We start from the raw sequence: 144179 nt of genomic DNA, 5'->3' as shown, positions 1-144179 counted from the left end.
TGTTGCTATATGTTAAACTAAATTCTTGGAACCATTTAAATGTTAGTTTGGTATTACCAACCATTTAAAATGGATGTCTTGATTTATTATATATCAATATACCATAATTTTAATTTCTTGGTACCTATTTAAATGTTAGTTTTGTTTTACCAACCATTTAAAATGAGAACCTTGATTTAGTGTTTACAAATATATATAGCACAATAAATACTTGATAATATTTATAAGTTTTGGTATATATACTTATAAGATAATAATATGTAACATAATAAAATTATGATTATTTAATATATTGGAACCATTTTATTAAGTGGATTTCAATAATATTCATTAATGTTAACTTTATTAAAATACCAAGAGTGGATCCTTTAATCTCAACTGCTTAAATTAAAATTTGAACAATTGAAAATTAACAATTAAAGATTCAAACAATTAAAAGAAAAAAACAAAAACAAAATAAAAAGACATTGTAGTGGACTTGTAATAACCTTAGCTTCCCTCTGGATACGATATTCGGACTCACTGAATTATACTACTTGTGGACAGCCTGCTCTTGTGAGTGCAACAATCAAAGTCGCATCAGGCCCCCTTATGATGTATATCTAGAGATTGACTCCTAATCCATTAGGAGTCCCTCTCCCACAAAGACTCTAAGTCCTTATAGTATTTGGACTCTACTAATTTCACTATATTAAATTATTATTATTTATTATATTATGTGTTTGTCTACTTTTGATAACACATGATATATTTCTAATAATATATATGCATGTTAGTAGTACCACTACTAGAACCAACATTTAATTAGTAAATTCCAAAATGACTAAATAAATGAATCTGAACTCATTATAACCTCGATTGACGATCCGAGAACACCGATGTATCAATGATACTAGTCTTGTTCATACAATGAAAATCGAAAATTTTGAAGATCAAAATTTTCACTTGCCATATTGGGCAGCTGTCGGTTTTAGTGAACTCCTTCACAAAACAGGCAGTTCCACTATAATTCCTTATTTAGCAATCATGCTAACTTCCATTTCTTTCATCCTATGGAATCACCTCATAAGCTCCATTATAAGCTTCCTGTTTGATCTCCATCAAACTATAGTAACCAAATTTCAACTCCTTGAAATATGACTATCTCAACGGGATCACAGAATCCGATATTTTTGTGACTCTCAATGGTTCAAGGATATAGATAGCCGTGAGTTCACATCTCCATGTGATTCTAAATAACATTTATTCTTATTCGGGATTACCCTAGTTAGCTTAATTCTTTTCATCGACTTGATCAAGAATTTCATAAATAATTCCTGATTGCACCCATCGGATCATGGTAAGAGCATCTAGTAGCATCAGCTCATGATCCCCTAGGTATCGCTGATAGTGCCTGCACGAACCTTTAATCATGATTAGCATACAGTACGCTTCTATCAACACATATATCTCGATCGAGTATGCAACCATTATTATATTGAGAATTACATATTAATTCGATAACGATGTGATTTATCTTTGAGTCCTAATAGTGTCATGGTATGTGCAACTAGGAAAATAAATTTCCCTCAAGCACATTTCTTGCTCAGGCTAGAGATTCCTTGCACAATTAACTCATCATATCACATAAGATATCTTCATCCGTAGGCCAATTGTGAATCCCCGGCTAAATGCATTTGCTCCTACGTATTTTGAAATTAAGCAAACCTCGCCACCTAATGACCCTCCATGGAGTCGGTAAACGGATCAAAGTGTATGTTAGTACGTATAGCTTCTAGATTGTCCCGGGTCAAAGGATTAATGATGTACAACCATAACTGCGGACTATTTCACTCGATAAGTGATAACCACTTGGACAGTTCGAAGGAGGGTTGTTCAATTAATCATCATATGATCATCCATATGTGTGAATGGACATCTCCATGCCCTTGCTGATGAAACATGGTGTTTAAATCATAGATGTTAGTCTCAAGCTCGAGTGAACTTTATCCTTGTTTTAGGCGACTCATTCTACTAAGAACCTGTTTAGAATATAAGGTACAATTCCTAATAAGTTTCATGATCTTACGTTGCGATGCAGACCTCATGGTAACTATTGTATATTCAAGGACTTTATTTATGCGCCTTGCATGGGTATGTAGATGTAACATCTACTCATTTAAAAGTGCGAATATATATATATATATATATGTATATATATAATTTTAGGCTCGTAGTCACAAAATAACATTTAAAATAATCATATTTATTTAACAATAAAAATAGTGCATGTAAAGGGCCTAAAACTCCTTTCTTGAAAATTTGCGGAAAATTAAAAATTTTCCTTTTTAAAAGAACTTAAATGGCCTCATTCATAAAATCGACTGATGAATCAAGTTCAATGTTTAAAATAATCGTAGCGGAAGAAAATAAAGTTTGCCAAAAATCACAATTTAAAAATATCCAACGACTGATAAAATGTTTGCGGAATAAAATAACAACTGCTGCTCTGAGGTCCTCGGGTGCCACTACTGCCGACCCAAGCTGGCTCACTGGTCCCCGCCCTCGGCCCTGGCCTCATCAGTACCTACAACAATCAAGTTTAGTGAGCCTAAAGACTCAGCATGCATAAATCGCAGGTAACGAGTAAAAATATTAATTAAAATATGCATAGGATAAAATATCATGTCCTGAGGCATGCTGAAAATAATCTGTACTGAGCAATTATAATACGTGCATAACTGAACTGATAATCCAGTAAAAATGTTTGCTCCTTGGAGCCTGTACTGAAATAACTGGTAAAATTTTCTGTTGAGATTATGTTTTACGCCTGTGGTCCACTGCACTAAGCTGAACTGATCGGTAACTGGCTACCGGGGAGGCTGAAACTGAACTGAGCTGGCCGGTCACTGGCGACCGGGTGGTACCATACTGAACTGATCGGTCACTGGCGACCGTATAAAATAACACTCTCACATAGTGAATGAACCACAAGCCATATCGCATAAATATCAAAAATAATCATTTTCTATTTAATGCACGTAAAATAATTAACTATCGTAATGAAAATTCCTGTAATTTTACCAACTGGATTAGATTGGATCGTCCCCAGGCTCGCTGCAACCTAACTGTGCCATGAAAAATATGCAATAGCTTAAACTTGACCAACTATGCAATTTACGTTCAAAAGATGCGACTATGACGCCTAATGGCTTCGCATTTAATCATGACTCCGAGCCAACCTGAACCGACACCAAACCGACGTATATTCATGATTAAAATACGCTGAAAAATCATAAAATAATGCTCCTAAAATGATAGGGTCGAAATCTAGGTGGAATGGAGGCCAAAACACGAAACGCTCTTTCGAGAGTCAATTTGGCACATTGCACCGTAAATTCTCGTACGACCTCGAAAATAATCCGAATGACAAACGGTCAAAAACATGACCTTCCCAACTCAATGAGGCACTGTCCAGTTTAAGGCCATGGGCTAAAAGCCAACCAAGAACTCAAACGAGCCTTCTAAACGACACAGCAACTTGCTGTAAATTCCAGCAGCTGCGCAACTACAAGACTTGCGTTGGTTTCGAGACTATCGGCCATTAGGGGCATGAACCACCGACCAGAGACTCTTACCAACATCCCAAGGAATGATTTGAACCATGGCTAAGGGCCCTAGGCCAGCCACAATCTGCATCACCCCAAAACTCAACCGAAGGGTCCAACCGAGAGAACGTGCATGCTTGTGTAGTGTTTTGCTTAGATCGATGTCTTGCGTCGTTCCAGTGGCCATTTGATTGACCATGGCACGATCTAGACATCTAGGAGCATGATATGAACCATGGCTAAGGGCCATAGGCCAACCAAGATCCACACCAAGCAACCACAAACCGAAACCATACGAGCTGTAAAAAGGAGAAGCCGAAATGGGGAAGGGGCTGTTTTGATGTTTTGATTAAAAACCGAGGGGCCATGGACCAAGCCACCAAAAGGGCAACTTAGTCACGTCTTAGACATGCTAGGGGAGTGATCCAACCATGGCTAAGAGCCCTTAGGGCAGCCAAGATCAGATCCAAACCCCTTGACATAAAAACTGAAATTTTCGAACTCAAAAAGGGACACAAATGGTGTTGCTGTCATTTCTTGCTTTCCAGCGAGTATGGGCTGAAACTGATGGACAAATGTGGTCCTAATGCATCCTATTACATGTATATAAGTCGCCTTGGGAGCCTGGAGTTGATCCAATACCTGAAACTCACAAACCAAAAGAAACCGTGAAGCTTGCCAAGGAAAATCGAAAATTCTGCATGTGTTGTTTCAAAATGTTTTGACATGGATCTCGATTTTTACTTGAATAAACATGATCATGTACTGAAAAATAAATGATAATATGACTTGATTGAGGTTTAGAAAGAATCTAGACATGCCTGGTTATCGTTTGAAATGAAAACGAAAAAAAGAGACGAGACGGCGCGGAGGAGACGGAGCGCTTGCTTCTCTACCTTTCTTGGCTCTCGATTTCTTGCCTTACTCCCTAGCTATGGCTCACGACTTTTACCTCTGAAAAGTGGTCTTATTTTCGGTGGAGGTGGAGGGGGAATGATGGTTATGAAGGTGAGGAGAAGGGTGCACAATAATAGGATCATATCAAGACCAAGTCTTCCCAAATTTGAATTTTGAATTATGGTTTGATATCAAATGGGTTGGTGGATGTTTCTAGAGGTAGTGGCCAATTTTCGCTTGTTTTCTAGTCTAGGATATGTCCATTAATTTAATTAAATTGTGCTCTCAAAAATCCTAGAATTATCCTACAACTTACATGCAAAGAAATGGTCAAAAGGTTGATGAGTTGGCAATTAAATTGTCTAGCACCTATGGGGGCCGAAAATTGCAATAAAATGAAGGGGAAATATTGTTATCTAGTCAACTAATAATCCTTGAAAGCCTTACTAATCCTTTAAATAATTTAGTGATCTAACCCCTTAATTAAGTAACTTAAATGAGCTTATTTATTAATCACCTCAAATAATTAAATTAAATCCTCAAACCTCCCTTTCTAACTTAAATGAACTTACTTGCTAGCTAAATTAACTTCTGGAAATATTTCTCGAATCTTAAATTCTACCTCAAAACTCCGACTCCGGTCCGGCCTCACTGAAATAACTGAAATGCTAAAAATCAAACTACTGAACTGAAATAATGAATAATTAACTTCAAATAAATGGATTTAAAATAATTATGCAATGAAGTCAATTAAATTTAGAAATCTAGAATTATGCATGGCTTATACGTCTACTGATTTATGGGTTCTACAATCCTTCCCCCCTTAAAAGAAATTTCGTCCTCGAAATTAGAACTCACCGAATAACTCAGGGTATCGACTTCTCATCTCCGGCTCAGACTCCCACGTAGCTTCCTCCTCTGAATGGTTGAGCCATTTGACTTTGACTCGCTTAACGAGCTTGTTCCGAAGTTTCTTCTCCTGTCTGTCTAGGATCTGCACGGGTCTCTCCTCATAAGATAAGTTCGGAGTAAGCTGCAACGGCTCGAAATTCAGCACATGCGAAGGATTTGCCATGTACTTTCTCAGCATGGAGATGTGAAAGACATTGTGTACTCCGGCCAGATTCGGCGGAAGAGCCACACGATAAGCAAGAGTCCCAACTCTGTCGAGGATCTCAAACGGTCCAATGAATCTCGGACTGAGCTTCCATTTCTTCCCAAATCTCATGACACCCTTCATAGGTGCCACTTTCACGAAAACATGATCGCCCACTGCAAACTCTAAGTCTCTCCTCCGCTGATCGGCATAACTCTTCTGTCGGCTCTGGGCAGTCCTCATCCTATCACGGATCTTGACTACTACATCTGCTGCCTGCTGAACAATCTCTGGACCCAACTCTGCTCTCTCTCCTACTTCATCCCAATGAACAGGAGATCTACACTTGCGGCCATACAGCGCTTCATACGGAGCCATACCTATAGACGACTGGAAACTGTTTTTATAGGTGAACTCTACCAATGGTAAGTTCGACTCCCAACTCCCAAAGAAATCAATGACGCAAGCACGGAGAAGATCCTCTAAGATCTGAATAACTCGCTCCGACTGTCCATCTGTCTGCGGATGGAAAGCTGTGCTAAACAGCAACTTCGTACCCAAAGTCGAATGCAAACTCTTCCAAAACGAGGAAGTGAATCTGGGATCTCTGTCGGATACGATAGAAACTGGAATACCATGGAGTCGGACTATCTCTCGGATATACAGCTCTGCATACTGAATCATGGTGAAAGTCGTCTTAATAGGCAAGAAGTGCGCTGATTTGGTAAGACGATCTACAATCACCCAGATGGCATTCGATCCTCTGGCTGACCTCGGCAATCCGGTCACAAAGTCCATGGTAACATTCTCCCACTTCCACTCGGGAATAGGGAGAGGCTTGAGCAAACCTGCTGGTCTCTGATGCTCGGCCTTCACTAACTGGCAAGTCAGGCACTCGGATACAAAACGCCTGATGTCCTTCTTCATCCCTGGCCACCAATACAATAGCTGCAGATCTTTGTACATCTTCGTACTCCCAGGGTGAATGGAGTACGGGGACGTATGGGCCTCTGATAAGATGTTTGCTCGGATAGAATCACTGCTAGGAACCCATATCCTATCTCGGTATCTCACAATACCGTCGCTGACTGTATACAAAACACTGCCCTTGGCTTCATCTCTCTTCTTCCACTATGCCAACTGCTCATCTGCTGCCTGACCGCTGCGAATACGGTCAATAAGAGAGGACTGGATAGTCAAGGTAGATAAACTAGGAACTCTACCTCGCGGATAAGTCTCAAGATCGAACTTCTGCCTCTCAATCTGAAGAGGTTTCTGAATCGTCAAGTGAGCCATCACTGCGACTTTCCTGCTCAAAGCATCCGCAACTACATTAGCTTTACCCGGGTGGTAGCTAATGTCACAATCGTAGTCTTTCACAAGCTCCAACCAACGCCTCTGACGCATGTTCAGCTCCTTCTGCGTAAAGAAATACTTGAGGCTCTTGTGGTCGGTAAAGATCTGACACTTCTCTTCATACAGATAGTGCCTCCAAATCTTCAAAGCAAAAACTACGGCCGCTAACTCCAGATCATGGGTAGGGTAATTCTTCTCGTGGATTTTCAGCTGTCGAGAAGCATACGCTATCACTCTCCCATGCTGCATCAAAACTGCACCTAAACCAAGCTTCGAAGCATCGGTATAAAGGACAAACTCGCCGGATCCTGACGGTACAGCCAAAACGGGTGCTGAGATAAGAGCTTGCTTCAAAGTATCGAAGCTCTTCTGACACTCCTCACTCCACACAAACTTCACATTTTTCTTTGTCAGTGCTGTGAGTGGAACGGCAATGGATGAGAATCCCTGAATGAACTTCCTGTAATATCCTGCTAGCCCAAGAAAACTGCGGATCTCCGATACATTCTGAGGCACAACCCAATCTCTGACTGCTGCAACTTTCGCCGGGTCTACCTCAATGCCACTGCTAGAAACAATGTGGCCCAAGAACGCCACCTTCTCTAACAAGAATTCGCACTTACTGAACTTTGCGAATAGTTTGTGTTTCTGCAATGTCTGCAACACTGTGGTCAGATGCCTGCTGTGCTCCTCCCGACTCTTGGAGTAGACGAGAATGTCATCTATGAACACTATCACAAACTGGTCGAGGTACGGCTGAAATACGCGATTCATTAGATCCATGAAGATCGCTGGCGCATTCGTCAGACCGAACGGCATCACTAGGAACTCGTAGTGGCCATAACGAGTCCTGAAAGCTGTCTTCGAGACATCACCATCTCTCACCCTCAACTGGTGATAACCGGAACGCAGATCTATCTTGGAGAAAATCGAAGCTCCCTGCAACTGGTCAAACAGATCCTCAATCCTCGGCAGTGGGTATTTATTCTTCACTGTAACCCTGTTCAACTCCCTGTAGTCAATGCAAAGCCTCATCGAGCCATCCTTCTTTTTCACAAATAAGACCGGCGCGCCCCATGGAGAAAAGCTCGGGCGAATGAACTCCTTGTCGAGAAGTTCCTGAATCTGCTTCTTAAGCTCTGCCATCTCTGTCGGTGCTAGTCGGTATGGCGCTTTGGATATAGGAGCCGTACCTGGCATAAGCTCAATGGAAAACTCCACCTCTCTCTCGGGTGGCATACCAGAGACGTCTTCGGGAAAAACGTCTAAGAAATCTCTGACAATCGGAACATCTGAGGCTGACAGGCTGGGTTCCTTGGGGACAGATAAAAAAGTCGCTAGAAATGCCCGACACCCTCTATGCATGAGTTTCCTAGCCTGAACATAAGGAATAATGCGCGGTAAAGGAAAGTACCTGTCCGGCTCAAATAAGAACTGCTCCATTCCAGGCGATCGGACAAGAACAGATCTCCTCTGGAAGTCTATCAACACTCTGTTCCTCAATAGCCAGTCCATCCCTAGGATGATGTCAAATTCCGGCATCGGTAGCACAATCAGATCCGCATAAACAAGATTACCGTGCAGCTCAAGGTCTATATCTCGGATAACATTGGTGGCTGCCATCTCCTCGCCTGACGGCAACACTACTGAAAAGGCAATATCTAGCCCAATGGTCTGGATCTTGAGAAAGTTTGCAAAGACCTCCGAAATAAACGAGTGAGTGGCCCCTGAATCTATCAAGGCCTTTGTAGCGGAACCAGATATAAAAATTCTTCCTGAAAGAGCGGAGCTCTAAGTTGAATCCCACTACAAGATCTAAACTTATAGACATGCAAAGGTCAAGGTTCCTCTAGCTTAATTCCTCTGAAATAAATCTGAGTAGAGCATGCAATCCTATAACAGTTCTAAGTTCAAAAATCTAAATCCCGATTCCCAAAACACGGAAATTCAAATAATAACTTAAAGTTTAAAGGTACCTGTCAACAACATAGTCTCCGGGTTGGCTTCCGCGGCATGGAGAGCAAAAACTCTGCCTTGGGTAGGCAGATTCCTCTGAGGGCACTGCAGCAACATGTGGTCTGGACTGCCACACTTAAAACACTTTTTGAGCCAGCCATACATGCTCCAGGATGGCGACGTGAGCACCTGGGACAAAATGGGTGCTCCTGAGTCCTCGGGGCTGGGCGTCCCCGCTGCTGCTGCTGCTGGCCTCGGTTCCTGGGCGGTCCATGAAAAGGCCTCTTATTCTGCTGCTGATGCTGATGAGGAGGAGGGCGGTGCGGTGCCTGGACTGGGCGCTTGCCCTGGCGATCCCTCTCGATATCCCGCAGATCCTGCTCTGCGGCTAAGGCCTTGGAGACGGCAATCTCATAAGTAGCAGGGTCAGATACCCTAACATCCCGGCGCAAGATCGGCCGTAAACCCACCAGGAAGTGCATCAGCTTGGCTCTAGCATCATTCGCGATCAGGGGCACAAAGTGACAGCCCCTCTCGAACTTACGGATAAACTCCGTAATCGTCACATCCCCCTGTCTCAGGCTCATGAACTCGGTGGTCAGCCTGGTGCGAACCTCCTCAGCAAAATACTTGGAGTAGAAAACCTCCGTAAAGCGGGTCCAAGAAAGTGTAGCCAAGGTCAGGGCTACCGAAGCTCCTTCCCACCATAAGCGGGCGTCTCCAGTGAACAGGTAGGTGGCACACCGGACTCGGTCTTCGTCTCCCAGCTCCATAAACTCAAAGATGACCTCGAGGGATTTGATCCATCCCTCGGGCAACCATGGGGTCAGATGTCCCAGAGAATTCCTTCGGGCGCATCTTCATGAATCGCTCATAAACAGCCTCGGGCCTTGTCGGCCTGGCTGCGGCTGCGGTTACGGCTGCGGCATTGCCCCCCGCAAACTGTGCGAAGAACTGTGCCATCCCAGCTAACATCTGGGCACTCATGTCCGGTGGGGGCGGTGGAGGATGTGGTAGGTCTCCCTCCGGTCTATGCTCCTCTTTGTCCTCTCGGCGAGGCTCCACCTCTCTGTTGCGCTCTAAAATGCGTCTAGGGGGCATACTGTTCCAACATAACCCATACGTAACTAACATGCATAATTCCATAATTTACTTTAAATGAACCCTGAAATACTGAAAATCTGGAAGCATGCTGACAAACTAATTCATGCTTTAACTAAAATGCTGAACAAAATGCTGAACTGAAAAACTTACAGACCGAAGACGTGGCTTCGTGAGCTTCTCGCGGTCAGTAGTAGTGAAACCCTATACAGAACCACCGCTCTGATACCAACTGTAAAGGGCCTAAAACTCCTTTCTTGAAAATTTGCGGAAAATTAAAAATTTTCCTTTTTAAAAGAACTTAAATGGCCTCATTCATAAAATCGACTGATGAATCAAGTTAAATGTCTAAAATAATCGCAGCGGAAGAAAATAAAGTTTGCCAAAAATCACAATTTAAAAATATCCAACGACTGATAAAATGTTTGCGGAATAAAATAACAACTGCTGCTCTGAGGTCCTCGGGTGCCACTACTGCCGACCCAAGCTGGCTCACTGGTCCTCGCCCTCGGCCCTGGCCACATCAGTACCTACAACAATCAAGTCTAGTGAGCCTAAAGACTCAGCATGCATAAATCGCAGGTAACGAGTAAAAATCTGAATTAAAATATGCATGGGATAAAATATCATGTCCTGAGGCATGCTGAAAATAATCTGTACTGAGCAATTATAATACGTGCATAACTGAACTGATAATCACAGTAAAAATGTTTGCTCCTTGGAGCCTGTACTGAAATAACTGGTAAAATTTTCTGTTGAGATTATGTTTTACGCCTGTGGCCACTGCACTAAGCTGAACTGATCGGTAACTGGCTACCGGGGAGGCTGAAACTGAACTGAGCTGGCCGGTCACTGGCAACCGGGTGGTACCATACTGAACTGATCGGTCACTGGCGACCGTATAAAATAACACTCCCACATAGTGAATGAACCACAAGCCATATCGCATAAATCTCAAAAATAATCATTTTCTATTTAATGCACGTAAAATAATTAACTGGCGTAATGAAAATTCCTGTAATTTTACCAACTGGATTGGATTGGATCGTCCCCAGGCTCGCTGCAACCTAACTGTGCCATGAAAAATATGCAATAGCTTAAACTTGAACAACTATGCAATTTACGTTCAAAAGATGCGACTATGACGCCTAATGGCTTCGCATTTAATCATGACTCCGAGCCAACCTGAACCGACACCGAACCGACGTATAGTCATGATTAAAATACGCTGAAAAATCATAAAATAATGCTCCTAAAATGATAGGGTCGAAATCTAGGTGGAATGGAGGCCAAAACACGAAACGCTCTTTCGAGAGTCAATTTGGCACATTGCACCGTAAATTCTCGTACGACCTCGAAAATGATCCGAATGATGAACGGTCAAAAACATGACCTTACCAACTCAATGAGGCACTGTCCAGTCCAAGGCCATGGGCTAAAAGCCAACCAAGAACTCAAACGAGCCTTCTAAACGACACAGCAACTTGCTGTAATTTCCAGCAGCTGTGCAACTACAAGACTTGCGTTGGTTTCGAGACTATCGGCCATTAGAGGCGTGAACCACCGACCAGAGACTCTTACCAACATCCCAAGGAATGATTTGAATTATGGCTAAGGGCCCTAGGCCAGCCACAATCCGCATCACCCCAAAACTCAACCGAAGGGTCCAACCGAGAGCAACGTGCATGCGTGTGTAGTGTTTTGCTTAGATCGATGTCTTGCGTCGTTCCAGTGGCCATTTGATTGACCATGACACGATCTAGACATCTAGGAGCATGATATGAACCGTGGCTAAGGGCCATAGGCCAACCAAGATCCACACCAAGCAACCACAAACCGAAACCATACGAGCTAGTAAAAAGGAGAAGCCGAAATGGGGAAGCGGCTATTTTGATGTTTTGATTAAAAACCGAGGGGACATGGACCAAGCCACCAAAAGGGAAACTTAGTCACGTATTAGACATGCTAGGGGAGTAATCCAACCATGGCTAAGAGCCCTTAGGGCAGCCAAGATCAGATCCAAACCCCTTGACATAAAAACTGAAATTTTCGAACTCAAAAAGGGACACAAATGGTGTTGCTGTCATTTCTTGCTTTCCAGCGAGCATGGGCTGAAACCGATGGACAAATGTGGTCCTAATGCATCCTATTACATATATATAAGTTGCCTTGGGAGCCTGGAGTCGATCCAATACCTGAAACTCACAAACCAAAAGAAACCGTGAAGCTTGCCAAGGAAAATCGAAAATTCTGCATGTGTTGTTTCAAAATTTTGACATGGATCTCGATTTTTACTTGAATAAACATGATCATGTACTGAAAAATAAATGATAATATGACTTGATTTAGGTTTAGAAAGAATCTAGACATGCCTGGTTATCGTTTGAAATGAAAACGAAAAAAAGAGACGAGACGGCGCGGAGGAGACGGAGCGCTTGCTTCTCTACCTTTCTTGGCTCTCGATTTCTTGCCTTACTCCCTAGCTATGGCTCACGACTTTTACCTCTGAAAAGGGGTCTTATTTTCGGTGGAGGTGGAGGGGGAGTGATGGTTATGAAGGTGAGGAGAAGGGTGCACAATAATAGGATCATATCAAGACCAAGTCTTCCCAAATTTGAATTTTGAATTATGGTTTGATATCAAATGGGTTGGTGGATGTTTCTAGAGGTAGTGGCCGATTTTTGCTTGTTTTCTAGTCTAGGATATCTCCATTAATTTAATTAAATTGTGCTCTCAAAAATCCTAGAATTATCCTACAACTTACATGCAAAGAAATGGTCAAAAGGTTGATGAGTTGGCAATTAAATTGTCTAGCAACTATGGGGGCCGAAAATTGCAATAAAATGAAGGGGAAATATTGTTATCTAGTCAACTAATAATCCTTGAAAGCCTTACTAATCCTTTAAATAATTTAGTGATCTAACCCCTTAATTAAGTAACTTAAATGAGCTTATTTATTAATCACCTCAAATAATTAAATTAAATCCTCAAACCTCCCTTTCTAACTTAAATGAACTTACTTGCTAGCTAAATTAACTTCTGGAAATATTTCTCGAATCTTAAATTCTACCTCAAAACTCCGACTCCGGTCCGGCCTCACTGAAATAACTGAAATGCTAAAAATCAAACTACTGAACTGAAATAATAAATAATTAACTTCAAATAAATGGATTTAAAATAATTATGCAATGAAGTCAATTAAATTTAGAAATCTAAAATTATGCATGGCTTATACGTCTACTGATTTATGGGTTCTACAGTGCAGTTTAAAAGAACCAACATCATCCAAGATCAAACGTAAACATATACGAGTAAAAATAGTAATATCGTCAACGTATAAAAATATTCAACTCCTCTAAAAAACTCATAAACCAAGTGCGGAAAAACGTGCGGTCCTCAGGTCGTGTAACTGCCCCAGGGCTGCCTACTCAGAGTTCGGCGCCTCCAGTCTCCTCAGCATCAAGCTCACCTGCATCACACACGCCTAGTGAGTCTACAGACTCAACACACATGTACCAGGAATAACATGTATATATACATGGCACATAGCAGTGAAAAATATCATACTCAACATATATTTCATTAACTTACAAGCATAACATAAACGTGTCGTGTAAAATCATATCATGTCAAATCAAATCATCTCGTGTCATCATATACGTATATATTTTCATTTAGTTGAATTCAGTTCATTAGTTGTGACTTTCGTATCAGCTCTATCGTATCAGCTCTATCGATTGATCCATCTACGTATAACCATGGTACCGGGCTGCAGGGACATCAGCGACAAAATTCCCTCCACTGAGCCTTGGCCTCAGCTCATCATATCTCATGTCATTGTATACATATACATTGTCAGTCACAACAAATACACATCCTTCTAAAACGTCATCAAATTCACCACTTAATAAAAACATGCATATACGTAATTTTTTCTTTAAACCAGACATGCAACGTATTTATCGTAATTCCATAAAAATCATGAACATGATGCATAAACATTTCAAATATCATAAATTTGTACTCAGGGCTCTGCAATGAACAAAATCTCCCCCGGGTGCAAAATGACCATTTTTCCCCTAGAAACCCAAAAATTACCGTTTTACCCCTGGACCTCTAAAATTGCCCCGAAGTTTACCAAACTCCTTAAAATATCCCAAAACAAATTTAAAAAAATTCCTAGACTTAAACTCGAGCCCAAATTACAACTTAACCGATTCGTTTTAAAACTTGGACCGGGGTCCCGGTTTTAACCCGAATCGACTCAAAACTTAACCAAATTTTTCTCAACTTCTTACCACAACTTATAAACACTTAAAAGTTCTAAAACCATCAAGACTCAGTCGCTAAACCTTTCCGAAAGGACCTAAAAGTTGCTGGAGAGTTTCAGCTATCCTCTAATCAAACCCTCATTGTACCATCCGAACTCTACCAGCCCTAAGCTCGCACTAGCTCGTACCTGTCACGAGACCAGCTACTTATGACCTAGACAGACCCTAAGGGACCTACAAGACCAAGCGAACAGCCCCATGCAGCATACACGACGACAGCGAGCGCTAGAACCCGAAGCTCCCACCTCTGAGCCTTTCTCCTCCCCGCGTGCGTTCTACTAGCTCAGGCGGTCCCAGCACATGCAGAGCCCCTTCAAAGCAATGTCTCAGGCCCACCAGGGTCTGGTCTAAGGCTCTTCTAGGTCCCTGCATTGCTGGAAGACCCTTGCGCGCTGCTACTCCAAGAACCGAACCACCCCCATGAAACATATCTCTCTATCTGACAACCTACATCCCCCAGCACGATTCCTAATCCTCAATACCACCTCTTTTCATCACGTTCCTTATCTTACCAGTCAAGAACCGCAGCCCCTTACACAACATACAAGAAAACGTGAGTAGGTGATAAGAAAATGATAAATATGCAAGCACAAACGTTCTATCTCTAAGCAAGGGGGGTGGATCGAGATTTTTACACACACAGACACATAAAACAACAAATATACAATGCATGTGATGCAAAAAATAACTGTACGGGGCGTGCCTTGATGTTTGATGAACAAAAACGAGACGAGGGAGACACCAGGAGGATTTTTCTCTTGAAGAAATGGGGTGGCCGATGCTATTCAGCTGCTAGGGTGTTGAAACCGAGAGGGAGATTCTGAAATTGAGGGGTGTCGGCTGGTACAAGCTTTAGGTTTAGGTTAAATGGTGATTAGGTATTTAATTAATTAGTAGTCAACTAGCTAATGGGCCCTAAATGGTTAATTAATGGTTTAAAAAATTATTTAAGCCCAATAAGCTTAAAATTAGGCCCATTAAATCCAAAAACACTCACGAAAAATATTTCGTGTTTGAAAGTTTTTGAAAATATAAGCTGAACCTTCAAAAAGTCTCCCGATTCGATAAAATTTACGTACCGTTAGAAATTAAAATTATGCGGGTAAAAATACCCAATAAATCTCAATTTTGAAAAATAAACTAAAAAAATCTTAAAATAATTAATAAAAATTAATCATGTAATAAAATTAATTTTCCTGAAAATTCTCCGGTCTTCGTTCCTCCTTCGAGCGTGAAATGCACCTAAAAATCCTAATGCATGAACTTTTTAAAATTTCATGAATTAAATCCTACCATGCAATAATTATGCATTAAATGCATAAAAATAATTAAACAAATAATTTAAATAAAAATCCTAGATTGCATGCATTCAGGTTACGTGAATTAAATTCGTGGACCTTACAACTCTACCCCCTTAAATAAAATTAATCCTCAAAATTTAGAACGTACCGAATAACTCCGGGTAGCGACTCCTCATCTCGGTCTCAGTCTCGGTCTCGGTCTCCCAAGTAGCCTTCTCCTCAGAATGATTCAAGTACTTGACCTTGAGCATCTGGATCACCTTGTTCCGGATCCTCCTCTCCTGTCTGTCCAAAATCTGAGTGGGTTTCTCCTCGGATGATAGATGCGGTGTCAGCTGAAATGGCTCATAGTTAAGCACATGTGAAGGATTCGACATGTAATTCCGCAACATGGAGACGTGGAACACAATATGAACTCCTGCCAGACTCGGCGGTAAAAAATATTTGTATGCGAGTGTCAAAATCTCTATAGGATCTCAAATGGTCCCATGAATCTAAGGCTGAGCTTGCCCTTTTTCCCTAACCTCATCACACCCTTCATCGGTGCAACTTTCATGAAAACATGATCCCCTACTACGAACTCGAGATCTCGCCGCCTCTGATCAACATAACTCTTTTGACAGCTCTATGCAGTCTTAATACTGTCTCTAATCCTTGCCACTAAATCTGCTGTCTATCTGACAATATCCGGAACCAACTCTGATGTAATGTCCGAGAATTTTGTTATTGTAATTTGAAATGATTTATTGATAATTGATGTGATTATAGACGAAAAGGATCAGACCGGGAAAGACAAAAGTAGACTTGAATTATGTGCGAGGACTGAACCCCTCGCGCATATGCGCGACCGAGCAGGGTGCATATGCATGAGGTAGGCAGAGAACCTCACGCATATGCGCGACCAGGACCCGCGCATATGCGCGAACATGGCAGAGAACCTCGTGCATATGCACGAAGAGAGGGCGCGCATATGCGCGAGCAGAGGAAAGGAAGATTGCTGAGACCAGTAGCTCATATGCGCCGAAGAAGGTCGCGCATATGCGCGAGACGTGCAGTACATACATGAAGCCACTTGCCCCTTTACCATGCAATATATATATATTAAGTCTTAAATTTCCTCAGAATTAGCAAGGGAAGAACCGAGAAAACCTTGGAGAGATTTTCAAATTCTTGATCTTAGAATTTGAGTTGTGAAAGATCCATCCGTCCGATTTTTAATCCAACTTCAGTACTGTGTTCCTATCGACAAAGACTTCAAATGGAAGTAAGTTTTATTATGTTCTTCTATGATTTGAAAATATGATATGGAAGAAATCCTGATATGACTGATATTATCTGTTCCTGAGATTGTTATCGTTGTATAATTGGAATCAGATTGAAGAACAGATACCGTATGGAATTGTTATCATTTTCAGATTGAATTTGATTGATATTATATAGATTTGATATCAGATTGTGTTTATTGATTGATTATGAGTTGAGATTGGTATCTGTTGATATTGTATTGCTGGGTATATTGAGATTGTGCAGTTATGCCGTTGAAACAGAATTAGATTGAGTTCTGATTATATCCAGTATTGATTGGGTTGTATATTGATATTGTACTTCTCAATATTGTCATTGCCATGATTGAATATTGTCAGATTTGAATTCGAGACTTCGATTTCGTCAGATCGACAAGAGAAATGTATAAATCCATGTTGAACCGGGAAGATACGACTCGAGTTTGATTTGAATTGAGTTTTCCATAACCACATACTTTATTTTACTGCATTGATGTTTGCAATTCATGAGATTGATATGCTTAGTCTATTGATTTATAGCAAATCATATATTGAGTCATGGGCGGATGTGCCTAGTCATTGGCTGAGGTGCCAAGTCTTTGGCGGATGTGCCAAGACACTGGATGTTTTGTTTATATTGATGTTGCTTAGGAGCAGATCGGCTTCTCTTGCTGAGATTCGATATAGTATGCCAATGTCCAGGAACCGGGATCCCTAGATTAGAGAAGAGTTGAGTCTGAGATGATGAGTCCAGAGTTTGATTTACAGCTTTATATCGATTCATGTCTTTCAGATTATGAAACATGTTATTGATATCTGTTTCATGCTTTTATATATGTTTATATGATTGCATGTATATGTTGTTTATAATGGGAATATATTTCTAACCGGAGTTATCCAACTATTGTTATATTTGTATGTGTGCATGACAACAGGTGGGACAGGATCAAGGTCAAGAAGAGGATGAGAGATCAAGATTAGCGTGGAGATCCGGACTTAGAAGTAGAATTGACTTTCAACACTTGATGTATAGTGGTTGAACCTTAGATTGAAATAAATATATTTTGTACAAGACTTGTAATTTACTGTTGATATGTATATCAGATTGATTATCTTATGTTCCGCACTTAGGTATTTTAAAAAAAAAATTTAGACCCAGATTAATTAATTGATCCACTTAATCCCAGAAGATGAATTAGATTCGGGTGTCCACATCTTATCTCCCTCCTATCTCATCCCAATAAACTGGCGACCTACACTTTCTCCCGTACAGTGCCCTGTATGGAGCCTTACCGATCGATTCCTGATAATTGTTGTTGTATGTGAACTCCAAGAGAGGTAACTTTGGCTCGCAGCTGCCCTGGAAGTTGATCATGCAAGCTCGGAGTAGGTCCTCCAGAATCTGAATCACCCTCTATGACTGACTGTCTGTCTGAGGATGGAAGGCAGTGCTGAACAATAACTTAGTACCTAGCGCCGGGTGGATACTCTTCCAGAATTTTGACGTGAATCTTAAGTCCCTGTCTGACACGATGGACATTAGAATCTCATGCAATCTGACAATCTCTCTGATGTACAGCTCTGCGTACTGAGTCATGCTGAATGTCTTCCTGATCGGTAGGAAATGAGCTGATTTAGTGAGCCAATCAACAATCAGCCAAATGGCATTGAATCCTCTAGTAGTCCTCGGAAGCACTATCATGAAGTCCATACCCATTTCCACTCGGGAATAGGGAGTGGTCTCAGTTTTCCTGCTGGTCTCTGATTCTCTACCTTAACCTGCTGACAAGTCAAACACACGGAGAGGAATCGCAGAATATCTCGCTTCATGCCCGGCCACCAATACAGAGTCTGTAGGTCCTTATACATCTTTGTACTCCCTATATGGATGGAGTATGGGGTGCTGTGGGCCTCGCTAAAGATATCTGCTCGAAGGGAATTACTGTCAGGAACCCATAGGCGGTCCCGATATCTGACTATGACGTCCACTACTGTGTACAGTCTCTGGCCCTTAGCCTCGTCCCTCTGACTCCAATTATATAATTGCTCGTCTGAATTCTGCCATGTCCGGATTTTGTCTCTCAGAGTCCGTTGTACTGTAAGAGTAGCAAGATTCAGGACCTCGCCCCTGGCATAAACTGCAAGCTCAAATATCTGAATCTCAGTCTGCAGTGGTCTCTGCACTGACAGATGAGCAATCACTATGTGCTTCCTGCTCAGAGCGTCTGCAACTACATTAGTGTGGGGACCCGGACGCTAATCATCTTCTTAATCGTTATTGGGATAATTAGATCAATGTAAATAATCTGGGTCTAATTTTTTTTTCTTTTTTTTTTAACATGTGGAATGTAATGGGATTCAATCTAATATATATGTATTAAAGTACAAATCTTGTATATATATATACAATCATTCAACTAAGGTTTAACAACTAAATGTCAAGTGTCCAAACCCTATCTCTAATCCAAGTCCGTAGTCTCTACTCTAGTCACGATCTATCTTCATTTCCTCGACTCTGATCCTGTCCCACCTGTTACCATGCACACATACAAACACGACAACAGCCGGATAACTCCGGTGAGATATATATATCCCAGTATAAACAATGTAAACATGCAGTCATATAAAAGCATATATAAAAGAATGAAACACATATCAATAACAAGTATCAAATCTGAACAATATGTATCAATACAAACTCTGAATCACACTCTGTGACTCCTAAACTCTGACTCGACTCATCCTAATTTAGGGATCCCGATCTGAATAAGAACGCAACGTTCTCCCATATACTTTACCCCAGCTAGATGGTGGTACGTTCTTAGTCCCGGACTTTGGCTGTCTATATTGAAGATCTGCAATAGGAGTCGGTCTTCTCCTCAGTCTATCAATATATATCCAAAAGTCCAGTGACTTGGCGGTTCTACCAAAGACTAGGCGGATCTGCCCAACTCTATCTCATGCTTTGCTACAATTCAATAGAGTAAGCATATCAATATCAAGCATTGCTAATATCAAATGCAATAATCATTCAGTATGTGATTTTGGGAAACTCAAGTCAAATCTACTCGAGTTGTGCAATCACGTATCAACATTTATTTATACCTTTCTTTCTGTCAATCTGACTCTTTCAAAGTCCCAAACTCAAATCTGTCAATCTGACAATGACAATAACGAGGAATATAATATCAATATCCCAATCAATCGATACTGGCTATAATCAGAACTAAATCGAATTCTGTTTCAACGGCATAACTGCATAATCTCAGTATACCCAGCAATACAAATCAACAGATATCAATTCCCACAACTCATACACAATAACGATGCAAATCTGATATCACATCTCGGTCAAATCAACTCTGAAAATCATAACAATTCGATACGGTATCTGTTTCTCAATCCAGTTTCGATTATACGACGTCTGATCTCGCAAGAACAACATATATGAATCACATCGGATTCTGGCAGTATCATAATTTCAAATGATAACAAAATGTAACAAAACTTACGTCCAGTTGAAGCTCTCGTCGATAGGAACACAGTACTGAAGTCGGATTGAAATTCTACCGGACGGATCTTGCAAAATCACGATTTACAATCCCACGAAGCTATTTCTCTGAAGCTTCTTTCCTCCGTTCCTTCTTTTTGAAGTGAAGGAAAGATATGTGTATATATATATCCAATTGCATGCAAAAGCAACGTGTCTATTTTTCATCAATTTCGGTCGGCGCTCGAGCGGTTAATCTTTACCGCTCGGGCGCGAAAGTTTCTGTCGAGATACTCAGCTGATCATATCCTGGCGCTCGGGCGGTAATATTCTACCGCTTGGGCGCCAAACATTCTGTCCAAGAAGTAAACTCATGGTGCATTGGCGCTCGGGCGGTTCTTTTCTACCGCTCGGGCGCCAGATGTTCGGTCCAACATCTTGGCGCTAGATGTTCGGTCCAACATCTTGGCTTATACTGTAACGATGCCCTGCTTCTTCACTTGAGTTCCTATAACCTCAATTCTGTCAATTAATCAACTTCTGATTATAGTAATTAAATCTCAAGCATTACATTTCCCCCTTTATATGATTTCATCCCCGAAATCACAGGCAATCAACCAAATATCAAATCAGATACAATAACGAATGGAGAATAGAAGCTAAATAAGAATACTCACATCAGTGAAACAATTCTGGGAACCTCTGTCTCATGTCTGACTCAGTTTCCCAAGTAGCTTCTTCAGTGCCATGACGGCTCCACTGAATTTTCACAAGCGGAATAGTCTTCGTTCTGAGTTGTTTCTCTTTTCGATCGAGAATCTGAATCGGTTTCTCGAAGTAACTCAGTGTCTCATCCAGTTCGGCCTCGTCTGGCTGAATAATATGTGAAGCATCAGAAAGATATTTCCTCAATAATGATACATGAAAGACATCATGTATCCCAAATAAAGAAGGCGGTAATGCTAGTCGATAGGCAAGATCTCCTATCTTTTCGAGAATCTCATACGGCCTAATGTATCGTGGAGACAATTTCCCTTTCTTGCCAAATCTGACAACTCCTCGGAAAGGTGAAATCTTCAGGAATACTCGGTCTCCTGCCTCAAATAGCAACGGTCTACGTCGCACATTGGCATATTTGGCTTGTCTATCCTGAGCTGCCTTCTTTATTTTCTGTATCAGCTTCACTTTCTCTGTCATATCTCTGATCATATCAGGTCCGATCTCAGGAATCTCAGAGATATCATCCCAATACAAAGGGGATCGACACTTTTTTCCGTACAACGCTTCAAATGGTGCCATCTTAATACTCGTCTGATAGCTGTTGTTGTACGAAAACTCACAAAGTGGCGATGCATCTTGCCAATTAGTGCTAAAATCAAGCACTACGGCTCTCAGCATATCCTCCAGTATCTGAATAGTCCGCTCTGACTGTCCATCGGTCTGTGGATGATATGCGTTACTCAGATGTAACTTCGTACCTAGAGCCTGCTACAAACTCTGCCAGAAGTGCAAAGTAAACCGAGGATCACTGTCTGAAAAAATCGAATTTGGCACTCCGTGCAATCTGACCACCTCTCTGACATAAATATCGGCCATCTGGTCATATCTATATGTCATTTTGTATGGAATAAAGCACGCAGATTTGGTCAATCGATCAATCACGACCCAAATCGCATCGCAACCTCTGGAGGAACGTGGTAACTGCATCACAAAATCCATTGAAATGTGATCTCATTTCCATTCAGGAATGGACAAACTCTGTAACAATCCTCCTGGTTTCTTTCTTTCTGCTTTCAACTGTTGGCAATTCAGACACTTGGCTACAAAGTCAGTAACAACCGATTTCATTTGTTTCCACCAATACTGTGTCTTCAAATCATTATACATTTTTCTGCCACCAGGATGAATGCTATATCGATTGCTGAGTGCTTCTGCTAATATTCGTTGTCTTAATTCTGAAACATTTGGCACAACAATACGATTATTCACATACAAAACACCGTCACGAACCTGATATTCTGATTGATGTCCAGTTCTGACCATAGCAATCGAATTCTGCACATTCTGATCAACTTTCTATGCCTCTTTGATTCTTAATATTTGTTCTGGTTCAGCTCAAATAGCACACAATCTCAGAGGCTGACGATCTGTTTCAAAAGCTAATCCAGACAAGCAGCAATCTTCTATCAAATTAGAAACACCAATTGTCGATAAGGATAAAGAACATACCTTTCGACTTAGTGCATCTGCTGCTGCATTGGATTTCCCTGGATAATACTTGATTTCACAATCGAAATCCTTTAGTAAATCAAGACATCTTCGCTGCCTCATATTCAGTTCGGACTGTGAAAACAGATACTTCAAGCTCTTGTGATCAGAATAGATCTCAAACTTTTCACCATAAAAGTAATGTCGCCATATCTTTAATGCAAAGACAATGGCTGCCAATTCAAGATCATGAATTGAATAACGAGTCTCGTGTGGTTTCAGCTGTCTTGAGGCATAAGCAATAACATGCCTTCACTGCATCAACACACAACCTAATCCTCGGTGTGATGCATCACAGTAAACCACAAAATCACCAGTACCTGATAAAATAGTCAGTATCGGTGCACTGGTCAGTCTTTTCTTCAATTCAAGAAAACTAGTCTCACATTCTTCAGACCATACAAACGGAGCATTCTTTTGAGTCAACTGAGTAATAGGCTTGGCAATACTCGAGAAATCTTTAATAAATCGACGATAATATCCTGCCAAACCCATAAAACTGAGAATCTCTGGCACTGAGGTCGGTCTCGGCCAAGAAATCATGGCTTCAACCTTACTGAGATCAACTGAAATACCGTCTCTGGATATGATATGGCCGAGAAATACAACCTGTCTCAACCAGAACTCACATTTCGACAGTTTAGCATATAATTTCTCAGCCCTCAGAATTTTCAACACAGTTCTCAGATGATCAGCATGCTCAATCATATTTTTCGAATATATCAAAATATTATCAATAAAGATAATCACGAAATCATCAAGATATTTCTGGAATATACGGTTCATCAGACCCATAAATACACCTGGCGCATTCGTCAAACCAAACGGCATGACAATAAACTCATAATGTCCATACCTGGTTCTGAATGCTGTCTTTGAGATATCAGAATCTCTGACTCTCAGTTGATGATATCCAGATCTCAAATCGATCTTGGAATATACAGAAGAACCCTGCAAATGATCAAATAAATCATCAATAAGAGGCAAAGGATATTTGTTCTTTACCATAGCCTTGTTCATTTGCCAGTAGTCGATACAGAGTCTCATCGAACCGTCTTTCTTTCTCACAAACAGTACTGGAGCACCCCAAGGCGACACACTCGGTCTGATATATCCCTTGGCCAATAGATCCTCCAACTGTTCTTTCAACTCTTTCAATTCAATCGGTGCCATTCTGTACGGAGCCCTCGAAATCGGAACTGTACCTGGCATCAACTCAATACTGAAGTCTATCTCTCGAATCGGAGGCAATCCAGGAATCTCATCTTGGAAGACATCAGCAAACTCACATACCACTAGCAAATCCGCCAATGATGAACTCGATTTCAGTAAATCAACTGAATAGACAAGTAATCCTTCTGCTCCTTTCTGTAACAATCGAGCCATAGACAATACGGATATCAAAGGAATTCTAGATCGAGAACCCTTACCGTAGAATTTCCACTCGTCAGCCATATCTGGTCTAAATCTCACAATCTTGTGGAAACAATCAACAGTAGCTCTGTACTTGGTCAGCATATCAATACCGATAATACATTGAAAATCAGACAATCCAAGTACGATGCAATCTAACTCAATCTCATGCCCGTCATACTGTAGTATACAATGTTTCACAGAATTTACTGATATCAAACCTGTCCCCAACGGAGAAGAGACAGACACTACAGCAGATAAAGACTCTACAGGCAATGCATGACTCAATGCAAATTTCTCAGAAATAAATGTATGAGAAGCACCGGTATCAATCAATACATAAGCAGGGTAACCAAAAATAAAACAGTTACCTGCAACAAAATCATATGGTGCCTCCTGAGCCTGCACATTTGTCAAAGCAAATACTCTGGCCTGCTGTCTAGGAGGCTGGCTCACTGTCTGGCTACCTCCGGGCCTCTGCTGTGACTGAGCTGGCGCTAGCTGGAACGAATGAACAGCAGCGGATCGTCTATCAGTTTGCGCCGCTGATCCAGATGATTCGGCTTCCTGGGATCTTTGGGAACCTCTCTGTGGACACACCCTAGCAAACTGTCCCTGTTGTTTGCAGATGTTGCAACTACCAGTCACTCCCTAGCATTGCTCAGTCGGATGTCTCCCTCCGAAAGTTCTGCAGTACACTCCAGTATATCTCTGGCTCTGTCGAGAACCACCAGAGCTAGATGAACTGCTCCCTGCCATCTTGAATTGCTTTCCTCTAGCTTTCAAGAAGTCCTTCTTACCACTACTGCTGCTGCCACCCTCAAATCTGGGAGGTAGTTGCTGTGGTCTCGGTGCTGGAGGAACATAGGAAGCTCCTTTCTGTCTAATAAGACCGGCTTCTGCTCCTTTGTCTCGGTTCAGGGCATCAGTGAAATTATTCGGTTGCCCTATGTTCACCAATGTAAAGATCTCGGGGTTCAAACCATTGATGAAATGATCAACAATAGCTTCTTCATTCTCGGCCACATATGGAGGGGAATCTCAATGCCCGAGATTTAATTACTGTAATCAGATGTTTATTAATTGACAGAATTGAGGTTATAGGAACTCAAATGAAGAAGCAGAGCATCGTTACATTACAAGCCAAGATGTTGGACCGAACATCTGGCGCCTGAACGGTAGAAAAGAACCGCCCGAGCGCCAATGTACCATGAGTTTACTTCTTGGACAGAATGTTTGGCGCCCGAACGGTAGAATATTACCGCCCGAGCGCCAGGAGATGATCAGCTGAGTATCTCGGGCAGAACATGCCGCGCCCGAGCGGTAATTTTCAACCGCCCGAGTGCCACTTGCAAAATATGGAAAAGTAGACACGTTGCTTTGACATGCAAAGTAGGATATATATATGAGTTCTTGCATTCAAAAATACGGGAAAACAAAGAAAAGGAACGAGGAAGGCTTGTGAAAATCCTTACGCCTTTAGATTTCGATCCGCCCGTCTGATTTTGAATCCGACTTCAATACTGAGTTCCTATCGACGCAGGCTTCAACTGGACGTAAGTTTTCTTATGTTCTGATAGGATTTGAAAATATGATGTTGAAAGGAATCAGATATGATTCATATATGGTGTTTTTGATATGTTAGACATCGTATAATCGAAATCGGATCGAAGAACTGATACCGTATGAAATTGTTATGAATTTTCAGAGTTAATTTGATTGTGATTAGACCGATGTGATATCAGAATTATGTTCTTATCGGTTATGAAGTGTTGGAATTGATATCTGATTTATACTGTATCGCTGGGTATAGTGATATTATTCATATTTGGATCAGATGAGTTGCTGAATTGTATATACTGATATTGTATTGCCGGTATTACGAGCTTGTACAGATTTGAGATTATGATCTGTTATTTATTGTTGAGATTATGAGTTGTACTGATATTGATTATGATCCGTGTTATTATATCTGTGATGTTGAGATTAACGGGGTTATTGAGATTGTATTTTTATGCCGTCGAAACATCATTAGATTGATATTGATCAGATTCAGTATTGATTAAGATTGTATCATGATATCAATGATATGGATCAGATTATGTTGATTTGAGTATTGATCAGAACAGGTCTTAAATTGAGTTATACATTGATACAGTGTATTCGATATTTTTATTGCCAGATTGATTTGACAGGCAGTGAGTTCGAGACTTCGACAGAGTCAGAGTGATAGAACGAAACGAAATGTATAAGTTAATGTTGATGCGGGATTGCACAACTCGAGTTAGATTTGACTTGAGTTTCCCAAAATCACATAATGAATGATTATTGCATTTGATATTTGCAATGCTTAATATTGATTATGCTTAGTCTATTGGTCTATAGCAAAGCATGAGTTAGAGTCGGACAGATCCGCCGAGTCTTTGGCAGAACCGCCAAGTCACTGGACTTTTGGATATATACCGATAGACTGAGGAGAGGACCGACTCCTATTGCAGATCTTCAATATAGACAGCCAAAGTCTGGGACTAAGAACGTACCACCATCTAGCTGGGGTAAAGTAGATGGGAGAACGTTGCGTTCTTATTCAGATCGAGATCCCTAGATTAGGATGAGTCGAGTCAGAGTCTGAGAATCACGGAGTGTTATTCAGAGTTTATATTGATTCATGTTTCTGATTTTGATACATGTTATGAATATCTGTTTCATGCTGTTATATTTGTTTATATTAAATGCATGTATACATGATTTATACTGGAATGTAATTCTCACCGGAGTTATCCGGCTGTTGTCTTGTTTGTATGTGTGCATGACAACAGGTAGGACATGATCAGGATCAGGAAGAGGATGAGAGATTTTAGTTAGCGTGGATATCCGGGCCCAGAAGCAGAATAGGATTCAGCACTAGATATATAGTCGTTGTACCTAGTTGAGATAGAGACATGTAGTACATGATTGTACTTTTACTTTGACATATATATCTGACAGACTACTTTTACGTTTCCGCATTTATAATTTAAAAAGAAAAAAAAAATTAGTCCCACTTTTCTTAATTGTTATATTTGACATTAATAATGTTTAAGACATGAATTAGCGTCCGGGTCCCCACAGCAGGTCCAACATCTTGGCGCCCGATATTCGGTCCAACATCTTGGCTTATACTGTAACGATGCCCCGCTTCTTCATTTGAGTTCCTATAACCTCAATTCTGTCAATTAATCAACGTCTAATTACAGTAATTAAATCTCGGACATTACATTTAGCCTTACCCGGATGTTAGCTAATGTCACAATCATAATCCTTCACCAGCTCCAGCTACCTCCTCTGTCACATATTCAGCTCCTTCTATGTGAAGAAGTACTTCAGGCTCTTATGATCTATAAAAATCCTGCACTTCTCCCCATACAGATAGTTTCTCTAGATCTTCAGGGAAAATACCACTGCTGCTAGCTCGAGGTCATGAGTAGGATAGTTCTTCTCATGGACCTTCAGCAGTCTGGACGCATAAGCTATCTCTTTGTCCTGCTGTATCAGAACTGTGCCCAACCCAAGTTTAGATGCATCTGTATAGACCAAAAACTCTCCTTGACCTGATGGCATAGCTAGTACTGGTGCAGTGGTCAATGCTAGCTTCAGTCTGTCAAAGCTCTCCTGACACTCAGGTCCCCAGATAAACTTTTCATTCTTCTTCGTCAAGGCAGTCATAGGCACCACTATCGAAGAAAAGCCTTGGATAAACTTCCTGTAGTAACCTGCCAACCCCAACAAACTACGGATCTCCCTCACACTCTTAGGATCTGGCCAATCTCTTACTGCCTCTACCTTGCTGGGGTCGACCTGTATGCCATCCTGAGATACAATGTGGACCAAAAATGTCAATCTATCAAGCCAGAACTCACATTTGCTGAACTTGGCATACAGTCTTCTATCTTGTAGAGTCTGTAACACTCTCCTCAGATGCTGACTATGCTCCTCCCTGCTCTTCTAATAGATCAAAATATCTTCAATGAAGACTATGACGAACTGATCTAAATATGTGAAAGCGGATCGGTTACAGTGCCCGCATAAGCAATAGAAGTTTCAAAAATATTTTTTCATGAAGAAAACCGAACACCTCACAATGATGTGTGGCAAATAACATAAAACACAAAATGTCATACAAAAGGAGTTTATAAATTTACCTATCAATCACAAAGGATTGATGATGGCTCCAACCAAGTTGTAAACAACTTTGGCTCTTGAAAGGTAGACAAATCTACAAGCCTCCTTTGAGCACTCTTTGCTCAAATATCAAGCCCACCACCAACTAGGAAGATCCCCTCTAATTTTGCACTAGAAAAATTAGAGGATTTTTCTTTTGAGAAGGTTGTGCTATCTTCAACAATTGAAGAAGCAAAATTGAAGGGAAATTACATCAAAATTTCGGCAAAGGCTTGTGGCGAGAAGGGGAGGATATTTTTTTGGTTGTGTAAAAAGTTAAAGTGTAAAGTTGCATGTGCATGTCATGCCATTAACTCAAAAGTTGCCTCCAACCCTTCACCTTCCAGACATGCAATTTGTTTGGGCTTGTAATAATTACAAGGCCCATGGAATTTTATTTAAATATCTCTAACATATTTGAGACCATTTAAACTTTACTTGATTTTACTTAAGCCCACTAGTTGAAAAATTATTTCTAATTAAGTTCTACAAGGCCCAATGTTATTTAATTAATTTAACACTTTAAATTAATTTAATTATTTGGACTCTACTAGGTCCACTAGTGTTTAATTAATTCAAAACTTGAATTAATTTAATTTAGTCCATAATAATGTTTATGAAAATCACGATTTTCAAATACATAATTTATTTTGCCAACTTTTAATTTAGAAACTCTTTCATAAATTAAAAGTTACATTCCCATAATCCTCTTATAGAAGTCCTACTTCTATTTTTTTAGAGCTTAAAAACTCCTTTTAAGCCGTTCAACACATTGAACTATTTTTTTCTCAACGGGATCAAGAAAGCTAGTACTTGTGTGGTCCTCAACGGTTCAATGATACAACTAGTCGTGGGTTCACATCTCAATGTGATTTGGGACTAAACATGTCCTTATATGAGCATACCCCAAATGCTCCATTCTTACATATCAACTCATTGATAATAAGAACGTCAAAACTCAAGTCTGATAGTACCCAACCAATCAAGTTAAACGCCTAGCAGCATAGTTTACATGAATCCCTAGGTATCAAATGATAGTGCCTGAAAGACACAATCTATTATGGTTAGCGTACAGTACGGTCCCTTCATCTCATATATCCCGACCGATTCGACAACTATTGGTAATTCGAGAGCTGTGAATGAATCGATACTATGTGTCACGTCATAGTTGTATTGATGGTGTAATCTATGAAACCCCTTTCATAATTTTCACCAACACTCTGATCAGAGATTTCAAACTACATACACATGAGATCACATAGGATATCCATACTCGAAGGTAAGTGGTGAATCCCCGAATACAATGCATCGACTCCTATATGGTTCGACAAAATACCCAAACTTGCCACCTGATGACCCCCTGAGAGTCGGTAAATAAGTCAAAGTGCAATGCTAGCATATAGATTCTCAATGTTGTCCCGGGTCATAAAGACTAATGGTGTACAACTATAAACTAGGAAGTTTCCACTCGATAAGTGAGAACTAATTGGAAAGTTCTTTATGGAGGGTTGTTTAGTGCATTCTACAAGGAGCACCTATCTGCATGCTCGGACATCACAATGTCCCCTACCAATGAAACATGGTACTCACATCGCATATACTAGTCTCAAACTCGAACGGCCTTTATCCTTCTTAGTGGCGGCTGAATGGACTAGGAACTGTTTAGAATATACAGTATTCCAAATATGAGTTTCATGATACTCATCATATGAGCATCTCATATTCTTTCTACTATTTGTTTATTCTAGGACTTTATCTATGTAACAAGCATGGGTATACAGATAAAGATGTGCCAACACAATAATTTCAATGAGTAGAATGTCGCCAACATAAAGCACCGGGAATGTCACAGCACTCCCACTGACCTTCTTATACACACAGGTTCCTCAGGATTCTTAGTAAAACCAAACTCTTTGATTGTACTATCGAATCTGAGGTTCCAACTCCTATGCCTGCTTTAGACCATAAATAGATATCTGAAGTTTTCATACCATATGCTCACTTCCGACAAATGTAATCCCTTCAGGTTGAGACAAATAAATCTCTTCCTTAATATCCTCATTAAGAAAGGCTATCTTGACATCCATCTACCATATCTCATAGTCATACCATGCAGCTTTGGCTAGCAATATCCTTATAGACTTGAACAATGCAACTGGAGAAAAAGTTTCCTCAAAGTCAACTCATTGTCTTCGAGTATATCCTTTTGCTACCAATCGCGCCTTGAAGGTTAATACCTTTCCATCCGCCCCAAGTTTCCTCTTGTAAATCCACTTACACCATATTGGAACACTTTCCTCAGGTGGATCCACAAGATTCCACACTTGGTTCGAATGCATGGAATTCATCTCAGATCCATTTTTTCAAGCCACTTGGATGAATCGGCATCAGATAACGCTTCCTTGAAGGTTAATTGATCACATCCATGGTTAGGCTCATCATGGCCCTCTTCAAAAATCAAAATATACCTCATAGGTGGTCTTGAGACTCTCTCGGATTTTCTAGGAGCTTGTATCTCATCTCTTGGCTCTCGGGTGTGGGATCTTCAATTGTGGGTGTCTCTCGAACCTCTTCGAGTTCTATCATCTCCCTTTTTCTATCCAATAGAAATTCTTTTTTCAAAAAAGTTTCATTCCTAGAAACAAACACCTTTGTTTCTTGAGGATGATAGAAATAGTATCCAACTGAATTCATTGGATATCCCACAAAGTAACATAAAATGGATCGACTATGCAAGTTATCTCCCACTGCTTGCTTCACATAAGCAGGACATCCCCATATTCTAAGATAAGAATATTTGGGAGGCTTACCTATCCATATCTCATATGGTGTCTTATCAACTGCCTTTGAATGGAAATTGTTCAACAACAGTGCCGCTGTCTCAAGCGCATATTCTCAAAAGGATGGCAGCAACTCTGTGAACCACATCATAGACCGAACCATGTCCATCAAAGTCTTGTTACGGCGTTCCGAAAAACCATTCAACTGCGGTGTAGCAGGCGGTGTCCACTGCGAGAAAATCCCATTCTCCCTAAGATACTCTTGGAACTCGACACTCAAGTACTCACCACCTCGATCCGATCGAAGTGACTTGATGCTTCGTCCCAACTGTTTCTCTACTTTTCTTCTGAATTCTTTGAACCTTTCAAATGCTTCAGATTTGTATTTCATCAAATACACATACCATACCTCGAAAAGTCATCGATAAAGGAGATGAATTAGGCATGTCCATGCTTAGTGGTGATTCTAAGCGGACCGCACACATCGGTATGGATAAAATCTAATAACCCTTTGGCTCGCTTCACATGGCCCTTAAAGGGAATTTTGATCATCTTTCCTTTCAGACAAGATTCACAAGTTGTGAGAGAATTGATATCAGACATATCAAACATGACTACTCGCACTAGATTGTTAATCCTTCTTAGGGAAATATGTCCTAATCGAGCATGCCATAATTGTACCAAATTTAGAGTATCTTGTTTTCCCTAATTTGTTGTTGTTATTGCTTGGACATTGTTTAGGGCAATATCTTTCTATTTTAAGTTATAGATATCGTTTTCACGTTCTCCAGTACCAATTGAACATTCATTCTTGTAAATGTTGCAAACACCTTTGCTAAATGAACAAGAATATCCTTCTTTCTCAAGCATAGAAATGGAAACAATGTTTTTAACCAAATCAGGTGCAAACAAAACATCTCTTAAAATTAAATTAAAATCATTGTTCAAAAGCAAGTAAACATCTCCAATAGCCTTGGTAGCAACTCTTGCCCCATTGCACATCCTCAAGAAGGTCTCACATTCCCATAGTCTAATACTTCTTCCCATCACCTGCAAATCATTACAGAGATGTGAGCCACAGGCGAAATCCAATACCCAAGAAGTAGAGTTAATTGAAATTTTTTCTTCAATATAGAACATACCATTTCCAGAACCTTTCTTGGCAAGATATTCTCTGCAGTTACGCCTCCAATGTCCAGGCTTCTTGCAGTGATGACAGATATCAGCAGTCTTGTCAGCCTTTACTGGTGTGGCTGCCACAATTGGATTCCGAGCATGCCTCTTCAAGGGCACATTCTTTTTGGGGCGTTGGAAAGAACGCTTCTTTCCCTTCCCATGTGGACCAGTCTTCATACTAGATGAAGAGCCCACATAAAGAACCGGCTTCTCTTTCTTGATGGTGGACTCAAACTTAACAAGCATGTTCAACAACTCCTCAAGGGTAGGCTCTAGATTGATCGTGTTTAAATTCACCACAAAAGGATCAAATGAGTTAGGCAGTGACAAGAACAAAACTTTGGTTGTCAACTCCGAAAGCAACGTAAGATCCATCCCAACGAGCTTGTCAGCAAGTCCAATCATCTTTAGGCCATGCTCATGGACCGAGGCCCCATCTCGCATGAGTAAAGTGATCAGCTCCTTGACGGTAGCATGCCTAAGAGGTTGAATCTACTCACCAAAGAGCTCCTTGAGATGCAAATGAATGTCAGCAGCACTCTTTGCATCCTCAAAACGCTTCTGCTACTCATCATTCATAGAAGCCTGCATATAACACTTAGTTTGTAAGTCATGGTCACACCAATCCTTGTAAGTCTGCAATTCCTCGGGAGTGCAGCTAGTCAGAGCCTCAACAAGGGACGACTCAGTAAGTGTATATGCTATCCTTTCCGAATTCAAGACGATTTTTGGGTTTCTTTGCCAGTTGAGGCAATTAGGTCCAGTTAAAACGTTTTTGTCGAGCATTGTAGATAATGGGTTGCAAATCGAAGACATTGTCAAAATTTGTACTGAAAAGTAAATCAAATAATTGTTAATGACTATTTTAAAATATTTAATAAGATATAAAGTATGGAATTTTAATTATAAATTTCCGCTCCCACTGTTTTGACATTTTTCACTACCCTCTAGTGAAAAATAGAAACTCCTTACCTCAGTAGGTACGTAAGGTCCAATTAGAAAATTATGATCCTGAATAATTTCAGTCAATCATAATTCCTAAAAGGTAGTTTCCAATTGCATCTCCATGCAACTCTTTACGTAAACTTTGGTCTCACGTTTGATTAGGACCCAATAATATGAGGTCGTTCATCTTTACGTGTCAAGACTTACCCATCAACATTGAACCTTAATGGACGGTTGCCATGAGTTCTCTCAATAATATTAGCCAAAATCATGGGAGTTCCACGTAGTTCACATCACCATGTCAATGAATGTCACCGCTTTCTGGTGTCCAGAGCTCCCCCAATAATATGAGCCGAGCCCCGAGCACGGGTAGCATTCATCATGCACCCATTGTCGATGGAAGACATGGAAATTATAAAAACCTTTATAATTCCTATTTTCGGGCTTGATATTAATTTTTAATCTTATTCAAAACGACGGTTTTTAAAATTTGAAAGGTCTCATCATTAATTTTTTTTAAAAGCTCATCATGTTTGATCGTATGTTTGCCGGATTCATGCAACTTTGTTATTATCTTAATAATAATGCACATACTCATTATTTATAATATATCATGCATATGTTATAAACAGTAAACTAAACAAGGATGATCAATCGCCCCAAAAATTAATGGCCTGTGTGAGCCAAACACGGGCCTAGGTCCAATCATAGGGAATGCATAGGATGCAAATACACAATTACATAAGCTTCTAATATTTACATGTCTTCGATCTTCATAATCATCAAGGTTACCATCTTCCAATCTTGATCTTCCACTATATAATATTTACAAATAAATATTCATAGCAAATAGGGATACATCTCATGGGGTGGGAACGGGCTATAAACCAAGTCCACTTATAAATTGATAATTATTACAATCATTCAACACAAAATATCCTTGCATACATTTAGCAAATTGGGCTTGGGCTTTTGATCATCCTTCATGCATAATATCACATATCATACACCATCAATTAATTATCAAAATAATCAATTGATCCAATGTTATATATATTGATCCAATCACTAATCGACACGATTATCAACAAAATCAATAAAGTAAACAAACTCCTTTGTTTACTTTCTAATTAATTTATTTATAACCGAATTTCTTGTAATCAGAATTTACTATAAATAATTAAAGTCCAACTTCAATTATTTATTTTATGAGAAAATATATACAAATTTTGTGGAATTAAACTTAAGAGCCAAATAAGACAATTTTCACCAAAAATTTTGGCCCATTTAAATTCACAAATTGTGTTAGTCATTTAATGACCGAACAAGTCAAGGCCCATGAAATTTTGATATTCTAAACACTTTTGGAAACCCTAGTCGTCATTGCCGTTGCCAGAGCTCCGTCGCCGGATTCCAGCCAACATGCACACAAATTATTATTTTTTTAGGGGGGTTTCGGGCTGCCCCAACAGCTGCCCTTGCTGCCCGAAATGGGCAGCTTGTCCTCCAAAATCGGCCTCGATTTGTTGCGACAAATTTCTCATGCGGTTAGAAATAGGTTCTCAAATAATATCTTGTATTTGCTACACAAAATAGTAACCTTAGCTCATGATACCACTTGAAAGAGGATATGTTACGGTGCCCTGATACGCAACGGAAGTTTCTAAATATTTTTCATGAAGAAAACCGAGCACCTCACGATGATGTGTAGCTAATAACATAAAATACAAAATGTCATACATAGGGTTTTTAAAAAATTACCTATCAATCACAAATGATTGATGATGGCTCCAACCAAGTTGTAAACAACTTTGGCTCTTGAAAGGTAGACAAATCTACAAGACTCATTTGAGCACTCCTTGCTCAAAAATCAATCCCACCACCAACTAGGAAGATCTCCTCTAATTTTGCACTAGAAAAATTAGAGGATTTTTCTTTTGAGAAGGTTGTGTGCTATCCTCAACAATTGAAGAAGCAAAATTGAAGGGAAATTACCTCAAAATTTCGGCCAAGGCTTGTGGAGAGAAGGGGATGATATTTTCTTGGTTGTGTAAAAAGTTAAAGTGTAAAGTTGCATGTGCATGCCATGTCATTGACTCAAAAGTTGCCTCCAACCCTTCAACTTTCAAGCATGCAATTTGTTTGGGCTTGTAACAATTACAAGTTCCATGGACTTTTATTTAAATATCTCAAACAAATTTGAGTCAATTTAAACTTTACTTGATTTTACTCAAGACCACTAGATGAATAATTATTTCTAAAAAGGCTATACAAGGCCCAATGTTATTTAATTAATTCAATACTTGAATTAATTTAATTATTTGGACTCTACTAGGTCCACTAGTGTTTAATTAATTCAAAACTTGAAATAATTTAATTTAGTCCATAATAATGTTTATAAAAACCACAATTTTCAAATAAATTATTTATTTGGCCAACTTTTAATTTAAGAACTCTTCCACAAATTAAAAATTACATTCTCATAATCCTCTTATAGAAGTCATACTTCAATTTTTTTAGCGCTTATAAATTCTTTTATAAGCCGTTCAACACATTGAACTATTTTTCTTCTCAACGAGATCTAGAAAGCTAGTACTTGTGTGGCCCTCAATGGTTCAATGATACAACTAGCCGGGGGTTCACATCTCAATGTGATTCGGGACTAAACATGTCCATATATGAGCATACCCCAAATGCTCCATTCTTAATTATCAACTCATTGATAATAAGAACGTTAGAACTCAAGTCTGATAGTACCCAACCAATCATGTTAAACTCCTAGCAGCATAGCATACATGATTCCCTATGTATCAAATGATAGTGCCTGAAAGAACCATTCTATTATGGTTATCGTATAGTATGGTCCCTTCATATAATATATCTCGACCGATTGGACAACTATTGGTATATTGAGAACTGTCAATGAATCGATACTATGTGTCACTTCGTAGTTGCATCGATGGTGTAATCTACGAAACCCATTTCATAATTACCACCAGCACTCTGAATAGAGATTTCAAACTACATACACATGAGATCACATAGGTTATACATACCCGAAGGTAAGTGGTGAATCCCCGACTGCAATGCATCGAATTCTATATGGTTCGACAAAACACCCAACCTTGCCACCTGATGACCCCATGAGAGTCGGTAAACAAGTCAAAGTTTAATGCTAGCATATATAGTCTCAATGTTGTCCCAGGTCATAAGGATTAATGGTGTACAACAATAAACTAGGACGTTTCCACTCGATAAGTGAGAACCACTTGGAAAGTCCTTTATGGAGGGTTGTTCAGTGCACTCTAGAAGGAGCACCTATCTGCATGCTCGGACATCACAATGTCCCCTACCAATGAAACATTTTACTCACATCGCAGATACTATTCTCAAACTCGAGCGGCCTTTATCCTTCTTAGTGGCGGCTGAATCGACTAGGAACTGTTTAGAATATATAGTATTCCAAATATGAGTTTCATGATACTCATCATATGAGCATCTCATTTTCTTTCTACTATTTGTATATTCATGGACTTTATCTATGCAACAAGCATGAGTATACAGATAAAGATGTGCCAAAACAACAATTTCAAATATTATTAAAATAAAAATTGTTTATACATAGAGTTTCAATGTGAACCCTTGGCCAACACTTTTCTCGACAGGCACCTACTCTAACAATATGCTTGAAACATGCAATTCATGAGATCCATGAAGATCGCTGGTGCATTCGTCAGACCTAAGGGCATCAACAAGAACTCATAGTGCCCGTAACGCATCCGGAAGGCTGTCTTATGCACATATGACTCCCTCACTGCAAAGGCCCTCGAACTACTTGCTTGAAAATTTGCGGAAAATTAAATTTTTTTTTTTTTTAAAGAACTTAATGGCCTCGCTCATAAAATCACTGGTGAAACAAGTTCAATATTTCAAAATAATTGCAGCGGAAGAAAATAAAGTTTTCCAAAAATCACAATTTAAAAATATCCATCAACTGATAAAAATTGTTTGCGGAAAAACATAACAACTGCTGCACTGAGGTCCTCGGGTGCCACTACTGCCGACCCAAGCTGGCTCACTGGTCCCCGCCCTCGGCCCTGGCCTCATCAGTACCTACAACAATCAAGTCTAGTGAGCCTAAAGACTCAGCATGCATAAATCGCAGGTAACGAGTAAAAATCTGAATTTAAAATATGCATGGGATAAAATATCCTGTCCTGAGGCATACTGAAAATAATCTGTACTGAGCAATTATAATACGTGCATAACTGAACTGGAAATCACTGTAAAAATATTTGCTCCTTGGAGCCTGTACTGAAATATCTGGTAAAATTTTCTGTTGAGATTATGTTTTACGCCTGTGGCCACTGCACTAAGCTGAACTGATCGGTAACTAGCTACCGGGGAGGCTGAAACTGAACTGAGCTGGCCGGTCACTGGCGACCGGGTGGTACCATACTGAACTGATCGGTCACTGGCGACCGTATAAAAATAACACTCCCACATAGTGAATGAACCACAAGCCATATCGCATAAATCTCAAAAATAATCATTTTCTGTTTAATGCACGTAAAATAATTAACTGGCGTAATGAAAATTCCTGTAATTTTACCAACTGGATTGGATTGGTTCGTTCCCAGGCTCGCTGCAACCTAACTGTGCCATGAAAAATATGCAATAGTTTAAACATGACCAACTATGCAATTTACGTTCAAAAGATGCGACTATGACGCCTAATGACTTCGCATTTAATCATGACTCCGAGCCAACCTGAACCGACACTGAACTGACGTATAGTCATGATTAAAATACGCTGAAAAAATCATAAAATAATGTTCCTAAAATGATAGGGTCGAAATCTAGGTGTAATGGAGGCCAAAACACGAAACGCTCTTTCGAGAGTCAATTTGGCACATTGCACCGTAAATTCTCGTACGACCTCAAAAATGATCCAAATGATGAACGGTCAAAAACATGACCTTCCTAACTCAATGAGGCACTGTCCAGTCCAAGGCCATGGGCTAAAAGCCAACCAAGAACTCGAACGAGCCTCTGAACCGACACAGCAACTTGCTGTAATTTCCAGCAGCTGCGACCTAGCTTGCATCGCGTCGTTTGCGAGACTTTTGGCCATTGGGGCTTGAACCACCGACCAAAGCCTCTCCACAACGTCCCAAGGAATGATTTGAACCATGGCTAAGGGCCCTAGGCCAGCCACAATCCGCATCACACCAAATCTTAACCGAAGGGTCCAACCGAGAGCAACGTGCATGCATGTGTAGTGTTTATGCTATGATCGATGTCTTGCGTCGTTCCAGTGGCCATTTGATTGACCATGGCACGATCTAGACATCTAGGAGCATGATATGAACCGTGGCTAAGGGCCATAGGCCAACCAAGATCCACACCAAGCCACAAAAGAAACGAACCATATGCTGAAAAATGGAAGGGCCGAATGGGGAAAGGGGCTGTTCTTGTTGATTATTTAAAAACCGATGAGCCATGGACCAAGCCACCAAAAGGGCGACTTAGTCACGTCTTATACATGCTAGGGAAGTGATCCAACCATGGCTAAAGGCCCTTGGGGCAGCCAAGATCAGATCCACAACCCTTGACACAAAACTGAAATTTCGAATCACATTTCTGCACTTATGGGAAACTTGCTGTCATTTCGGTTTTCCAGCAAGTATGGGGCTGGTTTGAATGGACCAACATGGTCCTAATGCATCCTACTACATGTATACAAGTTGCCTTGGGAGCCTGGAGTCGATCCAATACCTGAAACTCACAAACCAAAAGAAATCGTGAAGCTTGCCAAGGAATTCGAAAATTCTGCATGTGTGGTTTCAAAATGTTTTGACTTGGATCTCGATTTTTGCTTGCTAAAACATGATCATGTACTGAAAAATAAATGATAATATGACTTGATTGAGGTTTGAAAGAAATCTAGACATGCCTGGTTTCGTTTCGAAACAAAACGAAAAGAAGAGACGAGACGGCGCGGAGGAGACGGAGTGGCTTGCTTCTCTACCTTTCTTGGCTCTCGATTTTTCTCCCTTTCTCCCTAGCGGCTATCCACGTTTTTTCTACTGAAAAGGGGTCTTATTTTCGGTGGAAGTGGAGGGGGGAGTGATGGTTATGAAGGTGAGGAGAAGGGTGCACAAAAATAGGATCATATCAAGACCAAGTCCACTTCCCTTTTGAATTTGAATTTTGAATTGATATCAAATGAGTTGGTGGATGCTTCTAGGAGGTGGTGGCCGAAATTTAGCTTGATTCTAGACTAGGATATGTCCATTTATTTAATTAAATTGTGCTCCCAAAAATCCTAGAATTATCCTACTAATTACATGCAAAGAATTGGTCAAAGTTGGTGAGTTGGAAAATGAATCTTCTAGCACTAAGGGTGGCCGAAAAATGCATGATAAAATAAAGGGAAATGTTGATTATCTAGTCAACTAATAATCCTTGAAAGCCTTACTAATCCTTTAAATAATTTAGTGAGCTAACCCCTTAATTTAATAACTTAAATGAGTTCATTTCTTAATCACCTCAAATAATTAAATTAAATCCTCAAACCTCCCTTTCTAACTTAAATGAACTTGGTTGCTAGCTAAATTAACTTCTGGAAATACTGAAATGCTAAAAATCAAACTGCTGAACTGAAATAATGAAATAATTAACTTCAAACAAATGCATTTAAAATAATTATGCAATGAAGTCAATTAAATTTAAAAATCTAGAATTATGCATGGCTTATACGTCTACTGATTTACGGGTTCTACACTCACTCTCAGCTGGTGGTATCTGGATCGAAGGTCTATCTTGGAGAACACAGATGCTCCCTGAAGCCGATCAAACAAATTCTCGATCCTCGGCAACAGATACTTATTCTTGACTGTGACCCTGTTCAGCTCTGTAATCAATACACAGTCGCATGCTGCCATCCTTTTTCTTAACAAAAAGAACTAGTGCTCCCCATGGAGAAAAGCTAGGACGAATGAAACCCTTATCTAATAGATCCTGAATCTGATTTTTGAGCTCTTTTATCTCTGTAGGTTCTAACCGGTAGGGTGCCTTAGATATCGGCACTATCCCTGTCATGAGCTCAATCTAAATGTCCACCTCTCTGTCTGGTGGTATGCTTGCAACATCGTCAAGGAAAACTCCGGAGAACTCTCTGACTACATCAATGTCCTCCAGACTGACTTGCTCTGTAACTGATACGATGATGGCTAGGAATTCCTGGCAGCCTCTCTTGATAAGCTTCGTCGTACACAAGCAGGAAATGACGTGCGGGATATGCTGGTGTCAGACTGCCTCAAAAACAAATGGCTTTCCACTGGGTGGTCTGACAGAAACTGACCTCTGTCGAAAATCTATGACTGCGCCATGTGAAGATAGCCAGTCCATACCCAATATGATGTCAAACTCTGGAAATGGTAGTACTATCAGATCTGCCTGTATTGCCTTCTGTTGGAATCTGAGCTCCAATCATCTCACAATCTGGGATGTGAACATCTGATCCCCGGATGGAATCGATACTCTGAACCCTGATCCATCGCTTCTTGTATGATTCATAGTCGCTTCACGAAAGATTCGGATATAAACGAATGTGTAGCCCCTGAATCTAGCAATGCATGCGTGGCTACACCTGCAATATATATCCCCAAAATTCGAAATTCAACCTCAGAAAATCGAAAATTGCAAATTATCCCTCAAAATTTTGAAAATAGCACATTGGTCCCTGAATTATTCGAAAACTACAATTTGACCCCATAAAATCATTGGTCGATAATTTTATTCTCAATCAATTAATTACATTCTTAGTCTCAACTAGGTAGAGCATGCATCATAATTCATTCTAAGTCATCAATTCCAATAATTAAATCCTCATACAAGCATAAAACTCAAGAAATTGTACAGTAATTTAAAATCTTAAACCAAAGGGTTACCGGTAATCAGTGTCGAGTCTGGTGCTGCCTCAACCTCAGCCTCCTCGAAATGCATCACACAAGCTCGGCCGGTAGTCGGCCCTTGTTACGAGGGCAATCCACTACTTTATGGCCCTCCTGTCCGCACACAAAGCATTTGAAGGATCCCCACCCGCACTCGCCGAAGTGGAACCTGTTGCATTGGGGGCACGACTGTCTGTCATCTGGCTTAGGCACCCCTAGCGCCTGAGGATATCTCTCAGCTGCTGCTGTTGTGGCCTCCTAAATTGTCCTTGGTGATTCTGCTGCCCCTGCTGCCTCGGCGGCCTAGTAAAATGCCTTTTCTTCGGTTGTGAACTGGACTGAGTCTGCTGCCACTTCCTATGCATCTCCAAGTCTATGTCCCGCAGTGCCTGCTTTGCCTGAAAATTACAGGCAATGGCCTCATCATAACCTGATGGCCTCATCAGCATGACGTCCTGGCGAAGAGTGGGTCTCAGTCCATCTAGGAAATGACTCAGCTTTTGGGTGGCATCCCCTGCTATCATGGGCACAAAGTGACATCCCCTGTCAAATTTGCGGATAAACTCCGCCACAGATAAGTCCCCCTACCGGAGGCTCATGAACTCCCTCGTCAGGAGGCCCTGACGTCAGTTGGGATATACTTCCCGAAGAACATCTCTCTGAATCTGGCCCACGTGAGAGCATCCACATCCACTGCATGTGCAGCTCCCTCCCACCATAGGGACGCATCATCCCTCAGCATATAAATTGTGCACCTGGCCGATCGTCATCCCTCATCTGCAGATACTCAAAATGTAAATCCAGAGACCTAATCCATCCCTCTGAGACGAATGGATCGGTGGTACCCCCGAACTCTTTCGGGTTGAGCCTACGAAACTGCTCAAAAACATCTGTCTAAGGCCTATGAGCCTGCTGTACCTGCTCAAGTAGCCTAGCCATACCCTCCAGAACTCGGGTGGCTGGGGCCCCTGGCGGTGGTGGTGGTGGGCCTCTGTCACCTCCTGGAATATCATCCTGTCTGTCAACGCTGGGGTCGTGTCTGGGAGGCATGATCTGAATACAGTCCAATTTATAAATGTAACCCATCAAGCAATTTCTCTAGTTTTTAAAATAATAAAATTTAAATCGCAAAGGCAGTTAAACTAGTACAGTAAATCGAACCCTACCCGCCCTAAGCTCGCACCTGTCATGAGCCCAACCACTTAGGACCTAGATCACTAAGGTACCTACCAAACCCACGCAACCAGCCCGTGCAGACTACACGACGACAGCAAGCGCAAGAACCTGAAGCTCCCACCTCCAAGCCTTTCTCCTCCCCACGTGCGATCTACTAGCTCTGGCGGTCCCAGCACATGCCGAGCCCCTTCCAAGCCATGTCTCAGACCCACCAGGGTCAGGTATAAGGCTCATCTAGGTCCCTAAGTATTGGAAGACCCTTGCGCGCTGCTACTCCAAGAACCGAGCCACCCCCGTGAAAGATATCTATCGATCTGACAACCTACATCCCCCACCACGATTTCTAATCCTCAATACCACATCTTGTCATCATGTTCCGTGTCTTACCAGTCAGGAACCGCAGCCCCTTACACAACATACTATAAAACGTGAGTAGGTGATAAGAAAATGATAAATATGCAACCACAAACGTTCGATCTCTAAGAAAGGGGGGTGGATCGAGATTTTTACACACACAGACAAATAAAAAAACAAATAAACAACGCATGTGATGCAAAAATAATAGTACGGGGCGTGCCTTGATGTTTGATGAACAAAAACGAGACGAGGGAGACACCGGGAGGATTTTTCTCTTGAAGAAGGGGTGACCGATGCTATTTAGCTGCTGGGGGTGTTGAAAACGAGAGGGAGATTCTGAAATTGAGGGGTGTCGGCTTGTACAAGCTTTCGGTTTAGGTTAAATGGTGATTAGGTATTTAATTAATTAGTAATCAACTAGCTAATGGGCCCTAAATTGTTAAATAAAAGTTTAAAAAAATATTGAAGCCCAATAAGCTTAAAATAGGCCCATTAAATCCAAACACACTCCCGAAAAATATTTCGTGTTGGAAAGTTTTGGAAAATATTAGTTGAACCCTCAAAAAGTCCCCCGATTCAATAAAATTTACGTACCGTTAAAAATTAAAATCATGCGGGTAAAAATACCCAATAAATCCCATTTTTGAAAAATACATTTAAAAACATCTTAAAATAATTAATAAAAATTAATCGTGTAATAAAAATAATTTTCCTGAAAATTCTCTTGTCTTCGTTCCTCGTTCGAGCGTGAAATGCACCTAGAAATCCTAAAGCATGAACTTTTATAAAATTTCATGAATTAAATCCTACCATGCAATAATTATGCATAAAATGCATAAAAATATTAAACACATAATTTAAATAAAAATCGTAGATTGCATGCATTAAAGTTACGTGAATTAAATTCCTAGACCTTAAAAGTGATAAAGTATAGTGCCATAATCGAATGAAATCATAAAATATTATTAATTTAAATACTGTTTTACATTATAGTTAATAAAATCCCGAGCCATGAGTTGGCTTTCAGGGCACCTACTCTAACATACCCTACATGCACTTGCCAAAGTGATGACGATTGCATTCCTTACAAAGCAGCTTCTCGTCAGTTTTCGGGACAACTGCTCTCTGTGGCTGCCCCTGTGGTTTTTGATGTCCTGGTCGCTTTGGTGTCCCGGATACGGCTCTTTTCTATATTTTTACGGTTGTTGTGGAGTCGGCCTCTTCCTCCGCAGCTCCCAATCTATATCTTTCAACGACTACTCTACCATGAGAGTCCTCGTAACGGCATCACATAGTTCGTCGGGATGTGACATAACTCGTCGGGTCTCCCAGTAGCACATCCCGATGAACAGTGGGTCTGAGACCGTCCAGAAAATTTCTCAGCTTCTCAGCTGCATCATTAGCGATTCAGGGCACAAAGTGACAACCTCTATCGAACTTCTTAGACGAATTCCAGACAAGTCCCCCTGCCGGAGACTCATGAACTCCCGCTTCAGCCGGGACCTCACATCAACGGTGAAATAATTCTCGTAAAATATTATTTTGAATTCTTCCCAGGTCAGGGTTTTCAGATTAACCCCTCGTTCTGCACCCTCCCACCATAGAGATGCGTAATCCTTCAGCGGGTAGATGACGTATCAGTCCCTGTCACCGTTCGCCATGTTCATATTACTGAAGATCGCCTCCAAGGACTTGATCCTCCCCTTGGCGATGAATGGATCATTAGTGCCAGAAAAATCCTTCTGGTCCATCCTCCGAAACTGCATGTAGATATCATCAGGTCATCCCGAGCAGTATTCCCAACATGCTTCTCCAATAAACGAGCCATCCTCTCGAGCACTCGTGTAGCAGCATTCGGGGGAGGTCGAGGTATCTCCTCACGCATCTCCTCACGTCTATCCTCCTTAGTATTCACGGGATAATACGTCTAGGAGGCATCGTTGTACACACTGTCCAAGTCACGTAACCAGCATGCACTTAAATTTAAAAATACATCTAACCTCCTAATTCATATATCATAAAACCATTTAAAATTCAGCATATAAAATTTAAAGCAGTAAAACTCACAGAATTGATGTAACGTCCGTAAAACCGAACTTACGTAAATCACGTGCAATAAAATTACTGGAATTACTTAATTGTTTTATTTAATTGATTTTAAATGCTTGCATGATGTTTATTCAATTATTAAATGTATGATTGCATGATTAAATGATTATATGATATGATTTCATGAAATTGAAGGATTTTATCCGAATATTCGATAATAGGCAGGGGAAAAGAGACCTGGGACGACCAAGACAAGAATATTTATTTTTCTTTAAATATTTACAAGGCTTCCTAATATGATTAAAAATGATTTAATTTTTCTAAAAATGTTAGAGTTCGAATTATTTAACGAGTCGAGCTCGATTTTTCCCAGGAAGCTGGTTTTGGGCAAATGAGGAGTTTTTAAAAGATCAAAAGTATTATTTTGGGAAACTAATTTTATAAAATTTTATGTTTCAATTAAATAAGAGTTATTGGGCCTAATTTAATAAAATTAAGAAGGCCCAATTGCTCATATACTTGAAGGCCCAAAACATAAGCCCATTAACTTGTAATTAAATCTATAAATATGTTATCTAGGCTTTCAAAACACCACAATTCATCCCTATTGTAGCCAAAAAACACACAGAACACATGCATTAATTTTCAAAAAAAAAGTAGGTAGGAAAAACTAAGATTCTTCGTCGTCCGATCGTCAAACTTCGCACCCTCGCCGAAGATTGAATACTCGAGCGTTTTAAACGCAAATGAACGTTTACTAAACCTTTTTGATGAATCATCCAAACTGTTATATTAATGTTTTATGTATTTTTTCATGAAAAATATTGGAGTTTTAATCGCTATATGTTTTGTCAAATTTTTTCAAAGTTTCAATGATTTAATGCTTGGTTTTGAAACGTTATTATTCCCGAGGGTTACGCTGCCAATATAAGATGAAATATGCATGAAACGTGAACAAATTGAAAGGAAAACACAGGCTAGAACCGAAGGGGAAAAAAACCAGGAGGAGAGTCCTAGGTTGTCTGAGGCATGCCATGTGCACTAGGAGAGTTGAGGGTCTGCTAGCTTGCATGGGTTGTTGGGGCTTGTCAAGGGCTGGTGCTGGGGTCGTGTTGGTCTCGGTCTAGGGATAGGCTGGGTCCTATGCCGGCTAGGGTTGGAGGGAGTGGCTTGGGAAGAGTCCTTGTGAACTAGGACCCTCCCCCACGCATGTAAGAGGTGTTTCGGGAGAAGGGAAGCTTGCGGCTGGCCTGGGGGCGAGCCAAGATGATTTGTCAAGGTCCAAGGAAGGTGGTCAGGGTTCGGGTTGTGGGCTAGGCAGGGTAGCTAGAGTGGGCTCGAGAAAAACGTGGGAAAAAGCAACTCACGTGGCTGGAACTGTGCGCGCAGCTTGTTTTGGTTGCAGGGCTTTGCACGTGGGTTCAGGGGTCGGGGCTGGGTTGGTTGGGTCTGGCCATGGTCCAGGGTTTGAATGGTCAAGTGGGCTCGATGGTGGCTTGGGTAGGAGAGTCCTAGTTGGCTAAGAGTCCTAATAAAGGTGGGAAAGTACATGTGCAGGCCTTGTGTCTTCGGGCAGGGCTTGGGTGTGAGTTAGGTTCAGGTTCTAAGGGTCAGGGTTGGTCAATAGGGCTCCTATATGGGTTGGCTTACGTTTGGCTTGAGGTGGCTTGGGTGTGGCTCGAGTAAATACGGAGATGGCTCGGTGTGTTTAGCCAAGGGTCATTATTTCGAATTTAAAGATTAAAATTTGAATCTTGGGTCCAGGTGGGTGGTTCATGGCTCACAAGGATAGTTTATGTAATAAAGAGTCTATGTTTAAGTTTTTGGAAAAAATATTAAGTTTTGAATTTTTTCGGGATTTAAACGTCTCACGAATAGTTAATTAAAGAATTAATTTGAAAGTCTCGAATTATTCTGAATAAAATTATGAAAAATTAGATTTAAGCTTAAATAATGATTTGGGATAAGCCCATGTTATTAAAAGTAAGAAAAAGATAAAATCGAGAATTTTACGTCTAGGGGCAAAACAATCATTTATACTTGGGTAATACGTAAAAGTTTGGCAGCGTACTGAAGGATCATAATGCATGTTAATGATATTTTATGATTTTAAATGATGATTTTTATTAAAATATTATCTTTTATGATTTATGGTAAAGCTGTGCAATTTTTACTGTTTAAAATGCTATTTTTGGAAAGGTATGAATGATTTTTAAAGAAAGGGAAAAATATTTTGACGAATATGAATTGACTGTGAAAAATGATATATGATATGTGGGAGATCAAATTTAAGAAGTAACGGTGAACTTACAATTTTGTGTAGATGTCGTGAGGGCCAAGGCCCCAAAGGGAGCCAATATACGGGCCAAGGCCCAGAGGGACCTCGTTTACAGGCCAAGGCCCCAGAGGACCCCGTCTATGGGAAAAGGCCTCAGAGGGACCTCGTTTACAGGCCAAGGCCCCAGAGGACCCCGTCTATGGGAAAAGGCCTCAGAGGGACCCCGACGATCGTATTTTTATGATGGAGCCTAGTGCCCACCCCCTTGGGCCATGTGGAGTTGAAGATTGATCAGTCGACCAAATGACAAAAGCTAGTCAATTTCAAGGATCAAACTTGACCCAAAAATGATAAAGAATTGAAAGCTTTACGATTAAATTTGTTTTATGATATATGATTTACTTATGCTCAAAAACTATTTTAAAATATTTATTTATGCTTAAAGCTATTTTAAATGGTTTATTTATGCTCAAAAAACTATTTTAAATAAAAGTATTATTTTTAAATGCTTGTGATTGTATATGTATTATTTGTTATTCATGTTTAGAACGTGCTGAGTCATTGTATTCACTAGGTTTGTATGATGCAGGATTTGATGATATTATGAGAGGTGCTGACGATTGAGTTGATCGAGTGCTGCAGTACACTTCCGAGGGACTTTTTTCAGCACTAGCTTGATAGTTAAAATATTTAAAGTTCTTTGTTAATGATTTTATTAGGGATTTTTATGTTTTAATTTTATTTTAGTTGATTATTTTAAAGGTCGACGTATGATTTTTGGTTAGTTGTTGATTTATGGATATTTTAATACATTTGAGATTTTAAATGTTAAATTATTATGATTTATGAAAATGTTAAGTTATATTATTTAGTATTTTCAAGTCTATGATTTATCAAAAAAAAAAAAGTCTTGGTCATTTCACCTGAGGTTTTACTTCTTGAGCTTCTCGGAGTGGTAATAACACAACCCTTTCGTAATCTTTGGCTTTGACACCAACAGAAATGTCTCTTACTTTTAATTTTAAAATTTAAATAAATACTAGGGAATGTTTTTTTTTAAATTCGAAACCATCACCACCTTATAAATACTTTAACATTTAAAATTTAAAATTCTTAAAAAACAGTAAATAGTTAATCATAAAACGCAAGTCGACTTAAAATAATCCAACAATTTGAGCTTCAAAACCAGACTTAAAATTTTCATAAAATAATCCTCAAAATTTTCTTAAACCTTAAATACTAAGCTAATGCGGAAAATAGATATTTGTCTGTCGGGAGTGTACTGTTGGGTCCGATCCATTCAAACGTCAACGTCTCCCTCAAAATCATCATCACACGTAACCATTCAAACGTAGTGAGTTTAATGACTCAGCACGCCCAAACCGTAATAACAAATAAAATATATACATGCACATGAATTTAAAAATCATACTTTTATTTAAATTAAGATGGCGTAAAAACTCGTAAGCATATATCATTTTCGTAAATTATTTAAACATGTAGTATCATTCAGCTTCCTCAACGTAAATCATTTTAGCATATAACATCATAAATCATTTCTTCATCATACATTATTTTGGGTGAAGTTTGATATTTGAAAATGATTATCCTTTATCATTCATCCTCTGGTCTATTGATCAATCTTTACACCAAGTACTTGGGGACGGGGCGTCAGCAAATCTCTTCAGTAGGTCGTGGCCAAATATGAAAATACGATCGTTTGGCTCCTTTTGGGGACTTCTCCCGTAAACAGGCTCCCTCTAGGCCTTTTCCCTCACAATATTCTAATTTGTAAGTTCATCGTTCATGTCCTCTGTGTCACAGTCAATTCGCATCCTTCAAAGTATTTTTTCTCTCCTTTTTTTTTTATAAAATATCGTTTTCCTACGAAAATCGTAAAATAGCATTTTTCGGGAAAATCGTTTAGCCTCACCATATATCGTAAAAATATCATATTTTCATCGTAAGAAATTTTAAAACATCGTTTAGCATGTATTATGCTTCCTTGGGACACTGCCAGACCTTTGGAACTACCCATGACTTAAAATGATCATTTTACTGTTGGACCTCGAACTTCTAATTTTGATTTTTTCTTACTTTTATTGAATCGATCCTATCCCGAACCATCATCTAAGCTTAAATTGATTTCTAATATTTTTTTTAGAAGTAAACCCTAGCATTTCGAATTAATGGCTTAATAGCTAAACCGTGAAACATTTAAAACATGAATAAATTCAAAACTTAATATTTTCTTCTCACATTTTAAAATTAGACTTTTTCTACTAAACTACCTAGTGAAAAATGACCCAAACCCCGTGGACCACGGTTCGAGCACCTTATCTTTTCTTAGCCATATTTGAACCCTTCTTCCCCCAATAACTCATCGTAGCCAAAACTCTAAAGCCACCCCAAAGCCACCTTGGACAAACCACTTCTAGACCACCAGCCACCCTCTTGGACCTCCCTGGACTCGCACTGACCAGCCCTGAGCCAACCCCAAGCCGCGCCGTCCCCAACTTCTTTCATGATCATGTGTGCCCTCAGCCCCTATTCCGCCCAGCCACGCTCAGGCCGCACCAAACCACCATTCTCCTTCCTGGGATCCCTATAAACCACTCTGGTCGAGCCCTCAGCGAAGTCCTTCTCCCTGTCTAAATCCCGAGGCTGCCACGCCTCAACAAACCCTTAGGGCTCCATGGCTTTGCCCCATTGAGCAAGCCCATGCCTCGCCTCTCTGGACCCTTCCTAGCCCTCAAGCCGCAGCCACACAGGGCCTGGTCCAAGCCCTGGTGCTGCCTCCCCTTAGCCGAGACCATCATGTCCCCAAAACACCATGGGAGACCCTATAAAACCCTAAGTTTTTATTTCCTTAGCCATGCACTTTTCCAGCTTACGTTTCTTCGTTAAACAACTTTTTTACGACCCATAAACGTCTCACGTTGACAATGTGTCCTTATGAATCATAAAGCGTCTCAAACAAGCAAGAAAGCATAAAAAACATTGAAAATAAACCCTTAAACAATGCATATTTTGATCTAAATAATTTTCATGCTTCAAAACATAAAACACGGATATTATGATTTGAATAGTTCAAAAAGAAAGTTTAGAAACCTGCCTTTGGGTTAAAAACACTCGAATATTCAACCATTGGCACAGTTTGCGAAGAGGAGCGAACGGGAAGCGATTTTGCCTTCGCAAAATTCCCTTGCTATTTTCGAAATTTTGAGTGTTCTTGTTTGTGTGTTTCGGCTGCAGCTAGGAGTCTTAGAACCCTAGTTTAGGCTTTATAATTTTCCAAAATAAGGTTTTAGAAGTTAGGGTTTTTAGGTTTTTGGTTTAGGAAAAATTAGGCACGGCCATTCTAGGTGAATTAAGCACATGTAATTATAAAATAAAATTTTATCAGAAAAATTTTAAAAATAAAAATTTTCGGGCCCTTAAAAGGGGTTCGTTTGACTAAAATCGGCTTCTCGGATAAAATAAGGCTCAATTCGTGAAATAATTTGGACTCAAGCATTTTTAGAAAATTTTAATCCTATTTAATCATATTATCGAGACTTAAAAGCATTGATAAAAAAAAACTTTTGATTTCGGTCGTCCCCAATCGAGTTTCCTCGGCCGAATATCGAATATCCAGATAAAATCATTAATTTCATGAAATTATGCCAAATCATGCAACTAAACATTTAATAATATAAAATATATCATTTAAGTATCTAAAATTATTTAAATAAAATTAATAAGAAATTTAAATAATTTTCATTTATGTGATTTTCGTGGACTGATTATCGGCGTTACAGAAAGCTTTCAAAAAAATGAAATAAGGCATAACCAAAGTTATATTTTGGAATCCTCATTGGAGCTGGACAGCAGCAGAATTTCGATACTCAGACATAATTTGGGAAGAAGAACTCAAAATCTTGAAAGCACTTTGAGAGCAAATTTTTAAATTTTTATTGAAATTTTGGGTGTGAATTTTCGAATGACATAGGGTGGTATTTATTGGTGATGAGGAGAAAACCTTACCATAATTCGGTTTATATTTCTTCCAAAATTTTGAGATAATTCTTCCATAAGTTGATATGCTTCTTCCATGCACAATATCATACCATACTTGGAAAAACATTTTCACCAAGTATCCTTAATTTTTGAAATTTGATTTTGTACTAGAAGGTTGAATGTAGACTGTTTTCTTGTACAGATTCATAACATACCTAGACTGCACTGAAATTTGTGACCTTCCTTGTTGAGAAAAATTGTCTTGTATGTAATATTCTCTTCCAATTTTGATAGATATCTCATCCTTGAATTCGAAATTAATTCATATCTTGTGCAGGATTTCGATTTTCATTATTTATTGACTTGAAAATTTTGAATATCATGTAATTTTTTAATATTTTTGAATTTCTCTTTAACACAATACCAAGAGTTCAAAAATACAATCTTATACATGTCTTAAATATTTTACGTTTTATCCAATTTTGACATTTACTTTATCTGTATACTCATTCAAGTAGAATAGATAAAGTTTTTGAATATATAGTAGGTACCAAGAGGTCTGCCTCTAAATGTAAGACCATGAGACTCATTAGAAAGTGTACCATTTATTCTAAATAGATTTCTAGTCGAATCAGCCGCATAAAATAAGGATAAAAGTCGCTTGAGTTTGAGACCAACATCTGTGATGTAAACGACACATTTCAATGGTAAGGGCCTGGAGATGTCCATTCATACAGAACAGTGATCATTTGATGATTCACTGAACAACTCTCCCTCAAACTGTCTAAGTGGTTATTACTTATCAAGTGGAATAATACACGATTATTGTTGTAAAACATTAGTAATTTGACCCGGGATAATGTAGAGGCTCTATCCACTAGCATGCACTTTGATCCGTTTATCGACTCCATTGAGAGTCATCAGGTGGCGAGGTTGGGTGTAGTTTCAAAATATGTAAGAGAAAATGCATTGTAATTACGGATTCACCGTTTCTTTACTAATTTAAGATATGATATGTGATCCGATGAGTTAATAGTACAATGAATATTTGACCAGAGTAAGACGTATGCATTTTGAAAAAATGTTTTCTCGGTAGCACATACTAAGTCATTATTAGTACTCAAATATACATCACATCATTATCGAATTCTTATGCAACTCTCAATATATCAATTGTTGTAGGTTCAATCGGGATATATAAATTGAAGGGATCTTATTGTACGCTACCCATGACTTAAAGTCCTTATAAGCACAATCAGTGAGACCTAGTGGATCATGGGGCGATGCTACAAGATTTCCTACAATGATCCGATGGCTGCAATCAGAAATGAGTTATGACATTCTTGATCAAGTTGTTGATGAAAAAATGAGGCTAATTAGGGTAAATTCGAGTAAAAAAAAAATGTTATTGTGAATCATATGGAGATGTGAACCCACAAGTAATTGTATCCCGGAACCGTTGAGGTCACAGAAGTATCGGATTCTGTGTTCTTGTTGAGAAAGTCAAAGTTCAAGGAGTCGAATTTTGCGACTGTAGTTTGATGTAGATAAAACAGAATGCTTATAAAGGATTTTATTAGTTGATATTATAAGATGGAAGAAATGAAAGTTAGTTTAACTTCTAATTGAGCAAGGATAATGATACTGCCTATTTTGGTGATATAGTTCACAAAACTGGCAGCTGCAAAATATGGACAACAAAAAAATTTATCTCTGAAAATTATTAATTTTCATTACATGAATAAGATTTGTATTATTTGTACAACAGTGCGGTTGGATTGTCAATAAGAGTGATAATGAGTTCACAATTATTTATTTAATGAATTTCAGTTTACTAGTTAAATAATAGTATCAGTAGTAGTGACTACTAATATGTACAAAATTCTCGAAATATATTTTAAAGGGGTCTAGAATTAATTAACTAATAAGTTATTTAAGAAATTTAATAATGGGTTTTAATTTAATTAAGGTGTCTATGTATATATTAATTGTGAACGTGTAGATGTATTAATTTATGTATATGTATATTTTACATGGACAATTAAGAGTCTTTATGATAGTACGAATAAGAATCTTAGTAACATAGAATTTATATATTTAATTAAATATATTATCAAATGTTGATAACACATAAAAGTTAACACAGAACACAAAAATCCTCTCCTCTCCCCATCAACAATTTGCATCATCAATTTTTGGAAAAAAAATTCCGTCGTGAGTTCTTCCTTGCGCCTCAGCCCGTCGCCGTTGCACTAACTTTTTATTTCTGAAATTCGAGTGTCCTATTTTGAATGAAGAAAATTGTTTGCAATTTCTAGCACAATCCAAACAAGGAACACAGTCTCTATTTGTGGACTTAATTTAAAGATCAAACACGGGAGATCCGTTCGATTAAATTTACAAGAAGAACCAACTTCGTTAATCTCGAACTGCTTTGGTGTCAAGCGTAATATATGTTAAGGTAATAATTCTAAACAGCTTATGGATGTTTAAATTCATACGACGTCTATGAATAATTTCGAATGTCGAAAACAAAAATTTTAAACTTCCGCTGTACTTTGAGTGCGAGAAAAAAGGAGTTCAACATAAATGACATGTAGGCCTTATGCTAATAGGATAATAAAAAAATAAACTTGTATATTTTCTTTCTTCTAAAAAAACACAGGCCTCATTTTACTTTTTCAAAAATCATGTCGTCCAAGATTACAATATTTTTTTTAATTTTGAGGTCTAACTTTTAATAAAAAGTTTTGCAAAAATCTAGTTCTACAACTGACTCTATGCTAATCCCTCATAGTGGCTAATCCCTCATAGTGATACCAAAATTTGTTTAATCCATGATCAGGATTTAGTATATTTTCGTGTTTTTAAAATATTTTTTTTTAATTACATAAAATATTTAATTTTGTCACGAAGTCTCTCCTAATCAGCTGTCATCGGTGCTGTCGACCTCATGCAAACGAGGACAAAAATATCGAAAATGTAAGATATTGCTGAACATGAGGCAAAAATAAATACGGAAAATAGAATAATCTAGCGTTCGGCATGACGAAAAAATTCAAAATCTGTCAGTTGGGGACCTCCTTGTGTTTCCTTTTTTATTTTCAGCACTAGTGCACATATTATAGCCAGTCTCTCTTTATGGTCAAAATTCAGCCACAACCCTCTTCTTGTTGTTCATTCCTTCATATATATCCTTTCTCCTTTTAAACTTCCATTCATAAAAAATAATAATACAAATAAGTCAATATTATGGAAAATGCAAAATATCATTTCAATAACTTGCTCTTCCTCCTGTTGTTTTGTGCTGCATTATTATCGCTCCTACCCCTACATGGTTATTATATTTTGCAACATTTTCTCTTTTTCTTTAGCGTATTGGATTATTGATTTGAAATCTATGTTTAGTTTTTACAAATTAATTGTTTATAAATATCCAAAATGGTTGAATGAATCGAATGTAATACCTTTTGTTGATATGATATGATTCATAACATGATGCAGGCGTGAGCAAAGCTTATTATATCTCAAAATCGGCAAACGAAGGAAGACTATACTTCAAGGTTAGACAACGAAAATTGCAATTTCTTAAAATATTGCAAAAAAGAGTTGTGCAATTCTCAGGCTGATACTACGCAGCAGGGCAATCCAAGAAGATATTTGATTGGATCGGTAGCTCCAACCTGCACCTACAATGAATGCAGAGGATGCAAATATAAGTGCAGAGCCGAACAGGTTCCGGTTGAAGGCAACGATCCCATAAACAGCGCATACCACTATAAATGTGTTTCTCACAGATGATCATTCACCGCAATTATTTAATTTTAGTACTCGAATTTCGGCCTATATTGTAAAGATATGGTGGAAAATTAATGAAGCCTTGAGTTTCTTTAATATATAGCAACGGTCACATTAATTTTGTCCAAAGAGCTATCTTTTGCCATTTGTATTCATGATGTGTGTTGTATAGCTCGAAGTTCTGTGATGGGATATTGTTGAATTTTTCATATCTTGGCATATATTATGTGGGGATATCGTTTTCTGCCACCCGTGCAACGGAATTTTAAAAATTTTATTTCGACTTTCGAAACGTTCATTGGGTATCGTATGAACTTAAACATCCATAAGGTGTTTAGAATTGTTACCTTTACGTATTCAATGCTGGCTCCAAATTCCGGATTTTAAGTGGAGATAGTTCTTCTTGTTTATCTTTTCGAATGGATCTCCCTCCTTTGATTGTCAATTTAAGTCCTCGATCAAAGAGTTTATTCCATGTTTAGATCGCACTAAAATCTCAAAAAATTTCTGCATTTACACTAAGACACACGAATTTAAGAAATCCGGAGTCGGTGCGGCAGTAACGTGGCGGCGGAGGCGGAAAGGGTCTCAGCCGAAATAAATTTTCCAAAGAAAAGGATTTGGGAAACAGTTGTATTGAGATGGAGGAGAGATTTTCTTTTTGTTGTGTATTTTGTATCGTGTGTGGAATTATGATATCAACATTTGATAACATATTTATTAATACACAAGTCCTATATTAGCAGGATTCCTAATCCTAGTGTCCTTAGGAGATGGAGGAGAGATTTTCTTTTTGTTGTGTATTTTGTATCGTGTGTGGAATTATGATATCAACATTTGATAACATATTTATTAATACACAAGTCCTATATTAGCAGGATTCCTAATCCTAGTGTCCTTAGGACTCTTAATTTTCATCTAGGACTCTTAATTTTCATTAATTAAATTCTCATGTAATTATATCATTTATTAATCAATTTTTGATAATTCATTATATATTTATATACACACCTTTATATCTTCATATAATATATATATATATATATATTATATATATATATATATAACACATATATATATACATGCACATACATAATATGCATACACACCACAAAAAAAGGCAAAAGACAACGGTTTTTTTTTCACCGTCGCTACTTTGAAAATGCGACAGTTGTATAAAACCGCGCTATATTTAGCGCCGATTTCTACCGCGCTATACATAGACAACAATTTTTAAAAACCGTTGTTGTAGCCTAAACAAAAACGCTCATAGACAACGGTTCTTAAAACCGTTATTGTAGCAAAAAAAATGCTCTTAGACAACGGTGTTTAAAAATCGTTTTCGTAGCCCAAAAAAACACGCTCATAGACAACGGTTTTTAAAAAACCGTTGTCGTAGACACATTAAAGACAGCGGTTTCAATAAGCGGGTTTTTTTAGGCTACGACAACGGTGTTTGTTAAATCTGTTGTTAAAAGTAAAAAACACAAAGATTTTAATAAAAACAGTTGTCTTTGGTGCGTTGTTGAATGTGTATTTTCTTGTAGTGACAATATACATATTATTTAAAATTAAATAATCATTATTTAATTTTCTTGATTAAATTATCACTTAATTAATTCTAAACTCCTTTGAAATATTTTAATGAGAATTTTGTACATATTAGTAGCTACTATTTCTAATACTATTATTTAATTAATAAATTTAAAATTCACTAAATAAATAATTTTGAAATAATTATAACTCTGATTAACGATCTGGCAGAGTCATATCAAGAACACAAATCTTGTTCATTTATGAAAATTGAAAATTTCGAAAATCAAAATTTCAACTGATATATTTTTGTCAGCTGCCAAATTTGTGAACTCTTTCACCAAAACAGTTCTGCTCTCCTTACTCAATTAGCAGTTCTGCTAACTTCCACTCGTTTCATCCTATTGAATCAACTTATAAACTCTTTTATAAGTATTTTGTTTGATCTTCATCAAACTACAGTCTCCAAATTCAATTCATTGAATTTTGACTATCTCAACGGGAACACAAAATCTGATATTTGTGTGACCCTCAATGGTTCAAGGATATAGCTAGCTGTAGCTTCATATGTGATTCATAATAGCATTTATTCTTATATGGGATTACCTTAATTAGCCACATTCTTTTTTTCAACACCTTGATCAAGAATGTCAGAACTCATATCTGATTGCACCATCGAATCATGGTAAGAGCGTCTAGTAGCATCGCTCCATGATCTCCTAGTCATCGCTAATAACGCCTGCAAGAACTTAAAGTTATGGTCAGCGTACAATATGGTCCCTTCAACTCATATATCCCGATAGAATCTGCAACCATTAGTGTATCGAGAGTTTCATATGAATTCGATAATGATATGATGAATCTTTGGGTAATAATAATGACATGGTATGTGCAATTGAGTAAACACCTTTCCAAATGCACATGTCTTACTCTGTCCAGATATTCCTAGCATTATTAACTTCATCATGTCAGATAGGATATATTCACCAGTAGGCAAACGGTGAATCCTTGACTATAATATATTTTAAAACTACGTCCAACCTCGCCACCTGATAACCCTCAATGGACTCAGTAAACGGATCAAAGAACATGCTAGTACGTAGAGTCTCTACGTTGTCTTGCGTCAAATGACTAATAGTGTACAACCATAATTGCGTGAAAGAACTAATAGTTTACAACCATGGACTATTCTACTCGATAAATGATAACTAATTGGACAGTTAGAAGGATTATTTTTCAGTTAATCATCAAATGATCATCCATCTGCATGGATGGACATCTTCATGCCCTTATCAATGAAAAGAGTCTACATCACAGATGTTATTATCATGCTCAAGCAACATTTTTCCTTATTTTAGGTGGCTGATTCGACAAGGATCTTGTTTGGAATATATGGTAAGGTTCTTAGTGAGTTTTATGTTTTTACGTTGAGAGGCTGACATCATGGTATCTATTATATATTCAAGTACTTTATCTATATATCCTGCATGAGTATATAAATAAAGTAAATGTCCTAATTGGATAAAACAGTAAAATATTATTAAAATAAAGATCTTTTTATATTAGAGTCAATAAAGCTCAAGTCACAAGTTGGCTCGAAGGATATCTACTCCAACAATGAAACGTCTACTACTCATTTTTCTATAAAATATACTAGGAAATTTTTTTCCTTTCCTATACTAATCGGCCGTAACATATATATACATATATATATAAATATATATACATATATATATATAAATCAGCCAACTATTATTTGAAAATCCAAAAAAAAGTGATTTTTCAAAACATAAGATCGTAAAACGTCGACCAATCTATCCTAATATTGTTTCAAAAATAAACTTAAGTCTATCATCCTCCCAAAACCTCTCAAAAGCATCATAATCATAAAAATATTTAAAAATAACAAAAATCATTTAGTGTAAGTCATAAAAATAAGTTATAAAACCTAAGTGCGGAAAAACTAGCTCTGGTCCTCGGGTTGTGTGCACCATCAGTCCAGCAAGATCAACCATCAAGTCTCTCATTAACATCAACATCATGTTCACCTTCATCAATCACACCTCGTGAGTCTATTAACTCAGCAAACCTTAAACATGATAACAAGTAATATATATACAATCACATGCAACAGTGAAAATACTTTTAATAAAATAGCTTTTCAAGAACATCAATAAAGTAACAAATTTTCCTTTCGTCATATAAGTTTTTCTTTATATCATATACATTTTCCTTTTATTGAATTTGGATCTTTAATTGTGACTTTCGTTTCAGCTAAATTTCGATGAATCTATCTACGTGTAACCACAGTACTGGGCGATGGAGACATCATCGATACTCTCATCCGTCAACTGAGCCTTAGCTTGGCCTATCATATCATGTCGATGGAAATACGATCGTCGGGCTCCCTCTGGGGTCTTCTCCCGTAACTGGGCTCCCTATGGGCCTTTTCCTTTACGATATCTCCAATCATATCATCGTATCATCGTATTAGTCACAATCATTTCACCTTCTTCAACTTTTTATATTTCATCACTTATAAAAATCCATACATATAGAAATCACTTTTCTTTTAATCCAATCATGCAACATGTCTTTTATCATTAACGTTTCATCATGTAATTTCATAAACATTTAAAATAAAATTTTATCATATATTACAGCATTAAGGGCACTTCAAGGACGTCTACTAATTCTATGTGTAAAATGAACGTTTCACCCCTAGAAGCATAACTTTTCATATTTATCCCTACACCTCGAAACGACGTCCCAAATCACTCCAAACTTAACCTATTACCTATAAACACTCCCTTAAATATTCATTAGGCGTAAAATTTAGCTTTTTGACAATTTCCTCGATTCATTTTTAAACTTAGACGTATATCCCAGTTTTGACTCGTACTGATTCGAAACTTTACCAAACCTGAACCAAAGCTTAATAACACCTAAATAAACCATATTCAACTCAAAACAAGCTAATTAAGACCCATGATCAAACCTAGTAAGTTACTGAAAAATTATGCCCTATGTTGATCAAACCCTAGCCCAAGCTATCCTCAAAACCTTCGAACCTAGCCCCTAACCGAGTGGACCAGACCCTGACCAACCATCCTATGACCTAGATTGAACCCCTTAGGACCCTACTGGACCAGCCTCTACAGCCCATACAAATCTAGCCCCCAAACCCGCAACTTCAAGCCAAGCGCGCACCCTCTTCATGCGCGGTTCCTCCCTAGCTTTCATTCCAGCCCCCATGCGATCAGCCAAGGACCTGGACTAGAATCTCTTAGGACCCTTGAACGTGCCCCTAACAGCATCTCACGGCTGCATGCACCAAGGTAGAAGCCACCCCTAACCAAACCCTAACTCATGCATAACCAACGTTTTTGGTTCGAGCCATCAGCCCTTGACACCTAGCATCGTGCAGCCCCTCTTGAACCACCCTACCGCCCCTTTTTAGTCTCCTGGACACACCCTATCAGCATCTGGTATCCGTGATCCCCGAAGACTCCTAGTCGAAGAGTCCTAGCTCTTGAGGAGTCTATTTTCGTTCTTATTCATTCTCTATCTTGTCCAGCCCTTAAACGCACACTTAAGTGCCCTTAAACATGTGGAAAACATCCCTTCTCACAGCCCTATGATGACAACCCCTTTATGCATCATAAACACAAGTTTTAGAAAATAAAAACAAGAGTTTTAGTCAATCCATGGCATAAAAACGAAAATACAAAGTAGGGTGTCATATTTTTCATGCAACCATGCATCAAACATATAATATGGTGTGATAGATGAGAAAAAAAAATTAAGGCGTTCCTTTGCATATATTTCTCCCTCTTATGGCTCACGGTCTCCGTTCTTCGATCGCATCTCGAATAACTTTGAAACACAATTTTATGCATACTAGTTGAAAACTATATTTTAAACATGTAAACATTCCTACCATAATTACTAGATGCAATTAAAACAATTAAATTAAAATACATAAGAAATTTGATAATCTTGCATGCATATAGTTCACGTGGACCTTCAAATTTTCGGGATGTTACAATCTAACCCCCTTAAATTGAATTTCATCCTCGAAATTAGCTTATCCTCCATAATCAAAATGTTTAGACTCCTAATTCTAGTATTCCAATAATCCACGCTTCCCCTGCACCACTCTGATAAACTATGTTTTAGGCTGTCCTTATGTCTCATCAATCCTAACTAAATTTGTTTTCAAGATTCTCGTTTGCGAATCACGAATTAAAAAAACCTATGGTGACTTAATTCTATTTATTATAACCTCGAATTTTGACTTTTCTCCTAATTTCAAATTTTAGAAATGGAGGTCCAAACTTAGTGTATCTTATTTTCCTTATACTATACTCAAGATGTTCATCAACCTCTTTTATTTCAACATTAAAATCCCAAAAGCACCGTTTCTTAAATTTATTGAACTCAAGGCATTATAAGGCTTTAAATCAAAATATTAACATTTTCACAGTTTAACTTAAGAGATCTTAGCAACAAAATTTATTAATCGACTTATATCTTGAGTAATACACTTAATAGTTTGAAAGCGGATCGGTTACGGTGATTAGATATGCAACGGAAGTTTCAAAAACATATTTTCATAGCAAGAAAACCGAGCACCTTTTTAGTGTGTAGAGAATACCAAAAACACAAAAATTTCATACATAGAGTGTTAAAGAATTTTCCTTATCAATCATAAATGATTGATGATGGCTCCAACTAAATTGTTAAACAACTTAGCTCTTCAATGGGTAGACAATCTTTAAGCTTCCTATGAGCACTTCTTGCTCAATAATCAAGCCCACCACCAACAAGAAAGATCTCCTCTAATTTCGCACTAGAAAAATTAGATGATTTTTTTTGAGAAAGATAAGCTTTCCTCAACAATTGAAGAAGCAAATTGAAGGAAAAAATGTGTGGAATATTTCGGCCAATATGGGGTGCAAGGAGAGTAGGGAATGATTTTTTTTGGTTTTGTAAAAAGTTAAAGTGTATCTCAAAGGCATGCATGTCATTAACTCAAAAGTTGCCTATAATCCTTCACCTCACAAGCATGCAATTTAATTTGGGCTTGTAACAATTACAAAGTCCATGGAATTTACTTTAAATGTCTCAAACAAATTTGAGACCAATTAAACTCTACTTGAATTTACTCAAGCCCACTAGTTGAATAATTATTTTTAATTGGGCTCTACAAGGCCCAATGCTATTTAATTAATTCAACACTTGAATTAATTTAATTATTTGAACTCTACTAGGTCCACTAGTGTTTAATTAATTTAATACTTTAATTTATTTAACTTAGTTGATAATAATGTTTATAAAAATCACAATTTTCAAATACATTATTTATTTGTGCCAACTTTTAGTTCAGGAACACTTTCACGAATAAAAATTTGCATTCCCCATAATCCACTTGTAGAAGTCATACTTATATTTTTCTTTCCGCTTATAAACTCCTTTATAAGCCGTTCAACACATTGAACTATTTTTTCCTCTCAACGGGATCTAGAAATTAGCATTTGTGTAGCCCTCAATGGTTTATTGATACAACTAGCAGTGGGTTCACATCTCAATGTGATTCATGGCTAAACATGTCCTTATATGAGCATACCCCAATTGCTCCATTCTTAATTATCAAATCCTTGATAATAAGAACGTCAGAACTCAAGTATGATAGTACCCAACCAATCATGTTAAACGCCTAGCAGCATCGCTTACATGATTCCCTAGGTATCAAATGATAGTGCCTGCAAGAACCATTTCATTATGGTTAGCGTACAGTACGGTCCCTTCATCTCATATATCCCGGTCGGACAACTATTGGTAAATCGAGAGTTGTCAAAGAATCGATACTATGTGTCATGTCGTAGTTGCATCAATGGTGTAATCTAAGAAACTCATTTCATAATTACCACCAACACTCTGATTAGAGATTTCAAACTACATACACATTAGATTACATAGGATATCTATACCCGAAATTAAGCGGTGAATCCGTGACTACAATGCATCAACTCCTATATGTTTCGACAGAACACTCAACCATGCCACCTGATGAACCCATGAGAGTCGGTAAACAAGACAAAGTGCAATGCTAGCATATAGAGTCTCAATGTTGTCCCGGGTCATAAGGATGAATGGTGTACAACCATAAACTAGGACGTTTCCACTCGATAAGTGAGAACTACTTGAAAAGTCCTTTATGAAGGGTTGTTCAGTGCACTCTACAAGGAGCACCTATTTGCATGCTCAGACATCAAAATGTCCCCTATCAATGAAACATGGTACTCACATCGAAGATACTAGTCTCAAACTCAAGCGGCCTTTATCCTTCTTACCGGCGGCTGAATTGACTAGGAACTTTTAGAATATACAGTATTGCAAATATGAGTTTCATGATACTCATCATATGAGCGTCTCATATTCTTTCTATTATTTGTATATTCAAGAACTTAATCTATGCAACAAGCATGTGTATACAGATAAAGATGTGCCAAAACAATAATTCAAATATTATTAAAATAAAGATTTTTTTTACATAGAGTTTCAACATGAACCCTCGACCAACACATGGCTCAACGGGCACCTACTATAACAATCTCCCACTTGCACTAGAGCCAACTACCCATATGCTTCAAACCCATCGATTTGCGATGCTTCTCGAATAATGGTCCAGGTAAGGGCTTAGTTAGTGGATCAGCAACATTATCTGCGGAGCCGACTTTGTCAATCGACATTTCCTCTTTCCACAATCTCTTAGAGGATGTGGTATTTTCTCAATACATGTTTTGATTTCTGATGAGACCTTGTCTGTTTCGCTTGAGCAATGTCTCCCGTGTTGTCACAAAACACCGGGACATGAGCTACTCCATTAGGAATGACGCCTAACTCTTGGACGAAATTCCTTAACCAAACCGCCTCCTTTGCTGCAGCTGATGCAACAATGTTTTCGGCCTCAGTGGTGGAATCTGCAGTACTGTCTTGCTTGGAACTCTTCCAACAGACAGCAGCACCATTGTGCATGAATACAAACCCAGAGTTTGACTTTGAGTCATCGATATTGCTTTGGAAGCTAGAGTCGGTATAGCCATCCAATTTCAGTTTTCCACCCCAATAGACCAAGAACAACTTATTGGTCTTTCTCAAATACTTGAGGATGTATTTCACAGCTTTCCAGTGTGGAAGACCAGGGTTTGATTGATATCTACTCATTACACTTAGGGCAAAAGCCACGTCAGGACATGTAGATATCATCTCATACATGATACTACCAATTTCTTATACATATGTAATGCGTCATCGCCGCTATCTCTGCATCATTCTTGGGAGACATAGATTTGGATAGGGACACGCCATGACACATTGGTAGATGTCCTCTCTTTGACTCATCCATCGAGAACCGCTTAACGATGGTATCAATGTATGTGGACTAGGTGAGACCAAGCAATCTTCTTGATCTATCTCTATAGATCTGTATTCCCAATACAAAAGATGCTTCACCCAAGTCCTGCATCGAGAACTTACTCGCTAACCATATTTTAGTTGATTGCAAAATCCCTACATCATTCTCAATGAGTAGAATGTTATCAACATAAAGCATCAGGAATGTCACAGCACTTCCACTGACCTTCTTATACACACATGCTTCCTTAGGATTCTTAGTAAAACCAAACTCTTTGATTGTACTATCGAATCTGAGGTTCCAACTCCTAGATTCCTGTTTTAGACCATAAATAGATCTATGAAGTTTTCATACCATATGCTAACTTTCGATAGATGTAAAACCTTCAGGTTGAGACATGCTAATCTCTTCCTTAATATCCGCATTAAGAAAGGCTGTCTTGACATCCATCTGACATATCTCATAATCATACCATGCAGCTATGGCTAGCAATATCTTTATAGACTTGAACATTGCAACTGGAAAAAATGTTTCCTCAAAGTCAACTCATTGTCTTTGAGTATATCATTTTGCCACCAATCTCGCCTTTAAGATATATATCTTACCATCCACCCCAAGCTTAATCTCATAAATCCATTTACACCCTATGGGAATAGTTCTCTCAGGTGGATCCACAAGATTCCACACTTGATTCGAATGCATGTAATTCATCTTAGATTCCATAGCTTCAAGCCATTTGGATAATCGACATCAGGTAACGCTACCTTGAAGGTCATTGGATAACATCCATGGTTAGTGATACGAATCCATGTACGAATGAAAGGCAAGCACGAATATATAAATCGCACCCTCAATTCAATAACAAACAAGGAACGATTATGTTGTCCCGATCTTTTGAAACAAGTAACGATTTTGTGATATTCACCTCTAAGCGATTATAACTTAGCAACAAATATCAACGATAAAACAATTGAATTTCAAACGAACCTTCAAAGAACTTGTTTTGACAATCCGTGCGAAGAACAATCGACAAACGCCACAAAGATGCACTCTTTAATAAGTTTGATTTTGATAAACACAAAGCACAAGCTTTGCAAATTGAGAGAAAACTCAAGAACTTTTATCTATCATTCATCATAATTCGTTCATGGTCTGATACACTGAATATATATTAAATAAAGTATGAAAAAGTAGTGTAAAAAGGCTTAATTATGATAACAAGCAAATTTGACACGGAAGTTGACAAAAGACCGCGGGTGCGCTGCAGACTGGACCGCGGGTGCGGTGCCGCTTCAGCGAAGTTTGGATGCAAAGGACCGCGGGTGCGGTCCTTTTAGGAGCGCGGGTGCGCTCGCCTTCCGCGGGTGCGCTCGCCTTCGGACCGCGGGTGCGGTATAGCTTCGGCAATATTCTCTTAAATTTGATTATTATGGACCGCGGGTGCAGTCCCTGAACTGGCGCGGGTGCGCTGTACCTTCAGCAATTGCAGTTGAATAACATTCCAAAAACCTCCAATATTATTCCCATGATTCTCAACCTCCTCTAATTTAGACATCCAACTTGTAGGACTTCCTTGATAGCTCATCATGAGTCCTTGAAGTGCATCTTTAAACTTCTTGCTTCGTCCCCTCGTTATAGGTCCTTCGGGCAACTCCAACGACTCCCATGCTTTCTTTGGTGCTTGATCAACCACATTTGCATCATTCTCCCCTTCTTGAAAAGGATTTGTCCTCAAATCTTGATCATCTTCTACATCAAACAACGAAAGATCAATAACATTAAAAGTAGAGCTGACATTATACTCACCTGGTAGGTCTAATTTATAAGGATTGTCGTTGATCTTTTCAAGCACTTGAAATGGTCCGTCACCCCTAGGTAAGAGTTTTGAATGTCGCTTTTGTGGAAATCTTTCCTTCCTTAAGTGCAACCACACCCAATTTCCCTTTTAAAAAACCATCTTTTTCCTTCCCTTGTTGGCTTGCTTCGTGTATTGTAAATTCTTCTTCTCGATGTTATCCTTGACCTTCTCACGCAAACTTCTAACGAATTCAGCTTTCTTCTTGCCATCCATATTCAACCTTTCACTCACAGGTAAAGACATCAAATCCAACGAAGTCAAAGGATTAAAACCATATACAATTTCAAATGGTGAATAATTCGTAGTAGAATGCACACTACGATTATAAGCAAACTCAACAAATGGTAAACAATCCTCCCAATTCTTTAAGTTCTTTTCAAGAATAGCACGCAAAAGTGTTCCTAAAGTTCTATTGACAACTTCAGTTTGCCCATCCGTTTGAGGATGACATGTAGTAGAAAACAACAATTTTGTGTCAAGTTTAGCCCATAACGTTTTCCAAAAATAACTCAAGAATTTAACATCACGGTCCGAAACAATAGTCCTAGGCATGCCATGCAACCTAACAACTTCTCTAAAGAATAGATCCGCAATGTGAGATGCATCATCAGTTTTGTGACAAGCAATAAAATGAGCCATCTTAGAAAATCTATCCACAACAACAAATATAGAATCCCTCCCCTTCTTTGTCCTAGGCAACCCCAAAACAAAGTCCATAGAAATATCAACCCAAGGTTCACTAGGGACGGAAAGTGGTGTATACAAGCCATGTGGTTGTGTGTAGATTTAGCTTGTCTACAAGTAATGCACTTATCACAAACACGCTCAACGTCACGTTTCATGTGTGGCCAATAGAAATGTTCATGCAATGCACTTAAAGTTTTAGCCACACCAAAATGCCCCATTAAGCCACCCCCATGTGCCTCCCTAACAAGTAATTCACGAATGGATGATCTAGGGACGCACAACCTATCTTTTTTAAACAAGAAACCCTGATGCAAATAAAATTTGTCATGTGGACCATGCATACATGTTTCAAATACATTCTTAAAATCCTCATCTAGCACATATAATTCCTTCACATACTAAAACCCCAAAACTTTAGACTCCAAAGTAGAGATTAGTACATACCTCCGTGATAATGCGTCAGCCACTACATTTTCCTTACCTTGTTTGTACTTGATAATGTAGGGAAATGTACCTATGAATGCAACCCACTCGGCATGCCGCTTGTTCAATTTCTGCTGCCTCTTAAGGTACTTAAGAGACTCATGATCCGTGTGAATCACAAACTCTTTAGCCCTCAAGTAGTGTTGCCACACCTCCAAAGTCCTCACAAGCGCGTACAACTCCTTGTCATACGTTGGATAGTTCAGCGCTGCTCCATTGAGTTTCTCACTAAAATACGCCACTGGTCGTCCTCCTTGCATCAAAACACCACCAATACCTACACCTGATGCATCACATTCAATTTCAAAAGTATTAGAAAAATCAGGCAAAACAAGTAAAGGCGCATTAATTAACTTTTGTTTAATAATATTAAAAGTCTTCTCTTGCTCCTCGCCCCAATGGAATGGAACGTTCTTCTTAATCACCGCCGTCATCGGTGCCGCCAGTGTGCTAAAATCTTTTACAAACCTCCTATAGAAGCTTGCAAGACTATGAAAGCTTCGAACTTGACCAACAGAAGCAGGCGTTGGCCAATCTCGAATAGCACTTACCTTGTCCTCATCCACTTGTATCCCCTGCGAACTTACCACAAAACCAAGGAAGACAAGTTTGCTTGTACAAAAATCACATTTCTTTAAATTAGCATTTAAATTTTCAGCCCTTAGTGTGATTAGCACAATTCTCAAGTGATTAACATGCTCATCCAAGTCTTTACTATATACTAGGATATCATCAAAGTAAACAACAACAAATTTTCCTATGTATGCACGCAAGACATGGTTCATTAACCTCATAAAGGTGCTAGGAGCGTTAGTTAAGCCAAAAGGCATGACCATCCACTCATATAACCCGTACTTGGTTTTAAAAGCCGTTTTCCACTCATCACCTGCTCTCATCCTAACTTGGTGATATCCACTTTTCAAATCAATCTTGCCAAAAATACAAGCACCATGCAACTCATCTAACATATCATCTAGTCTAGGTATGATATGCCTATACTTAATGGTTATGTTATTGATTTCCCTAAAATCTACACACATACGCCATGAGCCATCTTTCTTAGGAACTAATAAAACAGGTACAGCACAAGGAGACATGGACTCACGCACGAAACCCCTATCTAATAATTCACTTACCTGCCGTTGAAGCTCCTTGGTCTCCTCCGGATTGCTTCTATACGCTGGACGATTTGGTAATGCACTTCCGGGCACAAAATCAATTTGGTGCTCAATCCCCCTCAATGGTGGTATTCCTTGAGGTAGCTCCTCCGGAAATATATCATCAAACTCCTGCAAAAGGGAAACAACAATGCTCGGAAGATTTTCGGCTATATCACTTGTGTTAAAGACAATCTCTTTGTAAAGAATCAACAAAAGTGTATCATGTGTGTGCAGCAATTGTTTCATGTCACTCTTTTGGACCATATATATTTTCTTTTTGGTCTCTTTCCTCTCATTTTCTTTTTCCTCATTTTTCTTTTGTATGGCTATCTCAATTTTTTTATCACTTTTGTTTTTAGCCATTTCATTTTTCTTTTCAAAGGCCATCTCACTTTTTAATTCACTCTTTCTTTCGGCCTCATCTCTCTTCTTCTTTTTCAATTGGTCCTCCAACACTTGTTTTGGGGACAAAGGAAGTAAAACAATGGGTTCTTTCTTGAGTATAAAAGAATATTTATTTCTAAACCCATCATGTGTCACTTGCCTATCATATTGCCATGGTCTTCCTAACAAAATATGATAAGCATGCATTGGTACCACATCACACAATACCTCATCAACATACTTCCCAATCGAAAATGCAACCAAAACTTGTTTGTTCACCTTCACTTCAGCACAGTCGTTCACCCACTGTAGCCTATATGGTTGAGGATGTTTCAAAGTTGGCAAGCTCAATTTTTCAACCATCTCAAGACTAGCAACATTGGTACAACTTCCTCAATCTATAATAACGTTGCAAAATTTGCCACTGACAAAACATCTAGTATGGAACAAGTTTTCCCGCTGATTCGTCTCCTCTTCTTTGACTTGGGCACTCATGATACGCCAGTCACTAATGCCTCACCCACAACTGCTTCATATCCCTCATCAGGATCCTCTAATGCTGGCATCTCATCTTCATCCTCTCCATCATCTCCCTCACTATGAGATCCATACTCCCCATAATTATTCAACACCATCACCCTTTTATTGGGACATTGGCTAGCAATATGTCCAACTCCTTGACACCTAAAATATTTAATATCTCTAGAACGATTAATAGGAGTTTCAGGTTTACCTTGCATTCCCTGCTTAGGCGCCTCCTGTTTAATGTCAACTTTGGGCTTGACCACTACTTTGCTTTCTTCACGTTTAACAACGTTGGAACGCCAAGGTGTTGATGTATTCCCAGTTTGTGTGGTACGACCAACTCCTCTCCTCTTGAGTTGTTGCTCCATTTTTATCGCCATTTGCACCATTTCATCTAGATCTAAGTAATGTCTAAGCTCCACTTGATCTTGAATTTCCCTGTTCAAACCACACAGAAAACGAGCCATAGTAGCCTCACTATCCTCATCTATGTTTGCTCTAATCATGACTACTTCCAATTCTTTATAGTAGTCCTCAACACTCTTCACACCTTGTCTCAAAGTTTGTAACTTCTTAAACATTTCTCTATAGTAGTGATTTGGTACAAACCTCTTCCTCATTACGCTTTTCATCTCCGCCCAAGTTTCTATAGGCCTCTCATTGCATCTTCTCTTAGTGGTCACTAATTGATCCCACCAAATAAGTGCATAATCAACAAATTCAACCACGACCAACCTAACCTTCTTTTGTTCGGAATAATGGTGACAATCAAACACAAATTCAACTCGCTTTTCCCATTATAAATAAGCCTCTGGATCCGACTTACCATGGAACGACGAAATTTTCATCTTAATGCTGCCTATGTTATTATCTTCCTTATTCCCATCATCGTACCTACCACGTAAGGCTTCTCTTCTTCCCCTACCAAATCCTCTACCTCTTCCGCTTCTACCCCAATTCTCGTTTTGGCTCTCCTCTTCTCCTTCCAAATCATAATCATTCTCTTCTTCATCCACTCTACCCAAACCTTTAAGCTTAGATTTATTTTCACTCGTACTAACTTCAAGCCTATCCAACCTCTCATATAAAGGATCCAACTCGGCCCTCAACATTCTACTAAAATGCCCAAATAACGCCTCCATTTGAACCTTAGATAACCCTAGTTTCGAACTCTCTCCTACTTCCCTCTCCATTTTAATTTCAGATTTTGTACCTGCAATAAAATGTTAGTAGAAATAAAAGATTTTCCTCACCCAAATTCTCACGATCACTCCAAAGAAATAACACTCGCACTCAAAAGTTTTTTTTTTTTTTCACTAGAATTTGATAGTTGTCTCAAAGGTGTGCTCAATCTTTATATATATATTATTTTTTTTTTATCAAACTAACAAGATTCAACTTGTGAACACTTGCAACTGTTTCACATGGATTGCACAAAAACAAGAACGACAGAATAACACAGAACAATTTTTTTTTCGGGAATTCTGGATTATCAAAAGATGATATAAAAAAAAAACGCAAATCTAAAAATAGAACAAAGGATAACACAAACTTGAAACAGAACAAATTTTTGTTTTTGTTTTTGGTAGATATGACAATAGAAAAAAAAGAATACCACAGATCTGAAAACAGAATGAAATTTGAGACAGATCTGAAAAATAACAACAACGATACTTACTTGAATTCAATGAGCCAAAGCTCTGATACCAAATGATACGAATCCTCGTACGAATGAAAGGCAAGCACGAATATATAAATCGCACCCTCAATTCAATAACAAACAAGGAACGATTATGTTGTTCCGATCTTTTGAAACAAGTAACGATTTTGTGATATTCACCTCTAAGAGATTATAACTTAGTAACAAATATCAACGATAAAACAATTGAATTTCAAACGAACCTTCAAAGAACTTGTTTTGACAATCCGTGCGAAGAACAATCGACAAACGCCACAAAGATGCAATCTTTGATAAGTTTGATTTTGATAAACACAAAGCACAAGCTTTGCAAATTGAGAGAAAACTCAAGAACTTTTATCTATCATTCATCATAATTCGTTCATGGTCTGATACACTGAATATATATTAAATAAAGTATGAAAAAGTAGTGTAAAAAGGCTTAATTATGATAACAAGCAAATTTGACACGGAAGTTGACAAAAGATCGCGGGTGCGCTGCAGACTGGACCGCGGGTGCGGTGCCGCTTCGGCGAAGTTCGGATGCAAAGGACCGCGGGTGCGGTTCTTTTAGGAGCGCGGGTGCGCTCGCCTTCCGCGGGTGCGCTCGCCTTTGGACCGCGGGTGCGGTATAGCTTCGGCAATATTCTCTTAAATTTGATTATTATGGACCGCGGGTGCAGTCCCTGAACTGGCGCGGGTGCGCTGTACCTTCGGCAATTGCACTTGAATAACATTCCAAAAACCTCCAATATTATTCCCATGATTCTCAACCTCCTCTAATTTAGACATCCAACTTGTAGGACTTCCTTGATAGCTCATCATGAGTCCTTGAAGTGCATCTTTAAACTTCTTGCTTCGTCCCCTCGTTATAGGTCTTTCGGGCAACTCCAACGACTCCCGTGCTTTCTTTGGTGCTTGATCAACCACATTTGCATCAGTTAGGCTCATCATGGCCCTCTTCAAGAAACAGACCCTACCTCATAGGTGGTCTCGAGACTCTCTCGGATCTTCTAGGAGCTTTTATCTCCTCTCTTGGCTCTTCGGGTGTGGGTGACTCTCGAACCTCTTCGAGTTCTATCATCTCCCCTTTTCTATCCAATAGAAATTCCTTTTCAAAAAAAGTTGCATTCTTAGAAACAAACACCTTTGTTTCTTGGGGATGATAGAAATAATATCCAACTGAATTCCTTGGATATCCCACAAAGCAACATAAAATGGATCAACTATCCAGTTTATCTCCCACTGTCTGCTTCACATAAGCAGGGCATCCCCATATTCTAAGATAAGAATATTTGGGAGGCTTACCCATCCATATCTCATATGGTGTCTTATCAACTGACTTTAAATGGACATTGCTCAACAACAGTGCCGCTGTCTCAAGTGCACATCCCGAAAAGGATGACGGCAATTTCGTGAACCCCATCATAGACCGAACCATGTCCATCAAAGTCCGGTTACAACTCTCCAAAACACCATTCACGTGCGGTGTAGCAGGAGAAGTCCACTGCGAGAGAATCTCATTCTCCCTAAGATACTCTTGGATCTCGGCACTCAAGTACTCACTACCTCGATCCGATCGAAGTGACTTGATGCTTCGTCCCAACTATTTCTCTACTTAACTTCTGAATTCTTTGAACCTTTCAAAGGCTTTAGATTTGTATTTTATCAAGTACACATATCCATACCTCGAAAAGTCGTCGGTAAAGGTGATGAAGTAGGCATGTCCATGGTTAGTGGTGATTCTAAGCGGACTGCACACATCGGTATGAATCAAATCCAATAATCCTTTGGCTCGCTCCACATGGCACCTTAAAGGGAATTTTGGTCATCTTTCCTTTCAGACAGAATTCACAAGTCGTGAGAGAATTATTATCAGACATATCAAACATGCCTACTCCTACTAGCTTGTTCATACTTCTTAGAGAAATATGTCCTAATCGAGCATTCCATAATTGTGCCGAATTTAGAGTATCTTGTTTTCTTTTGTTTGTTGTTGTTATTGCTTGAACATTGTTTAGTGGAATATTTTTCAGTTTTAAATTATAGAGATCGTTTTCAAGTTCTCCAGTACCAATCAAACATTCATTCTTGTAAATATTGCAAACAACTTTGCTAAATAAACAAGAATATCCATATTTATCAATCATAGAAATGAAAACAACGTTTTTAACCAAATCTGGTACAAACAAAACATCTATTAAGATTAACTTAAAATCATTGTTCAAAAGAAAGTAAACATCTCCAATAGCCTTGGCAGCAACTCTTGCTTTATTGCTCATCATCAAGAAGGTCTCACATTCCCTAAGTCTCCTACTTCTTCTCTTTGACCGACAATTTTGGTTGGTAATAAATCTAGCAAGCGGACTAGGTCAAGTTATAGTAAATGAACGATGGTCCAAGTATCGATCCCACAGAGACTAATATTTAATTACTAGAATTTATATCACTTAACTTAAGCTAGACAAAATAAATAAAAAAATGATATGTGTATTATTAATCTAAACTTTAAATAAAATAATTGCAATTAAAAACAAGGAATTCAAATATCAAAGAGGGATTCAAATTCAAATAAATAACTAAGACACACAACGGTACCAAACTCTACTACGTTGACACGTGTTAAAATTCAATTAATTATTTAATTCTTGTCAATCACGGTTAAATCCCCAAATTTATTTATTAAACGATTCCTCGAGTCAATAAACTTATTTAAATCTAACAGTCCAATTATTTATAATTGAATTTAATTAAATCTAAAAGCATTAAATCTTCGTGAAATTTCAGTTTTCACCTAAAACCGCATACTGAAACCGAATACTATTTCTAGTCAGTTTAACCATGTGTTGATGACGTCTTTGTTGCTATATTTAACCAATCATCTTCCGATTTGTGATTAATTAACAGACATGTAAATAGTTGATCAGGCTATTAACAAGAAATGTGAAACTAACATCAATCAATAATTAAAATCTAGAAAAATAATATAATGAAAATAAAACAAATATCAAATAAAGTATTGTTTGGCCCTATTGTGGTCTTAGTCTAAATAAAATTACTCCATGAATTCAAAACAAAAGTGCAAACTCAGATTTAATTTCATAGAAGAAAACAAAAGAAAGAAGTAAATAAGAGGAATTCTCTGTGATTTAGGCGTGTGTGAGGAATTCCTTCAGCTTCTGTCCTTCAATCTTACTCCCTTTATGTAGAACCCGTAAATTAAACTACGTATAAGTCATGCATAATTCCTATTATTTAAATTAAAATGATCTTTTTATTTGCATGAGTATTTAATTTCTTTCCTTTAAATTTAATTATTTTATTCAGTTGTTAATTGTTAGCTTTTCAGTTAATTAAGTGAGGCCGGACTGGAGTTGGAGTAAAGAGATAAATTTAAAAAAATAAATAAATTAAGAAAACATTCTAAAAATTTATTCAAGATAAATAATAAGTTAATTTAATGTAAAAGAAAGTTTAAGGAATTATTTAATTAATTAGAGATGAGTAGTAAATAAATCTTTATCTTCAAAAGTTAATTAAATCCTAAATTTAAAATGTGTCATTAATTGGGATAAAAATTTATCTAGGCCTAATATATTCAAGAAACTATAACATAACATTTTTATAATTATTTTAATACCTATCCATGCCATACAAGATGATTATTCTAATTTAAATTAGTAATTCACTAAAAGTATATATTGGTTGTTAAAGCCTTAAGGATTAAAGTTTCCTAGATTTAATCAACAAATTACTTGCAAATCCATAGCAAGTTTCGGCCACCCCTCAACCCATGTAATTAAGTTTGGTAACCCTCCCTTCTAGTCACCCCTCATTAGCTCTCCATAGTATATTAATTCCCTCACTTTAAATCACCTAAAATTTATAATTTAAGCCATATTCTTCCTTGCATTCTAGAAGCTAATTTCGGCCCTCACATAGATCCACAATCCCATAATTCTCGTGCAGCTTGGAAGGAAAAGAAATCATTTGATTTGCAATCCAACTCATTTCTTGCATCTACCATCTATATACCCTCCTTGATTCCTTTATTTTTCCATGTATCATCCCCTTCATTCCTTAGTATCTTTCCCCTCCTCTCATTCGAAATCTCAGAACAAAATAGCAACAAGAACCGAGTGAAAACCAGCAGCCAAATCGTGAACAGCAAGAGAATTAAGTGAGAAAGAAAAGCTCCGTCTCCGCCGCACCGTGCCGTCGTATAGTTTGGGTTCTTCTTTAAACGAATTTCCAGGCATTTTTATGTTGTTCATTGCTCTTCAACCAAGTCCTATAAGTATTTTTAAACATATCATGTTCATGAATTTGACAGCAAAAACGAAATATGACAGCACCATCTCACAATAATCTGCACAGAATTTTTTTGTTCACTTCATGCTTCACAGTTTGCATGTTTTTGAGGATTTCAGGGTGTGGTTCGATTCCAGGCTTCCAAGGCTTCTTGTGGTCATGTTCTAGGATGTATTATGATCAAGTTGATCAAGGGTGCAAGCCCCAAAACCGTGAGTTGATGCTCCCATCAGCAAGCAAGAAACAAGTGTCACAGTGGGGCTTTCATTTACTGTCATTGGCTTGATTGGAGTAGTGTTCGGGTCATGGCTGGCCTAGGGCCAGTAGCCATGTCTCGGACCCTTTCCTAGCAAGCATGGGACGTGGTCAAGTAAGCCTTAAGTGGCTTGAGCCATGCCCCAAGGCGTTTGGACAGAAACAAAACAAGTGCCCCTCAGCTTTCATTTCTGGATTGTGTGTGTGTGTGGTTCGGTTTTTATGAGGTTGGGTGGATCTTGGTTGGCTCTTAGCCCTTATCCATGGTCCATACCATTCCCCTTGATGTCTTGATCATGCCATGGTCAACCAAATGGCCACTGGAATGATCCATGACAACTAACAACAGCAAAGTCCCACGCGTGCAGAATTGTGCTCGCGGGTGGGCGTACTGTCATGTTTCGGGTGTGGGTTGGATTGTGGCTGGTCTAGGGCCCCTAGCCATGGTTCAAACCATTCCCTAGGACGTTGGTGAGAGGTTCTGGTTGGTGGTTCAAGCCCCAATGGCCATTAGCCTTGCAAACGACGCAAGGAAACGCACTCACAGATGCTGTATTTTTGACAGCAAGTGTGCTGCGGTTCAGAGGTTGCATTTCGGTTCTTGGTTGGCTTTCAGCCTATGGCCTTGGACTGGACAGCACCTCATCGAGTTAGGAAGGTCATGTTTTTGGATGTTTGTGATTTGGTCAAGTTTAGAGGTCGTACGAGAATTTACGGTGCAATGTGCCAAAGTGACTCTCGAAAGAGCGTTTCATGTTTTGGCCTCCATTCACAAAAAAATTCGAAACACTGAAATTTTAGAAGCATTATTTCATCATCTTAGGTGTATTTTAATCATGACACAATGATGGTTCGATGTTTGTTCGGGTTGGTACGGAGTCATGATTAAATACGAAGTCGTTGGACGTTAATTGTCTCGTTTTTGAGTTCAATTACAAAGTTTGGTTAAGTTAGATTATTTGCATATTTTTCATGTTAGATTTATGCCGCAGGGAGCCTGGGAACAATCCAACCCAAATTGGAAAATTTATACAGGCTATTTAATTATGTATTTAATTATATTAAGTGCATAAAATAGAAAATAATCATTTTGAGATTTATGCGATATTGCTTGTGGCCAATGTACTTCATGGGATAGCAGCTTATCATGGGATTATTACTTCACCTGGTGGTCACTTACCGGTCATGTTCACTTATTGGTACGGATATCCAGTCCAAGGGTTGTGATGATCTCTACCGCCCAGTATACTGTGGTTTAGTCTGATCAGGCGACTCAGTTCAGTTCAGTTCAGTTCAGTTCAGTTCATGGGCCACTAGCGTAGAACATATTCTCAACAAAATTATGACATGTTATTTTATGACAGGGCTCAATTGAGCAAATATTTCACTTATGATTTTCAGTTCAGTTATGCACGTATTATAATTACTCATGATATTTTCACGTTATGCCTCATGACATGATATTTCATTTGCAAGCGATTTTATTATTATTACTTGTTATTTACGATATATGCATGCTGATTCTTTAGACTCACTAGACTTGATTGTTGTAGGTACTGATGATGTCGGAACCGAGGGCGGGGACCATTGAGCTAGCTTGGGTCAGCAGTAGTGGAACCCGAGGACCTCATTTTTCAGCATTTATCATTTATTGCTCAAACACTTTTACCCGTCATTGGATTATTTTAAACTGTTATTAGTGCAAACAATAATTTCTTCCGCTGCTATTTTGAAAATTAAACTTGATTTATCAGTTTAGTTTATGAATGCGGCATTTTCATTATTTTAAAAAGAAAATTTTAAATTTTTCCGCAAATTTTAAAACACGAATTTTCGGGCCATTATACCTTATGTTCTTCTTCCGCGTTGTCGCTACTTCACTGTAGCTTTTTTTTCTTCTGTGCTTTCTTCCTCTTCTCTCATGTTACGGCCCTCCTCCTCTGTTATGCTATATTCCTTCCCTCTCCTTCTGCGATGCCTTCTTCTATCTCTTCCCTCTATACGCTTCTCTCTTCTCTCCTCTCTTCTCTGTTCTGTCCCTTCCGCACTGATTTTTTCTTTTGTTTTGCGCTTCCTTCTCCTGTTACGCTTCTGCCCCTTTTTATTCTTCTCAATGGGCCTCCTCTTTCAAATATTTTAAGCCCATGTCAAGTATAAAAAATGTAGATAAGATATTTATCAAGATTTACATAGATTTTTCTAAATTTTTAATATCATCAAGGAATGAGAATCTTTTATTTCCTTTCTTTTGATATTTTGTTTCCTTTGAAATCTTATAAAATCATCTTATCTCCCAATTTAGGCATTTTTTCATCTTCTATTCAAATCTACAATAATTATAAAATTAATTAAGATAAGCACAAAATTAGGGATAATAATTCTAGATAAGCACAAATATTATAAAATAAAATACTTGAAATTTCTATAAGATTTGGGCTTATCAATCCACCCACACATAGCTTGTGTTCGTCCTCGAACAAATAAAAGAATAAAAATATAGCCGAGGAATATTCAATGATTCACCACAAAATTGATACAATCAACACTTTTCAACCTTCCAGATTCCGTCACACTCAATCAAAAGATCACAATTCAAAAATCATAAAATTCACTTTCGTTGCAACTTTAAAAAACTCAAGAATTCACTAAAAAAGATCAAGATAATGAGACGTGTGTAGTATGAAACTCAAAACTCATATTCCTCAAAGGTGTTTTAGTACAAAGAGTGCTCATATTTTCTGATTTTTTTTAAGAAACTCTCCATAAGCTTGTCTATCATACCTTTCTCCACTAAATGTTGGAGGAATATGACCCGGTCAATAGGTCTTTTTAAGCTTATAATGTTAGGCCACGACTCACGGCTACAATAAAGGTAGGGATATTCAAAATGAGAGAAAATAAACAATTATTCCTTCAGCGCATTCCTTCATCTCTTATCTTCCTCCTTATTGAGTTTCATCATCTTCCATCTAATTTTTTCATATTCCTTGTACTTTCGTTTATATTCCCCCCTTTTTTTCTTCCTCCCACTTTTTTCAATCTTCAACAACACTCCCTTTTAGCTTTTTCAATCACCACATCAATATTTCTCCCTCTTTTCCTTTATATATATATATATATATATATATATATATATATATATTACAAATCCCCTTCCCTTCATCATGATTTTTTTTTCCAAACTCCTTCAATTTTTCTTATCAATTTCAGCACATGGGAGTTATTGAAATTTTAAAGCGCTAAAAGGTTTATTTCTCTCAAAATTAAGGTAGAGGAATAATGTATGAGCTAAAATTGGGTAGTTGATGTGGAATTTTGAAGGAATACGAATGGGGGCTAATTGTATGTCATTGACACACTCTGTTCGATTTTTTTAGGCTCAAAATGGGATACTAGGGCTATTAATGATGCATTGGGTAGGCTCGAAAGGCTCAAACGGTCCAAATATCACCTAAATCATCCCTAAGTCATTCTCTTCTGTATTTTCGCCTCGAATGATAATCAGACAAGTTCTAGATTATTTTTTTTCTTTCTTTTTTTTCTATTTTTTTTATGAGCTCACCTCTTGCCAATCCAAAATTAATTCATATAAGTATGACCTAAGGTGCATAGATGATGTCTCAAAATATGATACAAAACTAGTTTGTCCTCAAATTCTTCGGCTACAACTACAGCTCATCTCAATCAGTTCTAGGTGTGATTCAATCTCTTGAGTTATCAAAAATAGAGAAAATCTATTGGTATGTCATGTAATCACAAGTGTAGTTTCACAAAGAATAACAAAAAAAAATTCCGTGCTCGAGGATTAAACATTTAAGCACATGCTAAGTGTTGTGACGTGAAACCAAACACAAATTCCCCCTACACTTTATATTTACACTGTCCTCAGTGTCATGTCATTCAAAAAGAATATAAAATTTGGATGCAGAATAGTAAGAGAACACTTCCTTGAGAGTGTTGCTTTAAATTCAATGGAGTGCTACATGGGGTGGCAGAATTCCTCAGTGCTGGAAATCTTTTATTTCAACAGTTTCATTTTTCCAGAATCTAAATTATCTTGCTTCATTCCAATATTCCCTACACACACCAAAATCACAGACGATTAAACTAACAAAATGAAAAAAATAAAAATAAAGATAAAACGACAGGAAATAAAATAAATCACTGGGTTGCCTCCCAGCAAGCGCTAAATTCATTGTCTATAGCTTGACTACGGAGAAGCATCCATCAAATAGCGGCTTCCGCCCATAGTAAATATCATACAATATTAAATATGGGTCTTGATTATATGTGCCCTCAAGCTTGGCATGATATTGACATTGCACGCTCGTCGCTCCAACAACACTCGGCAAAGACTGATTATTAGGGGAAGAACAATCCAATCCATGATAAAGCTCGTAGATGATGAATATTCTTGAGTTTGCATTGATAGAAGTAAAGAATGTGCTGGTGGAATATATGTTAAAACCATATTTGAGTTCAAATCCTTCGCCTTCTGTTCCTCTACATCTTCCAACTTCACTTCTGCCTCATCTTTGCATAGGGATTGCTCATAGAATTCTTCTTCCTTCAGCTCAAATACTTGTGGAAGATCAGATTCAGATGAAATTTCTACATGATTTGAATCACTGTCCAAACCTTTATTGTTTGAGTTGTCATCATTCAACTATACCTGATTGGTCATTAATTGATCGACAAAAATCGCTTCGTCCTCTTGGTAGATTTCGGACACTGGTTGTATTAGAAGCTCAATCTGTTCATCGATGAAACACAAAGAGTTGACCATCTTCCCCCACTGGGCCATGATTTCATCTAAATGTGCACTACACTATTCTTGTTGCTCAAATGGTTGGTTTACAAAATTGGGGCAAAATTGTGGAGGATATTGGTGACTCCAACCCTGCAGTGAAGGATCACAATGCCAGTGGTAGTCGAAATCTGCCATATCATCTAACAAGTGCATCGCACTGTTGTATTCTCTATTAAATAAGTGACTACCAGTTGCCAAAGCTTCATAATTTACCCAACTTCTTGTTGCCTCATCCAAACCAAAATAGAAAATTTGAATAAGAGTGTAGTTTGACAAATCATGAAACCGAAAGTTGTTTGCCAGATCATTGAATCTCCCCCAAGCAGCATAGAATGGTTCCGAGTATTGTTGGGCAAAATTCGTGAACACTCTCCGATGATCCATCTTGAAGTACCTCGCAATAAAACAAATAAATAAAAAAAAAACAGATGATTTTTTTATCTTTTTTTTTTTGGGAAAAAATGTCTAGTCTCAATAAAGCAATTTATTCAAAAAATAAATAAATTAGTCCACGGCAACGGCGCCAAAAACTTGACCGACGATTTCGGTTGAGAATAAATCTAGCAAGAGGACTAGATCAAGTTATAGTAAATGGACGATGAGTCCAAGTATCGATCCCACAGAGACTAATATTTAATTACTAGAATTTATATCACTTAATTTAAGCTAGACAAAATAAACAAAAAGATGATATGTCGATTATTAATCTAAACTTTAAATAAAATAATTGCAATTAAAAACGAGGGATTCAAATATCAAAGAGGGATTCAAATTCAAATAAATAACTAAGACACACAACGGTACCAAACATTACTATGTTGACACGTGTTAAAATTCAATTAATTATTTAATTCTTGTCAATCACGGTGAAATCCCCAAATTTATTTATTAAACGATTCCTAAAGTTAATAAACCTATTTAAATCTAACAGTTCAATTATTTATAATTGAATTTAATTAGACCTAAATGCATTAAATCTTCGTGAAATTTCAGTTTTCACCTAAAACCGCACACTGAAACCGAATACTATTTCTAGTATGTTTAACCATGTGTTGATGACGTCTTTTTTTCTATATTTTACTAATCATCTTCCGATTCGTGATTAATCAACAGACATGTAAATAGTTGATCATGCTATTAACAAGAAATGTGAAACTAACATCAATCAATAATTAAAATCTAGAAAAATAATATAAGGAAAATAAAATAAATATCAAATAAAGTATTGTTTGGCCCTATTGTGGTCTTAGTCTAAATAAAATTACTCCATGAATTCAAAACAAAAGTGCAAACTCAGATTTAATTTCATAGAAGAAAACAAAAGAAAAAAGTAAATAAAATGAATTCTCTGTGATTTAGGCGTGTGTGAGGAATTTCTTCAGCTTCTGTCCTCCAATCTTACTCCCCTTATGTTCTTCTTCCGCGTTGTCGCTACTTCACTGTAGCTTTTTTTTGTTCTGTGCTTTCTTCCTCTTCTCTCATGTTACGGCCCTCCTCCTCTGTTATGTTCTCTTCTTTCCCTCTCCTTCTGCGATGCCTTCTTCTATCTCTTCCCTCTGTACGCTTCTCTATTCTCCTCTCTCTTCTCTGTTCTATCCCTTCCGCACTGATTTTTTCTTTTGTTTTGCGCTTCCTTCTCCTGTTACGCTTCTGCCCTTTTTTATTCTTCTCAATGGGCCTCCTCTTTCAAATATTTTAAGCCCATGTCAAGTATAAAAAATGTAGATAAGATATTTATCAAGATTTACATAGAATTTTCTAAATTTTCAATATCATCAAGGAATGAGAATCTTTTATTTCCTTTCTTTTGATATTTCGTTTCCTTTGAAATCTTATAAAATCATCTTATCTCCCAATTTAGGCATTTTTTCATCTTCTATTGAAATCTACAATCATTATAAAATTAATTAAGATAAGCACAAAATAAGGGATAATAATTCTAGATAAGCACAAATATTATAAAATAAAATCCCTAAAATTTCTATAAGATTTGGGCTTATCACCCTTCACCTGCAAATCATTACAGAGATGTGAGACACAGCCGATATCCAATACCCAAGAAATAGAGGCAATTCAAATGTTTACTTCAATATAGAACATACCGTTTCCAGAACCCTTCTGGGCAAGATATTCTCTGCAGTTACGCCTCAAATGTCAAGGCTTCTTGCAGTGATGACAGATATCAGCAGTCTTGTCAGCCTTAACTGGTGTGGCTGCCACAACGGGATTCGGAGCTTGCCTCTTCAAGGGCACATTCTTTTTCGGGCTGTTCGAAAGAACAATTTTTTCCCTTCCCATGTAGACCAGTCTTTGTACCAGATGAAGAACCGACATAAAGAACCGGCTTAACTTTCTTGATGGTGGAGTCAAACGTAACAAGCATGTTCACCAACTCCTCAAGGGTAGGCTCTAGCTTGTTCATGTTGAAATTCACCACAAAAGGATCAAATGAGCTAGGCAGTGAAAAGAGCAACACGTCGGTTGTCAACTCTGAAGGCAACGTAAGATCCATGCCAATGAGCTTGTCCACAAGCCCAATCATCTTTAAGTCATGCTCATGGACTGAGGTCCCATATCGCATGCGTAAAGTGATCATCTCCTTGACGATAGCATGCCTAAGAAGCCTTTTTTGCTCACAAAGAGCACCTTTAGATGCAAATGAATGTCAGCAGCACTCTTTGTATCCTCAAAACGCCCCTGCAGCTTATCATTCATAGAAGCCTGCATATAACACTTAGCTTGCAAGTCATGGTCACACAAATCCTTGTAAGTCTGCAATTCCTCATGAGTGCAGCTAGTCGGAGGCTCAACAAGGGGCGACTCAATAAGTGTATATGCTATCATTTCCAAATTCAAGACGATTTTCAAGTTTCTTAGCCAATTGAGGTAATTAGGTCCAGTTAAAATGTGTTTGTCGAGTATTGCAGATAACGGATTGCGAATCGAAGACATTATCAAAATTTGTACTGAAAAGTAAATAGGTAAATGTTAATGACTGTTTTAAAATATTTAGTAAGATATAAAGTATGGACTTTAACTTCATAAATTTTCGCTCCCACTGTTTTTACATTTTTCACTACCCTCTAGTGAAAACGGGAAACTCATTTCCTTAGTAGGTACGTAAGGTCCAATTAGCAAATTATGATCTCGAATAATATCATCCAATCATAATTTTTGAAAGGCAGTTTCCAATTGCATCTCCATCCAACTCTTTACGTAAACTTTTGTCTCACGTTTGATTAGGACCCAATAATATGACGTTGTTCATCGTTACGTGTCAAGCCTTACCCATTGATATTGAACCTTAATGGACGGTCGCCATGAGTTCCCTCAACAATATGAACCGAAATCATAGGAGTTCCACGTAGTTCACATCACCATGTCAATGGATGTCACAAATTTCCGGTGTCCAGGGCTCCTCCAATAATATGAGCTGAGCCTAGAGCACGGGCAGCGTTCATCATGCATCCATTGTCGATGGAAGACGTGAAAATTATAAACACCTTTATAATTCCCCTTTTTGGGCTTGATTTTAATTTTGAATCGTATTCAAAATGAGGGTTTTTAATTTTTGAAAGGTCTCATCAATAATTTTATTTAAAAGCTCGTCATGTTTGATCGTATGTTTGCCGGATTCATGCAATTTTGTTATTATCATAATAATAACGAACATACTCATTATTTATAATATATCATGCATATATTATAGACAGTAAACTAAAAAAGGATGATCAATTGCCCCAATCACTAATGGTCCGTGTGATCCAAACACAGTCCTAGGTCCAATCCAAGGGATTGCATGGGATACAAATACATAATTATATAAGCCTCCAATATTTACATGTCTTCGATTTTCATAATCATCAAGGCCACCATCTTCCAATCTTGATCTTCCACTAAACTAATATTTACAAATAAATATCCATGACAAATTGGGATACATCTCATGGGATGGGAACGGGCCATAAACCAAGCCCAATTATAAATTGATAATTATTACAATCATTCAACACAAAAATATCCTAGCTTACACATAGAAAATTGGGCTGGGGCTTTTGATAATCTCTCATGCATAGAATCACATATCATACACCATCATTTAATTATCACAATAATCAATTGATCCAATATTATATATCTTGATCCAATCACTAACCGCCACGATTATAAACTAAATCAACAAAGTAAACAAACTCCTTTGTTTAATTTCTAATAATTTATTTATAACCGAATTTCTTGTAAATCACAATTTACTATAAATAAATAAAGTTCAACTTCAATTATTTATTTTATGAGAAAATATACACAAATTTTGTGGATTTAAACTTAAGGGTCCAATAAGACATTTTTCACCAAAAACATTTTGGTCCATATAAATTTCACAAATTATGTTGACCATCTAATGGCCCAACAACTCAAGGCCCATGACACTTTGATATTCCAAAACAATTTTGGAAACCCTAGTCGTCATCACCGTTGCCGGAGCTCCGTCGCTGGATTCCGACAAACGTGCACCAATTTTTTTAATTAAAATGGGGGGGCATTTCGGGCAGCTTGGGCTGCTCGAAATGGGCAGCAACATGGAGTCGAATAATAGCCCCATTTGGCCTTCGATTTGTTGCGACGATTATCTCATACTGTTAGAAATTGACTTCAATATAATATCATGTATTTGCTACACAAAAAAGTAACCATAGCTCATGATGCCACTTGAAATCAGATCGGTTACGGTTCCCGGATACGTAACGGAAGTTTCAAAAAACATATTTTCATAGCAAGAAAACCGAGAACCCCTTTAGTGTGTAGCAAATACCAAAAACACAAAAATGTTAAACATAGAGTGTTTTAGAATTTTACCTATCAATCACAAAGGATTGATGATGGCTCCAACTAAGTTGTTAAACAACTTAGCTCTTCAATGGGTAGACAATCAACAAGCTTCATATTAGCACTCCTTGCTCAAAAATCAAACCCACCACTAACAAGGAAGATCCTCTCTAATTTTGCACTAGAAAAATTAGAGGATTTTCTTTGAGAATGATAAGCTTTCCTCAACAATTGAAGAAGCAAATTGAAGGAAAAAATGTGTGGAATATTTCGGCCAACATGGGGTGCAAGGAGAGAAGGGAAGGCTTTTTCTTTGTTGTGTAAAAAGTTAAAGTGTATACCAAAGGCATGCATGTCATTAAGTCAAAAGTTGCCTCCAACCCTTCACCACCCAAGCATGCAATTTAATTTGGGCTTGTAACAATTACAAAGTCCGTGAACTTTAATTTAAATGTCTCAAACAAATTTGAGACCAATTAAATTTTACTTGAATTACTCAAGCCCACTAGTTGAAAAATTATTTCTAATTGAGTTCTACAAGGCTCAATGTTATTTAATTAATTCAACACTTGAATTAATTTAATTTAATCCATAATAATGTTTATGAAAATCACAATTTTAAAATACATTATTTATTTGTGCCAACTTTTAATTTAGGAATACTTCCAAAAGTTAAAAGTTACACTCCCCATAATCCTCTTGTAGAAGTCATACTTATATTTTTCTTTGCGCTTATAAACTCATTTATAAGTCGTTCAACACATTGAACTATTTTTCCCTCTCAACGGGATCTGGAAAGTTAGCACTTGTATTGCCCTCAATAGTTCACTGATACAACTAGCAGTGGGTTCACATCTCAATGTGATTCATGACTAAACATGTCCTTATATGAGCATACCTCAATTGCTTCATTCTTAATTATCAACTCCTTGATAATAAGAACGTGAGAACTCAAGTCTGATACCACTTGTTAGGATCGGTTGATTGGTTGAAAGTTGTTTAGAAGGGGGTGGGGGTTGAATAAACACTCACTATTTTTATAACCTTTTCGAATGAAGTGTTAGTTTTGTGATAAACTGAAACTTAGGAATCTTGTCAGTCGATGACAATCAGTTCAACTGATTACAGTTGCAGAAATAAACTGATTGAAAGATAGAATAAATGACTGAATTAATAACACGAAGATTTATGGATGTTCGGAGATTTATTAATTTCTACGTCACCTCTTCTATCACAAGGATAGGATATGCACTAAAAAACTTTGATCAATACAAAACTTGTACAGACACGCATCAGTTTGGACTTAACACTGCCAAAACTGAAACTCTTAGCTTACTAAATTTCTCATAGTTCTCGACTGGATTTAGCACAACTGAACTAGCTTTGATCAAATAAATAATACAATGGTTTGTGCTAGTAAGCTCGAAAGGTAGCCTTAAATGCTACGAATAATTATGATAAGTGTGATTTTTTTGAATCTCAAATGAGAGTAATAAATTCAGCAGGGTAACTAACAACAAGCTTGAGAGAATAGATGAATCGTATGGATAAGAATGTATTTTCTCAACTGCTCTTCTCGCCTATTTATAGGCTTCTCTTCAACGGTAACGTTAAATAATATTTGAATCTTTATATTCGTTGCTTGCCACGTCAATATACTCTGACATTCGTACACTGCAAGTTCTGAAATGCGGCGTTCCACTACGAGTTGCAGTCTGCTTTGTACTGTTTTCAGTTGAATGTCCTTTTCAACTGATGACGTGTTCAGCTGAATGATCAGCTAATATGTAGACACTGGTAACCTCACAACTGAATATCTCAACTGATTTGTTTCCAACTGATCAGTCAGTTGACTTTGTAGATTCAGTTCGGCTGGTTTTAGTTGCCTTTCATAACCTTCTCATTAATCTTCAGTTAGGCAACTGTCAGTTCGTGATCAGTTAGTTCAATAGATTTAATATCTTAGTTTGTCAAACCACCGAAATTAAGTTTCCAACAATTTCCCCCTTTTTAGTGTTTGACAAAACTTCTAAGGTATGAACTGATCAACTGTACTTAAGATAATCATCGATTTCATTGTAGTTAAAATAATTATCTGATGTACAGATTCATACAAAAAATAAAGAATAAAGAATCATCATATCTTTAACCATTTAACTGAAGTCAGTCAGTTGATCTACATATCTTCTTTTTCCCTTTCTCTTCTTCTGTCTCTCTAATAATTTCCCTTTTTTCTCAAGCACATCCACTTTCTTTGTTAATATACGGACATCTGCTGCAATATCTGCTACGTCATTCATCACAATATTCTATAGCATATCAGTTCTTTTAGTGACTGCACTCTCCAGAAAGTCAAAACGTCTGCCGACTAAAGCTTGAGTTTGGAAGCCGGATTCAGTCGACATTATGTCTTTCTTTATTTTTTCCATCTGGAGGTATAGAGAAGTCACACTCTGATTGAGTAGATTCAGTCTGTCCGCAGTAAACTCATTGGTCGAGTTGAGCTTCAAAGTGTGTGCGAGCTGATTAGACTGTATTGCAGAAATAGCATTCATCATAGTGACGAGGTCTGACTGAACGGTTTGAAGTTCTTCAAATAAGGCATCAGTGGCTGAAATTCCAGGAGACATGGCTCCGGAAGTTTCTGGAATCTGTTCCCTTTCCAGTTGAGTAAATACAACCATCGCACCGTCAGTTGGTTCTGTTACATGTGCAGCTATTTCTGAAATATCTTTAGTTGTAGGGTCCTGGGGAGTAGACGAGACAGTTGGAAGAACACAAGAAGAAGAAGGTTCTTCGGTTAGTTCAACAACTAGTTCTTCAGTTGGTCGGTTAACTGGCTCTTCAGCCGGCATTTCTTCAGTTGAGACTAAATGCAGCTGAGCCTCTTCAATTGGTTGAGAAGCTGACTGTTCAGTTTGATCAAAAATTGCCTGTTCAGTCACAGCTTCTGATAGAACTGGCTCTTCAGTTTGTTCAAAATAGGCACTTCGGCCGGTTCTTCAAAATTGACCGCTTGAACAGCTGGTTCTTCAGTCATAACCACATCTGCGACTGATCTAGAATTGTCCATTTGAATATCTGAGGTTACTGATTTGATGACCTCATCGAGATTGGCCAAAGATAATTCAGCTTCAGAATATGGCGTTGGATCAGCAGTTGATGATTGAGGTTCTAAAGATGATAATGGTTGAACAACTGATGTGGAAGGTTCAGTTGCATGTTGAGTAGCTTCAGCAGCTGAGTCTTTGGGTGGCTCTTCAACTGTCTGTTCACCTGGCTCTTCTGCACTTTATAAATCTTGTGAAGCCGCTGGAATGATCAGTTCTTGATCCATTTCCAAGTTTTTGATATGCATCTGTAAACAAATAAGATCCGAGTCCAGTTGATTATGCACAGCTGTATCATTGAATGCAGTTGGACTTGTCGGATCAAAATTCTGTCGCAGTTCAGCAACTATCTTTTGCAGCTTCTTGGCTCTCAGTTGATTGAAAAGTAATGCTTTCTCTCCAGAGCCTGAACAATTGTTGAAGCCTTGACTACTATCAGAACAACAACCTCCAGATTAATAAATTTCTTCAGTTTAGATTTATTCTGAAGCTGTTTGGCAAAAACTTCTGTTCTGAACTTCACCAATTCATTGGAGGCTTTGAGCTTGGCCTCGGCAAATGCATTGATCTCTTTCCATATAAGATCAATGTGAGTTTGAATGGCATTGGTTGGCCTGGGTTCCTCGTGCATTTTGCCTTTTCCCTTATGGTCAGTTAGGACATGATGAATGCTCAACCCTGTTGTTGTTGCATCAATCTTTTCTCTTATCACTATTCCCTTAGGTCTGGGGGAGGTAGAGAAGAGTAGTCAGTAATAGTAATCAATGGAACCTTAACTCCAGCAAGCGTCTTCTTGTCACCAGATTTTGTGACCTTCTTCTTCGGTAGAATTGTAGATAGAGGCAATTGATCCTCAGTTGAGGGTTCATTTGGAACAACTTTTAGTGGTATTGCCTTGATAGGCTGTTGGGCTCCTAACTGCAACAGTCTTTCAGTTGGAATGGTCTCAACAGCAGCAGCAGGCTTGGTCTTCAAAGTTCGTGGCTTTTTCACGACTTTGGGAGATGAAGTCCTCTCAGATCGGTTTCACTCACACTCAGTTTGCGCTTGATTGTCTTCTTCTGAGTCTGCTTCTGTGCTTTCTTAACTTATTTTGGAGCTCCTTCTATGCCAATATCCTTTTTCACTTGAATGAACTTCTCAGGAGTTATGTCCAATTTTTGCTTCGGAGGCTGGACATTTTTGGCATTGAAGATCTTCAGTTTTGATGATTTCTCAGAATCATCAGTTACCACGCCTTTAACTTTAAGCACATGGCTGAGCTATACAGCAAAACCTTTTGACTGCTTGGAAGATTGGAACATGTTTATCAGGATGTTGAATATGATGTTTCTCCAGTTCATCTTCCGGCCAGCCATGATAGCAGTCATGGCCTGAAACTTCTCCAAAGTCAGTGCAGCAATGGATCCAGCCTTTGCCAAATGTCACTTCGCTACAATATCAGCCAGCAGTTGTACCTCTGGCTTCAGTTCCTTCTTTGGATCGGAAACCTTGATTTTCCGACCATCAGCAGAAAGGGTAGTTTGCATCTCCTCAATATCGGATGCCTTTGCTTCAAAAAGGTTGATTAGCCCATCAGCAGGAAGTTGGAAGAGGTTGCAGAAGAACTCCTCCTCAATGATCATCAACTGACCATTTACAGTAGATGCTATACTGCCTTCTTGAGTAACATAGCCGCTGGAGTAGATATCATGAATCTCTTTGGTGTAAATTTCTTGAGAAGATAATCCCAAGAATGGTTTTAATCCAGCTGCTTCCAGTTTCAGAAAGACATTTTTGACTTCTTCGTCTTTCACAGTGGAGATAGAATAAAAATCAATCGCCATAGCGTTCATCACATGAGTAGGAATTTGGTTGGCCATTTGAGTACCTTTAAATCTGCGAGAAGGTATGCTTGAGTAGAGAATTTGCTTTGATTGCTTGAATGTGCGCGTAAAAGAAAAATTGAAATGAAACGGGGTATAGTACATATGTAAGTGACTATTCAAATTATTGGACACGTGTCAGTCCAATAAATTTTGAATTAAAAACGTGTGTACGTGTGATAAAAACGTGTATAGAATATGAATGGATTAAGTGGGTCTATGTTTCAAAATACTATTAATTGAAAGACAGCATTTAATGCTTCAAAAAACAATCACTTCATTTATTATAGAATATTATTCGATTTATCAGTTAACATAAAGGAGAAGATCTGTTAGGTCAGTAGCTGAATGACCAGTTGAGAACTTAGTTAGTTCAGTTGAGGACCAACTGACTATTGTCTTCTCAGTTAACTTTTCAAATCGACATTCCCCCTTAATAAATGCATATAAATAAAAGTAATGGTAAGAAAAACTCATTCTGTATGAGTCAAAAGACAGTTCAATTGACTTGAGTCTCTTCAACTTCTTCAATATTAAATGAGACCTGTCTTTAAGTAAGATGAAAACAATGTTAGATATAACAATTCAATATTTCGAGTGTGTCTGGTTTGTCCAGTGAGTCTAGTTTAATCATTTCAGATGCTTGCAGCAGCAATCATCACATTTTGGCTAAAAGGGCACGAGAACTGGAAGATGTGAAGAAGGACATCGAAGAGTTCGTCTGGTTGAAGGTGATGTCTTCTTGGATTAAAGTCCAAGAACTTCAGTCTATTCAGAGACACGGCTCAGTTCCCACTACTCAACAAAGAGCTGTAGCCAGAAATTATTTCAGGCGATTTAACGTCCGACACATTTCACAGCTTGTCACTGATATAGTTCTGTGGCATGTGATGTCGTGGAGAGAATGACATCAGCTTGAGAAGGTCTCTAATTTTGAATATGTCAGAGAACTGCATAGCCAAGAACTTGTAAATTGGTTAAATGATTGGCAGGAAGCTGTAGGGAGGCAACTGAATAATGTTGTATGGATTCGATTTCATGCTTAATAAAATCATGTTTTGCATCATTGTTGTCTCTTTACTTTCTGCAAAAACTGCACTTACATCAGTTGATAAATAATTAACAACTGAATACAATAACTGATTAATTAATATTTGATATCAGTTGACAAACAGTGAACGAACTTAATATTATAACTGATAAATGACTAACTGGCGTCAGTTGACAAATAGTTAAAAAACTGAACATATGAACTGATGAGTGACTTAACTGAAATCAGTTGATAAGCATTTAAATAATAAATGAAAAACGAAATGAAAAACAACTGACAAAACAACAATAAAACTGATTAATATAAATCAATTAAATCAAGTATATTGCGAAAGTGAGAAAACTTAGTCTCTGCCAATGGTTTGGTGAAGATGTCAACAGCTTGTTGTTCAGTTGACACATATTCCAGTCTGATAGCTTTCTTCAGAGCATGATCTCTGATGAAGTGATGTCTGACATCAATGTGCTTTGTCCTTGAGTGAAAAACTGGATTATAAGTTATTGCAATCGTGCTGGTATGTAGACGTTGGTAACCTCACAACTGAATATCTCAACTGATCTGTTTCCAACTTATCAGTCAGTTAACTTTGTAGATTCAGTTTGGCTTGCTTCAGTTGCCTTTCATAACATGCACATCAATCTTCAATTAGGCAACTGTAAGTTCGTGATCAGTTAGTTCAATAGATTTAATCTCTTAGTTTGTCAAACCACCGAAATTAAGTCACCAACATGAGTTCTACTAGGCCCAATGTTATTTAATTAATTCAACACTTGAATTAATTTAATTATTTGAACTCTACTAGGTCCACTAGTGTTTAATTAATTCAACACTTGAATTAATTTAATTTAGTCCATAATAATGTTTATAAAAATCAAAATTTTCAAATACATTATTTATTTGTGCCAACTTTTAATTTAGGAATACTTCCACAAATTAAAAGTTTCATTCCCCATAATCCACTTGTAGAAGTCATACTTATATTTTTCTTTGCGCTTATAAACTCATTTATAAATCGTTCAACACATTGAACTATTTTTACCTCTCAACGGGATCTAGAAAGTTAGCACTTGTTTGGCCCTCAATGGTTCATTGATACGACTAGCAGTGGGTTCACATCTCAATGTGATTCATGACTAAACATGTCCTTATATGAGCATACCTCAATTGCTCCATTCTTAATTATCAAATCCTTGATAATAAGAATGTCAGAACTCAAGGCTGATAGTACCCAACCAATCATGTTAAACGCCTAGCAGAATCGCTTACATGATTCCCTAGGTATCAAATGATTGTGCCTGCAAGAACCATTTCATTATGGTTAGCGTACAATACGATCCATTCATCATATATATTCCGATCGGACAACTATTGGTAAATCGAGAGTTGTCAAATAATCGATACTATGTGTCATGTCGTAGTTGCATCAATGGTGTAATCTAAGAAACCCCTTTCTTAATTACCACCAACACTTTGATCAGAGATTTCAAACTACATACACACGAGATCACATAGGATATCTATACCTGAAGGTAAGCGATGAATCACTGACTACAATGCATCGACTCCTATATGTTTCGACAGAACACTCAACCTTGCCACCTTATGACCCCATGAGAGTCGTTAACAAGTCAAAGTGCAATGCTAGCATATGGATTCCCAATATTGTCCCGGGTCATAAGGATTAATGGTGTACAACCATAAACTAGGATGTTTCCACTCGATAAGTGAGAACCACTTGGAAAGTCCTTTATGAACGGTTGTTCAGTGCACTCTATAACGACCACCTATCTGCATGCTCGGACATCACAAGTCCCCTACCAATGAAACATGGTACTCACATCGCAGATACTAGTCTCGAACTCAAGCGGCATTTATCCTTCTTAGCGGCGGCGGAATCAACTAGGAACTTTTTAGAATATACAGTATCATAAATATGACTTTCATGATACTCATCATATGAGCATCTCATATTCTTTCTACCATTTGTATATTCAAGGACTTTATCTACGCAACAAGCAGGGGTATACAGATAAAGATGTTTCAAAACAAAATTCAAATATTATTAAAATAAAGATTGTTTGTACATAAAGTTTCAACATGAACCCTCGACCAATACATGGCTCGACGTGCACCTACTCTAATATTGTTAACACTTATTTCAACCCCATAATAATATTAGTTTAAGATCTTTGAATCGAATCTTTATCTTACATCACCGACTAACGTAACTTAACAATTTACTAATACATCTCAAATATAAAATCGTTGTGAATCTTAACTTTCGAGTAATGTTAATCCATTAAACCCAAATTATTCGATATCGATCTTCTACCTATATAATAAAACCCCTTCTAGCATCCATAACATGATTAAACTATTTTCTTCCCAATTACAATTTAGTTGAGGCCTAAGACACTTGGAATTTTCTCATTAGAACTAATGTCGTATTTTATTGTATCCTTAATGTTTGATTAACATTAGCATATAAAACTTAATAAGTTATCCTATGTTAATGCTAGACTAGCTCTAATAATCCGACTGCACTTACAATCCATAGAAGTCTAGAACCCACATATCAAGATTTTAGATTTATTTACTCGATAAAAATTTTAATATTTGTTCATTAATAACCTATGTTGAACGCAATTAATTTTTTTTTTATTTCACCCAAATTTTTATATGAGTACCTATCTCATAAACTTATAATTCTAGCCAAATAGTCTTAGATAACATAATTCCAACACACATTTTTACTTAATCCAAAGTTTCTTAATGACTTTCAAAAATTCCTCAAGTGCCTTTATTTCTTATTAAGCATAACATCCAAATTTCTATGAGTATACCATATGTACTTACTTCCAAATATCACGATATTACTAGGCTTTTAATAACAAATATTTTTAATTTCCTTAAGACAAGATGTCTATCTCACCTCTTACATACGTCTCCCAAGTAACCTAACCATCAATGATACCCAACTTCCTCAAAAATTTAACTCTAACAAGGGTATAATTTTAACTCTTAAAATCATGATTAAAACTTATGATACATGTAAATCAAACCTTAAGTTCCCGAAAATATGTAAACTTAAAGTCAAATCCTATAACTTGACTTATTGGTCAACTTTATCATAAATTGTCATTGCTTTAAATTTTTAATTTGCCACAAAATTATTTCACTAACGCTTAGATTTTCAAACCCAATATCGATTCATCCTACAAGGCCCTTGATTACCATTCCTTACAGCATTATAACCAAGATATCTCGAGGTTCTAAATACCCCTCCAATCCTAAATCCTCGAAATTTAATACTTAGCCCTAATATTCCTCGAAAATTACCATCTCACCCTACATAATTTTCGAAAATGGTGTTTCCATCCCCTAAGATTTCAAATTCTTACCATTTAGTCCCAATAGTTCCGATGATTTGTATACTAGCCTCATGAATTTCGCATTCTATCAATTTAGACCCTAAACTTTCAGAAATAATTTTTTAACCCCTAGAATTTCAGAAATTGCGAAAACAGCTCTTATTTACCTAAGATTTGAAAAACAACCCCTAGAATTTTTAAATTTTGCAACGTATTCCCTGAATTTTTGGAAATTCCAGATTTTACCCTATAAATTTCGGTTTTCGCAAATTTAGTCTCCGAATTTTAAATATTTCATATTAGTCCTTGAAACCTCGGCCAAGTACAATTAGGCCCTCCAAGTTTTTGAATTTTGTAATTGGCCCCTAAGTTTTCGAAAAATGCCATACATGCCCTCAAATTATTACGATTGAACAAAAATAATTTCCTACTTTCCTCGAGGATTATCCAATTGACATGTCAAGTTCCACCACAAATCCATCATGCATTAAAATCATATAATTTTTTATTCCATATCGTAACATGCATAAAAATTCTAAAGCATCTAATCAGGTTTATTCATAACAATCATTTATCATCCAAACTTAAACATAAATGTCATTTAACTTCAAAAGTGTTTAAACATGTAGCTTGAACGTAAGAACCATGTGAACATGCAGGTGATAAGATTAAAAACATTTAAACTTTCAGATTTGAGGCTTGACGAATGAGCTTTCCGGAACTGGCGGTGGTACAACCCTTTGCAGGAACGTTGCTCTGATAACAACTGAAATGTCAACAACTCGTTTTTCTTCAAAATATATTAGGAAATTTTTTTCCCTTCATATACTAATCGGCCGTAACATATCTATATATATATATATATATATATATATATATATATTTGACACCATTTAAAAATAAATCAACCAAATATTATTTGAAAATCCAAAAGAAAGTGATTTCAAAACAAAAGATCGTAAAACGTCGACCAATCATATCATGTTGATGGAAATACGATCGTCGGGCTCCATCTGGGGCCTTCTCCCGTAACTGGGCTCCCTCTAGGGCCTTTTCCCTCACAATATCTCCAATCATATCATCGTATTAGTCACAATCACTTCACCTCCTTCAACTTTTCATATTTTCATCACTTATAAAATTTAGTGCGTATAAAAATCATTTTTCTTTTAAACCATGCATGCAACATTTCTTTTAGCATTGACATTTCATCATATAATTTTATATACATTTAAAATAAACATTTTAGCATATATTACAGCATTTGGGGGACTTACAGGACGTCTAACAATTCTAGGTGTAAAATGATTGTTTTACCCCTATAAGCATAACTTTCCATATTTATCCGTAGGCCTCTAAACAACGTCCCAAATCACTCCAAAGTTAACCTATTACCTTAAATAATTCCCTTAAATATTCCTTAGATGTAAAATTTAGCTTTTTGATAATTTCCTCGATTTGTTTTTAAACATAGAAGTATATCACGGTTTTGACTCGTATTGATTCGAAACTTTAACCAAAGCTTAATAATACCTAAATAAACCATATTCAAATCAAACCAAGCCAATTAGGACCCTTGATCCAGCCTAGTAAGCTACTGAAAAATTCTCCCCTATGTTGATCAAACCCTAGCCAAAGCTATCCTCAAATCCTTCGAACCTAGACCCTAACCGAGTGGACCAGACCCTGACCAATCCTCCTTGGACCTAGATTGAACCCCTTAGGACCCTACTAGACCAGCCTCTATAGCCCATACAAAGCCAGCCCACAAACCTGTAACTTCAAGCCAAGCGCGCCTTCTCCTCATGGGTGGTTCCTCCCTAGCCTTCACTCCAGCCCCCATGTGATCAGCCAATGACCTTGATTAGCCTCTATTAGGACCCTTGAACGTGCCCCTATCAGTAGCTCACAGCCGCACGCACCTAGGAAGCAAGTCGTCCCCCTAGCCGAACCCTAACAAATGCATAACCAAGATTTCTGGTTCGAGCCATCAGCCCTTCACACCTAGCATCGTGCAGCCCCTCTTGAACCACCATATAGCCCCTTTTAGGTCTCCTGGACACACACTATCAGCATCTTGTAGCTGTGACCCTCGAAGACTCCTAGTCGAAGAGTCCTAGTCCTTAAGGAGTCTATTTTCATTCTTATTCCTTCCCTATCTTGTCCATCCCTTAAACGCACACTTAAGTGCCCTTAAACATGTGGAAAACATCCCTTCCCACAGCCCTATGATGGCAGCCCATTTATGCATCATTAACACAAGTTTTAGAACATAAAAACATGAGTTTTAGGAAAGCCATGGCATAAAAACGAAAATACAAAGTAGGGTGTCATATTTTTCATGCAACCATGCATCAAACATATAATATGGTGTGATTATGAGAAAAAGAGATTAAGGCATACCTTTGCGTATATTGCGCTAAAAAAAATTGGCGATGTGAGGAACGTTGGCGGAGATGGGCCCTTGCTGAAATTTTCCTTCAAATTGCGTGAGTTCCCTTTCAAAATCTCGTGTGTGTGTGTGGTTTGGGGGAGGGGAGAGTCCTAATAAATTTAAGAGGGGAGGGGCGCGTATTGTGAGGCATGGGGGAGGGTTCCTTGGATTTTATTTTAATAAAACACATGGTTCAAATTTAGGCCCATTAACATGGCATTATAGGCTCGTTAGGCCCAATAGTTTATATTTAAAATATATTGTTTAGAAACGTTTGTGAAAAAATTAGTCGAGTTTTTAAAAAATCCATATTTTGATCGAAAATCAAATTTTTATGTCATGATATTATGAAGAATTTCATGTCATGTCGAGAATGTATCCTTGAGATAGACAGTTCAGTAGGGTCTATCATTCCTTCTTTGTATACGATATGAACTAGTTGGCATCAATTCCAAAGAAAAAGCATTCCATGGTGACCCAAGACATTGTAGGTCCAAGAATTTTGAGAGATTTGAGTCTCCTCGGGGGTAATCCACAATGGGGTTGCATGTTATTTGTGCCTTCTTGTCTGAGCAAGTGTTTCTAGTTTGATCCCCGATCACCAGCCATGATTTTGGCATGCACATATAGTTTTGTTTACTCACACTATACGTACTGTGCAATTTGTCGCTAACATTTTTGCTTTCATGTTAGGTTTGACATGCCAGGAGGAGCAGGCGAGAGCCATCGGTAGAGTTAAGAGATTGAGATTATTTTAATCTTGAGTTGAAATACAAATTTCGATGTCATTGTACCATACTTATTTAGGTTTTTCCCGCAGGTTGCAGAGAATACATTGATGTTGTTTTCTGTTGATTATCAGTTTCCGCATGTTATGATATTACGTTGGTCATGTTAAGTAAGTTATTATTGCATGCTAGAATACTCTATATTTTAAACATGTTCTTGATCGATTCATCCGCTTATAATAAGAATATATGTTTATCTATTTCGAGAATATCATTTGTGATGTTGTATACCACATTTTGTTGGTAGGTACATGAAGATGTCCAATCTTACATGGTGAGTACTCATACGGTGAGTCACTAGAGTAACCCTCATCGAACTTTACAAGTGATTATCATTTATCGAGTGGATAATTATATGGTTATGATTGTAAACCATTAGTCCTTAAAACTTAGGACAACATAGAGGCTATACATTCTAGTGTTGTACTTTTACTAGTTTATCAGCTCCACGAGGGTCATAAGGTGGCGAGGTTGGGTGTAGTTACGACAGATGTAAAAACCGATGTCAAAGTCTTATGCAATCCTCGATATGCCTATGGTTGCATATTCTATCTGTATATATGAGATTAAGGGACTGTACTATACGCAAACCATAACATGCTGTTTATTGAAGGCACTATAAGTGATAACAAGGAATCATGGGGCGATGCTACTAACCGCTATTACCATGATTCGATCACTACGAGAAAAACTACGAGAAAAATGCCCAACAACAATTGTTTTTCTCTGTAGTTGTAGTCAGTTTAAAAATGTTCTTAAAGCCCCTATTGTAAAAGGTACGATCAAAGACAATAGTTTTTCACCGCTTTCTTTGCCATAAAAGAAACACAATTTTAAATCGTTGTTTTTGAGAGTGTTTTTTAACAATAGGGACTTTAAAAACTTTTTAAATCTAGAAAAACAATGGGAAAAACATGTATTTTCTCATATAAAAAAATTAAAAATTTAATATAAAATTTCCAATTAGGAACAATTCTCAACTAGGGAACCACTCTCTAGGAGAAAAGATCACTAACTACAACACTGTCATGAGATTGTTTCTTTTGTATTTTCTCTCAATCCAGGAATCACTCAGCCGGGAATGAAACTCACCAATTCCACAACCTTACAAATAAGATATATAATTAAATTGATTTTTTTAAAAAAAATAAGCACCAACTCTAGATGAATGCACTAATCCCCAGACGAACAATAAAACAAGCAGAGTGCACACTCAAGCAAGAACACATTCAGTTTACAAATCACAACATTTAGCTCTTATCTTATTGATTTAATCGTAGCATTCAGGCTACTCATTACAGCTATTCAGTTAACAACTGATAAGTGATAAGAAGAAAACTAAGAGTTTCAGTTTGGTATCATGTAAGTCCAACTGAAGTGGGTTATTACATTTCTTTGTAATCATTCAAATTCTTTTAGTGAATTCTTATCCTTGAGATATAAGGAGTGACGTAGGAGCAGTTGAAGTCTCAGAACATCTATAAAACTCTGTGTCCATCATTTTATTCATTATCTTATTGATATCTTAGCTCAAATATTCAATCTATGCTCATTGCTACTATTAGTTAACTAATCGATATTGACACAAAAGATCTTCGAATAATTTCGTTAAAAAAAACTGATTAATATCCAAAAAGATTTCAAAAACCAAAGTGTTTATTCAACCCCTTTCTAGACACATCGTTTACTTTAACAATGTCTTGGATATTTTCAAACACTTATCTGATAACCATGTCTTCATTCAACAAAATGCATATGTTTCCATAGTGGAATTAAATGATTGAACAATCAAAATGAAGGCTCATCTAGCTTCACAAGACGACGATATGTGGTACGTTATAACTGGCGGACCAATGAGAAGAATGAAGGCAAATACTACAATGGCTCTAACTAGCGGCGCACCTCATTGCATCAAGAAGACACGCGATGAGTGGAAAGCAGAAGATAAAATGAAGGAAATTTACACAATTTTTCCAAGGACATTCTTTACAAGACGCTGGATAAGAACTGTAATGCCCAAAAACCAGAACACGTAAACTCCATGCATGATTCAAATAATTTAGTTATTTAATTAATAATCAAGGTAATGCATGCTATGTGATAAATTATTTTAAATGAATATATATTTATTTTTATGTAAATTAAAAGTTTATCAAGTTTTAGTTTTTCAGACGAATATTCAACGTCGGACCGGGAAATGAGACCAGTGATGTTTGATGTATAAAATTTTAATTTTGCATTTTTATTTTAAGTCGTGAAATTAGTTATTTTATAGGAATTATGAATTTTAGCATTTTAGGGCTAAGTTTAATTTATCGAAAAAAATAGAAACGTCGAGCATTTGAATTAATAAATTTCGAATAGTAAGGGAATTAAAATCTTTCACTCAAAATACAATATTTTAATAATTGTTTTTACGACTTAATTAATTAAACTAGTTAGTATTTAATTATGGGTAGATTTTAGGATTTTAGGAACTCTTAATTTGGCATATTTTAAAAGTTGGAGGGCTAATTAGTAATTTGAACTTTGATTAATTAACCTAAAACCCCAGTCAATATTTTCATTAAATAGAAAGAAGAGTCCTACCCTAGAACACACCGAAGAAGGACGGAAACATGCGGTTTTGCATTGATTATCGGGAGCTAAACAGGGTCATAGTTAAGAACATGTATCTATTGCCCAGGATCGAGGATCTATTCGATCCGTTTCAGGGAGCATCAGTATTCTCAAAGATAAATCTTCGATCAGGATACCACCAGCTGAAGGTTAGGGAGGCTGACATGCATAAGATGGATTTCAAGACGCGTTATAGGCACTTTGAGTTTATGGTAATGCCCTTAGGACTGATGAACAATGCAAGCGAACTTCATGGATCTCATGAATCGCATGTTTCATCTATATTTGGATCAGTTCGTCATAGTTTTCATAGAAGACATCATGATCTATTCGAAGAGCAGAGAGGAACACAAACAGCATCCGAGGACCGTACTGCAGACCCTACAGCATAGACGGTTGTAGGCCAAGTTCAGTAAATGCTAGTTATGTCCAGACAGAGTGGCATTCTTGGGCCATAACATATCCCGAGATGGAGTGGAGGCAGTCCAAGATTGGCCAGTGCCTAAGAGTGTGACGGAGATCCGCAGCTTCTTGGGATTGGCTGGGCACTACAGGAAGTTTATTCAGGGCTTTTCTTCTATTGCAGTGCCTATGACCGCATTGGCAAAGAAGAATGCCAAATTCATCTGGGGATCAGAGTGCCAGAAGAGTTTTTACATGCTGATGTAGGAATTGACTTCAACACCAGTTATAGATATGCCATCAGGGCAAGGAAGGTTTGTGCTTTATACAGAAGCTTTGAAGCTCGGTTTGGTCTCGGTTCTAATGCAATATGACAGGGTTAAAGCTTACACGTCCAGACAGTTGAAGGTGCATGAGAAGAATTATCCGACTCATGACCTCGAGCAAGAAGCAGTGGTATTCTCCATGAAGATATGGAGGCACTATCTGTATGGGGAGAAGTGCAGGATTTTCACCGATCACAAGAGCCTGAATTACTTCTTCACGCAGAAATAGCTGAACATGAGACAGCGGATGTAGCTAGATCTAGTGAACAATTATGATTGCGACATTAGCTACCATCCGGGTAAGGCTAATGTGGTTGCAGATGCCCTGAGCAAGAAGAATGTAGTGAACTCTCAATTGTTGGTACAGAGACCGTTGCAGAAATAAATTCAGATGTTTGAGCTTGCAGTTTATTCCAGGGGCGATGCCCCTAGTCTTTCTACCCTGACAGTGCAGTCGATAGTGAGCGACATGATCCAAGCAGGGCATATTTCTGACGAGCAGTTGCAGAAATGGAGACAGAGGGATGAGGCTAAGGGCCAGAGACTGTACACAGTTGTGTACAGCATAGTGAGATATAGGGACCGTCTATGGGTTCCTGACAGTGAGTTTATTAGAGCAGATATCATGAGTGAGACCCACAACACCCCGTACTCCATCCATCCATGGAGTACGAAGATGTATAAGGATCTACAGACTCTTTATTGGTGGTCAGGCATGAATCGAGATATTATGTGTTTTGTCTCCAATTGTTTGACATGTTAGTAGGTCATGGCAGAGCATCAGAGACCTACAGGGAAGTTGGGACCACTCCTTATTCCCGAGTGGAAATGGGAGAGCATTACCATGGACGTTGTGACAGGGCTACCGAGGGCAGCTGGAGGATATAATGCCATTTATGTGATAGTTGATCGGCTCACTAAGTCAGCACAATTTCTACCGATCAGGAAGACTTTCACCATGACTCACTACGCAGAGCTGTATATCAGAGAGATAGTCATACTGCATGGGATTCTAGTGTCCATCGTGTCAGACAGGGATATGAGGTTCACGTCTGCATTCTGGAAGAGTCTACATCAGGCATTGCGTACTAAGCTGATATTCAATACTGTCTTCCATCCTCAGAACGGCGGACAATTAGAGAGGTGACTCAGATATTGGAGGACCTACTCAGAGCTTGCATGATCGACTTCCAGGCCATCTGGGAGCCAAAGTTACCTCTCGTGGAATTCACGTACAACAATAGTTATCAGGCATCTATTGTCATGGCTCCATATGAGGCACTTTACGTGTGATATTGTAGGTCACCAGTTTATTGCGAGGAGGTAGGAGAGAGAGCAGAGTTGGGGCCAGATATTGTCAGTCAGAATGCAGAGTTAGTGATCAAGATCCGGGACAGGATGAAGACCGCTCATATCCAACATAAGAGTTATGCATATTAGCGGCGTAGGGATCTAGAGTTTGTGGTGAGCGATCATGTTTTCGTGAAGGTCGCACCGCTGAAGGGTGTGATGAGATTCGGAAAGAAAGGCAATGTTATATCCCGACCTTTTATAATGATATTGTTTATGGTTTTATTCTATGGTTTGTGGTGTTTAGTGATTATGGTTATTGGATATTCATGGTTTATTATGGTAATGTATTATTTTATATTGTTTGATGGTTGAGATTATGTTGAATGGTTATTGATTATGGTTATGGTTATTTGAATGGTAAAATAATGGTTATTATTTTTGGTGTTATAGTTGTTGATGGTTATGGAGGGGAATGAGTTCATTGATTGTTGTTGGATGGTTTGTGTTGGTGTTGGGTTTGGTGGAAGTTTTGGAGTGGATACTTTGATGACTATAGTTTTTAGAAGATTGTAGTGCAGAAATTGTATGAAAATTATGGCAGTTGTTAAGGTTTTAAGCATAATAATTTGTCTATTTATTCAAATGACATGAGGCCAATTGGAGATGCAAAAAAACACATAGGGCTACAACTGTCATGTTGAACCCTTTTGCAAATTCGGAAGTTAAAAATGATTTTTTTGGCAGAACGTGGCACGCATATGCGCCAGAACTCGTGCTGAAGTTTAATGTTTGGGCAGAAGGGGGCGCGCATATGCGCCTGGAAAGTCGCACATATGCGCCCAGCAGCCTGTATGAAAAAAAATACGTTTTTTATGGATTGGAAGGCTTATATACCCATTTTTAGATACTTCTCCACACTTCTCTTCGGTTCTAAGCTTCTCTCGCTCAAAGATTTTCTCTCCTTCATCTTCTATCTCAAGTTCAAGGATTTTAGTATATTTCTTAGGTTCTTCCACTAAGATTTTAAGTTTCAAGGTAAGGTTTCTATATTTTGGAGTTTAAAGGGTTTGAGAAGTTAAAGGTAATTGATGGTTTGGTTAAATTCTTTGATTATTGAGGATGATTAATGATTGAATTCATGTTTTTTGTTGTAGGATTCCCTTCAAGATCATCTAAGAAATCTTTTGCTTGTTGGGTTGTAAGTAGAAGCTTCCTTTGTGCTCACATGATATATATGCATAAAAGCCATGTTTTTTGATGTCTAGCTCCTTTTATTGGTATGTTCTTGATATAATAGTTGTTAGAGATTCATTGATCAAGAGTTTCCATTGAATTCATTGATAAAGGAGCTAGTAATTCATTGTGCCTACCAAGTGTTTGTTCAATTGCCCCAATGAAGTTCCTATGATTTAAAGCTAAGGATTGATAATAATTCATACATGTCATTGGCCAATTTCATGATTACGAGTATCTATCACAGTTTTGATATTTATATATCAAAGAGATACTTACCACAGGTCATAGGTCACAGAACTATCAATTCCTTACTTTAATTCATGCCACGAGATACCATCTATATTGTTTTGATATCTATTGTTTATTGAAGATGGTATTTTTCAGTTTTCATTGCCATTGCCATTGCCATAGCCATGTTCCAAGCCAAGTATACGCATATTTATTTGTTATGTATAGCTTTCTACTTACTGAGTTTTATCTCATTCCAGTTAATGTCATGTGATGCACGTGGCAAGAAAGAATGAAATGGATTGTCCGAGGCGGGAGAAGTCATATGGCATGATAAAGGGAAAACCTTTGACTTGTATCACTTATTTTTGGGGTGATGAACATTGATAGTTATGGGTATCTTGTATTTGGTAACAAATAAATTATGTCTTTTGGTGGGAGTGTTGGATTTTATTTTGATGATAAACATAAGAAATAGTTGTCTGAAAGATTTGTGAATGTTTTAAATTTATGGTTAGTAAACTTTTGTTATTATGATCATTAAATTGTTATGTTTCCTTTCAACATGCAAAGGCTTCCGCATATGTTATCTCTTTAAATTTTAATGTCATGGGAGTGGGTTGTTTCAGGCAAGTTCAGTCCTAGATTCATAGGACCATTCGAGATCCTAAAGAGAGTGGGGATACTAGCTTACAGAGTCTCATTACCGTCGAATCTGGCAGGAGTTCATAACGTGTCCCATGTCTCTATGCTGTGGAAATACATGTCGAATCTTTCGCGTGTGCTGAACTATGAGCCACTGCAGCTAACGCTGAACCTGTCTTTTGAGGATAGACCCACTCAGATACTGGACAGGCAGGAGAGGAGGCTCTGGAACAAGGTGATCCACATGGTCAAGGTCAAGTGGTTGAATCATTCCAAGGAAAAGGATACTTGGGAGACTGAGGCCGAGTTGATGAGTCGTTACTCGGAGTTATTAGGTACTTTTTAATTTCGAGAACGAAATTCTTTTTAAGGGGGATGAATTGTAATGTCTAGAAATTCAAGTTATGTAACCTGACTGCAAGCAATCTAAGGTTTTACTAAAATATGTGTTTAATTATCTTATTACATGATTATTTCATGGATATGTGATTTTGGTCATGGCTTATTTAAAGTTTCGTGCATTAGGGCTTTAAGTAGTATTTCGCACTTGAACGAGGAAAGGAGACTAGAGATATTTAGAAAAAATATTTTTATTACATAATTATTTTTAATTATTTAATATATAGTGTAATTAAGTGTGATTTTTAAAATTGTTCCTTGGTTGGGTATTTTTACTAGCGGGATCATATTTTTATCCGGTGCCGAGTGAGATGACTTTTTGAGAGTTCGGGCAATATTTTCAAAAACGTAACTAAACGAAATATTTTCAGGAGCGTTATTTGGCTTTATGTGATTATTTTATCGCTTAATAGACCTAAAATCCTTTTAACCCCTTTAATTTTTATTAAGAGGCCATTAATGCATAAATATGCAACTTAAAACTACATTTTAAAAACCATGAACCTACCTACACTCCCTCACAACTCACAGCCGCCCCTCCCCTCAGCAGCAACTATAACGTCTACTCATTTTAAAAGTGCGGAAATAATTTTTTTTTATAAAAGATCGCAATTACAAAATAACATTTAAATTAATCATATTTATTTGACAATAAAAGTAGCGCAGTTTAAAAATAACCAACATAATCCGAGATCAAACGTAAACACAAACGAGCAAAAATCAAAATATCACCAACGTATAAAAATGTTTAACGTAACTTATCTCAAAAACTCATGAATCAATATGCGGAAAATTGCGCGGTCCTCGGTTCATGTCACCGCACCAGTGCTGCCTACTCAGAGTTCAGCACCTCAAGTCTCCTCAGCAACAAACTCACCTGCATCACACACGCCTAGTGAGTCTAAAGACTCAACACACCTGTACCAGGAATAACAAGTACATATACATAGCACACAGTAGTGAAAAATAGCATAATCAACATACATTCCATGACTGCAGTAAAAATCGTATGCGTAATCATGACCTGTCAAATCACGGTAATAATCATAGCATGTATCCTCGTATCATCTTAATTTGAATTTCGTTCATTAGTTGTGACATTCGTGTCATCATGTCAGTCGATGGATCCATCTACGTGTAACCGCGGTACCCGGCGACGAGGACATTAGCGACAGCATTACCCGCCCACTGAGTCCCGGCCTTACATGTCATCGTTTCATCGTGTTAGTCACAACTAAATCACTTTCTTCAAAAACTTGTCATCATATTCATTACTTACATAAAAGCATGCATATATTTAATTTTTCCTTTAAACCAAGCATGTAACGTATTTATCGTAATTACGTAAAAAATCATAAATGTGATGCATAAAAATTTAAAATGACATAAATTTGTGCTCAGGGCGCTGACATGACCAAAATCTCACCCTGGGTGCAAAATGACCATTTTGCCCCTAGAAACCCAAAAATTATCATTTTACATCTGGACCTCTAAAATTGACCCGAAGCTTACCAAACTCCTAAAAATGTCCCAAAACATATTTAAAAGCATTCTTAGACGTATCTCCAGCCCCATACAGAACTTAACCGATTCGTTTTAAAACTTGGACTGGGGTCCCGGTTTTATCCCAAATCGACTCGAAACTCGACCAAATTTCTCCTAACAGTTTACCATATCTTGAAAACACTTAAAAGTCCTAAAACCCAACGATTTAGGCCCCTAAACTCACGAAACCAACCCCCTAAAGCTGCTGGAATGTTGCTGGAAAGAAATGCAACTTCCCTACCCACACCTGAAGGTACCACTCGCACTTTCACACTCCTAGTGAAACGACCTCGATTTTTTTTAATCTTAAATCGTAAATTATAAATTACTAAATAAAATAATTTTGCATATTCATGAATCATAATAAATTAACAATTTAAATATCAAGTGCATAAAATAAAATCCTAAATCGACCTTTGAAAAGATCACTAACAATAAAAATAAAGCATAAAATATCTCTAATAAAAATAATTAACAAAATCTTTAAATCCTTAATCTAATAAGCTAGTGCAGAAACATAAAGGCCCTCGGGTGTGTACTGCTGCACTCGATCGACTCAATCGTCACCGCCTCCAAAAATCATCAAATCGTGCATCATACAAACCTAGTGAGTCTAAAGACTCAACACGTTCTAAACATGGGTTACAAATAATATATATACCTCCACTTCCATTTAAAATTCATATTTTTATTTAAAATAATCTTTTGAACATAAATAAACCATTAAAAATCATTTGAGTATAATTAAATCATAAATCGTAAAATCATTTTAAAATAACCTTAAGCATAAATAAATCCTTCAAAAATAAATTAAAAATAAGCTTTAAGCATAAATAAATCATTTTAAAAATAGCTTTAATCATCATCATGAATCATATATCATAAAATCATTAAAATCGTAAAGCTTTCAATCATATATAATTTTGGGTGAATTTTGATCCTTGAAAGTGACTAGCTTTTATCCTTTGGTCGACTGCAGTCTTAGCTCCACATGGTCCATATGGGTGTGCACTAGGCTCCACCATAGAAATACGATCGTTGGGGTTCCCTCGGGGGCCTTTTTCGATAGGCGGGTTCCCTCGGGGGCCTTTTCTAAAACATGGGTTCCCTCTGGGGCCTTTTCCCGTAAATGGGTTCCCTCTGGGCCTTTTTCTCTCATGTTATCCCCAGAAAATCATATATCATAAATCATATCTATTGTCACAGTCAATTCACATCCATCAAAATATTTTTCCTTTTCATTAAAAATCATAAAATACGACAGCTTTCCAAAAATAGCATTTAAACAGTATAAATTGTACAGCTTTAACATAAATCATAAAAATACATATTATCATCAAAATTATCATTTTAAATCATATAATATCGTTTAACATGCGTTATGATCCATAGGACGCTGCCAAGCGTTTTCATATTTTCTTAAGTGTAAAATTATCGTTTTACCCTTAGACGTAAAAATTCTTGATTTAATCTTTTTCTTATTTTTAATGACATGATAATATTCTAAATAATTATTTAAGTTTAAATATAATTTTTCATAATTTTATAAAGCTTAAAACTAGGCTTTTCAATTAATTCTTTAATTAGCGTTTTGAGAGGCGGTTAAATACCTGGATAAATCCAAAACTCATTATTTTAATCTCAAATTTTAAATATAAAATTTTTAGTATTTATTCTACCCTTCCAAGTCTTTAGCCACACCCGTGGACCCATGGATTCAATTTTAGCCTTTTCATTTTTGAAATTAACACATAATCGAACCACCCGAGCCATCTCCCAATTTACTCGAGCCACCTCGAGCCAAACCCTAGCCAACCCACCTAGGCCCCCTCTTGACCAACCTTGACCCATATAACCTAGCCCTAGCTCGGTCAAACCCTGCTGGAAAGTGAGACCAAAATTGCATGTGTGTGTGGGTGGGACTCTTTGCATCTCTAGGACTCCTAGCCCGACTAGGACTCTTCCAGCTATTAAACCATCAACCCCTCTCCACCTGTACTGACCCTAGACCACGCCAGCCTCGTCCCAGACCAGCCCAAGCCCCTGGATGCGAGCAACAACCTATCTGAACCATCATGACAGCAACCTGCGCGTTGGTGATTCTTCACGCACTCTTGAACCAGCGGCCAGGCCAGCCACTCCAGCCCCTGTCACAACCATTTCCCATCATCCTTAGACCCTATAGGACCTACCTAACTCACCCAAGCCCCAGCAGTGAGCCCCCGAACCGCGCTGCAACCCTGCACAGAAACAAGAGCTACGCACGCCCCTTCCCTGTGCTCCCAAGTTTTTGCTCTGCCTTCGCTGGACCAAGCCACTTCCCTGAACCCAGCCCTTCCTAACCCTCACTGGACCACCCTAAGCCATCGTCCAGACCACCTAGCCCAGCCCTAAACCAAGCCGCAGCTCCCTGTACAGTAGCCTAACGCAAGAAGAGCTTGGGGAGAGTCCTGGCTTCCGTGGACTCTTCCCCAGCCTGAACCACGAACCCTAGCCGCCATAGGACCCTACCTAGCCTTTGAACCTGACCCTAGACAAGCCCCCAACCAGCCCTGGCCAGCCCCCAAGCCCCATGCAAAAGGAACAAACCACTAGAACCCCAACAAGCATACACACACTTTTTTCTTAAAAAGAAACTCTCGGCCCTTCTTTTCTTCAAACTAAATCCTACGACTTCCAGCCTAGTATTTTGTTGGTAACTAGATTCTGGAGTTTGACAAAACATGAATCAATCGATTAACAAAATATGAATCAACAGATACGCGCAAGCAAATTCTGCAACTGAACTTATCAACTGAAATCAGCTGATAAAATGATACAGAGTAAACTGATCAGTTGGAACTTATCAGTTAAAACATTCAGCTGAATGCCTCAAAGTCTCTCAACTGAAGATGTCTCGAGAAAGAACAAAGAAGACATAACAGATTACAAGAGCACCGCACAACAACCAAGACTACTTAAAACAATGCATTCCGGACACAGCAATTAAGACGCCGAATTACAATGAATGAAGCAAACAATATCGAAGGAATAATCAAGCGGAAACCAACGGATACAAAGATTCAAATTTATCTCAAGATTACCGTTGGAAAAGAAGAGTATAAATATGGCAGAAGAAAAAGAAGAAAACAGATACATCATTCAAAACTTGCCATTACTCTGTCAAAATCTCAGCTCACTCTTATTTGATTTATTCGTAGCAATCAAGGCTACAAGTTGAGCAAACTAGCACTCTGTAATATTTGTTAATTCAATAGTGCTAAGATCAGTTACGCACATAGATCATTTTGTAATACTAAGAATTTCAGTTTAGGCAGTGGGTAAGTCCTAACTGAAGTGGGTCTGTACAAGTGTTGTATTGGATCAAAGTCTTTTAGTGGAAATCCTATCCTTGTGATAGAAGGGGTGACGTAGGAGTAATTAAATTCTCCGAACATCCAGAAACAATCCTTGTGTATTTTATTTCAGTTCTGTATTCTATCTGTCAGTCAGTTACCTTCCGCAACTACCTCAGTTTAACTGATTGATATTGACCAACAAGATTCCGAGAATCAGTTTGTCACCAAACTGAACTCAAAAATTCGAAAAGACCAATATTAATAAAGAGTGTTTATTCAACCCCCCTTCTAAACACTCTTGACACGTCAATCGATCCTATCAAGTGGTATCAGAGCGGTTGAATCTTGTTCTTGAATACTTCTGATCTATAAATCTGTTAGCATGACTTCATTCAATAAAATTCCTATGTTCTCAAGAGAAGATTTCGATGACTGGAAAATCAGAATGCAGGCTCACTTAGCTGCACAAGATGATAACATGTTGTATGTCATAACAGACGGACCCATGAAGATTATAAAAGCAAATATAGCAATTGCCATAACTGAAGGGGCACCACAGAGAATTCAAAAGCCCAGAGAAGAGTGGACAACTGAGGACAAAAGAAAAGCCAATCTTGACAATGTGGCCAAAGATACTCTATACAAAACACTGGACAAAGCAACATTCAACAAAATAAAGATGTGCAAAACAGCAAAAGAAATTTGGGAAAAGTTGATTCAGTTATATGGAGGAAATGACCAAACAAAAGAAAATAAACTCTCTGTTGCTGTTCAGAAATTTGACAATATCAAAATGAAGGTTGGAGAATCAATGAATGAGTATGATGAAAGGGTGAGCAGTATTGTAAATGAATTAAATGCACTTGGAAAGGTGTATACTAACAAAGAGGTTGCACTAAAAGTGATGAGAGGTCTTCCATAAGAATGGGATGTCAAAACTATGGCTGTGAGAGAATCTAAAGACTTGAACCAGATCGAACTTCATGAACTATTTGCTGATTTAAAGGCTTATGAATTTGAATTACAGAGCAGAGAAGGAGAACCATTTACTCCTACAGCTACAACTGCTCTAGCAGCTGTAAGAACTGAATCAACCAGTTCAGTCGAGAAATCTGCCGATCAGTTAAGCAACGATGCTATGTCATTATTCATCAAAAAGTTTGGGAGATTCATGAGAAAGAACCAAGGAAACCTTCAGAAACAATACCAGAGAAACAATTCCAAAGTAGAAATAAATGCTTGCTACAATTGTGGCAAAACAGGTCATTATATTGCTGACTATCCTAAACCTAAAAAGGACAGTCAAGGATCAACTGACAGAAGAAAGAAATCATATGAGCATAAGAGAAGATCCAGAGATGATAAGAAAACCTACAAAAAGAAACATGAGGTTCTATTAGCTGAAGAGAACAAATCCAAATGGGCAGAAACTGATAGTGACGAATCAGAACCAGAAAGCTCATATAGCTCAAGTGATGAAGAGGAAGTCAAATGTCTAATGGCCAATGATACTGAAGCAGAATCTACAAGTCAACAGGTATTTGATTTTAGTTCAACTGATTTTACACGAGAAGAACTCATTTTAACATTGCATGAAATGGTAAATGAGTACCAGAAACTTGCATCATCATTTGAGGAAATATAGTCAAAGCAAAATGATCCCATGGACAATAAAACCAAAACTGATGAATCAATTGATGGGTTGAGTCTAAAAAGGGAAATTGCTGAGTTAAAAGCAGAGAGAAAGAAAGATCAGTCACTGATCCAGAAATTGATCCTTGAAAATTCAAAACAGACTGAACTCATTCAATCTTGGAATAAGTCATCTACCGCACTGAATGAGATGCAGAATTCACAAAAATCAGTTTCTGATAAAACTGGTTTAGGGTTCAATAATCAAGGAGAAACGTTTTCAAATGATACTCAACCAAAGCGGACAATGAACAAAGGGAAGTACATTCACTTTGTCAAATCAGCAGTGGTACAAAAACAAATTGAGCCCAGTAAACTGATTGAACAACTTACTGAGAAGTTGAACAAGGCTAGAAAATATGGGATTGGCTATAGCCAAAAGCTTTCAACTGATTCACAAAGCGGGTCATCAAAAAGATTTCACAAAAACTATTCGAATAGCTATGTCAATTACTATAACTGCAAGCCAGTTCAGAAGAGATACAGATTGAACAATCAGTTGAATAAGACAAAAACACATACTGTATCAACTGTACACTACTCACCAAGCACACAAAATCCGAGAAAAACCATTTGGAATATAGCTACTGGAAAGTCAGTTAGACTAATCCAAGTATGGGTTCTAAAGAGACTAATAAGTTCTGGACCCAAATAGATATGGGTACCAAATCATATTATGTGTGTGCTTGCAGGTAACAGGTACAGATAAAAATTCAATATGGTATTTGGACAGCGGTTGCTCACGACATATGACAGGAGATGCAAGTATGCTATCTCAACTGACCAAATATAGTGGTCCAAACATCAGTTTCGGAGATAATTACAAAGGTAAAATCATGGGTAAGGGTAAGCTTATCCATGGTAACTTTACTATTAAAGATGTTTTATTAGTATAGAATCTGAAGTATAACTTGATTAGCATCAGTCAGTTATGCGACAATGGATTCTCGGTACAATTTGATAAAAACTCATGCTCAGTTAAAACATCAACTGATGAAATCATACTAACTGGCAAACGATGTGGAAACATATATAAAGTCAGTTGGAATGAACAGCCTCATGCACCAGTCTGCTTTATTGCTTCAAAATAATCTCAAAACTGGTTGTGGCATAAAAGGTTAAATCATTTAAACTTTAAATCCATTGCCTATCTGAGTAAACTGAACTTGTAACTGGTTTGCCCAAAAAAAAATTTTCAAAAGAAAAACTTTGCTCAGCATGTCAGTATGGAAAACAAGTACGATCTTCTTTCAAAAACAAGGGCTGTAAGTCTTCATCCCGATGCTTAGAACTATTGCACATGGATCTCTTCGGTCCAATACCAGTCATGAGCTTAGGGAGAATGAAATACACCTTTGTGGTCGTATATGATTTTTCAAGATTTACTTGGGTTATCTTTCTCAAATCCAAAGACCATACGGCTGCACAACTGATTAAACTCTTTAAAAGACTTTTAAATGAAAAATCAGTTGGGATTGATCGAATCAGATCTGATCGAGGAACTGAATTCATCAATCAAACACTTTCAAGCTTTCTAGAAAATGCTGGAATCAAGCATGAGCTCTCAGCAGCAAGAACTCCTCAGCAAAACGGTGTAGCTGAGAGAAGAAATTGAACCCTTAAGTATTTCTCAAAGATTTTGGGCAGAGGCAGTAAACACTGCATGTTATACTCAGAACAGATCAATGATTAATAAGAATCATATGAAAACACCATATGAGATCTGGCATGAAAGAAAAAGTATAATCACTTATTTCAAAATATTCGGCTGTAGATGTTTTATTCATGATAATGGTAAAAATTACTTAAAAGCATTCGATGCCAAATCTGCAGAAGGAATTTTCCTTGGATATTCATCAGTTAGTATAGCTTATAGAGTCTTTAATTAGAAAACTTTAAATGTTGAAGAATCTGCGCATGTTGATTTTGATGAAACTGCACTAACTGATAAGCCAACTGATCAAGTTGAGCTAGCTGATCGATTTTCAGATATCAGTTTGGAAGATGATGACAAAGATGAAAATCATAATAATCAAAACATCCTTCAAACACCAGAACCAGAGATATTGGATCAATTAAATGAGCAGGAAGTCAATGCTGACAATCAGTTATTAAAGGAAAATGATAATATTCAAATATCAGCTGACGAGACATCAACTGAAGCTGAAAACTGCATTCAGTTACCAACTGAAGAAGTTGCAGATGCAACAAATGCTGAGTACAGATGGAGAAAATCACATCCACCAGAATTGGTAATAGGAAATCCATCTGATCCAGTAAGAACTTGCAATCAAATGTTAAATTTATTTATTCATTCAACCTTTGTCTCACAAATAGAAACAAAGAAAACTGATGAAGCTCTTGCTGATCCTAACTGGGTAAATGCTATGCAAGAAGAGCTGAATCAGTTCACTCACAATAATGTCTGGAACTTAGTTCCAAGACCAACTTCAAAAACCATTATAGGTACAAAATGGGTGTACATGAATAAACTAAATGAGGACGGTTCAGTTATACGCAACAAAGCAAGACTAGTAGCACAAGGATATAGGCAAGAAGAAGGAATTGACTACGATGAGACGTATGCTCCAGTTGCAAGATTGGAAGCAATCAGAATATTTCTTGCTTATGCATCTCACAAAAACTTCAAAGTTTACCAGATGGATGTGAAGAGTGCATTCCTAAACGGTCAGTTACAAGAAGAAGTGTATGTTGAACAACCTCCAGGTTTTGTAAATCACAAACTTCCTCATCATGTATATTATTTGAACAAAGCATTATATGGTCTTAAACAAGCTCCCAGGGCTTGGTACGAAACTCTTTCAAAATTCCTAACTGATCATGATTTTACAGTCGGATCAGTTGATAAGACCTTGTTCAAATTTATTAAAAATAATCATATTCTATTAGTTCAAATTTATGTTGATGATATAATATTTGGGTCAACTAACCCCAAATTGTGCGAAAAGTTTGCTAAGTTAATGCAGGAAAAGTTTGAAATGAGCATGATGGGTGAACTGACATTTTTTCTTGGACTGCAAGTGAAGCAACTGGAAACTGGTATATTCATTAGTCAAACAAAATATACAAAGGAGTTGCTAAAGAAATTTGGTATGGAATCATGCTCAGCTGCAACTACTCCCATGAGCACATCAGTTAAACTAGATACTGACGAAGGGGGAATATCAGTAGAGGCGACATTATATAGAGGATTAATAGGTTCATTGTTGTACCTAACATCCAGTCGACCTGATATTGTTTTTGCTGTCTGTATGTGTGCCAGATTTCAAGCAAATCCTAAGCAATCACATTTCTCAGCTGCTAAAAGAATTCTGAGATATCTTAAGGACACGCAAAATGTTGGGCTATGGTATTCCAAAGACTCCACCTTCAATTTAGTTGGATATTCAGACGCAGATTATGCAGGATGTAAGCTTGATCGCAAAAGTACAAGTGGATCTTGTCAGTTTTTAGGAGACAGGCTGATCTCTTGGTTCAGCAAGAAGCAGACATCCATAGCTACCTCAACAACAGAAGCAGAATATCTTGCTGCTGGTAGCTGTTGTGCACAACTGATCTGGATTCAGCAACAACTGAAGGATTATGGAGTAACGTCAACTGAATCGCCCATATTTTGTGATAATACCAGCACAATTGCCATCACTTATAATCTAGTTCTTCACTCAAGGACCAAGCATATAGATTTCAGGCATCACTTCATTAGGGATCATGCGTTAAAGAAGGATATTCGACTAGAATATATTTCAACTGAACAGCAAGCAGCTGACATCTTCACAAAACCATTACCCGAGGCTATGTTTTCTCACTTTCGAAATATTCTTGGTTTAATTGATTTATCTTAGAAATTATTAGTAATATTGCTTCACTAACAAAATTATATGCAGAAAATAAGAACACAACAAATTGAAAATAACACTTCATTAAGAATACCAACGTTCCCATTTTACAAAAGATATCATGGAATCAACTAAATCTAGCCACGCCTTAACCCAATCATTTAACTCATAAATTCGAACTCTAGCAAAAGCCCTAGATTTCGAAATCTTATCAACAACATGCCACTCCTTCCATAGCATCGCCTCCAAAAGACATTTGTCTTCAACCAAATCCCTAACATGCCTCACTTCAAAATGTTCAAGGTATTTCAGTGCTCTTGCCTCCTGAGCACGAGTAGGAATAGCACCACTGTCACTCAGCCTCTTCAACTCATGAATCTTTTCCCATGTTAACATCACATTCTGAAAAACATATATCTCCATCTTTCTCTTGATATCTTTTAAACGAGGGGTTGACTGCTCAGTAACATGAACATGAGTGCTGCTGCATGCATCAGAATCAGACATATTGAAATATTTTTGAACTGATATTGCATCACATTTTTATCATTATTATCTTATTTATAGGAAAATGATGTTGGAGAAGCTGAAGAGTCTCAAGTCATTCAATGCGTCTTTCACATTTACCAAGGACTTTAAGTTATCAGTTGTTCATTGTCAACTGACACCAGTTTGAATTCTATTAATAGTTGTTTAAATAGTCCCAGTTCATGATCAACTTATGACAGTTAGTCTTTCATCAGTTCATTTGTTTACATATCACAGCTGATGAAATATATCATTTGCAGAAAAACAGAATTAAAACCAGATAAATATTTCATTACTTATAAATGTTGGTCTGAATTACATCATCATACTTCTCCTCCACAACAATTATCCAAAATTTAAGCCAAACAGATAGAGAAGAAGGAGCAGTCATGAGAAAGCTGTGAGAATGAGCTATGCGCCTCAGGATCTTCAATTCCTTACGGAGCATCAGCTGATACATGTGACCATCCTTGAAGATGTCCACCCACACAGCAATATTCAAGTGCTTTCGCACTTGATTCAGTTCTGCCACCAATTCAGGAGTGGTGGCCTCCCCAGAGTTGTATAAGAGCTCAAGCTCCTGCAATCGCTCCCAGTAATGCAGACTTTCATAGAAGACTTTGTCTTCTATCTCAGCCTTCCTGGCCTCCACAGAAAAGGGAGAAAGACTTGAGTCACTCGTATCAAACATTTTTTTTCTTCAATATTTTGGATGATATGTCTAAAACTAATTGAGCCATTTCTATTTATAGCAGAATATCAAGAAAGCTGAAGAGTCGTCAACGTTTCAGCAAAACCAATAACCTCTCTGACTCTTAAAATTATTTTGTAGCACTACTTTAATATGCACCAATTTAGGGGGAATGTCAGTTTTTAAGACGTTAACTTAGAAGACAATCGTTTGTGAATTCTCAACTGACTTGAATCAGTTTCCCAACTAATCGTTCAGCTTGAAAATTTTACAAATCTTCTCACATAAGTTAACCAATTAAAAACTTATTATATTCCAAAACAAATGAGGTGACTAAATTTTTATGACGTGGCATATTTTTTAAAAACCGCTCATTATTATATACACATGATTACAGCACACTTGCACACATTTTTATTCAAAATTTTTCCGGGCTGACACGTGTCCAGAATTTGAACAGTCACGAACAAAAGCATTTTTCCCGCTTCACTTCAGTTCTATTCCTCACAATTACAATCAGTTTCTAAGAGTTTACAAATTTCAGAACTTATTCTCTTCAATTTGCAGATCACTACACTTTCTGAAATGGCAAACCAGATCCCAGCCCATATCTTGAATGCGATGGTCATCGATTTTAATTCGTTTCTATCAACCCAAGAAGCAGACGTTAAGAATGTATTTCTAAAGCTTGAGACGGCAGGTCTCAGGATGTTCTTGGGACAATCTTCTCAGAAGATATACCTCAAGGAGGTAAATGAATTCTGTCGGAATGGATTTATCACTGCTAATGACAATATCTCTGTGACTATCAATGATCAGTTGCTACTCCTTTCAGAAAAAGCTTTCGGAGAAATCTTCTCTTTGCCAACTGATGGTTATGTCAGCTTTTCTGAAGTAAAAACTCATGCATTGAAGAAATGCAGTCTCGACTATCTGCTGATGGATGGAAAATCAAGGTTTCCGATCCAAAGAAGGAACTGAAACCAGAAATTCAGTTTTTAGCTGATATCGTGGCAAAGGGAATATTAGCAAAAGCCGGTTCTTATGCTGCTCTTACACTCGAAAAATTCCAGGTAATGACCATAATCATGGGTAAAAAGAAAGCAAATTGGAGATATATTTTTTTTAACATCTTGAAGAATATGCTCAAGTCATCCAAACAGTCATGTGGCTTCGCCATCCAAATCAGTTATCTGTTAAAACTGAAGGGTTTGGTAGCTGAAAATGCTGAAACATCATCAAAATTCAAGGTATTTACTGCCAAAAACACCTTGCCATCAAAAACCAAAATAGAGGTTGAGCCATCACCAGTCAAGAAGGCCAAAACAGCAAAAAGGAAACTGATTCTCAGTGAATCAGATTCAGAGAAAACTCCTTCCCCTAAGCTTGTCAAGAGACCAAGGACTCAAAGAACCAAACCAATAACCACAGTGGAAGTCATTCCACCTGAGAAAATTATTCAATCAGCTGCTCAACAGCCCATTCAGGCTATCCCTTTGCAAGTAGTCTCACCTGATGATTCAGTTACCAAAGCAAAGACACCAGCTAAGGTAAGAGCTCCCTTGACTCTTGTAAATCGCCCTACCATCCTGCCTAGAGCCAGATCTAAAGGTGTAATATTAAGGGAACCAGTGCATTCCACACATTCTGGAATGGATCTTCCTCACATTCTCTCAACTGACAAAGGAAAAGGCAAGCTGGTTGAAGAACCCCGGCCATCCAATGTCATTCAAACACACATTGACCTTGTTTGGGAACAGGTCAATGAATTTGCCACATCACAATTAAAATCGTTTGATTGTTGGAAAAGTTTCAGAACAGAAATCTTTACCAAAGAACTGAAGCATAGATCTCAACTGAAAAAGTTCATCAAGCTAGAAGCAATTGTGATGAAAGTAGTCAAAGCTGCTACAATTCCACAGGCATTAGAAAGACAGAAATATTTCTTTAATCAGATTCGCGTCAAAAAGCTAACAAGAATGGTAGCAAAGCTGAAGTCCAACTACAATCCCACAAGTCCAACTGCATACAATGATAGAGCTGTGTTCACTCAGCTGGACATAGATCTTAGTAGTCTGCAGAGAGAAATCAGATTTTGGGAAGAAGATCAGGAACTAGTTCTTCATGACAAACCCCCAAACTCAAATATAGAAAAAGATTTATCCTCCTTTTCACAAAAAGAACCATCTCCACAACAGGCAACTGAAAAGCCAGTTCAGGGAATACCTCAATCCTCTCAGACAGAACATCAGTTATATTCTGAAGCAGAACTATCCTTGGCAAACATTAATGAAATCATTCAAGCTGTTACCTTGGAAGCTCAGCTAGAGGAAATACAGTATGACTCAACTACCCATTCAGCTGAACAACCAGAGCAAGACATTAAGATATCATCTGAAGCACCAGCTGAATCACTTATTTCTGAAAAATTTATATCTGCTCAAACTGAAGATCAAACTGAAGTGTCAAACCAAACTTCAGAAAAAGAAACAACTGAATCGGAAAAAGCTCAAACTGAAGCACCAGTTAAGCCAGAAACTTCTGATGAACAAGATATTCAAACTGATGAACAAGCAAAACCCTCAGAACAAGAAACTGCTGAACATGTAGAAGGTCAGTTGCTCACTGAATCAAAGGAGCAAGAACAAAACCAACATGGACTCTCTTAGCCGAACTGTGCATGAAATAAAGAAAGGGCTAGTTAACTCACTCTTTACAACTCAGGATGTAATCAGTCAGAGAGTTGAGCGACTGGAAACCTCTGTTTCAAATAAAATAGAATTGCTACAGACCTCCCTCACAACTGTTGCCTCAAGTATCTAATCAGATGTAAAACTTCTTTCCATTGACGTTCGAAAGTTATTAGACAAAATGGAGTTGTTTGACAAAAAGGGGGAAGAACAGCAGCTGAAGAAGAATTAATCAGATTATTAGAATCAACTGATAAAATATTCTCAGATTTTATGTTATCTACAAGGAATCCAGTTATTATATTCTCAGATTTTATGTTATCTACAAGGAATCTAGTTATTTTATGATTCAGTTGCGTAATCTATTATCTACAAAGAGCTCAGTTATTCGATCTTAAATCACTTGGTTTTGTCAAACACCATAAAGGGGGAAATTGTTGGTAACTAGATTCTGGAGCTTGACAAAACATGAATCAATCGATTAACAAAATATGAATCAACTGATACGCGCAAGCAAATTTGGCAACTGAAAGTATCTACTGAAATCAGCTGATAAAATGATACAGAGTAAACTGATCAGTTGGAACTGATCAGTTAAAACATTCAGCTGAATGCCTCAAAGTCTCTCAACTGAAGATGTCTCGAAAAAGAACAAAGAAGACATAACAGATTACAAGAGCACCGCGCAACAACCAAGACTACTTAAAACAACGCATTCCGAACAAAGCAATTAAGACGCCGAATTACAATGAATGAAACAAACAATATCGAAGGAATAATCAAGTGCAAACCAACGGATACAAAGATTCAAATTTATCTCAAGATTACCGTTGGAAAAGAAGAGTATAAATATGGCAAAAGAAAAAGAAGAAAACAGATACATCATTCAAAACTTGCCATTACTCTGTCAAAATCTCAGCTCACTCTTATTTGATTTATTCGTAGCAATCAAGGCTACAAGTTGAGCAAACTAGCACTCTGTAATATTTGTTAATTCAATAGTGCTAAGATCAGTTACGCACAGAGATCATTTTGTAATACTAAGAGTTTCAGTTTAGGCAGTGGGTAAGTCCTAACTGAAGTGGGTCTGTACAAGTGTTGTATTGGATCAAAGTCTTTTAGTGGAAATCCTATCCTTGTGATAGAAGGGGTGACGTAGGAGTAATTAAATTCTCCGAACATCCAGAAACAATCCTTGGGTATTTTATTTCAGTTCTGTATTCTATCTGTCAGTCAGTTACCTTCCGCAACTACCTCAGTTTAACTGATTGATATTGACCAACAAGATTCTGAGAATCAGTTTGTCATTAAACTGAACTCAAAAATTCGAAAAGACCAATATTAATTAAGAGTGTTTATTCAACCCCTTCTTCCAAACACTTTTGACACGTCAATCGATCCTATCATACTTCCTTTTATTTTATCATGTTTTGACCATGTTCCAATCATATATAATCATACCTTGGCAGCGTATCGTTGGATTAAAAATATTTTTTCATAAAAACATAAAAACGTCGTATAAACGTTCTACCGCAAAAATTATCGAATACTTATTTTATTCTTGCATCAACAATTAAATAATGCATAATATGATTTGTATGATGTTAAAAGATTTTAGGAAACGTGCCTTTGCGTTTATAACGCTCGAATATACGATCTTCGGCGAGGGTGCGATGTTGGGCGACCGGACAACGAAGAACACAAGCTTTCTTTTCTTCCCAAATTTTCAAAAATACTTGTGAGTGTGAGCAAGGTGTTCTCGGCTGTTTTGGAGGCTGAATTATGAGGCTTTGAAGACCTAAAACACTATTTATAATTTAATTAACATATTAATGGGCTTTGGTTTTAGGCTTGCAAGCTTAAGGGTAATTGGGCCTACTTAAATTAATTAAATTGGGCCCAATAACACTCATTTAATTAAAACATAAAAGTTTATAAAATAAGTTTCCCAAAAATAATATTTTTGATCTTTTAAAACTTCTTGTTTGCCTAAAACCGGCTTCTCGGGAAAAATCGAGCTCGACTCGTAAAATAATTCGAACTCTAACATTTTTAGGAAAATTAAATCTTTTTTAAATTATATTAGGAAGCCTTGCCATTATTTAATTAAAAATACATATTCTTGTCTTGGTCGTCTCCGGTCTCTTTTCCCTTGCCTATTATCGAATGTTCGAGAAAAATCCTTAATTTTATGCAAGCATGTCATATTATCATTTAATCATGTCATTATATATTTAATCATATAATAAATATCATGCTAGCATTTAAAATCAATCAAATAAAACAATTAAGCAATTAAAATAATTTTGCATGCATGTGGTTTACGTAGGGTTGGTGTTGTTAAAATTACCCCCCCCCCCCCCCCCCCCCCCCCCCCCCCGCTTAAATAGAATTTCGTCCTCGAAATTTTTTTTGACTTGATGATTGTAAAGCTTAGATTCTCTTATCCACCTCAAACTTAACATCTAACTTAAATCTTACTCTTTAATTCGGTCCCCAAAATCTTGAAAATTGCAATTCTACCCAAAATTTCCCTAAGTCGATTTATAAATCCAGCTCAATTAGTGCATGCACCCTATTCTCTTCTATGTTCTTCAACATCCCAATCAATTCAATACCCAGCATACAATTAATGTTTTACATGAAGTATGCAACTAACGTTTGATATTATGTATTATGAAAGCATTTAAAAGAATTTTAAGCATATAAAAATATAAAGCAATAAAACTCACATTTATGAGGCGTGACTTCTTGAGCTTCTCCAAGTCACAGTACACAACTGTGGGGACCTTGACGCTAATCATCTTATTAATCGTCATTGGGACTAATTTAATTAATTATACTAAACAGGGTCTAAATTTTTTTTTAAATTGCGGAACGTAATGGCATACATCTTAACATAAACGTCAGTATTAAAAGTACAAATCTTGCACTATATACAATCAGTCTCAACTAAGGTTTAACAACTATATAACAAGTGTTTAAACCCTAACTGTACTCCAAGTCCATAGTCTCCACTCTAACTCGATCTTTCTTCACCTCTGTAACCCTGAACCTGTCCCACCTGTTGCCATGCACACATACAGACAAGACAACAGCCGGATAACTCCGGTGAGATATAAATATCCCAGTATAAACAATGTATCAATGCAATCATATAAAACATATATAAAAGCATAAACAATCATTAAAACATGTATCCAATCTGACTACATGAACCAATACGAATCTGTATTTAAGTCAATGAATTATTATCTTATCTCAACTTATTTCTAACCTAGGGATCCCGATCTAATTTAGACTTTGGTATGCTGTATCGAATATCTACAATAGACGTCGATCTACATCTAAGCTCATCGATACACCGTAAGTCTAGAGTCCCCGCGGTTTTGACAAAGACTCGGCGGTTGTGCCCTAGATAGGCTGATCTGCCCTAGACTCAAACTCTGGCTCATCTATAATTCAATAGACTAAACATATCAATCTGATAATCTGCAAATATCAATGCAATAAAATAAAGTATGTGATTTTGGGAAACTCGAGTCAAACCTAACTCGAGTTGTGCAATCCCGAATCAACATATATTTATACCTATTATTCTGTCGCTCTGATACAATCGAAGTCTCGACCAATGTTCAATGTCCAATTGTAGCCTGCGTCGATAGGAACACAGTATCGAAGTCGGATTCAAAATCGGACGGACGAATTTCTCCAAAAAGGCGTAAGGATTTTCTATAACTTCACATAGACTTTTTCTCGATTCTTTTCTGATTCTCAAGGATTTTCGTACGTTTTGTGTATATATATATATACATTCACGCATGTAAAGCAAATGGCTCATCCTACATGCAACACGTCTCGCGCATATGCGCGACCCTTCTCGGCGCATATGCGCGAGACAGTATGTCTCGGCGCGTGTCTTCCCAGCCGCTCGCGCATATGCGCGCCTCAATTCCGCGCATATGCGCGAGGCTCTCTGGACTCGACCTGTGCAGCTTGCGCATATGCGCGCACTCATGTCGCGCATATGCGCGAGGTCTTCTGCCCATTTGGCGCATGGGCGCGCATCACGTCGCGCACGTGCGCGAGAGGCACTGTCCTCGCACATAAATTATCACACGTTACCTCAAATCGTGTCTCGGTTAATCCTCTCATAATCACATCAAATTATAAATCAATAATTACGAATTACTAGGATAAAATTCTCGGGCATTGCAACAACCCTTTGGGAAAACCTAGCTCTGATACCAACTGAAACGACCTCGATTTTTTTTTTCTAATCTTAAATCGTAAATTCTAAATTACTAAATTAAATAATTTTGCATATTCATGAGTCATAATAAATTAACAATTTAAATCTCAAATGCATAAAATAAAATCATAAATCGACCTTTGAAAAGATCACTAACAATAAAAATAAAGCATAAAATATTTCTAACAAAAATCATTAACAAAATCTTAAAATCCTTAATCTAATAAGCTAGTACGGAAACATAAAGGTCCTCAGGTGAGTACTGCTGCACTCGATCGACTCAATCGTCAACGCCTCAAAAAATCATCAAATCCTACATCATACAAACCTAGTGAGTCTAAAGACTCAACAAATTCTAAACATGGGTAACAAATAATACATATACCTCTACTTGCATTTAAAAATCATATTTTTATTTAAAATAATCTTTTGAACATAAATAAACCATTTAAAATCATTTGAGTATAATTAAATCATAAATCGTAAAATCATTTTAAAATAACATTAAGCATAAATAAATCCTTTAAAAATCATTTAAAAATAAGATTTGAGCATAAATAAATCATTTTAAAAATAGCTTTAATCATCATCATGAATCATATATCATAAAATTATTAAAATCGTAAAGCTTTCAATCATATATCATTTTGGGTGAAGTTTGATCCTTGAAAGTGACTAGCTTTTATCCTTTGGTCGACTGCAGTCTTAGCTCCACATGGTCCATGGGGGTGTGCACTAGGCTCCACCGTGGAAATACGATCATTGGGGTTCCCTTGGAGGCCTTTTTCCATAGACGGGTTCCCTCGGGGGTCTTTTCTCAAACATGGGTTCCCTCTAAGCCTTTTCCCGTAAATAAATTTCCTCTGGGGCCTTTTCCCCCCACGTTATCCCCACAAAATCATATATCATAAATCATTTCTTTTGTCACATTCAATTCACATCCCTCAAAATATTTTTTCTTTTCTTTAAAAATTATAAAATACGAAAGCTTTCCAAAAGTAACATTTTAAACAGTATAAATTGCACAACTTTAACATAAATCATAAAAATATATATTATCATCAAAATCATCATTTTAAATCATATAATATCATTTAACATGCGTTATGATCCTTTGGGACGCAGCCAAGCGTTTTCGTATTTTCTTAAGTGTAAAATTACCATTTTACCCCTGGACGTAAAAATTCTCGATTTAATCTTTTTCTTAGTTTTAATGACATGATAATATTCTAAATAATTATTTAAGCTTAAATATAATTTTTCATAATTTTATAAAGCTTAAAACTCGGCTTTTCAATTAATTCTTTAATTAGCGTTTTGAGAGGCGATTAAATCTCGGATAAATCAAAAACTCATTATTTTGATCCATAATTTTAAATATAAAATTTTAGTATTTATTCTACCATTCGAAGTCATGAGCCACATCTGTGGACCCATGGATTCAATTTTCGCCTTTTAATTTTCGAAATTGACATATAATCGAACCACCCTAGCCATCTCTCAATTTACTCGAGCCACGCTCAAGCCACCTCAAGCCAAACCCTAGCCAACCCACCTAGGCACCCTCCTAATCGACCTTGACCATAGAACCTATCCCTAGCTTGCTCAAACCCTGCTGGAAAGTGAGACCAAAACTGCATGTGTGTGTGTGGGTGGGACTCCTTGCATCTCTAGGACTCCTAGCCCGACTAGGACTCTTCCAGCTATTAAACCATCGACCCCTCTCGACCCTTACTGACCCTAGACCATGCCAGCCTCGTCCCTGACTATCCCAAGCCCCTGGACGCGAGTAGCAACCTATCTGAACCATCATGATAGTAACCTGCGCGTTGGTGCTTCTTCACGCCCTCTTGAACTAGTGGCCAGCCTAGCCACTCCAGCCCCTAGCACGGCCCTTGCCCATCATCCTTAGACCCTATAGGACCTACCTAAATTGGGCCCAATAACACTCATTTAATTAAAACATAAAAGTTTATAAAAATAAGTTTTCCGAAAATAATATTTTTGATCTTTTAAAACTTCTTGTTTGCCAAAACCGGCTACCCGGGAAAAATAGAGCTCGACTCGTAAAATAATTCGAACTCCAACATTTTTTTGAAAATTAAATCATATTAGGAATCCTTGCCATTATTTGATTAAAAATACAAATTCTTGTCTTGGTCGTCCCCGGTCTCCTTTCCCCTGCCTATTATCGAATGTTCGAGAAAATTCCTTAATTTTATGCAAGCATGTCATATTATCATTTAATCATGCCATTATATATTTACTCATATAATAAACAACATGATAGCATTTAAAATCAATTAAATAAAACAATTAAGCAATTAAAATAATTTTGCATGCATGTGGTTTACGTACGTAGGTTTTTCGGACGTTACACACACCAACTCGCACCAACCATGACTCAAGTCATCTAGGACCTAGACCAGACCCTAAGGAGCCTACCAGAACAGCACACCCAGCACCATGGAGTCTACAACACCAACATGATCGCTAGGAACAAAATTTGTCTCCCCGAGATCTTCCCCCCTTCGCGGATGCAGCCGTTAACACTGACGGTTCCAGAGGTGGTTGGGCCACCCTGGGACGTGACTCAGACCAACCAGGTTTTGGTCTGTGCCCAAATTCCTCCCTTGCACCACCGGCACATCATGATCTGTCACGCACACACAACACACCACCGAAAGCACTTCCCGATCTATCCACATACAGCAACTCTACTCAGATTCGAACACCAAGACCACACCCCAGAAACATTTTCAGCCTCATAAAAACTCGAACCCACAGCCCCTTGCACAGAAATACATGAAAACGTGAGTGGTGATCGTGGGAATGCAAGAAACATAAACAAACGATAATTCTTCATGCGCAGACGCTGGATCAAAAGTTTTTACATGTTTTATCACTCATTTAACATAAATATGGCGTGAATGATACATAAAAGTGAATACATGCGTGTCTTTGATGTTTGATGATAAAAAACAAGATGAGGGAGACACCGGGAGTATTTTCTTTGCAAGAACAAGTGGGAACCGATGCTTCTCAGCTGGTGTTTGCTGAAACCGAGAGGAAAAGGCTGAGGGAGAGGGTGTCGGCTGGTTGGGGAGCTTAGGTTTAGGTTTAGGGGTAATTATGTGTTATTTAAATAGTTAAAAATTTAACTAATGGGCCATTATTTGTTAATTCAAGGTTTAAAAGGATATTTAATCCCAATAAGCTTAAAATTAACCCCAAAAAATATTTCATGTTGGAATATTTTTGAAAATATTCTCTGAATCCTCAAAAAGTCCCCCGATTCGATAAAATTTATGTACCGTTAAAATTAAATCATGCGGGTAAAAATGCCCAACAAAATCCCATTTTTGAAAAAAATATCCTTAAAAAACCTTATATTTGTTAGTAAAAATTAATCATGTAATAAAATAATTTTCCTAAAAATTCTTCAGTCTTCGTTCCTCGTTCGAGCATGAAATGCACCTAGAAACCCTAACGCATGAACTTATAAAATTTCATGAATTAAATCCTATCATGCACGAATTATGCATAAAATGAATACAAATATTATACCCATAATTTAAAATAAAATCATAGATTGCATGCATTCAGATTGCGTGATTTAAATTCCTGGACCTTAAAACTCTCCCCTCTTAAACAAAATTTCGTCCTCGAAATTAGGACGTACCGAATAGCGACTCCTCATCTCGGTCTCGGTCTTCCAAGTAGCCTCCTCTTCAGAATGATTAAGCCACTTGACCTTGACCATCTGGATCACCTTGTTCCGGAGTCTCTTCTTCTGCCTATCCAAAATCCGAGTGGGTTTCTTGTAACTTTTCAAGTTCACAATCTTGATTTTGATGTTAACAAAACTTGTTAATTTGTGTTACTAATAATCTACCTTAGTGTGCAGAAGCTAGGATCAGTCACGAGCTATTTACATCGCAAACTGAGGACTCAACTGATTGCACAAACTGAATCAGTCTAACTGTTACGTCAATTCAGCAGTCCGGGTTATTGTCCAATTTATAGGTAGTTCAGCAGGAGAACCTCAGAAGCATGGCTAGCCGAAGGAGTGTTCGACTGATGAAGAAACCCAGCTGATCAGTTCAACCGAACGAGAGTGAAATCAGTTCAACTGACGAGTCAACTGATTTCAGCAGCCCAACTAAAGATCAGTTCCTCTGACTAGTTCAAAGCATCAGTCAGAATCTTTCAGTTGTAGATGAAGACAAACTCTTTATGAGGATTCCAGCTATACACGAAGGTACAAAGTAATTGTCCAGTCAAAGGAAAATAATGGACGTTGCATCAGAGCATTAAAGACAAAATGTTTCAGAAGGGCAGTTGGAAAATCGAGACACAAAGTCCAAGAAATGAATTCAAGATGCAACAGATACAATAATTGAGTCTCACTGTACGATAAATTTTCCCGCCTATATAAAGAGAAGATCAATGAAGACTCAACAAACAGAGACAAGAAACTTCAACGCAAATACGAGAGAAAAGAAAAGGCACACACATTGCACATCAGCTTTCAGAAGCAATCAGCCAGAGGGAACTCTTCACAGTCATATCAACTTAGATTAAAAGCTTATTTCTCTCACTATGTAAGAACATATTTGTTCAGTTCTCACTCACACAAACACTCTCACCACCACTCAAATACATTCTTGCACAAAGACGTTAAACTTGTATACGTAGTCTTTCTCACATAGATGTAAAAGAAGTGTTGGCTGGAAGGTGCTGCCTTCAGTCTAGATTAGGACTTCGGTTAGGCAGTGGGTAAATCCTAAGCTGAGTGGGTTTGTACAAGTAGTTGTATAAATTAAAGTCTTCAAGTGGATCCTACCCGAGGTGGTAGAAGGGGTGACCTAGGAGCAGTTAAAGTCTCTGAACATCCATAAACATATCTTGTGTATTTAACTGATTAACTGTTGTTTTCAAACTGTTTGGATCAGTTAGAGTATCTGTCAGCTCAGTTGTTACCATAACTGAACTGATGAATGCAAAAACTAATATACCATTTTCTATTATTCAGTTTACATAAGTTAAAATATTTTCTAATACAGCAGTCCTCTTCACGAAGAATTACTTCGAGTTTCTTCCGCTTGGTTTTAAAATCAAACTCGATTTAATTCATCGGTGTTAAAATTTTTAGAACACGAGCCATTGCAGCTCATTGGAAAATGTAGTGTTTGAAATGCCTTCGAAGGCAATAGCACACTCAATTCTTCAATTGGTATCAGAGCTAGCTGTTCTAAGAAGAACATTTGAAGAAAACTGTGTTTTAAAATTTATTACTTTAAAATATTGTTAAAAGCTATTTAAAAGTATTTCATACAATTTTCAAAACTATTTCAAAATATTTATATGTTGCTTTTTAGCAAAGAATTGAGAGGATTGGTTCTTCAACTAACGTTGTAGCCACTTCTCTAGATTCTTAGCTTTGGGGTTTTAATCAGCCTGCAGGGGACTGAGAATCATCTGCAAAGATGTACAGCTAAATTGCTCGATGAACAAGATTTCATTTCAAGCCTACCAGGTCAGCTGTTCTTCAGACGAAACTCATCCATGTTGGGATGTTGGTCGATTTAATTACCAGCTGAATTCCACGTGAGCCTAGTCAGAGGCTGCTCGACCAGTTGGGTAAGCACAGGGGTCAAGTTCAAAGCAGTTTAACTTGTTTCTCTATCAAATTGAACTCATGATCGATGCAGCATTTCAAGCAACCAGTTGATGGTATATCCAGTTCTGTCACATAAACCGTCTGATAACTGATGTTGTTTAAAATATGCTATTGTTATAGCAATTTTTATTTTTCAATTGATGTATGTACTCAGATATAAAAACAAGGAAATCTATTTAAATAAACATAATGTTTATTCAGCTGTCTTTCGTTGTGACTGAATGGATATTTCCAGATTTCTTGTCTGAGATGTTTGAATGATTATAACCTCTGAATGAATGATTAGATAAGTATTTTTCAAATACTAGCTTTACTCAGTCTCTGAGGGGGAGTTTTTCTTTTACCCTCAAACTGAAATTTTTTTTCCAATCAGTTTTTAAAATTCAGTTGAGAAAAATTCTTCCTTTTTCATCAACTGAAATGTGTTTTCTTAATTCTGTTTATATTTCAAAGAGGTTTTCAATTCAGTTTTGGAGGGAGAGTTTTTATTTTATCCTCTATCTCTAAATGTTTTTCAAAACTTCTTTAATTCAGTTCTTGAGGGAGAGCTTTTAACGATGTTTGAATGTACTAACCCTTAAATTGAATATATTGTGCTTAACTGCTCAAGTTTTGTAATAATAAAAAAAAGGAGATTCTTGGAACTTTTTAAATTCGCAATCTTGATTTTGATGCTAACAAAACTTGTTAATTTGTGTTAATAATAATCTACCTTAGTGTGCAGAAGGTAGGATCAGTCACGAGCTGTTTACATCGCAAACTAAGGACTCAACTGGTCGCATAAACTGAATCAGTCTAACTGTTACGCCAATAAAGCAGTACAACTGATTGTCCAGTTGATTGGTAGCTTAGCAGGAGAACCTCATAAGCCTGGCCAGCCGAAGGAGTGTTCAACTGATTAAGAAACCCAGTTGATCAGTTCAACCAGACGAGAGTGAAATCAGCTCAACTGACGAGTCAACTGATTTCACCAGCCCTACTGAAGATCAGTTCAGCTGACTAGTTCGAAGCATCGGTCAGAATATTTCAGGTCTAGATGAAGCCAAACTCTTTATGAGGATTCCAGCTATACACGAAAGTACAAAGTAATTGTTCAGTCAAAAGACAATAATGGACGTTGAATCAGAGCATTAAAGACAAAACGTTTCTGAAGGGCAATCGGAAAGTCGAGACACAAAGTCCAAGAAACGAATTTAAGATGCAACATATACAATAATTGAGTCTCACTGTACGATCAATTTTCCCGCCTACATAAAGAGAAGATTAATGAAGACTCAACATAAAGAGACAAGAAGCTTCAATGCAAATACGAGGAAAAAGAAAGGGCATTCACATTGCACATCAGCTTTCAGAAACAATCAGCCCAGAGGAAACTCTTCACAATCAGATCAAATTAGATTAGAATCATATTTTCCTCACTGTGTGAGAACATATTTGTTCAGTTCTCACACACACAAACACTCTCACCAACACTCAAATACAGTCTTACACAAAGACGTTAAACTTGTGTATGTAGTCTTTCTCACATAGACGTAAAAGAAGTGTTGGCTGGAAGGTGCTGCCTTCAGTCTAGACTAGGACTTCAGTTAAGCAGTGGGTAAGTCCTTAGCTGAGTGGGTTTGTACAAATATTTGTATGAATCAAAGTCTTCTAGTGGATCCAACCTGAGGTAGTAGAAGGGGTGACGTAGGAGCAGTTGAAGTCTCCGAACATCCATAAACATATCTCGTGTATTTAACTGATTAACTTCTGTTTTAAATTTGTTTGGATCAGTTAGAGTATCCGTCAGTTTAGTTGTCACCATAACTGAACTGATGAATCCAAAAACTAATATACCCTTTTTCAGTTATTCAGTTTACATAAGTTAAAATGTTTTCTAATATAACAGTCTTCTTCACGAAGGATTACTTCGAGTTTCTTCCGCTTGGTTTTAAAACAAAACTCGATTTAATTCATGGGTGTTAACGTTCTTAGAACACGAGCTATTGCAGATCATTGGAGAATTTAGTGTTTGAAATGCCTTCGAAGGCACTAGCACACTCGATCCTTCAGGGTTTCTCCTCGAATGACAGATGCGGTTTCAGATGAAATGGCTCATAGTTAACCAGATGCGAGGGATTAGACATGTACTTCTGCAGAATGGAGACATGGAACACATAATGTATACAATCTCTGGCCCTTAGCCTTGTCCCTCTTTCTCCACTTCTGTAACTGCTCGTCAAAAGTCTGCCCTATCCGGATTCTGTAGGGGTGTCAATCGGGTGGGTTGGGTCGGGTTTCGGGTCAACCCGCGAAATTTTTTTTATTTTTCCCAACCCGAACCCGAAGCAACCCGAAAACCCCCAACCCGAACACGAACCCGTATAACCCGACTCAACCCGTCTAACCCGAATTTTATTTATTTTTTAAAAAAAATTAATGAAAAAAATTCAAAAAAATAAAAAATAATATTTTAATTTAAACACATAATAACAAAATTTTCGATTTAAATTTGAAAGTTTAATTATAGAAAATTAAAAGTATATTTACTAAATCAAATAACAAATTGTTAAAAAAAATAAAAATATGCAAGATAAATATTAAATGATGAAAATTTATCATATAAATATACAATAAATTTTGTTCAAGCATACAATATATAAAAATATAAGTAATATTTTCAAAAAAAAAAAGTTCGCGGGTCAACCCGCGACCCAACCCGAAACCCGCCTAACATGGCACTAACCCGTATCAACCCAACCCGAACCCGAAAAACCCCAACCCAAACCTGATTTTTTTTGTGTTGGGTCGTGTCGGGTTGACGGGTTGTGTCGCATTTTGACACCCCTAGGATTCTGTCTCAAAGAGTCGGCTATACTGTCAGAGTAACGAGATTCGGGGCCTCGCCCCTGACATAAACTGCAAGCTCAAATCTCTAAATCTCAGCCTATAGCGGTCTCTGCACTGACAAATGGGCAATCACAGTGTGCTACCTGCTCAGAGCGTCTGCCACCACATTGGCCTTACCTGGATGGTAGCTAATGTCGCAATCATAATCCTTATCCAGCTCAAGCCACCTCCTCTGTCGCATATTCACTTCCTTCTATGTGAAGAAGTACTTCAGGCTCTTATGATCTGTGAAAATCCTGAACTTCTCCCCATACAGATAGTGTCTCCAGATCTTCAGGGAAAATACCACTGCTACTAGCTCAAGGTCATGAGTCGGATAATTCTTCTCATGAACCTTCAGCTGTCTGGACGCATAGGCTATCACTATGTCCAACTGCATCAGAACTATGCCCAACCCAAGCTTAGATGCATCTGTATAAACCACAAACTCTCTTTGCTCTGATGACATAGCTAGAACTGGTGCAGTGGTCAAAGCCTGATTAAATCTATCAAAGCTCTCCTGACACTCAGATCCCCAGATAAACTTGGCGTTCTTCTTCGTCAAGGCGGTCATAGGTACCGCAATAGAAGAGAAGCCCTGGATGAACTTCCTGAAGTAACCTGCCAATTCCAAGAAGTTACGGATCTCTGTCACGCTCTTAAGAACTGGCCAATCTCTGACTGCCTCTACTTTGCTAGGGACGACCTCTATGCCATCCTGAGATACAATATGGCCCAAGAATGCCACCCTGTCGAGCCAGAACTCACACTTGCTAAACTTGGCATACAGTCATCTATCCTGTAGAGTCTGCAATATTGTCCTCAGATGATGACTGTGCTCCTCCCTGCTCTTCGAATAGATCAGAATATCGTCAATGAAGACTATGACGAACTGATCCAAGAATGGCTAAAACACGCGATTCATGAAAATCGCTGGCGCATTCATCAAACCAAAGGGCATCACCAAAAACTCATAGTGCCCATAACGCATCCGGAAAGATGTCTTATGCACATCTGACTCTCTCATCTTTAGCTGATGGTATCCGGATCGAAGGTCTATCTTGGAGAACACCGAGGCTCCCTGGAGCTGATCAAATAAGTCCTTGATCCTAGTCAACGGATACTTATTCTTAACGGTGACCCTATTCATCTCTCGGTAGTCAATGCACAGTCGCATGCTGCCATCCTTCTTCTTAACAAATAGCACTGGCGCACCCCAAGGAGAAAAAATAGGGCAAATGAAACCCTAATCCTGTAGATCTTCAATCTGATCCTTGAGCTCTTTCATCTCTGCAGGCGCTAATCGGTAGGGTGCCTTAGATATCGGCAATGTCACTGGCATGAGCTCTATAGAGAAGTTCACCTCTCCGTCTAGTGGAATTCCTGAAACATCTTCGGGAAACACACTGGAGAACTCACTGACTACATTCACATCTTCTAACCTCTGACTGACTGGCTCTATCACACACGATGCTGGCTAAGAACGCCTGGCAGCATCTCATGATGAGCTTCCTCACACACATGCAGGAAATGACGTGCGGCATCTGCTGATGTCTATCTGCCTCAAAAACAAACGGCTTCCCACTAGGCGGTCTGACAGAAACTGACCTCTGTCGAAAATCTATGACTGCATCGTGAGAAGATAGCCATTCCATACCCAATCTGATGTCAATCTCTGGCAACGGTAGTACTATCAGATCTGCCTGTACTGCCTTCTTTTGCAATTTAAGCTCCAATCCTCTCACTATCCGGGATGTAAACATCTGATCCCCGGATGGAATCGATACTCTGAACCCTGAATCCATCGCTACTGGTATAATTTCTAGTCGTTTCACAAAAGATTCAGATATAAACGAATGCGTAGCCCCTGAATCTAGCAATGCATGCGTGGCTACACCTGCAATGTATATCCTCCCTGCGACAAAACATACCATCAAATCTAATAGAGTTGAACTTAAGGGATCTTTTTTCGGCAGTTAACCCAAAATCCTCGAACAATAACGGAATTAACCCAAACATCATTCCCCAAAATTCGAAATTCAACCTTGGAAAAATCGAAATTTCAAATTAACCCCCTCAAAGTTCAAAATTACACAATGGTCCTTCTCTTATTCGAAATTTTCAATATAACCCTTTCCATTTTGGAATTTAATCCCCCAAAAATTCACAGAATTTTCGAAAATAGTGCCAAAAATCTTGATTTTTAGCAATTAAGTCCTCAATTTACCAGTTAATAAAATGGGTCCCTAAAGTTTCTTAAATTAAACCATTAAATTCTTCCTCCTAACTAGATAGAGCATGCATCATAATTCCTTCTATGTTATCAATCCCAAAAATAAATTCTCAATCAAGCATTAAATCCATGTAATCAAGGCGGTAAACATATAAAACTTAGATATAAGTGTTACCTGTGATCAAAGTAGAATCTGGCTTCGCCTTACCCTCCTCGAAATGCATCACATATGCCCTGCCGGTAGTGGGATCCTTGTTCTGAGGGCAATCTGCCGCCTTGTGCCCCCCCTGTTTGCATACGAAGCATCTATAAGTGCCCCACATGCATTTTCCATAGTGATATTTGTTGCACTGCTTGCATGGCGGTCCTCCCTCCTGCCTAGGAGCCCCTGGTGCCTGGGCTGGTCTCTGCTATCCTGGCCCCCTATGCTTTCCCTGGGGCTTCTGCTGCCCCTGCTGTCTCGGTGGCCCCGTAAACTATTTCTTCTGCGGTTGAGAACTGGACTGGGCTTGATGCCGCTTCCACTGCATCTAAAAATCTATGTCTCGGACCGCCTGCTTTGCCTAGAAAGAACAGGCAGTCACCTCATCATAGCTCGCCGGCCTCATCAACATCACATCCGAAGAAGGGTAGGTCTCAGTTCATCCAAAAAGTGCCGCAGCTTCTGATCGGAATCTATGGCAATAAGCGGCACGAAGTGGCATCCTCTGTGAAACTTGCGGATGAACTCCGCCACAGACAAGTCCCCCTGGTGGAGACTCATGAACTCTCTCCTCAGGCGGACCCAGACGTCAGCTGGAAATTATTTCCCATAGAACAAATCCTTGAACCTGGCCCATGTAAAGGTGGCCAAGTCCACACCATGGGCGGCTCCCTCCCACCACAAGGATGCATCGTCTCTCAACATATAGATGGTGCACCTGGCCCGGTCGCCATCCATCACCTGAAGATACTCAAAGTGTAGCTCCAGCAATCTGATCCACCCCTCAGCTATGAACGGATCAGTAGTACCCCGAACTCCTTCGAGTTGAGCCGACGGAACTGCTCAAAAACATTAGTCTGCTGGCGAGGCGCTTGCTGGGCCTGCTCCACAAGCCTCGCTATCCCCTCAAGTACTCGGGTAGCCGGATCCCCTTTTGGTGGTGGTGCAGGGCCCCTGCCACACTCAAGGATATCAACCTGTCTGCCCGCCCTGGGCTCACGTCTCGGAGGCATATCTGATAGTCCAAATTAAAACGTAACCACTCATGCAATTTATCTAGTTTTTAAAACAATAGACCTTAAAGCGCAAAACTAGTTAAACATGTAAAGTAATCGTGAAAGCATGCAGGTGACAACAGTAAATCATTTTAAACATTTAAAACTTAAAAGCTTACAGACTTGAGCCTTGAAGATTGAGCGGCAGAAACTGGCGGTGGCATACCCCTATACATGACTCTTGCTCTGATACCAACTGTAACGTCAACTCATTTTAAAAGTGCGGAAATATTTTTTTTATTAAAGCTCGCAATTACAAAATAACATTTAAAATAATCATATTTATTTGACAATAAAAGTAGCGAGGTTTAAAAATAACCAACATCATCCAATATCAAACATATACAAAAACGAGTAAAAATCGTAATATCACCACCGTATAAAAATGTTTAACTCCTCTCAAAAACTCACGAATCAATATGCGGAAAATCGCGCGGTCCTCGGGTCATGTCACCGCACCAATGCTGCCTACTCAAAGTTCACCACCTCCAGTCTCCTCAACAACAAACTCACCTGCATCACAAACGCCTATTGAGTCTAAAGACTCAACACACCTGTACCAAGAATAACGAGTACATATACATAGCACACAGCTCTGAAAAATAGCATAATCAACATACATTTGATTACGGCAGTAAAAATCGTATGCGTAATCGTGACCTGTCAAATCATGGTAACAATCATAGCATGTATCCTCGTATCAACATATACGTGTTAATTTTCTTAATTTGAATTCCGTTCATTAGCTGTGACTTTCGTATCATCATGTCACTCGATGGATCCATCTACGTGTAACCGCAATACCCGGTGGCGAGGACATCAGCGACAGTATTACCCGCCCACTAAGTCCCGACCTTACATGTCATCCTGTTAGTCACAACTAAATCACTTCCTTCCAAAACGTATCATCATATTCATCACTTAAATAAAAGCACCCATATACGTAATTTTTCCTTTAAACCTAGCATGCAATGTATTTATCGTAATTACGTAAAAATCACAAACGTGATGCATAAACATTTAAAATGTCATAAATTTTTGCTCAGGGCGCTGCCATGACCAAAATTTCACCAGTGTGCAAAATGACCATTTTGCCCCTAGAAACCCAAAAATTACCATTTTACCCCTGGACCTCTGAAATTGGCTCGAAGCTTACCAAACTCCTTAAAATGTACTAAAAATTATTTAAAAGCATTCTTAGACGTAAACTTGAGCCTCATACAGAACTTAATCGATTCATTTTAAAACTTGGACCAGGGATCTGGTTTTATCCCGAATCGACTCAAAACTCGACCAAATTTCTCCCAAATTTTTATCATATCTTAAAAAAACTTAAAAGACCTAAAACCAAATGATTTCATCCCCTAAACTCACGAAACCAGCCCCCTACATCTGCTGTAAAGTTGCAGAAAAAATGCAACTTCCTTACCCACACCCGAAGGCACAACTCCCACTTTCAAACTCCTAGGTTCACACCAACTCGCATCAACCGCGACTCAAGTCATCTAGGACCTAGACCAAAACATAAGGAGCCTACCAGAACCGCACACCCTGCCCCATGCAGTATACAAAACCAATACGATCGCTAGAAACCAAAATGTCTCGCCGAGCTCTTCCCCCCTTCGCGCGTGTAGCCGTTAACACCGATGGTTCCAGCGGTGGTTTGGCCACCATGGCACGTGACTCAGACCCACCAAGGTCTGGTCCGTGCCCAAGTTCCACCCTTGCACCACCGGCATCGCCCCCATCACGATCTGTCACACACACACAACACACCATCGAAAGCACTCCCCGATCCGTTCACCTACAGCAACACTACTCAAATTCGAACACCAAAACCACACCTCATAAACGTTTTCAGCCTCCTAAAAACTCGAACGCATAGCCCCTTGAACAAAAATACATGACAAAGTGAGTGGCGATCGTGGGAATGCAAGGAACATAAACAAACGATAATTCTTCATGCGTAGATGCTGGATCGAAAGCTTTTACATGTTTTATCACACATTTAACATAAATATGGCATGAATGATACATAAAAGAGAATACATGCGTGCCTTTGATGTTTGATGATAAAAAAGGAGACGAGGGAGACACCAGGAGGATTTTCTTTGCAAGAACAAGTGGAAACCGATGCTATTCAGCTGGTGTTTGCTGAAATCTAGAGGAAAAGGCTGAGGGAGAGGGTGTCGGCTGGTTGGGGAGCTTAGGTTTAGTTTTAGGGGTAATTATGTGTTATTTAAATAGCTAAAAAAATTAACTAATGTGCCCTTATTTGTTAATTAAAGGTTTAAAAAGCTATTTAAGCCCAATAAGCTTAAATGTAGCCCTATTAAGTCCAAACCTAACCCCGAAAAATATTTTGTGTTGGAAATTTTTTAAAATATTAGCCGAATTCTCAAAAAATCCCCCGATTCGATAAAATTACGTACCGTTAAAAATAAAATCATGCGGGAATAAAAATACCCAATAAAATCCTATTTTTGAAAAATATACTTAAAAATACCTTATATTAGTTAGTAAAAATTAATCATGTAATAAAATAATTTCCTGAAAATTCTCCGGTCTCCGTTCCTCGTTCGAGCATGAAATGCACCTAAAAACCCTAATGCATGAACTTATTAAATTTCATTAATAAAATCTGTTGGAAACTTAATTTCGGTTGTTTGACAAACTAAGTGATTAATTTATTGGACTAACTGATCAAGTAACTTGTAGTAACTGAACTACACAAACCAACTGACAGTTGCCTAACTGAAGATTAATGCGCAGTTTATCGAAGGCAACTGAAACCAGCTGAACTAAACTTACGAAGACAACTAAGTTGTGAGCTTATCAGCTGATCATTCAGCTGTGCATGTCATCAGTTGAAAAGGACATTCAACCGACAATAGTACAAAGCAGACTGCAACTCGTAGTGGAATACTGCATTTTAGAGTTTACAGTTTACAAATGTCAGAAGAATATTGACATGGCAATCAACGGATATATTGATTCAAATTATATTTAAATTTACTGTTGAAGAGAAGCCTATAAATAGGTGACAAGATCAGTTGAGCAAGCAACGAATCGATTTATCTATTCTACAACTTGCTGATACCCTGTTGAATTCATAGCTTTTACTCAAGAATAAAAAAGCTCACACTTATCTGATTTATCTGTAGCATTTGAGGACATCTTTCGAGCTTAAAAGCACAAATAGTTTTATTGTTTATTTGATCTTATCTAGATCAGTTGTGCTAAGTTCAGTCGAAGAACGATGAGATATTTAGTAAACTATGAGTTTCAGTTTTGGCAGTGTTAAGCCCAAACTGAAGTGGGTCTGTACAATCTTTGTATCGATCAAAGTCTTTTAATGCATATCCTATCCTTGTGATAGAAGGGGTGACGTAGGAGTTATTTCAATCTCCGAACATCCATAAACCTTCGTGTTATTACTTCAGTTATTTATTCTATCTTTCAGTCAGTTTATTTCCGCAACTGTTATCGGTTAAACTGATTGTCATTGACTGACAAGATTCCTAGTTTCAGTTTGTCACAGAACTGACACTTCATTCGAAAAGATTCAAAAATCGTGAGTGTTTATTCAACCCCCCTTCTAAACACATCTCAACCGATCCTAACAAGTGGTATCAGAGCAGTTGAATCTTGTCTCAGAATACTCTTATTCAAAAAACTGATCAACATGTATTCATTTAATAAAATACCGATGTTTTCCAAAGAAGATTTTGACGACTGGAAAATCATAATGCAGGCTCATTTAGCTGCAGAAGATGACGACATGTGGTATGTCATTACTGATGGTCCCATGAAGATCCTAAAAGAAAATACATCAGTTGCCATTACTGGTGGGGCATCTCATCGCATAGAAAAGCCCAGAGATGAATGGAAAACTGAGGATAAAAGGAAAGCCAACCTAGACAATGTGGCTAAGGATATCTTATATAAAACGCTGGATAAAGTCACTTTCAGCAAAATCAAGATGTGCAAAACTGGCAAATAAATATGGGAGAAACTGATCCAGCTGTGTGAAGGAAACGAGAAAACAAAAGAGAACAAGCTATCAGTTGCTGTTCAGAAATTTGATAACATCAAGATGAAAGCTGGAGAATCCTTGCACGAATATGATGAGAGGATCAGTGGTATTATCAATGAGCTGAATGCACTTAGAAAGTGTATTCTAACAAAGAAGTGGCACTGAAGGTGGTCAGAGGTCTTCCCAAAGAATGAGATGTCAAGACCATGGCAATGAGAGAATCTAAGGACCTGAACAAGGTCGAACTTCATGACTTGTTTGCTGATCCAAAGGCTTACAAGTTTGAACTACAAACTAGAGAAGGAGAACATTCTACACCTGCTGCCACAACTGCTTTAACTGCTGTCAGACTGGAACCAACTGGTTCAGTTGAAAAATCTGTTGATCAACTGAGAAATGATGCTGTCATTATTTGTGAAGAAATTTGGAAGGTTTATTATGACGAGGAATCAAGGAAACTTCCAGAATCAGTATCAGAAAAATCAGTACAAAGAAGAATCCTATGCTTGCTACAACTGTGGAAAATCTGGTCATTTCATAGCAGACTGTCCTAAGCCAAAGAAGGACAATCGAGTATCAACTGAAAAGGGAATGTGGGGACCCGGACGCTAATCATCTTCTTAATCATCTTTGAGATTTAATTATCAATTAAGATAAACAGGGTCTAAAAATTTTTCTTTTTTAAAATGTAAGTACGGAACGTAATGGAATTTAACTAGTATACATCTCAGTATAAAAGTACAATAATGTACAACAATTAGTCAAACTAGTCTAAGGTTCAACTACTAAATTTCAAGTATTGAACCAAATCTACAATAAGTCCGGAATCACCACTCTAAACTCGTCTTCTCTCATCATCTTCTTGACCCCGATCCTGTCGCACCTGTTGTCATGCACACATACAAAACAAGACAACAGCCGGATACTCCGGTGAGAATAAATCCCAGTATAAATAATGTATACATGTAGTTAACTGAATTAACATAAAAGCATGAATTATATCTTATCACATGTAGCATAATCAAACAACATGTATCAATACTAGTCTGTAAATAAAACATGAATCGTAATCTCTGAAACATAAATCAATACGGATCTGTAAATCAAATTCTAGTCTCAATATCTAAGACTCGACTCATCTCTCATTCTAATCTAGGGATCCCGGTGAATAAGAACGTAACAAGTCTCCCACCTACTACTACCAGTCGCGGTGGCGGTACGTTCTTATTTCTGAACTTTGGTCTAGCTGTATCGAATAATCTACAATAAGAACAATGTCTGTATCTTAAGCATATCGATACACCAAACGTCCAGTGCCTTGGCGTATCTACCAAGACTAAGTCTAGTCTGACAATGTGCAATGGGTCAGTGACTATACTGTCAAAATCTAACCCCTTTGTCAGTGAATCTCACTCAATAGCTCTCTTCTTTCTACTTTTAATTAAATAGAATAAACATAATCATTAAAATACAAAGGTATAAAAACAATACCATACAAGTATGTGGTTTAGGGAAACTCGAGTTAAATCTAACTCAAGTCGATCTCCCAATTAACATCAATTTATACCTTTCTCTTCTCGGTCTGATGAAGACGAAGTCTCGTATTCTATCTGTCCATACCCAGTCTGGCAATGACAATCGCATAAATACAATATCAGTATATAACTCAGTTCAAAACATGTTCTGATCAATACTCAAATCAAACACAATCTGATTATTGTCAATGACATAACAATACAATCTCAATCAATACTGAATATGATCAATATCAATCAACTGATGTTTCGACGGCATAATAATACAGTCTTGATAACCCCGTCAATCTCAACATCACAGATATAATATCAGAATTCATAATCAGTATCAGTACAATTCATAATCTGAATAATAACACAACTCTGATATAGAATCTCAACTAAATAAACTCTGAAATTCATAATAATTGTATAACCAGTCTATTTTTTAATCTGATTTCAATTATACAATGTCTACTGTAGCAGAAACATCATATCTGATTCGTATTCAATTCTGACAATATCATAAATTCAAATCATGTCTAAACGTAACAAAACTTACGTCCAGTTGTAGCCTGCGTCGATAGGAACACAGTACTGAAGTCGGATTCAAAATTAAACGGGCGGATTTCTCGTAAATCGAATTCTATAAAATCTCACGTGAAGCATTCCTCGGAGCCTTTCTTTCTTTTATCTTTTTACTGAAGATGACCGTTATTGTATTTATATATACATACATATCTCGTGCATGCAAGGCAAGTGGCTCACTCCTTCACATAACACGTCTCGCGCATATGCGCGACACAATCCGCGCATATGCGCGAGACCTACGGGTCTCTGCTTTTAACCACTCGCGCATATGCGCGAGACCTACGGGTCTCGGCTTTTAACCACTCGCGCATATGCACGCTTCATCTCGCGCATATGCGCCAAAGTTTCTGGACGGGTCGCGCATATGCACGCTTCATCTCGCGCATATGCGCCAAAGTTTCTGGACGGGTCGCGCATATGCGCGCCTTATCTCGCGCATGTGCGCCGATGCTTCTTTAATTTTTGCGCATGTGCGCCGATACCTGTCGCGCATGGGCGCGGGGATTCTTCTTGTACTTCATGTCAAATCTTCTTTCGGTTCTCCCGGTCTGATCCGTTCCGTTTATAATCATCTCGATTAATAAATAAATCATTTCCGATTAATCTCAAATTACAGTAATAAAATCTCGGGCTTTACATTTCTCCCCCTCTTAGATCTGAGTTCGTCCTCGAACTCGCAAGTATTCAATTCAGATATATCAGAAGAATGTATACAGAGTTTAAATCAGAAACTCATCTTAATGAATCCATGCTGAAATCTCAATCTTATATTAGATTCTATCTCTCAAAATAGCTCTGACAAAATCAATCTCGCAATACTGGCTATATAACATCCGTATATACCAAACCACAGCTCATAACAAATCACTACCATCAGCTGTTATCAAATCTGTTTATCCTATTCAAGGATATATTAAATTTTCAGCCTCGAATACCAATCATCACCATCCGACGTTGGTATATTAAGTATGTCTGGTCTGAGCTATCTTCATTCTTTTCTGAATTAGCTACCTTTTTTTTTGTCATATCTCTGACCGTATCAGACCCTATCTCATGTATCTCCGAGATATTATTCTTATATCAAAGAACTCTGCAGTACTCACTGTACAATGTGTCATCTGTAAATATCTCATTATCCATCTGGTGATCTGAATACAATAATTCACACAGCGACCATATGTCGTATCAATCAGTGCTAGCATCCAGCAATGCGGCTCTATAAATAACTTCCCCGATCTGAATAGTATAGAGAAGAGTTTGTGGTATATTCTGCCACAAGTACAAAATAAAGCGAAAATCACAATCTGATATACTCTACTTCGGTATTCTGGTTACTCTGACCACTTTTCTGACATCGATCTTTGTCCTCTAGTCATGTTTGTACGTCATCCTGTACAAACTAATAAATATAGATTGAACAATCTGTCAATCACAATCATATCATATCACAATCTGGAAAGTATTGTAGTGGTCTCATTACGAAATTCATCGAAATATACTCCCCATGTCTAGTCAAGAATATACAAATTCTGTAATAAATCTTCTGATTTCTTTCTTTCTGTCTTCATTTATTGGCGATTTAGACATTTCAGTACAATTCCTGCCAACATTTCCGTACAAATTCTATCATAACTGATTTAATCTGTCTATATCAAAACTGTCTGTCCGAATATTATGCATTCTCCGTCACCAAAATGAAAACTGAATCCACTACTGTGTGTTTCTGACACTATCTGTCAATTTCAGATTCGAACTATTTGGTACAAACAAATCAGTTAATAATATAAATTAAAGAAAAATACCTACCTGGTATTCGGTTCTGACTATCGATATCAATTCTGTTGTACAATTCTGAAGCATTAGACATCACAAGATAATCATTCTCATACAGTAAAAATCACATATCTGTCACTCTGATCACGTTCTGAACTGCCGTAATTCTCGAATTCAGCTCTGATTCGGTTTGAACTGTATATAATCTCAACGGTTCAAAATAATCTGTATCAAATACGAATTCAGAACACGATACTATCGAATCACATTCGAAATATCACTAATCTATACTGATCTAGTAACTAAAAAAAATTTCAAGCAGTTCAAAACAACCATCGGACAAGATAATCTACTAAACTCAGACGAAATGAATTTCTGACATTTCTGAAATTTCTGATATTTCTGATCGTTCTGATATTGGTATCGTTCTCTGTCACTGATCACAATCTCAACTGTGTCAGAATCAATCAGTATACTAACTTCAGATATCGCATACTTTGAATACAATCTGTTTCAAGCAGGATTCATATCTGAATAATTTCTGTATACAATAATCACAGTTCTCAGAGTATTCAATACAATTTTCAGATATTCGATTCAATCAATCAGATGCTGCAAATATATCAAAATATCATAGATACAACGATCGTGAAATCATCAGAATATCTCTGAACATACTGAAACATGCCAAAGAGAAACACTAAATCAGATGTAACTCCTGGTCGGTACTCTTCTATTGATCTTTCAATTCTTTCAATTCATTCAGTGTCATTTTGTACATTCAATATCATTCTGTACTGAATTCTAAAACGACAATCAATACCTGGTATCGATTCAATTCTGAAATTCATCTTTCTAATACAAGGCAAATCTGAAATCTTATCTGGGCAAATATCAGCCAACTCGTACATCACTGGCAAATCTGCCAATGCTAGGCTCGATTTCAGTATATCTACTGAATACATAAGGATACCATCTGTTCCTTTCTGTAACTATCGAGTCATAGATGATATAAATATCAAAGGAATTCGGGATCTAGAATCCTTACTGTGGAATCTCCACTTAGTCATATCTGGTCTGAATCTTATACTCTCCTAAAAGGAATCTATAATAGTTATGTACTTGTTCAGCATATTAA

The sequence above is a fragment of the Primulina tabacum genome, chromosome 2 (genome assembly GCF_025594145.1).
Source record: "Primulina tabacum isolate GXHZ01 chromosome 2, ASM2559414v2, whole genome shotgun sequence".
Taxonomy (NCBI): Eukaryota; Viridiplantae; Streptophyta; class Magnoliopsida; order Lamiales; family Gesneriaceae; genus Primulina; species Primulina tabacum.
The sequence above is the reverse complement of the archived record's forward strand: the minus strand, read 5'-3'. Positions refer to the sequence as shown.